This window comes from Vitis vinifera, chromosome 9 (genome assembly GCF_030704535.1).
Source record: "Vitis vinifera cultivar Pinot Noir 40024 chromosome 9, ASM3070453v1".
NCBI lineage: Eukaryota > Viridiplantae > Streptophyta > Magnoliopsida > Vitales > Vitaceae > Vitis > Vitis vinifera.
In genome coordinates this window covers 5495680-5639858 of record NC_081813.1, presented here as the reverse complement: position 1 = coordinate 5639858, position 144179 = coordinate 5495680, and the positions used below count along the sequence as shown (strand labels likewise).

The window sequence follows — 144179 nt, the reverse complement described above, 5'->3', positions numbered from 1 at the left end:
TACAAAGGTGCATAAGAAGATTAAGTATACATGACTGCAGAGATTTCTTGTTGCTTGAGCTATCATCAATATCTCTGAACTATTTGGAGACTCTTGTTATATTCAATTGTCTTCAATTGGAAGAAATGAAAATTAGTATGGAAAAACAGGGAGGCAAAGGATTGGAACAATCATATGATACCCCCAACCCTCAGTTGATAGCGAGAAGCAACCAACACTTCCACAGTCTTCGTGATGTCAAGATTTGGAGTTGTCCAAAACTGTTGAACTTGACCTGGCTTATTTATGCTGCATGCCTTCAGTCACTTAGTGTTCAATCCTGTGAATCCATGAAAGAAGTGATAAGTATTGAATATGTAACTTCAATTGCACAGCACGCCAGCATATTCACAAGGCTCACATCTCTAGTATTAGGTGGTATGCCAATGCTAGAGAGCATCTATCAGGGGGCACTGCTCTTCCCTTCATTGGAAATAATCTCTGTGATCGATTGCCCGAGGCTAAGGAGGCTCCCAATCGATTCAAACAGTGCCGCCAAGAGCTTAAAGAAAATTGAAGGAGATCTAACCTGGTGGGGAAGGTTGGAATGGGAGGATGAATCTGTGGAGGAGATTTTCACCAACTATTTTTCCCCACAATACTTGGCTGACCCAATCCAGCACTCAGGTATTAGGCTTTGATGCTTTGTTTTTAAATGCTGTAGGAGATCGAAAATTTTACACTTTAATTATTAAATGTCATTGTTATTATTATGATTTATTAAGATAACCAACTCATAGAAAGGTGCTACTTATACAAAACAGGGGAAGTGCGGGGAAAGAAGAAACTGGTGGTAGAAGGTTCAACCTCAAGGGCAGCCACCTAAACACAGCTTCTCAAGCGCAGAAGTTAAAACTCATGAGGGAACAGGTACCATTGACTCACTCCCCATAACTATTAACCACCAACAGCCAAATCTCCAAAACTTAAGTTGGTCATTTCATCCGATATCATTCACTGATTATAATGCACAAAACAGGTCTGCTTTCTTTAAGAGTTGAAATTATTGCAAAAACTTCTAAAATTCACAAAATTTCTTATTTCAAAATCTATACTAAACCCTAAATTATTGAATTAAAACTATTTGGTAGAATCATATGGTATAAACACAAGTGTTGCTCAAGTCTAAGCTTATTAACAGAAGGTGCTTCACTGGTGGATGAGTGGGCATACCTGCAAAATCTTAGTGGCACTTTGGCACTATGACTAATAAACATGGAAAAATGCTATTTTATTTTTTCCTCTCTTATTTTATAATTGGTTTTGTTGGAAAATTTAAATATCCGTAAGAACAGATTCTATATTCCGAAAAAAGGAATTGTCTGCAACTTTTGCAGCTTAAGGTTTAATTTGAACATTGATTCAGAAATAGTATTTGCAAATTCGATGTTTTATATATATACTTCTATGCAGCTTGATGTTTTCTCGGTGAATGACATAATTCCCATGTACTGTTCATAACAATGTCTGTGTATTGTTATTTATGCAGGATGAGTGTTCGAAGTGTGATGGAATAAAGCTATTTGCATAAGCTTTGGTACTGAGTGGTGTGTGGGAGATAACATCAAATGTTGTATTATTTGTTGTTTGCATGTGTGAGACTATTTTTTGTAAACTCTAAATGGTGCAGTGGAGTTGTATATGCTGCTCAAAAGGCATCACTTTGCAGGTGCATGCATGTCCTAAGATTGATGGTTCCATAGGTTGTGTTTCCAATTTAATGTATTTCTCCAAAGAAATAGATGTAAAATATTTTATTAAGCTCAAACGTACTGTGCATTTTGGATGGATGCACTTTCTATTTTTTGTTTCTAAAATTAGAAACATCTCTTTTAAAATCATTTGATGTAAAACATCTCTTTTTTAATTTGCTTGTAAAATCATTATCATTTCAATTTAAGTTTACAATAATTCTTGCATCTTATATAAAAAAAAAATATACATTATTTTTTATTCTAAAAATAGAAAAGAGAAAATGTGTACCCTTCCATCATGTTTATAACTTTTTTTTCCACCTCTACATTCCCTTTTCCATGTTGTGGACCCCGCATTTCATTGGCTCGAATGCGTTTCCCACTCGAATGGCGAGCTCGATTTTTATTTGAAAAATTGATTTTTATTGATTATTTGAAAATGACTTGGAGCCGCCACTTATTTTTGTTTTATTTTTAAAGGGTAAACAAAATAAGAAAGAAAACTCTAAGTGTGACTCCTTATTTTGGAAAAGGTGATCTACGAAAACTGGATCGGGTTCGGGGGTCAGGTTACTTATCGGGAAGGTACGGTAAAGACCGTAGCACCCCTCTAAGTCCTTAAAGTCGGGTCTCTACTAATAAGATGAAGCTGATATGACAAATTGATGAATAAATCAATGAATACTCAGAGCGAAACATGCACATACGGGAGTCAGAAAATGCATATAAACTAACCAAAGTAAGAATGAATGTGTACCTGAACAGCGAGCCACTATGCGCTATCAAGTGAAGGAGTTAGTGCACAATTAAAGAATAATCTCAGGCATATCATAAAGCAGAGTGGATCAATCAAGTATGATATCCAAATCAATAAGTCAATCAATCAATCATCAAAGTCATGTATGTAGGGCCCCCACCAAAGCCTGTTTATTTTGCATAAATCAATTCCATAAATTCCATCATTTGGAATTACGGAATTTAATTCTTACTTATTTTAAAAACATTTTAAAAATAAAGAAAATGCAAAAGTGGCTTGCCATAAGGAAAATGGCAACCAAATTTTGTTGAAAATGGGATTTCGGTATCCAAAAATTCTAAGCATGGAAAATGGGAAAATTTGGATTATTTGAAAATCAGAATTTGAGAAAAATATTTACAAAAGGGGATTTGAGAAATCATTTTCAAAAATCAAATAAGAAGAAAACCAAGAATGCCACATGGAACCGGGGTATGGAATAGGTGGTAAGTGAGCTCTTGAGTCAACACTGTTGATTTATTGTGAATGGCAAGATTGGTAATTTGGTTCCCAGAACTGTCCAAATATAAGCTGCTGTCATTAATGCAGATTTTATGGCTGCTGGGGGACCAGTCAAGGGGAGCTTGGTGAAACATAGCAGCCATCCTGCTCATGTACGGACATGCCAACCTTCCAATTTCGGTGAAAGAAAATGTCGGAGAAGGGTAAATGGATGATGCCCGTACCGTCATCGAGAACGAAACGGCCCTGAGTGTCATCGGAGGCGGAGACCAAGATGCCCTGTAACCAGGCACGCTGGAAAAGGGCGTCGCTGCATGTGAAGGCCTTCTGCGACGTCCTTTCTTTAGCCTTCTTAGCTGTCTGCATATTACCTTCAGCGTTGCTGGGTTGTAATCTATCTTCCCCTGTTACCAGTTGAGTTTCTCTAGCCCTAGAAACTTTTCCATCGGCCGGAGCACCTTGGAGCCTTCAGAGAGAAGAGACATGGGTCTGTACACGACACCTCAATGCTCCGACGAGATTTTGCAATCTTGGGTGACTTAATCTCCATCATCACTATCAACCGTAGCTGCAAGGCCCCGAAACTTGGAGCCAGACCACCTCTTGGCTTGGTGGCCGCCGCGACGACCATCTCCGAAATCCTCATCGTCATCCTCTGCAGCCTTGTCGATTCTTGATGGTGACGCTGAACCTATGGACGAAGGCAGTGTGCGCAGGATCCAATCCTGTGCTTCTAACCTGAGCAACAACGTCTTGGCAACTTCGCCATCCACTTCCTTCAAATCTCCTTTCATGCATACCCACCCAATATTCCCATGAGCAACAGAACGTAACATAGAAAAGGCCTTGTTACCCATCTCAATCTATGTCTCAACATTTCCAAGATCTTCAGTGTATACATTGAGAACACTCAGGCAGATCGAGCTGTAAAAATAAAGCCGAAGAGAACCCCGAGCTAAAGAGAGAAAGTGCAGTTCTGGAGAGAGAGCCAGGACCCCGATATTCTTCATTATGCCACTGACAATTGATTTATCACCCATTTGAATATTTCATGAACGTCATCGAGAACATCATTAGGAGAGTTTGTACAGACAAGTCTCCTTGCTTGTTTTTTTTTTCTCAATGCATGCATCAATTGCAATCTTTGTTCCTCACTGCCATTGTTGCTCATCCTTTACCTTTTCATGCACGAAGTAAAATAACAGATTGGATGCATGGGATTTTCGGAATGGCACCTGGTTTGAAGGTAGTTTTGGATGGTTAAGTGAGTGGGTGATATGGGTACGAGGACGGGATAGGTAGATGGTTGTAGGTACAGGGAGCGTGAAGAGGGGCAAGGTGGGTATGTAGAGGTTGCTAGACGGGCATAAAAGATAGGGAGGTGATGATGTTGCCTCGGTGAATTGGCGGGTACACCAACTTGGCAGTTTGAAACGTGTCATGGTGATGAGAGCTAAAGGCATTGTGAAGCGAAGTGGTTGACGACGATGACCGGAAAGGAAACTGGTGGAGATAGAGAGATATTTCGTCCGGTTCCGAAACGGATGGCAGTGGCGCAGGAAAAGAAGAGCAAGGTTTGGTATACTGATCCGTCATTAACACTATGAATACAAGCAGAACAGAGAACTTATGGGCGGGATTTCTATCAAATGATCCTTGCATGCTCTAACAAGGCCATACATAAAACCACATGCCCAGTAGGCCATACGATGATTGGTGAATCCTTTTTTTGAAGTAGACTCATAGCCTGGCGGATGACTACGTCTGATAGGTCAGATGCTGCTACAGTTCATATACCAATGACCATCATCCTCTTTATCTGAGCTTGCTCATAAACACTGAAAATGCACTAGATACCTTCCCCCTTGAAGTTTCCTTTTCTTCTTTCCTCTCGTCTATTTCTTGCCTCTCAAGTTCCAGAACATCCTCTCCTCACCAACAGCTTCAGAAAATTGGTTCTCCTTCTAGCAAAACTTCTCATCCAAGAAAATATCTCCTCTCCAACAACCAAAAATCTCTCCTTCAGCTTGTTTGCTTCTTTAACCAAAATAACCTCTGCAAAATAACTCTCAAAAACCCCATAGGTTCCTTGCAACTATTATAGATCTTTGAAGAGATACACAACCAGATCTGGACTTACCTTCTCACAGCCGTTGCATTGAGCAAGATCCAGAAACAAATAGGAGCCATAACAAAGCAGAATCCATAGAAGACAGAACACAAAAGAAAACGAGTAAAAGTGATCATCAGAGGCTTCACTTCATGAGTTATCCGTGAGTCCTCTGATTAGGTGAGAAAAAAAACAATATGGAATGTAGATATTGGCATGATTTCAGGAAAATCCTCATCTCCTATGGCACTGTTCATGTCTGTGGTGCTATTCAACTGAGAGATTTTACTGGACCACCACTCTGCCTTCTCTTCATTTGTCAGCTAACCTGCTATCCATATCAACCTTATTTGCAAATCTACCATTACCATATCCCACACTTAACCTGGAGTTGGTGGGACCAAATGAGGCTTCTCCTGATCGCTTGCAATCACACCTTAAGCCTGTCACATTCTTCCCATAATTTAAGAAATCACACTGAGGACACTCCCACTCCCCGCCAGTCAGCTATCTCTTTGGCCGTACCTCCTCACACCCCAGACATTTCATGTTTCTTGCGAAGTTCAGGAAACTACATCTTGGGCAAAGCCAGTCACCTCTCTTCATTTCAATATTTTGGCCAAGATGTCTTGGTGTTTGTCCATATCTATCTGAGATGTTTTTGCACTGACCTAGACAGATCTGATGCTAGAGCTCTACAACTCATCTCAGCCAACTCATTCAACAGATTTTGAACGGAGGATTCAACAAGTTCCCAGTCGTAGCCATCATTCCTCCCTGGAGAAATCAGAAGGATTGCTTGCATAACTCAATAAGAACCTCATCAGCTCAACTGTGCGTGCTTTCTCAGATTCCATAACCTGGAAATACTCCCCTCCAGCTTGCTACCATAGTAGTTCCTTGTTCTCTCGGGCAGGAATGAAAGAACTGGTGCCCACCATAGACGGATACCAAGAACAGGGGATAATGGCAAAACAGAGCACGTATAACAAGAACAAAATGAACCCATTCAAGCCTCATGTCATAGATCAGTCAATGGGCTCAGATGAAGGTGAGTGAAATCAAATGAGTATCAAACAAAAATCAAAACAGAGTTACAAATATCCCATGGGGAAACTGAAACAGAGCCAAACAAGTCCTCAACAAAAATCATTAAAGAAAGAGAGATATGAGCATGCTTACTCCAAACCAACAAAAATCATCCAAGAATCAACAAAAACAAGAGAAGAAAAACTTACCAGTAGAAGCGAATGAGAAATCCACAATAAACATACCTGAAAATCCTCTCCAGCTAGGTTGGCCAGAAATCAGCAAGCCATCCTTCTTCTTCCTCTCTGAGACCGTTTCTTTTCAACTGGTATTCTCTCTACAGCAAGCTTCACTCCCTGGTTTTCCTTAAGCTGAGCTATGCTCCTCAAACTCAGAGAACCTCCCCCCGGAAGCTCTCCACACCAGCCTCTCCTCCTCTGCTCTAGCTAATCTCCTCTAAGCCTTTCATCCGTAGCAGCCTAAGCTCAAGGAATCTCTCTCTCTCTTCTCTTTTCCCTCTTCCCTCTGTAACCAGCCTCCCGGAACCTCTCCAAAAAAAACCAAACAAAAGCTCTTTTTCACCTAAAAATCTCTGCAGCCCCCTCTCTAATGGAAAAGCATCTCCCTCCCTGAAAAAATCTCCAACGGCAGCCCAGACCACCCCCCTTGCAGCTGGCCTGCTACTCCTCAACAGAAACGCACTCCTCCAATAACAGACTCTGAAAATCCCCTGCATATCCTCCAATAGCTGTTGCTTTCTCATTCGTCCATCAGCTCCACTAAGCTGATTCCACAGCCACCAACCAGGAGGCAACATTTGGCTTTCAAAGAGCCCTCCAGCTGGCAAGTGAGCTGCAAAAAATGAAAGAAAAAAAAGGTGCCCCTAATGGGGGTCTACACATGCCTTGGAAACTTATATTTTCTCTCATGAACCTCTTTAATTTCTTTTTCCTTTTTTTTCTATTCAGTTTTTCATTTTTTCATATTTATGATTTTCATAAATTTTTTCAGACTCATTAAATATAAAATGCTAATATATAATAAATAATTAATGAGAATAAATTAAATTTAATCATAAACATATAATAGACAAAAATAAAAATATTATCCACACATAATACACTTGACAATTTTAAATGCTAATTATAATACATTTGACAATTTAGGGTTATTAGGATATAAGATTTTTTATATTAATACAAAATAAAATATTTATTTATTTTAGAAATCTTATTTTATGTAAATAAAATAAAAAAATTTTAATTTTTAATTTTTTTTCCCTAATTTTACCATGTATCTAACTTTTTGGTTGGTTAAAATTTTTAATTTTTAATTTTTATTTATATAAAACAAAAAGAAAATCATTTTTTGATAAAAAAAATTGTATTTTAGATTTTATATTAATTTTATCTTGATTTTAAATTCTGTGTTGCAGTTGTTGTAGACTTGCAGTGCATGGGGTCCTTCCAGCTGTGCAAAGGACTAACCATTCACGGCCTCCCTCTTTACAGCTCGCAGCCATCACCTCCTATCCCCTTCATTGCTCTTTCTACCATCTTGAATTTCAGGTCCTGCTTTTTCGGATTCCCTGAGAGCATGGAAGCTACGAGCCCAATCCTCACTCTTGCCACTAGGCTGTGGGATTGCACCGCCAATTATATCTCTCCTATCCCTGGTCTCAAATAAGCACGCTTGTGGCGGGCCTAATAAGGGGTCTCCAACGGGCGGGCCGGGCCGTAAATAGGAGACCGCAGCCCAGCTCGGGTCGGGCCTATGGACCAGTTGACTGGTCAACGGACTGGGCCATGCTAAAATGCTAGGCCCGCGGCCCGGCCTATGAGCCCGCGAGCTGGCGGGCCGACGGGCTGTTTGAATTAAGCCAAAATGGCTTTCAAAAAAGCCAAGGGAAGGGAGAGGGGGGATTTGAACCCCTCCCCTCATGTTTAAACTTTAAGCTTCTAACCAGTTAAACTACATTTTTTTTTATATTTATTAATTGAGTTAGTTATATATATATATATATATAAAGTATATTATTTTTTAAAAAAAAATTAAAGGCTCCAACGGTCACATGGCCAATTATTTTGAATTTTGAATTTTGAATTTTTTAACCTTCTTATAAATACATTTTCTTCCTTTTCATTTTTTCATCAAATTCTCTCTATTTCTCTCACATTCTACAATATTTCAAATTCTTTTATTTTTCCCTCAAATTATACAATATTGTTGGTGGTGCAAAACAAGCATTGGTGGCTCCAAAAGTTCAAATTTGCTAGAAATTTCTGCATCGGTTCTCTAATTGAGTAACATACTTCACCCCTATTACTTTATTTTTTTGTTACATTTTTTTTTTATATTTATTACTTTATTATTTTTGGCATAATATTTTATCAATAATTATAATATGACAAGTGCTTCTTCATCTAGTCCATGTGATGAAATATCATCAAACAAAAAATTTACTTCAAATATATGGAATTTTTTTGATAGAATAGAAATAATTTTAGAAAATAATAAAAAAGAAATAAAAGCAAAATGTAAAATTTGTAATAAATTTCTTACTGGTGGCTCAAATGCAGGCACAAGTCATTTAAAAAGACATCATGAAAATTGTAAAACTAAAAATAATGTAGATATTAGAAATTATATGCAACTAGGTAAAAATGAAAGTGAAAATTTAAAAACATTTTCTTATGATGAATCTAACTGTCGTGAAGAAATGATTGATTATATAATAAGAGCAGAACAACCTTTCAACATGATGGAAACTCATGATTTTGCAGGAACAATTTAACGAGGTATTAATCCTCAATTTAAAGGTTGGTCTGGAAATACAGTTAAAAGAGATATTATGAAAAAATTTTATACACAAAAAGAAATTTTAAAATTTTTTTTTGCAAATTTTGAAGGAAATATTTGTTTAATATCTAATATTTGGACATCTTTAACTCACACTGGTTTTTTATGTATAATTGCTCACTACATTGATAATGAATGGAAATTAAATAAAAGAATAATTTCATTTAAATTAATAAATGCTCCACATAGTGGTAAAAATATAGCATCTTTAATAAATGATGAAATTATAGATTTAGGCATTCATGATAAAATATTGACAATAACATTAGATAATGCTATTAATAATGATGCAGCAATACATAGACTAAAACGATATTGGCAAGTAAAAGAAGATCATGCTAAAATATTTCATGTGCGTTGTTGTGCACATATTTTAAATTTAATTGTAAATGATGGATTAAAAAATGTTGATAGTACATTGGAAAAAATTAGAGGCATTGCATATAGTATTAATAGTTCTCAAGCAAAACATGAATTATTTTTTGATTGTTGCAAAATGTTAAATATGAAAAGAAAAAATATAAATTTAGATATGGCCATTAGATGGAATTCCACATATAAACTTTTACAAAATATTACAAAATATAGAAAAGTAGTCGAATTATATGGAATACAATTAATTAACAATAATTGTGAAGCAGATATTTATGCATTAAATGATTATGATTGACATATTGCAAATCTTTTAAGAGATCTTTTTGAAATTTTTGATACTTCAACAAACATTTTTTGTGGTTTATATTATCCAACTTCAAATCGAGTTATTATGCAAATAACTAATATTTTTATTGTACTTCAAAAATTTTTAAGTTTTGAAATATTTAATGATACAATATTTGCAATGATAGAAAAATTTAGAAAATATTGGGGAGAAATACCTTTAATTTTTTATATTGCTTTAATTGTGGACCCTAGATTGACATTTGAAGCTTTGGATGAATGGTTAACAATTATTTATTTTAATGACCAAATAAAAATTGAAGAAATTAAAAATGAAATAAATTCATTATTATATAATTTATATAACTAATATAAAGAAAAATATGGTAATGATATTAATACTATTAAATTACCACCTACATCTACAAACTCTTCATCTTTTTATAAAGGAGCTCTAGAAATGTTGAAAAGTCGAAAAAAGACAACAAATAGTTCTCCAAATAATACATCTAATTTAGATAAATATCTTAATACTAATATAATTTTATTTGAAGATCAAGAAGATTTTGATATTTTAATACAGTGGAAATCACATCAATACAAATATCATGTGCTTTCTATAATTGCTCGTGATGTACTAACTGTTCCTGTGAGTACAGTTGCATCAGAAGCTGCTTTTAGTACAGGTGGAAGAGTAATTAGTAAAAAACAATGCAACTTAGCGCCAGATGTTATTGAAGCAAGATATGTGTGAAAGATTGGGAAATAGCAGATAAAAGGATGTACGATTCCATTCGAGAAACAGAGATGTTTGCCTATATGGAATCTTTAAAATTATCAAGATCTTCATGGATGCATGATAGTTCGGCATCATCGCCAGAAAATAATGACTAAATGTATATTATATTTTTATTTTTATTTTTTGTGGTTGAAAAATACAGATGATTGACAAATAAATAGGTGCCAACCTAGTTGGGATGTATTTATTTTATAGTGATGTAAACTTTTCCCACATTTTCAAATGTAATTATACATTTAATGAATAAAATTTTGAAATGAATATTTTTTTTAACACTTTTTATTTTTGTAGTTTTTTTTTTAAGGGGTGGGCCTAAGGACGGGCCTAAAATTAGGCCCGCGGCTCGACCCACCCAGAAACGGGCTCGGGCCAGACGGGCTTGGGCTGGGCTTTAGCCCATCGAGCCGGGCCGCGAGCCGCGGGCTTTTTGGAGACCCTTGGGCCTAATAACAAGAGAAGATCCTTGTGAACTACATACACTCAAATAATAATACTACATGAAAAGTAGTGGGTGGGAAAATAAATAATCTGTATGAAATATCATGGTCCAATGATCCTAGCGAAATGGATGGTTAAGGATAATTTCAACCATCAATAAAGATATCAAAACATATCAATAAACGTACCAATCATCATCACTACTCAAAATAAATGAAGTGTATTTTTTCTTTCTGTCAAAAAAAAATTAAAACAAAAAAAGTAAAAAGAATAAAGTATATCAAGAAGAACAAGAGATGTTGAGCAAAAAATATCATATAAGGATGTCCAAAATGCATATGATCTAAAATAGAATAAAATCTTATGGTTTAAAAACTGTTTAAGACTATTTAAAATATTTAAAAATTGTTTAAAAAATTGAGGGATTAAAAAAAATTATTACTTTAAATTTTAAAATTTGAAGTCATGATTATTATTTTCTATTTTTAAAAACAAAAATAAATAATGGAAGTGTATTCAAGCAAGCATTAATTTATTTTTTAATCTTTATTAAATAAAAGATAACAAAATTCAAATCCTTTAATTATAAACTAACTATTAAATGATATAAATATGACATATCATTTAATGCATCATGCACATCTTTTCTTCCATTGATGAAAGATGTTGCTTGAAGCCTTGACGGTGGAGTGGATCATGTTAATCAATTAGAACTTAGGGCAAGAAATGGTTACTTTAATAGTGCCGTAGCTAGGGATACTTTTTTGTTTACTTTTAGACAAAAAAGAATATAGAGTTGTTAAACCCATTGTCAAGTAGTCCTTTGTATATCAGTTTCCATAATTTTTCTACCATTTTTTGTCTTTTAGCAATGGGCTAATACAAAATTATATAAGTCGTTACCCTCCCCTCTCTGAATGGGAGTTTTTTTTTTATTTTTCTTTTTTTCGTTTGGAAATTCATTAATTTTCACCTTTCGCTTTGGCAATAGATTAGAAAACAAAAGTAAATAATGCATATTTCTCAAAGATATGATTTCTATTCTTATAGATTTCTTTTTTTTTTTTTTTTAACAAATCCTTTGCATCCACGGAACTTAGATGAAAAGTCTCCCTCATATGGGAGAATTTATCTTGATGGTAAGATTTTAGACAATTAAAATGAAGTGTTTTTTTATTAAAAAATATCCATTTGTTTTGAGTGTTAATTTAAATATTTAAATTCAATTAATGATTTAATTAATATTAAAGGCAAGGTGATGATAATGAAAAATATAAAATGAATTAATTAATATAAAATGCAAGGTGAAAAAAAAAAAAAGTCCCCTGGGAACTATAACACATAGCGCCAAATATGTAACTAATTGTTTTTAATTATAAAATTAAAATTTGTAGCAAGATCTAAAATCTAATTCCTAGCAAAATGTTACTTACAAGCACAAAAATTAATTTCTAGTAAAATCTGGCTTTAAGTATAATAAACGTTTGAGAAAAAAGGTTGTCTTCAATTGCAAAGTAAGGTTCATGCAAAAGCATGCTTTCAATTCCAAAAGTAAATGCATTTTAACTTTTTTATTCAAAAATTAATTTCTTTTTTAAATATTTTTGTCCTGTAATATCTCATGGCCTCGGCACCTATTCCCTAATGCTCATATTATATATTTAATAGTTTATTCCCTTTGTTTATCCCTTTTATAAAATACTTGAAGTTAAGAAGTCAAAATGGTCATATTAATCGGTTTAAAAATTAGGGCAACAAGGGGTCCACTTAGAGTACTTTTGATAGTGATTCTAAAAAGTGTTTATAGCTTTCTTAATACTTAAATTTTATTTTTTTTATGTATTAGAAAAATTAAAAACGCTTATTCGAATGACTGTTAAATGTACTCTTAATATTATGTTAGTTGAATTGCATTTTTTAAGTTATTAAAAAAATGAAGAAATATTATAGCATCATCGCATAGTATGACATTTTGAATACTTTAACAAATATTTAATTGAAAATGGTGTGAATTATTCGATTCTCGCAACGAAGATTTCTTAGCGCAGATTCATTAAATAACATTCATTTCTTGCCTCTTGAAGGATAACAATATTTTTAGAACATTATTTGATAATAAAGTTTTCAAAGATGTTGAGGTATCACGGGAACTTTCACAAATCACTTTCATTGGTCTAACCTATTTATTAAAATTTTAACATAAATCTCAGTCCCATTGGAAAAGAGTTTATATAGATCTCTTCGTGTCTCAATTTAGGTAAGATTCCTAACAACCAAAATCATTTACATATTTTAATTCAAAAAAAAATAAAAATAAATTTGTTGCTTGTAAACATTCAATATTTTAATTTCTATGTCTTCAGTCTTTTAATTTGCTTTATTTCTATTTCCCTTTTTCTTAGACTAGTTTACGGTTGATAAGGATATCTTTCAAGTTGATTGATTCCTTGCTAGTTTGTTCCCATTTTGGTGGAGGAGGTTTACATTAGTGGTACCTATATTTAAGCCTTTGTTTCAATGGAATAAGAAGCCAATTAAAATATTATCAACATGAGAGTTCTGTGGGAAGAGTTGACCCCTTGAAGTATTAGCAAATTTCCTTTCTTTTCTTTAATTCAATTATCTTCTCCTTTAGCTCCTTGTGGATGTATCATCTTTGGTATCAGAGCCAAACATGAAGCTTCCACATCATGTGAAGAAAATTGAAGAGGATGTGGCATCGATTGCTAATGGACAAAAAAAACCTCTTGCATCATGTAACAAAAAGTTTAGAGAAGCTGCAACAGCAAATTAGTGGCAAGGGAATAGCTCCAAACTCGGGTAAAAATTCAGCAAACAGGTCCAGATCAAAAGTAGGATCACAATCTCCTCTTTATGGAACTCATTCCTTGAACAACTTCATTCCACAAATAGTGAAGCTTGATTTTCCCAGGTATGAGGGAAGGGATGATCCTACCTTGTGGTTATGTAAGACTGACAAATATTTTAGGTTCTATGAAATTGTACAATCAGATAGAGTGACTTTAGTTTCTTTCTATCTAGAGGGAGAAGCACAACTTTGCGCTTAAATGATAGAGCAAGAGCTTATCTATGTGACTTAAGAAGAATTTGGGGATGATCTCATCTCTAGATTTGGACACAAATAGTTTGAGGATCATTTTTGTGAATTAATCAAGATGTAACAAACATCTTTGGTCATGGAATATCAAGGTAAATTTGAAAAATTGTTTGCTAAAGTTATGCACTTTTCATAGGATAGGAAGGTCAGTAACTTCATGTTTGGTTTAAAGGATGGTATACGCATCAACATACAAGCAAACTGAGCCACCTCATTGACAATGGAATTAGGTAAGCTAAATTGTTGAAGGTTGCGATCATGCTCAAAGACACCCCACTGTCCAGGTTGCAAGACCTGAAGTTCCTCCTCACACTGCTACTAATTTTCCAGCTCGTAATTCATTGTCAAAGACCATTAAAAAGATGACGCTTGAGGGATTAACAAAAAGAAGGAAGAAGGGCCTTTACTTTCATTGCAATGACAAGTACAACCCTGGACACAGTTGTCCAAGGCTTTTCAAGATAGAAGCTTGTTGGGAAGAGAGCAAAGATGATGTGGAAATGGATATAGAAAATGGCAAAGAGGACTTAGCACTAGAAATATTTTTACATACTATGACAAAAATCCAAGCACCACAAACCATGTAACTTTAGGGTGAGTTGAAGGGGTATTTGGTGAGGGCTCTTGTCGACTTGGGTAGCGCTCATAATTTTATTAGTTTGCCTATAAGAAGCTATCAAGCTTTCAAAAAGTACCATTTGAGGTTGATTTATTTATGTTACCACTTGAAGGCTATGATATGGTGTTTGGTACATAGTGGCTAAGGACATTGGGGCCAAGACAATGGGATTTTGAAAAGTTGTTAATGAAGTTTTCTACAAGCAGCAAGGAATTAATTTTAAGAGGCATCACTAATTCAAAGAACAAGGGAATTTTTGGCATATCATTAATGAAAGTTTCAACATCTCAAAAGGAAGTCATAGTGTAGCTCATAGGAGGTAATAAGGTTATGAGCAACGAATGCTCCATCCCGATTGAAATTGAGCAACTTCTATAATAGTATCAACAAGTTTTAATCAAACCTGTAGGGCTTTCCCCTCAAAGAAGTCATGACCACTACATTCCACTTCTTCCAAGCCATGAACAATGGCAGTGCGGACATATTGCTATCCCCATTTTCAAAAAATTGAGATTGAGAAGCTAGTCAAAGAAATTCTAATAGCAAGAACCATTTAACAAAGCACCAACTCTTACTTTTGTTCAATATTGTTGGTAAAAAAACATGATGGTACTTAGGGGATGTGTGTTGATTATAGGGCCTTAAACAAAATCACCTTGAAGGATAAGTTGCTTATACCAGTAATTGATGAGCTTTTTGATGAGTTAGCAAGTGCTCAATTCTTTACTAAATTGGATTTAAAGTCACGCTACCATCAAGACCATTACAAGTTCCTGGTCATGCCATTTGGGCTTGCTAATGCTCTCTCAACCTTTCAAGCGCTTATGAATGAGATATTCTAAGATTATCTATGAAAATTTGTACTAGTCTTTTTTTATGATATACTTATATATAGTAGAAGTTGGGATGCTCACTTGAAACACTTAAGAATAGTCTTTGATATATTACGAGCTCATGAGTTAAAGGTGAAAACTGAAAAGTATCAGTTTGGAAGACAACAAGTACATTTTTTTAGGGCACTTGATTTTGAATCAAGGTGTCATCATGGATCCATCCAAAGTGGAGGCTATGGTGTCATGGCCTAAAATAAAGAGTGTCAAGGCTTTGTGTGTTTTTCAGACTTACAAGTTACTACTAGAAGTTTCAGAATTATGGCAAGATAGTAGTGACTCTCACCCAGATGTTGAAAAACAATTCATTTGAATGGAGCTTAATGTCAAAGAAGGCCTTTCAAAATTTGAAGTTAGCAATACCTCATGCACCAATATTGTCCTTGCCTAATTTTTCTAAGACTTTAATTGTTGAAGGTGATGCTTCAAGAGTGGGAGTGGGTGTAGGTGTTGTCTTACTTCAGAAGAGACCTAAAGTATTTTTAGTCAAGCTTTCCATAGGAATAATCTTCTCCTCTCGACATATGAGAAAGAAATCTTAGCCTCGGTTCTCATCATTCAAAACTGGAGGCTATACTTGTTAGAGGCAATTTATAGTAAGAACCAACCACCGAAGTTTAAGGCACTTGTGGACTCAAAAAATCACCATTATGGCTTAGCAAAGGTGGCTATAGAAGTTAATGGGTTATGACTTTCAAGTTGAATAGAAGAAAGGTTAGGAAAATGTGAGTGTCTATACTCTTTCCTATCATTATGAGACCAAACCAATAAAAGGATTCTTGCTTGCTTTGACACAATTGTTACCACATTGGCTTGAAGCCACTAGAGATGAAGTGGCAACAAAATCAACTTTTCAACCATTATACTTTAGAATTCAATATGGAGACCGATTGGACACCACTTGGGGTTATTTTGTTCAATGATCATATTTATCTTGCTGCTAAATCCAAACTTGCACCAATCACTATCAATGAGTTTCGTGGTAGTACCTATGAAGGGTATGTAAAAACGTTTACACAACAAAACAAATTTTTATTGAAAAAAGATGAGGAAGCAAATCCAATTTAATGCTCTCTCTCTCTCTCTCTCTCTCTCTCTCTCTCTCTATATATATATATATATATATAAAAGGAAAAATAAATTAGAATATATGTTGGGTTTTTAATTAGTAAAAAAAAAAAAAAACAGATTTTTGCCCTTCACTATTTACTTATTATTTTTTAAATTCAATGAAGTCTTAAGCTATTATTCAAAGAGTTAAATTCAAAGGTCCAAAATTAATTTAATTGGCCTAATTATAACTTTATAGACAAATTAAAGCTCAACCCAAAGTTAAAAACCTAATATACTCAAATAGTCTAATATTTTATTTTCAAATTAAATTATAAAATTACCTAATCTTGGAACAAGATGTTATAATTTTATATCAATTAACCACACACAAACACACAACAAATAATAAAACATTTGACCTTATCTTCCACTCAACATAAATAGGTACCAAAACACATGCAGCTAGCTTCGGTGCATCAAACTTCAAACAATCATCCTGCAAAAACAAGAAGTCAATCTGTCGAGTTTCTTCGTAAAAATCAACAATCAGTTGGTGGTGGAAAGAATATTAGCAACTCTTTTGAACTATTTTCAATAACAGTTTTTTATTCTCAAAAATAGAAATCTATTTTTTCAAACTCAAAGACATGTTTGATTATTTTTGACAAAAAATAGTTATGAATTTATTATGAAAAAAAATATGTTTTTTGATAATATATTTAATTTTTTTTATTTCTTTTCTGAGTTTATTTTAAAAAATAATTACATACATATGAAAAATGATTGAAAATAAAAAACCATATATAAAAATCATTTTTAAGAAATATTTGAACACAAAAAGCAGGTTGAGGACATTTTAAGTTCCCAAACAGATTTTGTTTTAGAAAACATCAAACAACTATTTTTAAAAATTGTTTCAAAAAACTATTTTTTTCAAAATTATTTTCAAAAACATTCCCAAAGAGGGCCTTAATCTCCACACGTATCAACTATGACTTTGAAGTCGCCAGGTCGGCATGTATGCTGGACCCAATCATAAAATGCATTGAAATGATAAGTTTAAACTAGTTATAGCAAAACTTCGAAGTCACTAACTATTCAAGAATGCCTGACTTGCATGAAATGATGGAATTATCCTTCTTCAACTAAAGAATGAATGTTCAAAAGTGGCAAACAACCACAGAACAACAGATCAAACAAAACAAGGAGAGATGAACTCAAAAAAAATGACAGTAGCTCTTTGTTTCTCTCACTAATTTTTGCTTTGACTCTTGTACTGTTGAGAAAGGAACAAGGTTCAAAACAATAAAAGGAATAGATTGAAAATAATTACTATTCAAATGAGATTTACACATCTCATTCCAAAACCAATTGTAGTCCAATAAAAATAGATCAAACCTTTTATAACATTCGACATTACATTTTGTGAGTTTATTTTAATAGTTATCATTTAGGTGACTCATCCCTAAGTTTAAGAGTAATATCTAGTACGAATAAGTCAAACTTTTTATGACATTTGACAACACACTCGACGGGTTTATTCTAAGAGTCATTATATTTGAATTACCCATCCCTGAGTTCAAAAACAATATTATTGCAAAGTTCAATGTGAAAAAAAAAAAAAAAGAACTTGGCTTTTAAAAAATAAGTTCAATATAAAAAAATTTAAGGTAAAAAGTGAACTTTTCTTTTAAAAAGACAAAATCATTGCAAAAAGTAAATTTATCTTTTCAAAATATGATTTTAGTATAAAAGATTTTAAGGTAGAAAGTAATATTTTCTTTCTAAAAGACAAAATCAGTGCAAAAAGAACTTGTGTCTTGAAATAATGAATTCACTATAAAAATAAAACAAGTGATCAAAAGTTCTATATTTTTCTATTTATTTCTTAAATAAATTTTAATAATATTTTTATAAAATAACATTTTAAAAAAAATTCTTAATTTTAATACCACTTATTGGACTAGGTTTATAAAATAACATTTAAAAAAAAATCTTAACTTTAATACTACTTATTGGACTAGGTTTAGACCATCTCATTTTAGAACCAATTGTTGTCCAATGAGGGTATACCAAACTTTTTATGATATTCGACATCACACCCTACAAATCCATTTTAAGAGTCATCGATTGGATGACCCACGATTAGCTTAAAAATCACATTATTGCATCTCAATTATAAGTACTAGATGAGTAGAAAGAACTCCCAACTCAAAATTAAGACCACACAAAGATTGTTATAAATAGTTTGAAATAATTGACTTGCTTTTGGTGAATAGATAACGAAACCTAACCATATATTGAAAAATGAAAACATTAAGCAAAACGTTAACTAAGCACCAAATTCCGTTATAAAATATTTGAAATAGAGGAAGAAAATTAAAAATACAAAGCATTCTTTGCATTATAAAAGATTTAAAATAGAGGAACAACAATAAGAGAAGAGAAAAAGTAAAGAAAAACCAAAGATGAGTTTAAATTTTTTTTTCTTTAATTTAATGAAACAAACAAAAGAATTTGATTAGTTTTTTCTTTTCTTTTTCCTAGTTAGTATTTTCTATGATTCAAAAAGGGGCTTAAGACATTTTTAGATCTTAGAAAGTTCAAAGAAAAATAAAAGGAAAAGAAAATATAAAGGAAAAATAAAAAATAAATAAATTTAATAAATATTTCTTACTAAATTCCCCAGAGTTATTTATCTTTTTGACCTTTCTAGGTTCCTACATAAAGAATAAAGAATAAAGAATTTTAAATATATAAATTATAAAATGATTTTGTTGTATTTAATTTCTTTCTTAGTGTTCATGGTAACAAAATAAGAGTATTTTAATTTTCTACACTCTCCCTCATTTTCATGTAGTGTTTTCTTTGGTCCATACCAAATCTACCAGGTGATAAGTTCTATATTTGAGGAAAAACATCTAGTAAAACACAAGTTCACCCATGCATCTAAAACAAAACATTTGGTTTTATGACGGCAAATCATGACATTTGCAGATGTCACCTTTGTATTCATCTTCACACGCATGTCTAAGAAGGTTTTTTTTTTTTTTTTGACTTTTTACTAAAAGCATTTTGTTTTCAGAATTTAGGTTATTTGTTTTTTTTACTTTGTCATAACTTATTATAAACTTTTTGCTGAATAGAAAAAACCAAAATATTTTGCTTTTTCAAAATAGAAAAAATAACATATTGGTTTTTCTTTATTTTTTAATACTTAATATAAATAAAATACAACAAAAGCAAACAATCTAATACTTAACACTATTAAGCATTAAAGTTCTATTTAGAATTAAGTAAAAAAAAAAAAACACCATCTAAGTAAGAATTATAAATAAATTTGTTAAAATAATGAAATATACAATGGAAAAATAAATATTACAAAATTATTTTAGATTTTGTATAATTTTAAATTCTTTACTATTTATATAGAAAGAAAAGAAAGAGAATTTGGAAAAGAAAAAAAAAAGAAAAATTCATCGGATGTAAGTTTTTTTGAAAGTCTAAATGAGTTTTGCCAATTAGATTTTGAAAGTGTTGAAACAAGTCAGACTTGTTGTTTATATTTTAAAAGTAAATTAAGGGGGTATTTGGTAAAACTTGTTACTTATTACTTAATGACTTAAATTGACTTTAAGTTAAATTATACTTCTTGTTAACTTAAAACTTATTACTTAATTATTACTTTAAGTATAAAGGTTGTTTGATAAAATTAACTTAAAATTTATTCTAAATCATCAAATTAGCATATTTATTCTCATAAATTATAATTAAATTAAGTAAAAGATATTAAGTAACAACGAAAGTCATAAAGTAATAAAAGAGATCATGGAAGTAATGATGACAAATAGGGTAAAAAGGTAAAATGAAAATAAAGTCTTAAGAATAAGTTAATTATTTTTATTTATTACTTAAAATTATTTTTGATTTTTAAGTCCTATTATTAAATTATTTTATCAGACATAATTTACTTAATAACCTAAATTAAGTTATTAAATCACTTTTAACTTATTAAATTGGTTTATCAAACACCCACTAAAATAGAGTTTGGAGACTTGTTGGAGATGCATGATCCAGGCTGTTGTATCATAAGAGAGCGTGTGAGCAGTACCTGTTATGAATTTGTGAATCTGTTTGGGTGAGGGTCCCAATTTTAGCCTCTTCAGTCTGCCCTCCCCGAGCTGTGCTTAGGTCCCTGACGTCGAGGCTGACCCTTTTCCCACCTTTTTTTTCTTTGCCATGAAGTCGAACCTTTCAGTAAGAAGGGACAGGTGCACATCTTTCATATCCTCTGTTTTGTGCAAGTAATAATTTTCTCAGTTGGTTATAATAATAACAATGATGATGATGATGATGATGCGGATCAGGTTGTCAAAAATTGAAAGGCAATTTTTTTCTATCACAAAACAACATTTAGAAATAAAGTACATAAAGCTTAATGCATGGAGAACTTTTCAAGAAGAGAGATGGTAAAGAAGATACCTGAGACATGGATTGCATCGGCCAAGTACTCTGGGGAAAAATATTTGGTGAAAGTTAGCTCAATGGTCTCATCCTCCCATTGCAACCCATACCACCAGGTTGTATCTCCTTCAATTTTCTTTAAGCTCTTGGCAGCACTATTGGCGCCAAACGGGAGCCTCCCTAGCTTCGGACAGTTGATCACAGAGATTACTTCCAATGCGGGGAAGAGTAGGGTCCCCTGATAGATGCTCTCTAGCAGTGGCATGCCACCCAATACTAGAGTTGTGAGCCTCGTGAACAATCTCACGTGTTGTGTAGTCGAAGCTCCGTACTCGTAACTTATCACTTCTTTCATCGATACACAGGACTGAATGCTAAGTGACTCAAGGCCTGCAGCATAAATAAGCCATGTCAAGTTCAACAGTTTTGGACAACTCCAAATCTTTACATCACGAAGCCGGCCGAAGTATTGTTTGTTTCTCACTATCAAGTCAGGATTGGGGATATCATAAGTTCTTTCATCAAATCCTTTCCTTCCCTCTTTTTCCACATTAATTTTCACATCTTCCAATTGAAGACAGTTGAATATAACAAGAGTCTCCAAATAGCACAAAGACACTGATGATAGCTCAAGCGACAACAAATTCTCGCAGTCATTGAGGCTTAAACGTTTCATGCACCTCTGTAACTTGTAGGAGCTCAGTAATCTATTGAGAGCTATAATACTACGGAACGAGAGAGATAACTCATCCAAACGTTCTATGGACTCCAACTCCTCCAACAAAGCTTGACGATATGTAGATAAAGCATTTCCATCATACATACTAAATAACCGTAACGAGAGAAGACTTGATATCACATTTGGTGGAATAAGTGAGTGCATGCTATCAAGTAGCAAACACCTCAGTTTTGCCAAATTCCTAATCTCAGTTGATAACTGTTTTATGCGTGTCATTGAAAGATTAAGATATTCCAAGTTGATTAACCTCTCAACACCAACAGGAAACTCAGTTAATCTATGGGTAGCTGACAAGTTTAGCACTCTTATGAGGGGCATGAATTGGAAGAATCCACTTGGAAATGTCTTCAACTCAGTACATTCTCTCACAAAGAGAGTCAGAAGCTTGGAGCAATGTGGTGTTTCAGGGAGTTGTTCAATATTCCTACCCCACAATGATATCCTTTCTGCCTCATTCCAGTTGGCTGCTCTCCTAGCTTCAACAAACCCCACAGATTCACATACCAAAATTTTATTCATCCTCGTCTCACATTCATGACCTATCCATAGAGCCATGTCGTGGATCACGTCATGAATCTTGATAGACTCTTTAAATCCATCTCTCTCTTCTAGCAGGCTTGCATTCTTCAGTTCTTCGATAATTTTATGTCCTCGTCTGCGTGCTTCACATATGTCCAAATCATCAAAAAACCGTTCCCCAATCCAATGTTCTATAAGCTCATCATTCCTAATTTCATATTCCTTGGGAAATACAGAGAAATATACGAAACAAGATTTGGTGATATCATCCCTTAAGCTATCATAACTTAGCTTCAAAACATTAAACAATCGATCCTCCATACCTGAAATTTCCGATGGAAATTTCTCCAGCTCTTGTATTGCCTGTTCCCATTCCTGGGGAGTAATCCTGTTAGCCATTGCTCGTCCAACAGTAACGAGGGCAAGTGGCAAGCCTTTGCACCGCTCTGCCATCATCTTAGCAAGATTTGGAATATCAGGATGAGAGCTTAGAGTGTCCTCTCCGACCTTCTTCAGGAACAGAGTCAAGGCTTCTTCCCTTGTCAAACAGTTCACTTTAAATGTCGCTTGAACTTCCATGTCACTGCATATCCTCATGAATCGAGTCGTGATAATTACTTTGGACTTACGTTGATCATCTGGAAGAGGGGGAACTCCTATTTCTGAGAGATCAAGTCGTTGCCATACATCGTCTAAAAGTAGCACAAACCTTTTTGTTTTCAGGATGTTGAATATTTCTCTAGCCCTTTCATCCTCTGTTCTACCTTGCCACATGCCATCCGGGATCTGTAATTTATTTCGAATCACCTCTTGAGTAGTTCTCACACTTGCTTGCTTGGACACGGAGACCCAAATCACAACACCAAATTGGTGCTTTGTTTTGAGGAACTCATTGTTGATTTTCTTCATTAGCGTTGTTTTCCCAACACCCCCTGTTCCATATAATCCAATAACTCCCACTTTATCTTCAATGAGACAGCTGCAAACCTTCTCATACAACCAATCTACGCCCACGGTATGCCCAAGAGGCATTTCATCTACACGAACACATGGCAACCTGTAAGCCACAGAATCAAAACTTCTTCCCTCGCCCAGGAGAATCACAATAGTTATGAGTTGTTTGGATACTCTCTTCCCAACCTTGTAGGTTGACCAAAAATTCTTGGGACAACAGCTTCCAAGGCATTTCTTCTCTACTTGCAGATCCCCTTGTTGCAGAATTCGGGCCGCATCAACCTCTATGAAATCGATGTCCTCGAGCCACCTTTTCACTTCCCTTCTGACCTTCATATTTTGTTGCACTGCAAGTTCAACTCTGGCCTTAACATCTTCACTTAGATCCTTCAGTTCTACCATTCTGCTTCTCAAGGATTCAAGATCTAGTTTGACATGAAAGATGTAGCCAGCATGCTTAGCGGTGCAGGCATACAAGCGAGACACCACATCCAAGATTGGGCTCACAAAATCCATGTTGTTAAGAGTGAATCATCACAAAATCAAAAGCAAAAAGAGGCGATCGATGGGCTGCTTGCAATTACAGAGGGATGAATAATTGTCCTGTTTTTTAAAACTCTGAATATCAGTGACAAGACTGGGGGAAGATTTGGATATCATGAGAAAGCTAGTCCAACCATTATTTATTTATTTATTTTATTTTAGCTAAATGTAGGCCTGGCACCTTTACAATTTTTGTTTTTAATTTAATGTATTTTTTTATTTTGGTGAATTATTTTTCATATCTTTATCTATATATCTACTGCACATTGAAGACACATTTTGAGTTAAATGTACAAATTACATGGATAAAAATACATCAATCCTAGTAGATCTATACTAGGAATTCCCCAATCTATTCCACTTCCTTGGTTGCTAAAAGAGTGGCAAAGCATTCAACCTTAACCGGTAGATCCCTCTCTAAGATAATTTCACCGCCTATCATGACCTAACTAATCAATGCTGAATTCTAGTACATAACCTGACAAGTTTACGACCTATCTTAACCTACCTAGTCAAGGTTGAACCCTGATATGTAACCCTTAGATTATGTTTCATTCTTAGAAAACTTAATCAATAAAGATGTTACTATATTCTCCAATTGACTTGATAACCAAACACCGGCCATGCATGAGTCCCTACATATCCAATGAGTAACATCCACACACAAAGCTAGGAAAACCACCACACTTCCCTCAACCTCATGGACACCAGCTTGAACTATCTTTACATTCCTTCCATTAAAACATTGCACTGATGTGGGCTGACTTATCTATGTAGCCTCTGGCTTCCTCTCCTTTATTGGTTAATCAAACCCAGCTGGGTCTGCCCAACATGTAGCACCAAATTGATTTAAACTTATGCTTGATCACATGATCTTTTAGCTAGTTCAATTATTCTCATCAGTTTCCTAGGATTATAAACAACTTTAAATCACTATAGATGATATCCAACAAACATATTTTTTATCTGGTATCCAATTTTTCTATCAATATTCCCCTCCATAAAAGTACAACACATACTGGTATATGCAAGTCCTATAGGCTTAGCTTTGGCCCAACCAATAACTTCTAGGTTTCTTGAAAGTGATCTATTGGGAACTAGAAAATCCTATCCCAAACCTAATGACAAATGATGACTCACTGAAACCTTCTCCAAAAGAATCTTTAACAAAACATGTGATCCATGAACCCATTAGAGAGGTGCACACATCCTTTGATTAGATCAAGAGATTTTAAGCGTTTTCTCTATACATCTTGAATATCCGCATGCACTAGCTTCAATAATTCTACTAGTTCTTCTGTCCTTCTCTGTCATTTGAACTTCTATATAAGGTTTGCAAAGTAGATGTAGAACTCGAGAGTTCACTTTTAGATAATCTTTGATCCTACTAAGAATAATATACAAATCTAATAGAAATATTGAGTACATTATAATTGGGATCTTCCTTTAGATTAGCAAGAGATGGATAAATAGCTCGACTAAATATCACTTAACATCTTCCAAGACATTTCTTCTCTAGTACTAGATCCCTTTCTTGCAGAATTGCATCCACTTCATTTTTCTCCTCACCAACGTCCTGAAGCCAGCCTTCCACTTCCCTTCTGGGTGTCATCTGTTGTTGCTTTCCAAGTTCCACTCTCTTGTCTTTACATCTTCACTTCGAGGTACAGTAGCTCCATTTCCTCTCTCAAGCATTCAAGATTTTGAGGCACGCTTGGCGGTGCAACCCAACAGATCAGGGCAATAGTTAAGATTGGGCTCAGAATCCATGCTCTCAGGCAATCTCAAAAACAAACACCTGAAATTCAAGAAATTAGGATAACAATGAGAAAAGGGGCTGCTAGGGGGCAATACAGAAGGAAATGATTAGTTTTTTGTTCTACAGCTGAAAGAGCGCAAAGAGAAGACTGGAGATGACTTAATGCTCCAAGCCTTCTCCATCCTTTCTATCTTGAATGTCAGAGAGGGGGCCCAAATGGTGTAACTTCTATATTTATATAGGAAATTGCTAACTTATCCCTACCTATCAAATTCCAAGTCCAAGTTAGTGAATATGTGTAGTAAAATCCATATCGTTACATGAAAGTAGAAACAAATAGAATCAAGCTAGCCTACAATAGTACGAGTCTTTTTATAAATCAAAGGAAAAAAAAATTATTCGCTTTTTATGTATTTTTATTTTTTATTAATTTTTAACATTTTTCTTAAATTTTTTTTTTTTAAAAAAAACAAATAAAACCTAAACTTAGAGTCTGTTTGGCAGTGATTTTTAAAAGTGTTTTTACCCTTAAAAACACTTTTAAGTGTTTTTGGGATGAAAATAAAGTGTTTATCATACCATTTTTTTTAATTAAAATTGTATGTCCTTTTTGATAATTTATTAATATTAAAAGTGTTTTTATATTTATACAATATATTATCAAAAACACTTTAGAATAATTTTTTCTAATTATCATAAAAGTGTTTTTCACAGAGAAACACTACAGCAGAAAACACTTCAAATAAAAACACTTCCATTAAAATCACTACCAAACGGGCTCTTATTGTAAAACTAAATTTAAAAATATTGGGCCCACATGCATAATAACTACCCTGTTTCATTTTCAAAAATAAAGTTAAAAATGCTCAAAAAAAAATATATACATATATATATATTTAACAAAGTTTATAATTTCTATTTATAAATACTTAAACCCTATGGAAGCCGAGGGCTTGATTGGGAAATGTTTTTGTAAAAAGTTTTTAAGGACGATTCTTGATATTTTTAGAAATAAAATTATATTTGAAAACTGAATTCTAAAAAATGGTTTTCAAAAGAAAAAAAAAACATATATTTGATTGAGTTTATTAAAATAGTTTCATAGGACAAATAAAGAAAAAAAAAAACTTGTTTGAAAGTTGTTTTTTTAAAATTGACTGTTTTCTTTAATTAACTTGATATGGTATATATATGAATAATTTTTAGATTTACAATTCATTAAAATATTATATATATACATTCATTTTTTAAAATTATTTTCATCACTTTTATTTTTTTTAAATAAATCTTTACTTTATAAACATATCTTACCATATTTGATTTCAATATTTTTATTCATACATATCATAAACTTCTTAATCATTTTGAAAACATTTTTTAAATCATAAATGCATCATAATAATACATATTTTCATTTAAATATATATATCATCCAAATATTACATGTATATATATATATATAGTAACACAATCAATATTAATAAAAATGAATATTTTAAGCATTATGACACCAACATTATATTTAATAAAACATATATAAGTCTCAGAGCTTATAAATGATAATTTTTGAAATAATATACACATTTGCTAGGAAATAATGTGAATAAGAAGAAGAAAAATGATAAATGATAAATAATAAATAACAAATGATGATGTTACACTCCCAACAACCAATATATAGAAGACAACTTTGAAGATTTATTACAAGTATTGAGCATTATAAGTTGACAACTAATAGTTGAGGTTGTTGTGAATTGTACCGATTAACTCATATAAAGCAATGTGGATATTCCTACATTGAGTATATTGTTAGAAAAAATTGTTACAAAAGAATGAAATATATTGAGTATATTTTATTAATATCAATTTATTTTCATGGGTTAATTAAATATACTTACATAAATGGACAACATAATAAAATCAATGACCATTGTTCTTTGATGTTTTCGACATGAATAGGGACATACATCTAGGTTACACATGGGTCTTTTGTCAGTCCGACTTTTATAATTGTAAATCCAATTTATAATCAATATTTAATCATGATCAATTACAATATACATCACATAACACCAATGAAAATTAGTTAAAAGATATATATACATACATACATATATATATATATATATAAATCCAACATATAATTGAAGGATTAATGAATATTTAAAATTAAATAGAGTACAAGTCATGTATTGATATTGATATAATCTACTCACATCACTTAAGCAATTTGATCTTTATAGGCTACTATAGCTACTGTCCTCTCATCTAATAAATCAATTGAGTGGCTTATGCTACCTATGGTCTCTTCTTCACCTTAAACTAAAAGGACTTCTACCTTATATTCCCTAATTATCGATTACTTCGTGTTGATAAACAAATCCAATTATAAAGGGTACAACATGCAACAATAATTGATAATTGTCTACTTAGCTTATAATAAGGAATCATCCTTCATATCGAAAAATCGTGCTTTTAAAATACTAAAGCACCTTTCAATAATATTTTGAAAGGATGAATGTCTATAATTAAGAAATTTTTTTATAACTTATAGGTTGATTATATTTGCTCCAATATTTGTGTAAATGATATCGTTCACTTTGATATGGTGATAAAGATCCAAATGTACAAGGATAACTAGAATTAATCAAATAATATTTTTCTTCACTTGGCAAAGGAAAATGGATTTCGAGTCTAGTCAATGCATCCAAAAAGGCACATGCATCATTCTTTTTTTTTTTCTTTCCAACTTGCATAAAATAAAAATAAAAATTGTGACCATCATGTCAAAATCACATGTGCACACAATATTTTGTGTTAAATTTATATTTCTATCCCTAAAACTAGTTTGTTTATCAACTGAAATCAGTGCACTAATATTGGGGCCATCAACTACATTGATGCAGCCCTACATAAATAAATAAATAACATTTATTATTAAGAAAATAAAATAAAGGCAGAACTTCTTATGAACATCAAATTCAAATTTATAAATTCTTTATTAGGCAAGAAATGCATGCCATGGGAGCTTAACTAGGATCATAGGTAGAATCTTACCTTAAACCATGGAAAATATTTAGAATTACTAGCAACATATGAAAGCATCTCATTAGCCATTTTACTAAGGCAGATAAGAATTTTGGCTAGCTAACATAATGCTTGTCAAACTTCTTTAAAGTGTCAAGATACAATTTTTATGAAGTGTTGAAAGCAATCTACTACAACTCTCATTCTCACATTATGTCCTATTGTTAGTATAAGAACACAACAACTACCTCTTCAATCATCATGCATTTTCATATTTCTTAATATGATCACAAAGGTTAAGAAAGGTTTCCTTATCCATGTGAAATAGTTCATATATAGCATGTCTAAGGGTCACCATACATCATATCTCTTACAAATTATGCACCACTCAACATTAATGTCCTCTGAAGTATTTTACATAAAAATATTTCTTTATACTCATTTATTATGTAAGTAATAAAAAATTCATCTATGTCATCATCTCTCTCAGAAGATGATATTGACTCATATGGTGAACCACTACTTAATTGTGTTGTTACCATCCATTAGTTGTTATACAAAATAAATTAACTTGTAATATAAAATAACATCAAATGAACATTAAAATAGATAATATATAAGTTTCAAAACCATAAATTAAATTCACACGATGAAAAGGTAAATAAGATAGTAAAAAAGTTTAAACAAAAGAGAAATAATACATATTACAATGTCACCATAATACTAATTCATCTAAATATAAGCACTCATATTTAAAGCCTATCAATCCATATCTTTTTCTTCTTATCATACACATTCATAAAAATCTATCTCTAAGCTAAAAATGTGAACTTCTTAATAACCTTTAATTTTTTTCATTATATAGCAATTCAATGGTTTGTGAAGTTGTCGTGCATTTTGTTACACTAAAATCATTAGTATCTGCACTAGTAGCTTCACTACTAATTCCACTCTTATATCTTTCAATTATATTCAATAGTGCTTCAATTCTAGCTTTAGATGTCTCACTTCTAGCCTTAGATGTCTCAACCCGAGCTTTCCAAGTATCACCAATTTGACTTTTTCTCATCTCTTTCTTGCCTCCACGATCCAATAGAGAATCAATAGTATGCTTCCTAAAACGGGTAGTTACTCCTCCCACTATCTATGGTCATAGAGGATGATCAAGATTTTCATAGTTTACATCTACATGTATTCCACCATGTTGAAGATTGACATCCATATCATCCTTATCATCAGTGTTTGGTCGATCTTGAGTGAAAAAGTAGTGGGGAGGACACCAGTTGTTGTCAAAGGATTAAAGATCAATCCTACTGACTTGTAATGTGGACACCCTTTTGAGTGAAATTTTTTTGCATTTAGGTGTGCCTAATAGATGAAAAAAAAAATACCCCACCCTAAATATTGTGTGTATACAAAATATTTGAATTAAAAAAAATAGTTTAGAAGTTGTTTTTACCCAAATGTAATTTTATCAAGTTTCCTCTGAAGCATGCACCGCGTTAGTTTTAGCATCCTAACCAAATCCAATATGCTTCAAAAGATCAATGAACTCACGATGCAGTGCACGTAGTCTATTAAGCTATTATTTTAGTTGTTTTAGGTTGAAATTTATTTTTACTTAACTATTTAACTCAAGTAACATCTTCTTTCAAGTGTGGGTACTAATCGTACCATTGTCCATGTTATCTTTATTGACTTTAGTTACCATTATATCAATAAATATCTTCTCTATATTATCTCTTCACATTCCTCCACCCTTAATATTTGTTATCTCAGTTATCATCTGTACATTCTCAACATAAAATTTGGGCAACTTTATTCATAACTGTGTATGTTTATGTAGTTAAGATAATTAAATTATACTTGATTATATAATCAAATAATCATAATTTTAAAATTACCAAATAAGTACTCACGACGGAAGGTTCAAGAATATGCAACTAAAAAATATACATATTAATTTGATGTAAAGAATAGAGGTTATTTCCCTTTGCATAACTCAATAAAAATTTACCACATTGTGGATAAAGAACTATTCATATATTTAAAGCAATTAAATGCAATGCAAATAATAAATAAAATTTACAAAATGAATATTATAATAATAAAATGTAAAATACTAACATTTAACTTAATAATATAAATTATATATTTATGACATCATGATTTAACCATCGGTCCAACCATTAAATTAGTATCTTCTCTTTTAGGTATCATCTGTGCTTGTTTTTCAAGTTCCACTTTTCTCTTTACATCCTCACTTCGAAAGTTTGGTACCTGTATTTGTTCTCTCATAAATCCAAGTTTTGAAGATCATAGGTATGGGAGGCACACTTATTAGTCCTATCTAGCAAGCCACTGGCAATAGTGAAGAGTGGGCTCACACAATCCTTCATTCCAATTAGTTTTAATAGAAAATTTGGACTTCAAAATATGAAAGAAAATAGGAGAAAATGAATTGAAATTGACCTTTGCCAATAAATAATGAAAGATGCATCTATTTCATTTCAATCAATAGTAGCTAAAGTTAGTAACCCTCATATATACATGACTAGACGATGAAAAATGGATTATTGGAATCAAAAGAGGGTTTTTAGCCTCAAATATGCATGCTTAGTGGTGAAATGGAACCCTAAGACTAGGTATTCATAACTTATCCTATTCAAATTTTGCATGTAAAATGATCAATGTATCCAAGTGGTTAAAATGAGTGTTTCATTGCTTGATGTTGGGCATGCTTTCATAGGTATTACTCCTTTCTATCATCAAGAAACCTAGCAAAATTTGAACCATGTTAGTGGGCATAGTATACTCAACTAATTTTTGGGTAGGAGCCTTCTCTTGGAAATCATGAACTCAATATTTGACTAAGTAATATGCATCCATTTTGCAAACAAGCCTTATAGGGGTGGATTCTCCAAGTAATATGCAATCTAATATTAGTTAGAGAATATAATTAATAACTCACCCAAGTCAAGAAAGAAAATTACAAGTAGTGAAAATTGAGTATCAAAATGTAAATTAAAAAATAAACAACTAAATAAATAAATAATTGAATTCCTTACAAAATTAATATGAAATACTAAAAATAATTTTTTTGTGAAAAAAATATATTTTCTTTTTTATTTTTTATAAATAAAAAATAAAACTTTTAACCAATCAAAGAATTAGATACATGATAAAGTTAGTACCATAAGAAACCACCTTCACTGATTGTAATTTTGACATATTAAAAATTAAAACTAATATAACTAATAAAATAATATGATAAAAATATTCTTATTTTATTTACATAGGATAAGATTTATAAAATAAATAAATATTTAATTTAGAATTAATATAAAAATCTTATATCCCTAATCCTAAATTATCAAATATATTATTATAATTAATATTTAAAACGTACTATTTTTGGCGAAAGAGTTTTTAGCTTTCTTGTTATCAAGGAGTTAAACAATGAAAATAAATGTTGATCACAGTTGATATTCTCAAGAAGCATATACATATAAAACTTGTTTGGAAACACTTTCTCCTTCCTTTTTTTAAAATAAAAAAGTTATACTAAATTCTTATAATGTTATATTAAAAATGTAATAGTTTTACAAATAAATTTAAAAAAAAATAATGTATCTTAAAATTTTAAAATCTTTAAAAATGATTTTTAAAACAAAAAGGTAAATATATTCTCTTTGTACAAGATGTTTTACTTTTATATAGTATCCGACTTTAGCAACAAAAAAAGTGCATTCCAAGTTTCCAACATACACTAATTTTTTACCTCTTACTCCAGAGAAATACATCAAATTGGAAACACGCACTTTGGAGTTAGAAGATACAAATTTCATGTGTAAAAACGCATCAATATCTTAGGACATGATCTACATCAAACCAACAACAACTGCACAGTGATGCCTTTTGAGCAGCATAACTCCACTAGACCCATGCAAACAATAAATAACACAACATTGGATGTTATCTCCCACACAGCACTCGATACCAAAACATATGCAAAATAGCTTTGTTGCATCAAACTTCAAACGCTCATCCTGCAAAAATAACAACACAGCCGGCTCAGTTCTTATTATAAAAATCAATAATCAGTTGGTGGTGGAGAGAATGTTCTCTCTCTCTCTCTCTCTCTCTCTCTCTCTCTCTCTATATATATATATATATATAGATATATCTATGACTTTGAAGTTGCAAGATCTGCATGTATGCCATTACTTCCAAGTCTTCAAGAAAGAACGCGTGTTTGATTTCAAGAACCTTTTTTGTATGTACAATGCAGACCTGTCGTGAGGGTATATTTTTAAAAGGAACTCCACAAAAAAAAAAAAAAAAAACAAGTTAATGAAATTTCAAGAGTGCCCAAATTGGATGAAATGACCAACTTGAGTATTGGAGTTTTATGTCTTGATTGAGGCACATGATATAAGAGAGTGAACCAGTGGCACCTGTTCCCTCATGAGTTTTAACTTGTGGGCTTGAGAAGCTGTGTTTAGGTGGCTGCTCTTGAGCTTGAGCCTTCTACCACCAGTTTCTTCTTTCCCTCCACTTTCCCTGTTTTGTGCAAGTGATACCTTTCTATGAGTGGGTTCTTCTAATCAATCATAATAATAACAATGATATTTAAAAATTAAGATGTAAAATTTTTAATCACATACAGCATTTAAAAACAAAGCATCAAAGCTTAGTACCTGAGGGATGGATTGGGTCGGCCAAGTATTGTGGGGAAAAATAGTTGGTGAAAATCGCCACCATAGATTCATCCTTCCATTCCAAACTTTCCCACCAGGTCAGATCTCCTTCGATTTTCTTTAAGCTTTTGATGGCACTATTTGAATCGAAAGGGAGCCTCCTTAGCCTCGGGCAATTGATCACAGAGATTACTTCCAAGGAAGGGAAGAGGAGTGCCCCCTGACAGATGCTCTCTAGCATTGGCATGCCCCCTAATACTAGAGATGTGAGTCTTGTGAATATACTGACATGCTGTGTACTTGCTACACATTCAATGCCGCCCAACACTAGAGATGTGAGTCTTGTGAATACGCTGGCATGCTGTGTACTTGAAGTTAGACATTCGTTGCTTATAACTTCTTTCATGGATTCACAGAATTGAACATTAAGTGACTCAAGACACGCAGCATAAATAAGCCAGGTCAAATTCAACAGTTTTGGACAACTCCAAATTTTGACATCACGAAGCCTGCGGAAGTGGTGGTTGTTTCTCACTATCAACTCAGGTTTGGGGATATCATAAGATTGTTCAAATCCTTGACTTCCCTCTTTTTCCACATTAATTTTCATTTCTTCCAATTGAAGACAATTGAATATCACAACAGTCTCCAAGTAGTTCAGAAATATTGATGATATCTCAAGCAATAATAAGTCTCTGCAGTCATGTAGACTTAATCTTCTTATGCACCTTTGTAACTTGTAGGAGGTCAGTAATTTATTGAGAGCTACAACACTACGGAAGGAGAGAGATAACTCATCCATAGTGTCTATGGACTCCAATTCCTCCAATAAGGTGGTGCGAAATGAAGATAAAGCATTTCCATCATACATACTAAACAATTGCAATGATGAAAGAGTAGATATCAAATGTGGAGGAATTATAAGTGCAGGCATACCATCAAGTAACAAGCACCTCAGTTTTGTCAACTTCGTCATCCCAACCGGCAACTCTCCTATATGCGTCATTGACAGATTAATGTATTCCAAGTTCATTAATCTGTCAACCCCATCAGGTAACTTAATTAAACAATGAGTAGCTGACAAATCTAGGACTCTTATGAGAGGCATGAATTGGAAGAATCCTGTTGGAAATGTCTTCAATTGAATATATTCCCTCACAAAGAGAGTCTGGAGATTAGAGCAATGTGGTGTTTTTGGGAGTTTCTCAATATTCCAACCCCACAATGATATCCTTTCTGCCTCCTTCCAGTTGGTAACTCTCTCAGACTCAACAAGCCCAAGAGATTCACATACCAAAATTTTGTTCATTTTTTTTCCGCATTCTTGACCTATCCATAGAGCCATGTCACGTATCACATCATGCATCTTGATCGATTCTTTAAATCCATCACCCTCTTCCAACAAGCATGCATTCTTTAGGTCTTCAATGATTTTGTGTCCTCGTCTGCGTGCTTCATATATGTCCTTACCATCAAAAAACCCTTCCCCAATCCAATGTTCTATAAGCTCATCACTTCTAATTTCATATTCCTTGGGAAACACAGAACAATATATGAAGCAAGATCTCGTGATTTCATCTCTTAAGCTATCATAACTCAGTTTCAAAATATGAAACAACCCATCCTCCATACCTGAAATTTCCGCTGGGAATTTCTCCAGTTCTTGGATTGCCTGATCCCATTCCTGGGGAGAGTTCTTATCAGCCATTGCTCTTCCCACAGTAACAAGTGCAAGTGGCAAGCCTTTGCACAGCCCTGCCACCTTCTCAGAAAGTCGTGCTATATCAGGGTGAGAATTTAGGGTGTTCTCTCCGACATTCTTCTGGAACAAAGTCAATGCTTCTTTCCATGCCAAACACTGTACTTCAAACTTCAATTGAGCACCCATTTCAATGCATATTCTCCAGAGTCGAGTTGTGATTATAACTTTGGACCTGTTTCGATCATCTGGAAGAGGAACTCCTATTTGTGAGAGATCAAGTACTTTCCATACATCATCTAACAACAGCAAAAACCTTTCTGTTTTCATGATGTTGAATATTTCTATTGCCTTTTCATTCTGAGTTCTATTTTGCCACATGCTATCCGGGATCTGTAATCTGTTTCGAATCACCTCTTGAGCAGCTGCCACACTTGCTTGCTTGGACACTGCAACCCAAATCACTATATGAAATCGGTACTTTGTTTTGACCAATTCATTGTTGATTTTCTTCATTAATGTTGTTTTCCCAACACCCCCTGTTCCATATAATCCAACAATTCCCACTTTATTGTCAGTAAGGCGTCTGCAAACTGTCTCATGCAAGGTATCTAAGCCCACAGTACGCTCAGGAGGCATTTCATATAGTCTTGTACCAGGAATCATCCTAATCTGCCACATCATAGAAATATTAATTCTATAAGCTCATCATTCCTAATAACATATTCCTTACGAAATATAAAGCAATATATGAAACAAGGTTTGGTGACAGCATCTTGTAAGCTATGATAATTTAGCTTCAAAACATGAAACAATTTATCATTCATACCTGAAATTTCTTTTAGGAAGTTCGTCAGCTTTTGTATTTCCTGTTCCCATTCCCAGGGAGTACTCTTGTCAGCCAACGCTCGTCCAGCAGTAACGAGGGCAAGTGGCAAGCCTCCGCATCTCTCCACAACGCTACCGGCAAGGTTTTCTATCTCTGCATGAGAACCTACGGTGTCTTTCCCAACCATCTCCATGAACAAATCCAAAGCTTCCTTCCATGCCAAAGGCTCTATTTTAAACCTCCTTTGAGCTGCCATGTCATTGCATAATATCATGGATCTAGTTGTGATTATTACTTTGGACCTGTTACGAACATCTGGAACAGGAACTCCTATTTGTGAGAGATCAAGTCGTCGGCATACATCGTCAAACAATAGCAAAAACCTTTTTGTTTTCATGATATTGAATATTTCTATAGCCTTTTCAGTCTGACTTTTATTTTGCCATACGCTATCAACGATCTGTAATTTGTTTCCAATCACCTCTTGAACAGCAGTCACACTTGCTTCATTGAACACTGCAACCCAGATCACCGTGTCAAATTCGTGCCTGGTTTTGAGGAAATGATTGTTGATTTTCTTCATTAGTGTCGTTTTCCCAACACCACGCATTCCATATAATCCAAGAATTCCTACTTCATCTTCATCGAGGCAGCTGCACACCCTCTCACACAAGGAATCTAAGCCCACGGTAGGCCCAAGAGGTAGTTCATCTACAACAGCACGGGGCAACCTGTATGCCACAACTTCAAAATCTCCTCTCCTCGTTAGTTCCCTCACATGACTGAGTGTTCGAGTCACTCTCTTTCCAAGGTTGTAGCTCGACTGAATATTATTACAGTTTCCAAGACATTTCTTCTCTGGTACTAGACCCCCTTCTTCCAGAATTGCATTCACTTCATTTTGCACGTCACCAACCTCTTGAAGCCAGCCTTCCACTTCCCTTCTGGGGATCAACTGTTGTTGCTTTTCAAGTTCCACTCTTGTCTTTACATCTTCACTTCGAAAGTTCAGTAGCTCCATTTCGTTTCCCAAGGACTCAAGATTTGTTAGGAGATCACGGATAAGGGAGGCACGCGGGGCGGTGCAATTCCACAGGAAAGTGGCAACAGTGAAGATCGGGCTCACACAATCCATGCTCTCAGGAAATCCGAAAAATAAGGACCTGAAATTCAAGAAATTAGAAAGAGCGTTGAATGGAGAAGAGGTGATGGCTCCTAGCCGCACAAGGAAAGAGATGAACAGCACAACGACAAAGACTGGGGAAGACTCGATGCACCAAAAATCGAAGGGGTTGTTTTGTTTCCTTGTTTCTGTCGTGGACTTCGTGGTTGGGATTTTTATTTTTATTTTTTTCAAAACTTAAATTTCAAAGCAACTTGCATTTTAGAGGCATTTATAGATACTTTATTTGGATATATTTCATATTTTTTATTTTTAAAAATTTATCTTCTTTAAAAAAAAAATTACCACCTCAAATTTTAAAATTTTTTAAAATAATTTATTAAGATATAAAATAAATTTATATTTTTTTCATAGATATTTTACAGGAAAACCTTACGAACCATAAATCCAAGTTGTACACTTACAAGTGAAGGAGCTTAAATCAATCTTGGCTATGTTCAAATCATTCCATAGCCAAGCCCAATCCTAATATATTGAATTTTTTAAATTTAAAAATAAAAATAAAATTTCCAAACATACACTTTTAAAAATTAAAAATTTTAACTTTTATGGCACCTTCTTTTTTCATTGTTGACTTTGTTATAATGCTAAAATCAATTTTTCTAAAGTAAATCAAATTTATTTTTAAAAGTTTTTGATAAGTCTTGTCTTCAAACTACTTTAAATTTATATAATTTGAATAAAAAATAAATGTACTATAAATTACCACACTTGTCATTAACATTTATAATAGTCTCTTCCTTATCTCATATGTTCTCAAATATTTAAAACATGTCTACCTAATTAAAAGATGTAGCTAAAAGGGTTATCAGAAATTTCTTCTCTTCTGTAATTTATACGTCTGCCTAATTAAGAGATCGTAGTTAAAAGAGCTATTAGAAACTTCTTCTCCTCTATAACATAGGAAGGGTGCCTAAAACTTCTTCATCCATCTGTTGTGGAATATCACTAAAACTTCTTCCTAATTAATATTCCAACCAACCACACAATCTTATTACATAAAGTCTTCTATATCCAAATTTGTTGGAGGTAAATACCGTAATATAGACCATATAACATGTACTAAAAAATGTTATAAAATCATTCAATTAACTATACTACTATAAGGGTGGGAATAATTTTGAAAGAGTTAAAAATTATTTTCTAATGCTTTAAAAGTATTCCTTATGGAAATAAAGTATTTGATCAGTTTTTAAAATCATCTTTAAAAATCTAGGACTCATTTAAAATGATTTTTGGAATCATTTGTTGGGTGAACCTTCTAAAAATTATTTTTAGAAACCACTTTAAAAAAACTTTAATCAAAATCACTCTCTAAGGGTTCTTATACTCCTCAAATCTATAATACCATCTAGACATTATTTTCAATTTTCAATTGTTTATATTATATTAAAATGTTTCTTGTAAAATCATCTTTATCTTGATAGAGCTTTTGTTAACAAATGCTTGTATAGAATTGGTGTTTTTGATAATAGGATGATAGGTGCATTAGGCTACATGATTTCAGTTAGGCAATTTTGTTCCATTAATTTTGACATGGAGCTTTTCTAGATTATGTCTCTTAGTGTACATTAAAGACTTAAGGTTAACCACAACAACACAAATAAGTATAAAATGGTCCAAGAAAGGCTAATAGAATAGGCTTGTAGTGGATTGAAGTTTTCCTTTTTTTTTTTTTACTAAGCAAAAAAAAAAAAAAATTTAAAAATTAAGGACGCTTAAGCACTTGTGGACGAACTCCAATTTCAAAAAATTGGATTAATTTTACAATTGTTATTGGACTAATTTTAGAATTGTAATTGAATTAATTTTACAATTATAATTGGATTTATTTTATAATTGTCCTTTGATTTATTTTTAAAATCCTAATTTTAGTCCACTTGGTACTTGTATTTTATAAGTGACTTGCCTAAAAAAGTTTTTGATTTGATGTGAATGTTAGAAAAACTTAATTAGCCTTTTTTCGAGTTATAAATTCTCAAGATGTTTATCTTCACATTCTCTGGGCTGAGAAAGAGATCTGCATCCCCTTAGACGTTAAGGATAGATCCATTAAGAGTACATATGGTGTTGTGCTACAAACATGAAGTACAATATAGGTGTTAGGGAGTAAGACTTAGGGATAGCTTTCACCAATTAAATCTATGTATTGTACTTTTATATAGTGGATTAGTGATTTGAGATCTCTGACCCCATAGTTTTAACTTCTATATGTTATGTGTCTACGTTCTTGTGTTGAATGTGCTAATGTTTTTATAACTTATAAGGAATAATTTAAAATATATAATTTTAGGCTAAAAAAGATTGAAACACCTGTTTAGCGCTCTCTAGGTATTTCTCATATTAGATCAAATAACTTCCAATTGGAATCAAAGTAGGGAAAAATTTACAAATCAAAATTTTCTTTGATGCTTGTCTTTGATCTTGGTTTCATGGAATTTAAAGAAAAGATGAAAAAAATTACTTTTAGGTTGTAAAACAAGTTTTTCATAATTGGAAAACATTACATAAAGAAAATAAATTATTGAATAAAAAACTCAAGAAACAAGAATCTGTGTGCGAAATTTTGTTCCTTAAATGAATAAAAAAAAAAGCAATAAAAAGTAATTGCTAGTTTGAAAAAAGAAAATTTGTCACTTTCCAATAAAGTTGCCTTTTTGGAAAAAGAAAATTATGAGTATCATACAAATAAAGAGTCCTTGAATTTTGAAATAACTAATTTCAAGAAAAATCATCCTATAAGGAAAAAGTTTAGTCCCAAATAAAATAAAAGGAAAAAGAAAGGTCCTTCTAAGAGAAAAATAATTGAATGTTATAACTCTGCTAGGCTAGAACATATGTCTTTTGAATGTTCTAACCCAAATAAATTAAAAAGTCTATGCAAGTAACATGGATTCAAATGTAAGCGATGCACTTTCTTGAATGACAATTAAGTATGATCAACAAGACTACCTTGTCTTTATTGCATTTGTTAGTTCGAATCAAGATAGTTGTAGTGATAGTAGTAGTGATTTTGATGATAACGCATCCACAATTGAAGATTAGTGCAAAAAGTACTAGTTTCTATTAAATAATTACATCAAAGTTATTGCTACTTATTAATCATAAAAAAATTATCGTGTAAGTTCTAGGAGTAAGACTTAGGAATAGTTTCCACCATATATTAAATGTGTTTATACTTTTATAACTTATAAGGAATAATTTAAAATATATAATTTTGGGTTAAAAATGGTTTAAACACCTACTCGCCCCTCTAGGTATTTCTCATACTAAGTCAAATAATTTTGAGGATGGGATACTAAAAAAATTAATTTTGAAAAGGAAAAAATAAAAATAAAATCAATGTTAGGCACTATTGAGTTTTTAGATCTTAAAAGTGATTTTTTTTTTCATTTTTTTTTAATATTTAATTTTTATAAGGACATTGCACAACCCTTGGAAATTACACCTACATGGACTCCCAACAAATTCTTCATATAAACTATGTTACTAACAAAACACACTAAATAAAATAAAATAAAAAATAAAACTTCGAGGAAATTGGGATAAGATATAGAATGAAAACATTTGAAAAAATACGATCATTTTTCAACTATAGATCTTAAATGAATTTTGTTTCATATAAGGAGGCTATTTTATTTTATTTTATTTTTAAAGATCATGCCCAAAATATATTATTTTTATACTTTTAAATTTAGAATATATATCATTTTCAATAAAAACAAATACAAATTTCTCCCATCCATCAAAAGGTTTGTATTTTATATGGTAGAGTATAGACTTGGAGAAGTTTTTATAGAAAGAAAATTAACTTTGATTTAGAGATTGAAAAATGATTGATTTTTAAATATTGCTTTGTGATAATAAGTTTAATTAGTTAATGATATAATAATATATAATATTTTATTTTTATTATACTAATAATTTTTTCTTAATTTCCACAAAGCAATTTTTTTCTTTCGATCCCTTTCGCCGGATCTTGGATCATCTGGATCACCTTTTTCCGATCCGGTGAGCATGAGAATTAAAGCCACTATGTCTCTTCCATAACCTATTTTTCTTTATTCGATTTCCATCGATCTTTGTCCTCCCCATCCTTTTCATGCCTAATCCTCATCCCTTAATTTCCAACTGACTAAACAACTTTTTTGCCATTGCGATCTTTTTCATCCTAATCCTTATCTTTGTCATGATTCATGAGCTCTTAACCCTTATCTCTGTCATGACTCATGTGGTATCAAAATTTGTCGGCTTGGGAAGATGGAGAGGATAAAAGATGGAAAATAATTGAATTTATGCATCCTCTTATCAGACAAGACTTGAAGAGAATCAAGTGATTTTTTTATTATTCGTATTAATTATTAATTATTAATTATTATTATTATTTTTAAAAAATAAATTATGGTATCTTAATTAGATTTTGCTCCTTTAAATTGAAAAAATAAAAAATAAAGCTTTGAATGTTAACTTTTATACTTTTCTATATTAATGTTTGAAGCTCGGCATCATACATCCGGTGATAAACAGATCTTTCGATGCAGATATGAAAACAAAAGAGAGAAATTTTGATTTATATAAAAATAAACACATAAACATGGTCCAGTTCATAAAAATCAAACGAAACCACATCCACGAAATACAGTCCAAGTTCTAATACCAAGTCGACAGATTGCAAGTAAAAGAGATCACATCAACCAAGCTTTACTTAAGCCCTAAACCTACCTCCCCGGAGAAACAATCACCGGCGGAAATTCTACAGCTCCGGCACATCGGAGGCGAGCCGAGACGCGATCGACGAATGGTACATAATGTCATGAAACGACGCCGACTCCATAGTCTTCCTCCGCAGTTGCTTCGCCTTCTCCTCGGTGAAGCATCCGAGAGTGAACCGCGACCTGGATCTCGCCGTTTCGCTATCTTTTCCTTCTAGTGCTCCGGCGGATTTCTCGGCCGATTCGCCGACAATGTAGTCCGGATCTGAAGACCACCCGAAGATCGGAGACCACCAGGTAGGCTGAGATGCTCTCCGGCGGTTCTGATCGAGCTTACGAGGGCCGGAGACGGCGGAGGCTCGGATTCCGGTAGGATTGAAGACGAAGAGAGTGGAAGCCATCGAGAGAAATGAGAGAAATGAGAGAGGTGAGACAGACACAAGGAGGGACAGGATGGAGGATGGAAAGAGTAAAGAGGAATGGGGTCAAGAGGAATGGATAAGATTGCAGAGGTGGCAAGCGTCGGATTCTGCACTTTTTGCGCTTTACTTGAGAATTGCTTTTTACTTTTTTGAAGTTAGAGCGACGTCATATCTTTTCTTTAAAGTTTAAACCAATGTGCGGAGCGGATAGCGACAATTGACTTGGCGGAGCGTACAAGGAAGGGGATATTTTGTATTGGGCCGGCTATCGGGCTGCTTTGGTTTGGGTTTGGCCGAGTTTAAGATATCTAACAAGGCCTGCAACTTGAGCCCACTCCAACACCAATCCAGGTACCAAAAAATAAAGCAACGATTTTTAAAACAATTCTTCAAAAAAAAAAATATTTAATAAATAAACTATTGATTTTAATTTGTTTAAAGAAACTATATTTTTATTTTTATTTTTAGTAAATAGAAATAAGAAAAAAACAAGTGTTAAATTTTGTTTTTAAAATTTTTAAAAATCCAATAAATATAAAATAAATTATTATTTTTTAGGATAAATTTAAAATTGTAGAAAAATTATCTTTTAAATGCCAAAATTGTTATAGTCTCAATTCAATTCACCGGATCGAAGATGTAGTCCTACATAGGATATGTCTTTTTTATTGTCCTTTTTTGGAAAAAATAATAATAATTTAATGTAATAGGTTTAAAATAAATAAATAAAGAAGGGGCTCGCCACAAATCAAACACGATTTTCAAAAAATTAAAATTTTAAAATAAAATAAAATAACTTTCAAATTCAGCTCTGCTCTCTGTCCCAACTCCCATGCTCCCATGGCCACGCCTGGACTATATGCTGTGTGCCCTGTATGGGTGATAATGCAAAAAAGAAAAAAGATATACACTAAAAAGAAGAGGTATGCACGTGGGGATCCTGGAGCACGTGCTCTACTAGTCAGCCATCTCTCGGTTATGTAATTGGCTTAAGTAATATAATTGATCATTATTATAGCTATTTTTAAAAAATTAAACCAACTAAATTAATTCATTTACACTTCCATGGAATAAAATTTTCCTTTAATTTTAAAAAAAGTTGTCAAAGCATAGATCTTGTAGAAATCGTGGGACTCGCATTCGTCTAGTTCTCACAAAAGATGTTCGACTCGCATTCGTCTAGTTCTCACAAAAGATGTTTGGACAGTGTCCATACTCATTGTACATGTAATAAATATTCTGAACCATTAGGTCAAAAGTAATCATAATTATTAACACCCGACTTTAAGTCCAAAGACAGTTGTTTGTAAAATCAATTATTAGCATTTAAAGTATTAAAGAAACATATAAAATATTATAATTTTATTAGAATAAAAAGCCACAAAATATCGAAATTCAAGTATAACAAAAGTTTTCTAAAAAGAAAAGTCGGAATCCGTTTTTTTTTTTTTTAAACTAACTTAAGTTTCAAAAGGGTGTGTTCAAAAAAATCATTCGGACACACCTTGTTGTAAGAACACCCATTTCGTTTGGAGGAAGCTAACCGAAAAAAACATTATACACTGTGTACCAACAAAAATCGAAGAGTCTTTGAGACTATTTGATTTGTAAAGAGTCTTGTGTTTAAGTTGAAAAATGTTCTTTGGTTTTATTTTTTTTAGTTATCTTTTAAAAAATTATTTTTATTTTCTACTTTCTTTAACAAATAAGTTCAATTAAATATAGTAAAAACTACTTTTAGAAAATAAAATTATACAATTTTGTTTGGTTCTAAGTTTTCACCAATACAAAAAAATATATAATTAAAATTTTATATAATTATTATTTCATGCTCATTATTTTTTTATTTTTCATTATTTTATGTTAAAATAATTCAATAAAATATTCTAATATACTTATAATTGATCAAATTCTTTATTCTAATATAAAAATATATTCACTCATAATAATTCATGGTCTAATAAATAAATAAGATATTCATATTTATACATTTTTTTAATTTAATATTTGATTTCAAATATATATGAAATAATAATTAATTATTAATAGTTTTGGTGCATTTATAATAATTATATTCGTTTTATATTCTAACTATTATAAGATCTTTTACGTGATTTTATTCATTTTTATGTTTTCACATTTTTAAGAAAACTTTAAATATACCAAATTGGTGGTTTCACTTGTTTCATTGTTTCATAGTTTTTAAATTACTTCAAGCATCAAAAGTACTTTTTGAGAAATATATTTTTAAATAATTCTCTAATTTTTTGTAAAACAAAAATATATTTTAAATTTATTTTTATATTTTTTAAAATAATTTATATCTATAGTATTTTACTTTTAATTATTTTTCATATTTGTATAATTATTTTTTAAAATAATGCTTAAAAAATAACTTAAAAACACCTAAATTATATTCTCATAAAACATCTTATTTTATATTTTTAAGAATAAAACCTTGTATATGTGTGGACCTCGCATTTTGGCTCAATGTGTTCCCACTCGATGGTGAAACTCGTTTTTTTTTTAAAATGATTTTATTTATTAAAAAGATGACTTGGAGTCGCCACTTATTTTAATTTTTTTTTTAAGAGAAAACAAAATAAGAAAGAAAACTCTATGTGACTCCTTATTTGGAAAAAATATGTCTCCAAAAACAGAAATTGGGTCCGAAGGTCAGGTTACTTATTGGGAAAGTACAGTGGTAAACCGTAGCACTCCTCTAAACCTATATACATACGATCTCTACTAATCGAATTAAGGGAATTGTGATAATTAATTAATTAATCATGGATACAGAGATTAATAAAATAAATCAATATACACAAAAATAATGATGAAATTTAATTACAAGAATGCACAAAATATGTGACAAGAATTATACAAAATGATTTATTGAACTAAATAAAAGGGGAAAGATATTTTAAAATAATTAGTTTTCCGAAAATTTCAAAGGATTTTTATTAAAAAAATTTTGAATTAATGATTTCAATTTATTTATTTAAAAAAAAATCAATTTATTTTTTCAATTTCATTCATATTCAATTTTCAAAAAAAAAAATTATTTACACTTATTGTATCAAAAGAGTTTATTATAAAATTTCAATTTGGGTACAAAAATTATTTTCACTTGTTTTTACAAAAAAAAAGAATGAAATTTTACAATTTTATTTACAAAAGTATTTTAATTTGTCTTCATTTAAAAAAAAAAGTGACTAACAAATTATTAAAAAGAATAACTTTATTTACAAAAGAATTTTTAATTAAAAAGAAAAAAAATTAAATCCTCAATTTCTAATAAATACTTTTAATCCCATTTTAATTAAGGAAAAAAATCATTTAAGAAAAACATTTTTTTTTGGACAATTTTATTAAAAATTAAATTTTGGGACAACTTTATTTACAAAAACAATTTTTGGTCAATTTTTATTAAACAAAGAAATTTTTGGACAATTTTATTAAATACAATTTTTCTAAAAGCAATTCTTTTGGATTTTTTTCTAAACGCATTTTTTTGAATTTTTAAAAATATAAAATAAAAATAAAAACTTTATTTTATTAATACGAATATTTTAAAATTATTATTTTATTAAAACATATTTACTTTTCTAGTTTGTTCGATGTTCAATTCTGTACATAACAAGTAAATACACATAAATAAATATTTACATAAATCAATAAAAATAAAATTAAATATAAATAGGAAATCAAATATGTACCTAATAGGCTTACAACAAATTCAATGCTCCATTTACAGCTTTTCGAGTTTCACTTTGTTCTATGAAATTTCTTGTTTCACGTGTCATAAATTTATACTCAGCTAATAGGTTCGGAGAACAAGCCCATACAAAAACAAAAATAGTCCAAATGTGATAAATCAAAATAAATCCAATTAAATCTAAATTTAATATCTTATAATTCAAACTTAATTTAATAAATAAACCTAAATTCACAACCAAAATTAAGCCTAATTTGATATCCAATAAATAAACAAGCCCAAAACACAAAACACAAAGATCAAAAGCCCAAATCGTAAAATTTAATCAAAATCCAAGCCCAACAACATAACAACCTTCAAAGTCCCAAATAAAGATCGCACGGAGTAAATAGGCCAAGTCGATAAAAAAACACAAATCCAACTCATTCTCGTGTCATCATCCAAAGCATAGTTCAAAGTCGTGGTATCGGTCATTGGCTCGGGAGGTCTTGAGGCACATCGGTATCCGTATCTCGGATCGGTATCGGGTGATATGCAAAAAATTCTAATTTAAGAGCTCAAAATAATTTTAAAAAATTATGAAAATTATTAAAAAATTAAATACAAATAAGTAAAGTAAAAAATTAATAAAATAAACTTTTATTATATTAAAATTATTCAAAATAAAAACATATTTTTGGGATGATTTATAATAATATTAAAAATCTTTAAAAATATTTTAATTTAATCACTTGATGATAAATAATTCTTATTGAAGATGAAAATAATAAAAAGTAATTTTTTTTAATAAAAAATTATTTAAATTAAATATTTTGAATTTTTTAAAAAATATTTTCAATTATTAAAAAAAAATAAAACCATAATTCATCTTTAAAAAAATAAATATAATTTTTCTTATAAAATATATTCATTAATTTTAATTTGTATTTCTTATTTATTTGATATAAGTCTATTATTTATTATTTATTTTTTATCATTATAATTTTTATCAAATTATTTAATACCCATATCCCCACCAAATACTCATAATCTAATTAAAAAATAAAAACATATTATTTAAAACCTAAATCCTCATCACAGATACCCATAACCCTCGGTCATCAAAGATACCCATTTCATTGAGAGGGCGGCGTCAATGGCTGAGCTCCTAGCGCGACTGGGTGAGTCGCAGGTGGTGCAGGCGATTGGGGCGCGAGCGGGCACGAGGTCCGGGGCTGCGTCACGCCTGACGCCAGGCCGCTAACACTGCGAACGGGTTCGGCAAGGCCAAGCTGGGCCTGAATGGTGGGCGACGGTGGCGGCATTGCTGAACATCGATGATAACAGCAGTCCGGCGACTCTGCTCTTGATGTTGCTCAGTTCCATCTCCGGCAGGAACTTGGGCGATCCGAACAAGCAGGCGTGCTTCTTCGACCTCGCCGACAACTCCAAGATGCAGGATTCTAACTCTGTATTTTTCATTTTCGTGGGTTTTGATCCTCTCATCTGATCTTCTCCACAATTTCTACTCCAACTCGGGTATCGGTCCGGTACCGGCCATGGTCGAGGCGGATATGACTCGGCCGAGTCGTACCGGTCTCGACCGAGATTTTGAACCCTGATCCAAAGCTCAAGATCAAGATCGAATCCCAATTAATAAACAAGCCAAACAAATAATAATAATTATAATAATAATAAAATAAACAAATAAAATACAAACTACTATGAAATCAACAAACTTTCTCAAACTTGAGCCCTTGAATAGTGATGATTATGGGAGGATATGGTATTCGTGGGGTGAGATAAGCATCCATGGGTGATGATCCGTGAAAGGAAAATGATAGTGGCGATGCCCATGGGTACGAGTGTGGGAAAAGAAAAAAAAATAAATCAAAACAAGAAAAATGGAAGAAGAAGAAGAGAAAAGGTGAGTGGGGGCGGCGGTTGTGTTGGAAGGCTCTAAGTGGAGTGATGGCAGAAAGAAGATGAAGAGCATGATGGGGGAGCCGGCCACCCTCAAAAATGGGAAACCCCCAAAATCAAAAGAAACCCAAAATGAAAAGAAAAAAACAAAAATCAGAGGAGAGAGAATTGGGGAGCCAGAAGAGAAGGGGGGGCGGTGGTGCCGGTTCGGGAAGCGGAAGCCCAGGGGAGAAAATGGGGGAAAAGTCTCATGAGAGGAGAGAGACTTGGGAAAGAAAAAAAAAAAAAAAAATCAAGAGCTTAGGGGTATGGGCAAGGGTATGGGGGTAGGTATAGGAGAGAGAAAGTGGAAAGTGGGAAGAGGATGAGGGAAAATAGGGAAAGAAAAAAAAAATCAAAAGAAAGGAAAAATAAAATAAAATAAAATAAATTAATAAAAATAAAATGAAATAATAAGAACTAAGACTGAAAATCTGTAAGTGGGCCAATAAAATCAAATGTAATCGGTTTTAAAATTTATTGATAAAAATTGAGCTTAAAAATTAATGTAAAAATAAAATTGAGACAAATTTTGAGATTTACAGTATGTTTTCTTATTTTTTTTGTTCTTAAAAACATAAAACTGTTTTTAAAAAATTGCTTTTAAAAACAGCTTCCAAACATTCCCTTTGTTTTTGCTTTCTAGTTATTAAACATGTTTTTCTATTTTTTGTTTTCAAGAATAATTTTTAATCTTCGAGAACTATTTTTTATATTTTAAATATTTTTAAAATAAATTTTATTTATAGTGTTTTATTTTAATTTATTTTTTATATTTATAAAATTATTATTTTAAAATAGTGATGGAAAACAAGAAGAAAAAATGTTTTTTTGAACAAAAAAAACTAGGAACCAGTTTGATAATTGTTTTCAAAAATAATTATGAAAAATAGTTTTTAAAAACAGTTTTTAAAAATTGTTCTTTAATATTTTATAAAACAAAAGTCTATTTGAAAATTTAAAATATTTTTAATATGTTTTTAATAATTTAAAATATGTTTTAAAAATAATTTCAATATTTAATGTTTTGTTTTTAATCATTTATATGTTTGTATAATTATTTTTTTAAATATTTTAAAAAAACAAATGAAAAAAATAGTAGAAAACAAATGAAAATAGTAAAAAATAATTTTATGTAAAAAAGAAAAAAAAACTATTCTTAAAAATAAAAAACAAGAAATTTTCAGTTATCAACATATTTTCTTAATTTTTTGTTTTAAATAATAGAAATTTATTGTGAAAACTGTTGTCAAGTAAGTTAAGTTTTTGGATTCAAACTATAATATTTTTTAATGAAAATAAGCATACGAGATTGTGTTCATCTTCTTCCTCCCACCCAAATCTTAAACCTAATCGATCTTTTTCTCCATCCTCTCCCCTCACCTCTTCTCCTTCCCTATTTCAGTATGTGTGTGAGAGAGAAGAAGGGATGACTAGAAGGAAAAGAAAATGAATGAAATGGAAAGAGAGAGTGAGGGAGAGAGCAAGGGGGAAGAAGGTGATGGATTAGGGATAACATCCACACAGAAAATGGATCATGTTAAGGTCTGACTAGAAAGGAAAAAAAAGGGGGAAATTGCTGTAATATTATATGTATACTTTTATTAAAATGAACAAAAAATAAATGGGATTGAGCTCTAAATAGAATCCTCTGCTATCAACTGAAACTAAAACCCCCAGTACATCATATCAGCTTTCCTCTGTTATCAACCAAGTAAAACTACATACAACTGTCATCACCATCTCTTCCCATTTTGATGCTCTTTTCATGGATGAATCTGCAAATCAAAATCTATACCACCCACAAATCTTTTGAGCTTCCTTTTTAACACAACTTCTTCAATTTATTCTACTTTGAACATCACAGAGATGGAGTAATCAGTATCTTTCTTGGGCATGTTTTTCTTCCCCAAAGCTTAGAGTCCTCCTCTTCACCTCCCCTCTACTAGTCGTTAGTTCATCTAATATCTCCCCATCACTCAAATCCATTCCATCTTCTGCCTTTCCGGAATGAGTTGATTCCACTTCCTGGACATATGTTGCAGACTAATATAAGGAACACAGAATAAAGGTGAAGAGAACCATAGAGATGGCACATTGGCACAAGTCACATACCTTAGAAGACAGGCCAAGAGGATGTCCGGTGAGGGCCACAGCAACTTCTTCATATTCAGCTGCATCCAGCTCCCGGAGATGATGAGAGTCAAAGAATTTAGGGAGGATATACTGTCTAATGCCTATGAGAATGAAGAATGGTAAGGGGAAAAGAATTCCAGCTATAGGTATCCATGTCACCCCAAAACACAACATGAAGTATGCCAACTGGAAGAGGGTGAACATGGTTATAGACTTGAATGGTACCATGTCTACAAATGAAGCATGGACCCCTTCCTTCACCCTGTCAACAATGGCCATGGAAAAGTCGATTAGTGGAAGATCAAAAAAAGTACCCTCAAATGATAAATAGAGGCAGAGCAGCTTACTTGTAGAGTCGCTGAGGAGTGATGAAGACAAGTAGGAACCTCTCCCAGAATTGGTTCCCTGGGAGGCTGTCAATGGCCATGTAGGCAAAGTATCCTGCAAGAACGGATGTTGGTATCTTCTTTATTAAGGGCATAGCGAATACTGCTGCGGCCACAAGGAGGGACTGCAGCAGATTGCTCACTCTCTGCTCATTAACCCGAACGGGCAAGTAGGGGTCAATATGCTGCTCTGGATCAAATGTGCCTGTGGCATTTTCCTCTTTGTTTGCTTGTTTATTTTCTCCCTTCATGACCGCCTCTTTCAGGTCTTCCAACTCTTTAACTACTGATTTTGTCTAGAACAACCGATAACGCCAGTGTAAGAGGGGATAGTAATATATTGAAGTTCAAAGGAATAATTTGAGTACAAGTGATATTCAACAAAGAATCATACTTAAAATGCACTTGATAAGAAACTTGAAAAAATTATTGATTTCCTAGTATAATGGAATGACCAGACAACTTACAGGTTGGGTATTGTCCATTTTAATGAACACAGCTTGCATATTGCTATAGATTTCAGGATTGGCGGCTTTCTGTTTTATGCTTTCCTTGGCACTTTTCACCATTTTCTTCCTAATCAGCTGCAAGTCATAGATTAAACTAGTTAAACATCTAAACAAGTTAGCAACAATAGAATGAAATTTTCCTTCTGAATCTGTCCACGCACCTGTCTTTTAAGTGTAGCAAGGCTCTTAGTGTGCATGGGGGACTGTGGCAGGACCCCATTTGAAGGAGGTAATCCAAGCAATCCACAAAGCAGAGTCTGAGATGTTTATTTGATAGGAAAGTTAAGTTTCAAGAAATAAAAACAGGAAAAGAGCCATCCATTCTTGAAGTTCTTTTGTACATACCATAAATCCTAACAGCAAGATGTCATGGTGATAAGCAGAAGGTTTCTTGAGATTGAACTCCTTCTGCTGTGCCATCTGTGAAGCAACACTGTGATCGAAGAAATAAAGCCCGGCTATCATCAAAGCAGGAATAATGGCAGCAAAGATGTATGCTGGAGGGACATTGCCCATATCCTGTAATTTGTGTATTTGAAGCATTTGTTTTGAGTATACAATGAAAACCGAAAGTTAAGGCTAGATGAACAGAGTGAACAAATTTACAAACTACCATTACCTTGATCACAGTCCAATGGTATACAGATTCAGAGTCCCAAGGGAGAGGGCTATTGAGCCTCCTGGGAACCCCAGACGGAACTTTGCTTGGCACACTGAAAGACAGGGCTGTCCACACTACAACCATCAATGGAACCCCATAGTCTGCAATGAAACTTCTGAACAACCCTGTATGACATTGAAACATATCAGATTCTGCATAATAACAGCTACTTTGCTGATAAAAAATTAAAAAAAAAAAAAATGATTGTCACAAAATTTCCTACACAGACCTGTGCCATACAGCCATGACCGTGCCTTTCGGCTCTTTAAGGCAGTGTAGAGCAGACCAAAAACAAATATAATACTGAGCAGCCCATTGACATAGAGCCACTGGAATTGGTACTTCTCTGCCTTTGGGTCTTCCCCTTTAGGAACCCTAAACTCATTCACCACTCCCTGTAATTCAAACATCCTTCCATAATCATCTGTTCCATCATCTATCTAAATAATTTATTTTACTTTCTAGATTGGTGATACCTTGATGGCCTCTTGAATGAAGAGAACAGCAATCAACATGCCAAAAAGTTCCCCTGCAATCCTTGTAAACCTATTGATGATATCACAAGCATTGAATATTGCAAGAAGGAACAGCATGAGAGCTGTCCACACACAAACCCTGTAGGAGTTTTGAATAAGATCAAAATCAAGCAAAATTTCAAGTGCCCAAGATTGAAAATAGAAGAATGACAGTTCCTATACCATCCAGCCCATGCCAAAAAGAGTTCTTGTCCCAACTCGGCCCTTCCTTTGGCGAAGTTGTACAGATACGTGTACATTATGACAGTAGGTTCTGCAACTCCTAATATCAAAAGAGGTTGCCCACCAAGAATTGAGTGGATGATACCACAAATAGCAGTAGAAGCTAAAGTTTCCACTGTGCTTAAACTTCCATCTACATTCCAAAAGAATTCATATTCATTGATAAACACAAGGAAAAATATATTCAGAAATTAGAATTGATTTTTTTTTCCTCCATTATTGTCTACCAAATGAAGGGTTTGATTTCTCTTTGTGATTCAGAACTCCTTGACTTCTGATACTATAAAAATTGTGTTAAGGAAAAATAAAGGAAAACTGACCAACCTGTATCTCTACTCAATTGCTCACCAAAGGCTATAACAGGAAGGGCTGAAGCAAAGAATATGTAAGTAGTTGGAGCCAATATCCTAGCATAGATTGGAACAAAAACAAGTCAAAATTGGAGAAAAAAAAAAAAAAGAACTTTGATTGATCATGATGTACAATATTCTTCTTTTTTTTTTCTTTTTTTTTAGTTTCAAAATGGGAAAATACCGAATGCGGGATCGAATACCATCGGTCCAGTCTTGCCTATAACATAATGCTCTTCCTCGGATATCTTCTGCTATTCCTCTGAATGGAGTCTTGATTTGCTCCATTGTTGCTACAAGAAAATAGAGCCATCAAACAGGGAAAACTCTACATAATAACCAGTGAAAATCTTCATGGATTCCAATGGTATCATTTGGTTAACTTTTGGGAAGTACTTTTCTTGCTTTTATTCCATGTGTTAGAATCACTGGAATTTTTGCTTTTGAAAAGCAGGAAAAACTTACAATCAGACAATGGCCAGGAGAGTCAACAATTGAGAAGTGCAAAAATGGAAACTACAAAAGAAAAAACAAAATGGAAAAAAAAAAATGGCAGAGAAAATAGAGCTAGTCCCTCTGTTTGAATCTGGAAAAAAGACAGAAACAGGAAGTTAAAAAAAAAAAAAAAGAACAGAAGAAGGTTTTAGAGAAAGAACATATTGACAGGTGACAACATTCATTAAAGAACTTTTTTTGGTTGATTAACATTTTTCTCGCTTCTGGGAGCAAACAAACAAATCAATGTTTTCTCTTCAAGACAATAGAAAAAGAAAACTGAAGAAAGTAGGAAAGAAATAATGCCAGATGCTTAATATTATCAAGTAAAAACCGGTCATGAATTGAACTTGTTTGGCAAAGACCACAACAAGAAAACTGAAAACCAGTTTCTTCAGACTAATGAGTGGTGTTTGGATGGCTAGAAAGTTGAACCCCAGAAACTCACCTGACTTTCCGGTCACCCTCCCGGCAAAAATCGCCGAAGAAGTGGCCGGGAAAGCTTGTAGAACCCTGGTGGTTTCTCGGAGAGAAGGAGGAGAGACAAAGCAAAGCTCCACGTCTATATATAAAGGCCCATGCGAGTATGTATGGACTACACTTTGCTATACTTGGGAAGCAAAACCGAATCAAAGTGGGACAACTAAGCAATGCGGTCAGCAGCGTTTCAGAATAAGCGGGCAATTTAGGGTGTGTTTGGATTCACTCTCAGAAAACGCAGATGCTGCTCTGGGTCATTTATTGTATATCCTTTTGGGAAATTTTTTCTTTAAGCGGTTAACGTGGGAAGCAACTCTCAAGAAAGTTCTGCAGGTGACGTTTGCTGTTTTGCCAATTTCAACAAGGGGAAAACCGATTTCTTGAGCGCGCTCCCAAACACGCCCTAACTTATAATCATTTCCTGGTTTATGTATATGGTAATAAAACCATACCTATGGCAGGACCTTTTTTGGCGGATATTCATTACCTTTGAAATTACATGTCACACAATCTATATAAATTTTTTTTTAAAAAAAAAAACATATTTAAAATCAATAAATTATTTTTATATTCTGCTTTAAACCCGTGTTTAATTATATTTAATTTTCTTTTATATTTTTTTTGTAAAAAAATAAAAAATTATTTTCATTGTTCATCCTTTGTGTTCACACCTGAGGTTGGACCTTTACGAGACTCATGAATGTGAAACAAAAATATTCTTGGGCATCCATGGATGCACCGACCAATATGGGAATAAAGCATTGTATTTAAATCAAAGTCATCAAATTAAAGTTGTCACTTACCTGAATATTCTTCCTGTTCTTTCCTTCAATTGATCTGCTGGCAGCACTCATTTTTTAGTCCTGGGGAAATGACTTTGTTAGTAAGTCCACATTGCTTGCAACTGGACAGGGGGCTTTCTAGAAGAAATGGCAGGTGGCTTACACGAAAAAAAAAAAAAAAAAAATCTAAAATTATTGGACTTTTGTATTTAATATCATACCCGTCTTTTGAAAAGATATTTTGTTAAAAAGCGACTTTGATTCAATAAAAATGAACACGTCTTCTAAAAAGGTGAATTCAATATAAAAACTTTTAATGTGAAAAATGAATTCTTTTAAAAAGATGAGTAAGAATTTTTTAATATAAAAATAATATTTTTTAAAAAAGTCCCTAATCCCTGGGCAGGGCCAAAAGACCTTGTGGGTCAAAGGTCACCAATTAGAATTGGGATTTAGAGTGGAATTTGTGGACCCAGTGAGCCAGCCAGCTAGCTTAATTGGCGGGCGGCCTAAATACGTCTTTCCAAGCACATGTGCATTCAAAATTGATGAGCTTGGAACTTGGGAAGTGATGCCCAATCAGATGTGGGGTGCATCCTTTTACAAAACAAAATTCAAAGACGCAAACTCTCTCGGAAAATTGTTGGTGATTAGGAGGATGATGGTTTCTATGTGATGGGAAGTGGCTTGGAAAATGTGTGTTCTGTTCTCCCCTTGCTTCAAGACAAAGACTGAAACGGAAAGAGAACAAAGATTTGGACCAAGAGAAATATGTGGCCATGGAATGGGAATCGTTGGAATGGCAATCAAGTGGAAATGATTTGTTTCTTTCATGTTTAACTACGTACCTGTTACTCCCAAGGATTTGGAGATTTTATCGTCTTCCTCTTCTTCTCCTTCTCTTTCTTTCTCAATCTTTTTATTGGTGGACTTCTCAGCATCTCATGTTGATAGAAATTGCCTATTGATAGAGAAGGAGAATCCGACAAAATAAACACTAGTTGATTGCTGGCGTCTTCTTATTTCCAACGTATTAAAACAAACGAGACTATGAATGTACCTGTCCACAATTAATTCTTACTCCCTCTCGTAATGAAATTCAATTGCGTTACCGATTGTAAAAGGCTGGTGGGGTTGAATGGTGTGATTCAAAATGATAAGTTGAAGTTCACCTTTTTCTGTGGACAGTTGTAGAGTTGGATTTGAAGACAAAATCCAAATGACCTCATGAATGTGGCTTTCCTTTGATTGGAAAATATCAAGGTTAACATCCTGGAAACATGTCCACGTGGCAATGAATATTCACAAAAATTGAGAAGAGGTGAGAGTTTGAACACATGTCCGTGTTTGGGGTGCCAATTCTTCCAATTCAGGTGAGCCAAGTTCCCAACCCAACCCCACTAAAATAGCACAACCCAATGTAGTCAATTTGAATTTCAAAAGAAATTAGTACATGGTTTTCATGATATTTCCACAGCTTCTGCTACAACTAAAGAATCTTCTGAAAATGAAATCACTTTGTGTGAGTTGTCATAGCATTCAGGCATGCAATTGTTATGATGAACTGCTGAAATTCAAAGAGGAATCATGTGTGTTTTCATTCCTTTCCAAAGCACATTCAAATAGATAGATAGAGAGAGAGAGAGCAGGAGACCAATAAGAAAAGTGAAGCCCCTAGACATGATGGGTTATAACTTCATATAGGTTGGTGGGTATTTGCTTCATGAGAGGGAAAAGGGCAACAAATAAAACAAATGAATAGTGTCTACTTCCAAAGTTTCCTCAAGGACATGTTTTTCTCCGTCTCCTTCTTCATCACTTTGGCTACAGCCATCTCGAAATCTTCCTGTGTTACGTGAACCCTCCTCTCCCTCAAAGCAAACATCCCTGCTTCTGTGCATACCGCCTGCAAACAAAAGTTCAAATGCTCAATCCGAGAGGTATCAGATCTATGCAAGTAAATGGTTTCCATTATATTCAAAAACCTATGAAGGCAGGAAAGTCAGGATGGCTACCAAATTTTCTTGTATGCAAAATGACAAAATTAACCAAGTAAAAAGTTTAGCAGGAAAGAACTGAAAGACACCATAGAAGATTGCAAAAGAGGCTAATCTGTACTTAGGGAATATTGTTGGGCCCATGTAAACTGTTACGGATGAGGGAAAGAAAACCAACAAATGGACATAGTTATTCCTATTAGCTAGTTTGATAAATATACCATCCAACCAATACAAGACAACAAAGTGAAATGCAGATGTTCCCTGCATTATCAAAGAAACTGGCAAGGATATTTACTCTCTCTTCCCTCCACAGCAGAGTGCAGTGGCGAGGAAGAAAGTGGTCATGAAAACCCCTCTAGCCATAGTCATCATGGCAAGGAATCATACAATTGGATGAGCTTGAGAAGGAAAATCACTGAAAACGAGGACCAATTGAAAAGAACAGCCTACCTACAACTTGTTCATAAGAGGAGAAATGCCTTTTTATCTGAAATAAAAAATAAATGAAGTGGAAACAGACCTTGAGCTCTGCACCAGATGCACCATTCATCTTCTCTGCAATCTTCTTCAGATCGATCCCACGCATCAAATTCATTTTCCTCGAGTGTATTTTTAAAATATCCCAGCGAGACTGAGTAATTCAAAAAATAAAAATCTTTAATATATGCAATGCCAGTCAGATAGCAACATAGCTACCAGAAAGTCAAATCACATATCCTAAAAACCATAACATGACCAAATGAATATGCAATGATGTCCTATATTGATGAAATTATTTTCACCTATGTTTAACCATCATTGTGGTTACATTGCACAAGAACATGCAAGGGAAAGAGGAAAGCAGACCAAAGAACCGTTTTTTATGTATTGTAAGGTTGCAGAAGATTTCACAGTAAAAGTAGTATACTACCTCCCCATTGGGATTTGGAAACTCAATCTTCCTGTCAATCCGTCCTGGCCTGAGGAGGGCTTGGTCAAGAATATCAATTCGATTTGTAGCCATTAAAACCTGAAAATATTGATCATGTTGTCACAGATATGACATACAGATTCCACCAATTTCCAACCATTTTGCTGATTCTACTAGATAACAAATACCACACACATAATACATATAAATACACAAATATAATACAAGTGGGCACACACAACTACAGCAGAAGCAAAAAGGGTAGCAATTATTAATAGTACTTTTATCTTGTTGGATGCTTCAAATCCATCCAGTTGATTGAGAAGCTCCAGCATAGTCCGCTGGACTTCACTATCACCATTGCCACTTCCTGATTCCATACGAGCAGATCCAATACTGTCAATCTCATCCATAAAGATTATTGATGGTGCATGCTCCCTGTAAGAAAGATAGTTCAAAAAGTAAAGTTTAAACAAACAGCAACAAAGAAAGCAACATTTTTTTTTTCCTTTTTGTTATTGTTGATGATGGGCTCTACACAACACAACATGATTTATCAATCCAGAAACACACAATAAATCACAGCATCAAACCTAAAGAGAAGCATTTATAAACCTGGTTTAGACTTGGCGCATTCAAACACAAACTGTGCATCGCATTTCAAAGAGATTATACAAACCTTGCCATCACGAAAAGTTCTCTAACCATTCTGGAGCCTTCACCAATGTACTTCTGAACCAATTCAGAACCAGAAACCCTGATGAAAGTACAGTCAGTATGATGAGCTACTGCCCTTGCAAGCAAAGTTTTCCCTGTACCAGGTGGCCCATACAGCAGGACTCCCTGTTATAAAGAAATCAAAATCAAATTAATAAAAGCTTATGATACTTAAGCTCCAGCAAAATACTACAACTAAAACTACCTTTGGTTGAGCTATTCCAAGACTCTCAAACAGTTCAGGGTGTTTAATTGGAAGCTCAATGACCTGAAAGATCAAGACAACAAAAACAAGGTAAACCAAAATGAGAAAATAAAAATCTGAGATACCTTTCTTATCTATAGATTAAGAATTTAAATCCTAACTTAAATCAAGGTAAAAGTGCTGCTAATGGTAATAATAATAATGAAATAACATGTAAGAATTGGTCAAAGGACAAACCTCTTTTATTTCTTTAATTTGCTGGTCAAGACCACCGATCATGTCATATGTGGAGTCTGGAACTTTTTCAACTTTCATAAGGTTTACGAGGGGATCTACTTTACTTGGCAAGATCAAATGGAGCACATAGCTATCATTCCGTAAAGCAACTCTAGTTGATGGTGTGATCTTTGTGATATCTATGTTCTTGTCAATATCTACAACATACTTCCCTTCTGGATGTACCTGAACACAAGGAAAAGAAGGTGAATAACCATAGAAATGAGACAAGAAAACCATACACTGTTTGCTATCGGGTTCTACAAAATGTACCCACACAGACAACAGAAATTTTTATCACAGTATCAACAGAAGGTCTATTTCACTGTATGAGAGGAGGATTTGTGATTTGCATTAATTCATGAAAAAAGGAAAACTTAAATTCTGTGCTAATGTATCTAATTGCCTACGATTTTCCAATGTGAGTTAATCCTCCAAAGGTAGCCACTAAACAAAAAAAATTTGGTTTCCAGAAAAATGTAATATGGTTGCACTCAACATTAAAAATGTCAATGTAAATTAAAAATGTCAATGTAAATTAGGAACTCGGTCAAAAATCATGCCATTGGCAAGTAGGGAAACATGGTAAAGTATGAACTAAACATGAAAAAACTTGTTTTTACATGGAACAAAGCAAGCAAATTCATTTTAGGGCCTAGGCAGCCTCAGGAACATCCTCAGAATCAATTTTCAATGTGTGTAAGAACAGCTCATTTAAATCACAGTCTATTCTCAACAAGAAAGTAATCTCCACTGAGATCTGCTCTCTTCTTGAGAGTTCCTTGTAAAACTGACATCTGTTTTTTTTTCTTTTTTTTTTCTCAGAAAACTGGCATCTGTTTTGAGTAGTTAATCATCTAAAAGAATTGAACAATTCAAACTAAGACATCAAAATCATTAATATGTACATTCCTAACCTGCAAAATGGCACTTACATCATTGACCTATGGATGCATATCAGCCATTGCAACATAATGATCCAACTCAAATCCATTATTTCTTCTATTTTCATTTATGTTGTTTATAGACTTTAGATGCTTTTTTTAGCTCAGAGGCATCTTTGCATCACCAACAAGCAGAAGGATTGAACTGGGCCTATGTGGGATGTTGGACTTGATCCGAGTAGCTTCATGTTTCTCTAATAACCAACCACCCCTTTTACTAATTAGTAAATTTCTTACTCTTTATGACAGTTTTTCCTTGGTTTTGCGGATGTTGGATTTGTTGTTTACCACCAATCTTATCTATATTAGGAATATCCAATAAAGGACTTGGAGTAGTGCAACAAAGTGCATTGGAGGTGTGACACCTTGGGTCAACTTGTTTGCTTGTTTGGAAATAAAAGCCTAATTTTTATTTTTTTATTTATTTTGAAACTATTAGGGAGAGAATCCAAGTCTACTCTTCGCTTCAAGCTTTCACTGCCATAAACATAGAATGAGTTCCCTTTTCTTTAGTTTTAAGGGATGATATCAAGATTTACAATACCAGGCCACATAGCCCTAATCATATCAGCAGTTAAAATCTTCCACTAAAGGATCAAACTTAATCTTGTAATCAGAGCTAAAATGGTATTGGAGCTATTTTTATGGATTATCTGGAGTTGAGCATTTTCAACTTCTCCAAGTAGGTGGGTGGCAGGAAGCAAACCCAAGCCAAGACTTTTACTTTACTGAAGGGGTTAAGGGAAGCGATGAAAAACTTCATGGTGGTGTATAAATTTTACTACTTAGAAAGACCCATCCACTGTGATTGAATGAACAAGACTAGATCTCAAGTTCCCAGACAACATATGCCCATTTTTCAGAATTGTGCATTATATTGTTGAAAACCATAATCCCTTAAGACCTAACTCAGGTGGCAAAGGAGTTGGGTTGCAATGTAAAGGCCCCTTCCATGTACCCAAAAACAAAAGGTTACCAAGCAAAAGCAAAGGGAAATAATATGGCAAAAATGTAATAAACAGAGGAATTATAACAGCAGTTAGAAAAAATATAATAATTAAAGAGGAAAAAAATACAAAAATGATGAACGAATATCTCCAAGCAAGGTAAAGCAATTTGCCAATAAGGAAAAAGCCAAAAAAAATCCCACTAACCTTAACTAAGACCTTTGACTTCCCCATAACTTTGACAACTTCACCAACATATGATCCAGGCTCCTGAAGAAGTTGCAACTCTTCTCTAAGCATCCTCACTGTCATTAAAAATATATGCATGTGAACATCATAAACCACCCAAGTTGAAGAAACTCAAGATTTTATTACTGGCTGAATTCTTAGAACAGTAATCTGGTCTGATATTGAATCAAGTTTTGATGGTACAAGTGTTTTTTCAAGAGCAAGGAAGACCAATAAACAGAGAGTAATGCAATTCAAGTTTAAGGCATTGCAAGAATGAGGGACGCCAAAATAAAAATAGACCTGAGGCAAAATACAGGATTTCCAACAGTCAACTAAAGGGTAAGGCTTTACATTGAGCTGAATAATGAAAGGAGAAATGTTGTGAATGCGTGTGTACTAAAGAAAAACATAAGAAAGCGCCATGAGACTAGAAAGAGATACCAAAAACTGCAAAAGTGAATAAGTAACAGAACAAGGAAACATATAATTCCAGTAGGGGAGGTGCAAAGGATAGAGGAGCTGGCTGTGGAGTTAGGGTGTAGGGTGGGGCAGCTGCCGACTGTGTATTTGGGGCTGCCTCTAGGGGTGCCTAATAAGGCTGCCTATGGGTGGGATGGGGTAGAAGAGAAAATGAGAAGGAGGCTTGCCCTTTGAAAGAGCCAATATATTTCAAAGGGCGGGAGAATCACTCTAATCAAAAGCACTATGGTTAGCATGCCAGTGTATCAGATGTCTTTATTCCGAATGCCCATTTCTGTGGCAAGAAGATTAGAAAAATTGCAAAGAGACTTCTTGTGGTGGGAGGGGGGGGGGGGGGGGGGGGGGGGGGGGGGGGGGGGTCACATGGAGAGGAAAGCTCATCTGGTTAAGTGGGAAGTGGTGTGTGGGGATAAGGTGAGTGGGGGGCTGGGAATTAGGAAGTTTACCATTATGAATAAAGCGTTACTTGGCAAATGGACTTGGAGATTCGCTTCTGATAAGGAGGCCCTTTGGAAGCAAGTGCTGGTGGCTAAGTATGGACAAGAGGATTACGGTTGGAGGACCAAAAAGGCTGTGGGTGCGTGTGGGGTGGGGGTGTGGAAGGAGATTTTAAAGGAAGCTGGCTGGTGCTGGGATAAAATGGTGTTCAATGTGGGGAAAGGTAATAAAATCAGATTCTGGACTGACGTGTGGTGCGGGGATTCAGCGCTGTCCCAAAGGTTTCCACATCTCTACATCTTGGCAGCCAATAGAAATGCGATAGTTGAAGACTTGTGGGACCAGAATGTTGGAGAAGGAGGCTGGAACTTGAGATTTATAAGGGATTTTAATGACTAGGAGAGTGGAGATAGTAGGTGAGCTGCTCCAAGCGTTGAGAGGCTTCAGGATAATTTGGGAGGATGACTCGGTTTCTTGGAAGAGAGGGGGAAGTGGGCAGTTTAGAGTGAAGGATGTGTATAGCTGGTTGGATAAGCCTATGGATGTCAACTTTCCGAAAAACAAAATTTGGGTGGAAAGAGTCCTAACTAAAATCATGTTTTTTGCGTGGGAAGCGACTTGGGGAAAGATTTTGACTCTTGATAGGCTCCAAAAGAGAAGTTGGCAGCTCCCTAATCGGTGTTTTTTGTGTGCTTGCGAAGCGGAAAGTGTGGATCACATTCTTATTCATTGTACAGTGGCCAAAGTGCTATGGGACTTAGTGTTGGGTTTAGTTGGGGTCAAGTGAGTGTTCCCTAATACTGTAAAAGAGGTTTTATATAGCTGGGGGGGGGGGTGCTTTTGTGGGAAAAAAAAGGAAAAAAGTTCTGGAATTCCATTCCGTTATTCATTTTTTGGATGGTTTGGAAGGAAAGGAATAGATTAGCCTTTAGGGGAGGGGGGGGGGGGAGGGGGGGGGGGGGGGGGGGGGGGGGGGGTTAGTAATTCAGAGGTTTAAATATTCTTTTGTATGTAATATCTAGGGTTGGGCCAAATTGTATATGGGAGAGGAGCCGCATTCCCTTTTAGATTTCCTGGAGTGGCTTGCCTCCAGTTAAGGGGTGGTTTGTTTTTTTGGCTTTTTGCTTGTTTGGCCTTTGCTGCCTTGTATACGCCCTGTATACTTTGGGGCTCTCTAGCCTCTTCTTAATGAATTGTGCTTGCTTATCAAAAAATAAATAAATAAATCAAGTGTAATTCCAAATCAAATTATGAGAACTTCTAATTAATTCCTCTGAGAATATAGGAAGATAAAGAGAAAGAAATTTTGAATCTAAACTTGTCATCATTCAGAAAGTGATAAAACAAAAAAGGCCACTTCATTAAGCGTTAGACATGTCAATTTAGTTCTACGTTTTATTGAAAATGAAATAATAGAACATGCAAGCATAAAAATAAAAAAAATAAAAATAAAGATCTTTCATTTCTTTTCCTCCACTATCTCGGCAACCAAAGAGAAAGGAGAAAGAAACTAAAAGTTGAACTAAGCTAACGGGAGGAATCAACCAAAAAGAAAAAGGCCTCCAATGTTAAGGCCAATACAGCCATTGGGCTTAGTTGCCTTGAGTTTCTCGTATTATGATGAGACTGCATAGAGATGCTTCTTTCTCTTCCACAATGGTTTTGTTTTGAAATTGATCCCTCCAATTCCAATTTCACATCCCAAAATTCACCCTTTTCGATGCAAACAATTGAATCACTTCCAGAGTCCATTTTGTTCTCATACCAACCCAAGTCTGGAAAAGTCACGAACCTCAGATCAAGATTCAAAACAAAATACAAAGGAACTGTATCAAAACCTAAACGACTAAACAAACTTCATAAACATACGTCCGCTTACGTAACATTTGCGTCTCAAATAATTAAAAACCACAACACTCAAAACTATCGATCTCAATCTCCCTTTTTCCCAACAAATTTCCAACAGCCAAACGAATTGCAGTAATAACACAAACACAGAAAGCGTTAGAAGTAGTGACCTCGAGAATTGAGATCATTGCGTTGGGCTTCAAGGCGGTTGAGATTGTGAGCCTTCTGGCGGACCTGGAGCTGGAGATCGTGATTGTGTTGCAGATAGTACTGCTTGAGTCCCTCGCCTTGTTGCTTCGTCTTCGCCGTACACCTCTCCTCCGCCATGGGCTCCGCCAGTGACCTCTCCGTTGAAGCTGTCGCCATTTTCTCCTCAACCAAACGGAGGCTACCTGTCCAGTGTGATTTCTTTCTGTGCAAGTCTCTTCGATTTCTTTCTTCAATGCTTCTCCTTCTTTGGCATCAATCCGATTCACCAACTTTTCCGAATTACGGGTTCGGGTTGGATTTCTTAACCCGACACTCTATTGGGTCAAATGGAACCCGACCACGATGACAAGCGGGTTGGATTGATCATGTAATTCACTAAAAGAAAATGTTTCCTCCCAAAAAAAAAATTAACCCAATAATGTTTGTCTTAGTCAATATTTATGGAATTTGACATTTACACTTCGTTGGAGTTGGACTTGGGTTTGGGTTTGAGTGCCCAAGTGGACTGACCCAACCCAACCCAATAAATGGGAGAAATAAGAGTAGTTTGTGAGAATTTTAAAACTAGTTTTTGCATAATTAGAATCGAAGAATTTACCTCTTAAAATTATTTAATAGTATAACTTTACTTTAAGAAAAAAAATTTACTAATATAAAAACTCATGTGATGATATAATAATCATTCAAAAGGTTTGAACATTAAGTAACAATATTTAATATTTTGTGATAAATTGTAAAATCTTGAACTTTAGGAACAAAATGCAAAGACTAGGATGAAATAATGGTTTTTAGATAATTTATTTGTTTTATTTTTAATTGTATTTTTTAAGGAAAATGAAATGAAATAAATTTTTATTTGTTTTAATTCTTTAAAATATCAAACTATTGGAAACATGAATAATGCACCTATGTAAACATAATTTATGCATATGCATAAAATTTGCACTATTGTGCAGAGTGTTATACTAACTATACAAAACAAAAAACAAATATAATAAATATACAAGGACAAGGGGCTTATAAGGTTGCCATTTGTAAAGAATTTTCACTAGTCTTGAAATATATACTCTCATATCACACATTCCCCTATCACATACTCCTCTCATATACTTTATTACCTCATATATGGCAATTTGAATACTTATCTTACTAACAATGTCTGAGAAATTTTTTGTTTTTACGTTTTTCACTCATTTCTTAATCAAACCATTAAAAACATGGTTCACAAATCTTATATGGGCACATAAAATATACAAGTGAATGAAATTTGCACTGTTATGCAAGGGTATTATACTAATTGTATGATATGAATGTACTAACCGTATAAAATGTGTATAAAGCTATCCTTTGTGAAGGATTTTGATCAATTTTGGACAACTTTTTTTTTTTTTTTGTCATCCAATGACTACACAACTTCATGTCACACATTCATTTATCACAAACCCATCTTATAAATTTTATTTAAACGTCTTTCACGTTTTTTTTTTAATCAAACCATTGAAAACATAGTTTACATATTTTATATAGATACACAATTTATGCATGTGTATAGAATTTGCACCATCGTACAAGTGTTACACTAATTGTACAAGATAAATATATTAATTGTACAAAAGGTGTATAAGACTATCATTTGTGAAAGAATTTCAAGTAATTGTAAAAACTCACTTGCTTATTTCCATTGGCCAAGATTGGGGGATATTAGTCACACACATTGAGTAATCACATACTCAAATATAAATTTATTATTAATTTATTTATAAACTATTTTATTTACATTTATTCGTCATATTTTTTTAAATGATAAAAAATTATATTTTTATTGTATGGTGTGGACCCCGTATTTTGCATGATGCGTTCCCACTTGATGGCAAAACTCACTTTTTATTTATTTGGTGAAAATTTGATTTTTTTGAAAAAGACTTGGAGTTGTCACTTATTTTTGTTTTAGTTTTAAAGGGAAAAAAAAATAAGAAAAAAAAACCTTAAGTGTGACTCTTGAAGGAAAAACAGGTCTATGAAAAATCGAGTCCGGGTCCGGGGGTTAGGTTACCTATTGGGAAGGTACGGTGATGAGCTGTAGCACCCCTCTAAGCCCTATAATAAGGTCTCTACTAAATAAGGTGAAGCAAGTGTGACAATTGACAAGGAAATCAATGGATACCAATGAAATGATCAAATAATAAAACAAATCGAGCATGAGAACGAATAAATAAATGAAGTAGGAGTGGGAGCGTACCTTGGAAGCATGTAATAAAGCGCTATCATGGAAACAAGGTTAGCTCAAGTATAAAATTATCACATGCATATCAAATAACAAGACTAAGATCAAACAACATTCATTAAGCATAATAGTTGACAATCAAAAGAGAAATTATTCCTCTTATTTAAACAAAATTTCTAATTTGCTCAATGTTCAATTCTGTATATAACAAGTAAATATACACAGATAAATATTTACAGAAATCAATAGAAATAAAACTAAATATAAGTGGGAAATCAAATATGTACACATACAAGCTTACAACAAATTCAATGTCTTCCTACGGCTTTTCTAGTCTCACTTTTTTTTATGAAATTTTGTACTCCACGTGTCATAAATCCATACTCAGCCAACATAATTGCAGAATTGGCCCATGCAAAAACAAAAATAGTCCAAATGTAAATATCTAGAAATGTATAAAATTCGCAATAGGTATTCAAGCCCAAATTCAAATTTCAAATTAGTCCAACAAATTTTAGCAATTAAAAATGAGTCCAAATTAGCAAATATAACCAAACAAAAATATCTCACACGCCAATAGCCATATTACAAAATTTCCCAATTAATTACCAAAATACAAGCACAAGTAGTCAAACCCAAATACAATAAATCAAAATAAATTCAATTAGGCCTAAATTTAATAACTCATAATTCAAACCTAATTTAATAAACAAACTCAAATTCACAACCAAAATTAAGCTCAATCTATGCTAATTCAATTCACAATTAAAACCAAACTCAATTGAATAAATAAATAACTAAATAAATTAAACCTAAAATCACAAACCATTACTGCATAAATAAATAAATAATAATAATAATAATAATAATAATAATAATAATAATAATAAATTGGTGTGATTGGAAAGTGAATGAAGGAGAAAATGAGAGAAAAGAGGAACGAGTCGTCGGCCGGTAGTGGCTCACGCAGCGGCGACTATCAATGGTCTTATCTAGGCAAAGAGGGATTAATGGTTTTTTTGGGAAATAAATAAATAAATAAATAAAATGAAAAATGAAAAATGAAAAATGAAAAAGAAAAAATGGAAAGAATGAAATGAGAGGGTGTGGACCCGCATTTTTCACGTGCGCCCCCACTTGATCGGCGAGACTCGCTTTTTATTTGTGAAAAATTGATTTTTGAAAAAAGTTGGAGTCGCCACTTATTTTATTTTTTTATTTTTGAAGGGAAAATAAAACAAGAAATGAAACCCTAAAAAAAATGACTCCATAATTTTTGGAAAAGCGTGTCTTTGAAAAACCCGAGTCTAAGTCCGGGGATCAGGTTACCTATTGGGAAGGTACCTTTGAAATGTAGCACCCCTCTAAGCCCTATAAAGGTCTCTACTGATAAAGTTAAGGGAAGTGTGGCCATTAATCAGTTAATTATGGATACCTAAGTAGACTAGATGATTTCGAATATTGCATGCCTAACAAGATCAAATAACAATGAAGGAAAGTTAAGGATGCGTACCTGGACGGCTTCCCAAGCGCTATCATAAAACATGAGAGATAGTATAGAAGTATAGCACACAACATGTATTTAATCATAGCGAATCTAGCATACATCTAAGCACCTAAGGATTATCAAACATATGCATATTTCACAGTGACATGATTGTTTACAAAATTTAGAAAGTAGGTGATACGTACCTGGATAACATAGATGACTTACAATGCGCTTCCATAAGACATGAGGGGTTAGATAATAAATAATAAAATATAGGAATCCTAGCATGCTCGTTATCTAATTAGCATAGCAGAAATTATCAAAGTATATGAAAACACTAATTATCACACTCATCTTGTATACAATTCCTAAAAAAAAAGAAAAATAGACATAATTTCAACAAGTGACAAAAGTGGCAACAAAAATAATTTTTGAAAAGATTTTTTTATGTAGGGGTTTCACCAATTCCCTAATTGATATACACGAATTTAGCTCAAAATTATCCCATTTATGTAGGACCACAAGATTTGATTCGTGTCTGATTTCAAACCAAAATTTTCGTTAAAAACCGAGAAAGATGCAAACCGATCAAAAAAATGGTTGCGTATTATTTTAAGAAAATGGGGTTTTTGATTCTAAGGACTCTAAATGAATTTTTAAAATAAGTTTTTATAAGGAACATTTTGAGAAAAGTATTTTATTTTAAAATAAGAGAAATTAATTTGAGAACAATAAAACGTATGAGAAACATTGTACCAAGCAAAACAAACAGAAACAAAATCATAAAGTACAATTTTTGGCAACCAAGCAAACTAAAATGGTGTGAATGGAGGCCAATCTTCACAATTTCCCGATGGCCTCCGAAAAGTAAATTTTACTAGAGACTACCAAAGCAATAAACTATTCAAACTTAGATCAAATAAGCTAACGAGATACCCACCAAGAATTAAGGACGAATATTCAAGAAACACATCCATTAAGAATAACAATCAAGAATTAGCATGAGATCAATTAAACACACAAACGCATCTAGAATGATTAAAATGAGACAAATTAAATCAAAGCAAACAATAATTTTCAAACATAGAATTAACTTTATTAATGAAGTAATTTTATATAAAATACTTAAATCGAATAGATGTGTGAAACTAAATTAGAGTAAACTAAAGGCATGAATTTTCAAATATAGAATTGATTTTATTAATGACCTAAAATTATACAAACTCCTAAAATAATTAAAATGAATCAATTTAAACAAAAGGAAACTAAAACAAAATATGGATTCAGGGAATCTAATTTCAAAATAAACTTACATTATTAAAATGAAATCTAGGCTTAAAATTGAATTAAACACTATTTAAAGTCAATCTAGACTTAAATTCTTAACACACGTGATCAATTATTTTAACAAACTAAATTTTACTTAAACCTAAAGTCAAGTCAAACTACCCAAAACAGATTTTTTTTGAAACTGAATCTTTAACCCATAGGATCAATCTTATTAGTAAATGAATAAATAAATAATGAATCACTAAATTAGTAGCACATAAATAAATAAATAATAATTAATTAAATGAATCAAAACTAAATTTTTTTTTTTCTCAAAGTTAAAACTACACAAAATTGTATTTTCTGAATTTAATATAATAAATCAAAACTAATTTTAAACACAATTCTAATCTTTAATGTAATAAATAAAAATAAATAAATAAATAAAATAAAAATAACCAAGAGTGAGATTCATGCTGCCATAATAAAACACGTATATGCTAAAGCTAATAAAAATAGGTCAACCACTCAACCCAATATAATAATCCAACTTAAAATAAACTAAACTTTAGATATTAGTGAAAACCCATATATATATAAAACTATCTTACCTAACGGCTGTGATGATACCAAAGCAAGGTGGTGTGCAACTGGTGCGGTGAAGAACGAGTAGAGGATCACTAGTTGTGATGTGGAGTTGATGCTGAAAGTGCTCCCCGTGGAGGATCTGTTGAAGCTCGGACTGTTTGTTTCTCCGGTGCAGCTGCCAAACTTCTAATGGTTGTGATGATACCAAAGCAAGGTGGTGTGCAGCTGGTGCGGAGAAGAACGAGTAGAGGATCACCAGTTGTGACGTGGAGTTGATGCTGAAAGTGCTCCCCGTGGAGGATCCATTGAAGCGCGAACTGTTTCTTTCTCCGGTGTGGCTGCCAAACTTTTCTCTCTCTGATACCTACCTTTCTTTCCTTTCTTCACCGGTGTGTCTGTTTCGAAATTGCTCCCAATGGTGCGGCTGCCTTTCTCATCTTCAGATTCAACAAGGTAGGTATGTACTCATCTTCACCATGGCAGGGTGAATGGCCAGTGAATATCAACAAGCAGTTGTGTCTCTCCGTTCCAAAACAGCAGCCCGAATCCCCTCTAAAACCTGGACTCCCTCCTCAAACAGCAGGCCCCAAAATCCTTTCAAAACACGGATTGATCCTTGCCCAAACAATAATCTTTAATCCCTCTGAAACATGGACTGATCTCTTCAAACAGCAGCCCCCAAAATCCTTTCAAAACACGGATTGATCCCTCTAAATAGCAGCCCCCAAAATCCTTTCAAAACACGGACTGATCTTTGCCCAAACAGCAGCCTCTAATCCCTCTAAAACATGGACTGATCTCTTCAAACAGCAGCCCCCAAAATCCTTTCAAAACACGGATTGATCCCTCCAAATAGCAGTCCCCAAAATCCTTTCAAAACACGGACTGATCTTTGCCCAAACAGCAGCCTCTAATCTTTCTAAAACATGGACTGATCTCTCTCCCACAGCAGCCCCTAATCCCTCTAAAACATGGACTGATCTCCTTTGAAAACAGCAGCCCGCTCTTCTCTTCTCTCTGAAAATCGCAGCCTCACCTCGTTCTCTCTCCTAGTCCATCGTGTGTCTTTCTTCCTTTTCTTTTCTTTTCCTTCCTCTCTAGTACCCTGCCAACATGGGAAGACAACTCACCAGCCCGGAAAATGATCCTTCTTCCCCTTAATCACGCGGCTGCACTCTTCCTTTTCAGACCACTTTTTTTTCTTTTTCTTGAACACAACCTCACTTCCTGTCCACATACGTGCTGCACCCTCTTTCCTTTCACTTGCCAAAACCTAGCCTTCTTAATCTTCTTCCCATAATCATCCTGTTGACTCCACCGACCACCTTCATCATGCTAATCTTCTTCCCATAATCATCCTTTCCCATAATCATTCTTTTTAATAATCTTTTTTTCAATATGGAGTATGTAAAATCCCGGGCAACAAAACAAAATATAACAAATAAAAAAATAGAAAAAATAAGGGTTAGAGTAATAATAAAAAAAAAATGTGACTAATAATTAAAAATTCAAACTATGTCATTTTAAAAGAAATTAAAAATATAGATCACATGCATAACTAAAATGAATTATCGACTCAAGCAATTCCCTATCAAAATAAATTAATAAATAGATAAAAAAAAATGAAATGAATATGATTATTGAGCTCATGCAATTTTCTAAAAATAAGTAAATAAATGAATAAAACTAATAAATAGAGAAAGATAAAAAAACAAAAACAAAATCAAGCACATGCAAGCCATACGAGCTATGCAACCATGCAAGCCATGCAAACCATGCATCCATGCAAAAAATGATCTAAATGGGCCTAATGGTAATGACTAATGGGCCAAGTGTGCCTAAATGGGCCTAGAGTGCATAAGTGGGCCAAGGGTGCCTAAATTGGCCTAAGGTTACCTAAATGGGCCTAGGGTGCCTAAAAGCTATCCTAAAAAAAAGCAAGAAAAGCCTAAGTCTAAGTTAGGGCTGCCAAGGGTCACAATAAGAGGTCAGATAATCCCTCAACCAAAGTCTCCGAGGTGGCTTAGAAAAGATAGGCTAACATGAGTATTAATGGACCACCAGGGAATTGCTATAAACGACATGTGCGAGGAAGACAAAATAGAGGGTCTACAGAGGGTGTGTGGTAGTGTGTGGAGGAAGAAGATGAAGAAAAATGGAAGAAGAAAATATATATATATATATATATATATATATATATATAAATGGGGGGTGATCGTGTGGGAGTAAAAGATGAGAAAAAAATGGAGTAAAAAAAATTGGGGCCCGTGTGTGGAAGTCAGTTATGAGTGGAGTGTGAGGAGCGGTATTAGGAATAAAAAATGAAAATGGTGTAGAAGAATAATAACAAGAATCTCCCTTCCCTTTGTTTCAATACCCTCCAAAAAGAAACGAGAGTTTCAAAATTATCTCAAATGGGAAATACTCTAGCATAACCCAAAAATAAAGCCGTTGCAGAAGAGAAGAAAGAGAAGCTGTGTAAACCCTTTTATGCAGCCCAGGAAACCTCCAAAGAAGCTCACAAACTTCGTTGGTACTTTACAGAAATCAATGAGAAAAAGACAACAAAAGCATATGTATATGAATATGAGATGTGTTTTTTTCTTGGGTAGCCATCATTGCTAAAAAATAAAGAGAAACTAATGGTTTTTTTTTTAATGAGAATCTCAAGTTTCTACTCTTTTCCAACCCCTCCACCTGGAAATGGTCATTGGAGAAATGGTCATTAGAAGGTGGGTTTAATACAAAAATCCAAACGCCCATAGAAAAAGAACAATAAATAGAAGAAGGGAAATGACAAGAATATCAAGAATAATAGGCCACTAAGCCCATTGATCAACCAATCAAACCCCACATTTGCCTCAACTTATGTTCAAGCTTGACCCTCTAGTGATCCCCAGTGGAGTCACCATTTTATGGACCTCGTCCGCATTTTGCACGATGCGTTCTCACTAGATGGCGAAACTCACTTTTTATTTATTTGGTGAAAATTTGATTTTTTTTTTTAAAAAAACTTGGATTCGCCACTTATTTTTGTTTTATTTTTAAAGAGAAAAATAAAATAAGAAAGAAAAACCTTAAGTGTGATTCTTGAAAGAAAAACAGGTCTATGAAAAATCGAGTTTGGGTCTGAGAGTCAGGTTACCTATTGGGAAGGTACAATGGTGAGCCGTAGCACCCCTTTAAAATCAAATTTTCAAAAATAAGTGGGAACGCATCATGCAAAATGTGGGCGGGGTCCACAAAATGGCGACTCCACTGGGGATCACTGGAGGGTCAAGCTTGAACATAAGTTAAGGCAAATGTGAGGTTTGATCAGTTGATCAATGGGCTCAGTGGCCTATTATTCTTGATATTCTTGCTTATTCCTTTCTTCTTCTATTTATTGTTCTTTTTCTATGGGCGTTTGGATTTTTGTATTAAACCCACCTTCCAGTGAACATTTCTCCAATGACCATTTCCAGATGGAGGGGTTGGAAAAGAGTAGAAAACTGAGATTCTCATTAAAAAAAAAAAAAAAAACCATCAGTTTTTCTTCCTTTTTTGGCAATGATGGCTACCTAGGAAAAAAACACATCTCATATTCATATACATATGCTTTTGTTGTATTTTTCTCACTAATTTATGCAGAGTACCAATTTTAGGCTCTCAAAGTTTGTGAGCTTCTTTGGAGGTTTTCTGGGCCGCAGAAAAAGGTTTTCACAACTTCTCTTTATTCTCTTCTGGTTGGGCTTTATTTTTTGGCTATGCTAAAGTATTTCCCATTTGAGATAATTTTGAAACTCTCGTTTCTTTTTGTAAGGTATTGAAACAAAGGGAAGGTAGATTCCTATTATTATTCTCTTACACCATTTTCCTTTTTTATTCCCAATACCACTCCCCACACTCCACTCATAGTCGACTTCCACATACGGGCCCCAATTTTTTTTGCTCCATTTTTTTCTCCTCCCTTACTCCCACATGGTCAACCCCCCCATTTTTTCTTCTCTCTCCATTCTTCCTCTTGCTCCTCCACTTCTCTTCTTCTTCCCACAGCCGACTCTCCATTTTTTTTCCTCCCTCATTACACACTCCACTCTGAACACCCACACACATCGGGCCCCCCATTTTTCTTCTTCCTCACTCTTCTTCATTTTTTTCTGCCTTCGAACACCCACTTCCAGCACACACCAACCGACCCCATATATATATATATATATATATATATATATATATTCTTTTTCTCCACTTCCTCTTCTTCCTCCACACCCCCTCATTTCTTTCTTTCTATTTTTTTTCTTTTTCATTTTTCATTTTATTTATTTATTTATTTATTTATTTGATTTCCCAAATTAATCTCTCTCCGCCCCAGCAATACCCTCGCCCCATAGATGGGACAATCATTTTCCCACCAGTAGACCCCACACGGACATTGCAGCCGCACCGCGAAGCCCTCATCTTGTCCCTAGAGATGGGAGACTTCGACGTGAGACGCATCCTGGTTGACCCGGGCAGCTCGGCCAATCTTGTACAAGCATCGGTAATTAGCCACATGGGACGCAATCTAATAGGCCTCGAAAACCCTGGGCGAATTTTGTCCAGATTCAACAAAACGACAACTACTTCCTTGAGAGATATTGTATTGCCGGTCCAAGCTGGCCCAGTCACTCTCAACGTACAATTTTCGGTGGTACAAGATTTATCACCCTTCAATGTCATCTTGGGGCGCACATGGCTGCACTACATGAAAGTCATCCCCTCTACGTATCATCAAATGGTAAGCTTTCTTACCGAGGATGGGCAAATCGACCTATACGACAACTAATTAGCCGCTCGCCAATGCTATCAAATAGCACGAGAAGTAGGGACCAGCCAGAAGGATAAACCCCTCCCTGAGTCCACCCATGTACTTGACCAATAGCAATTACTAAGTCCAGCGGACAAAGATCCCCCGGCAACGAATCCCTTGCAGGCGATCCAAATTTCGGAAGAAGGTACTCACCTTACATATATCAGTTCTCTCTTGACGCCTGAAGAGACCCGGAACATCCAAGACACCCTTCGACAAAGCCATGACGTCTTCGCATGGGCGCATTCTGATATGAAGGGAATTCACCCCTCCATCGTCTCTCATAGGCTTAACGTCTTGCCAACAGCAAGACCCGTCCGACAGAAGGTTAGACGTTTTCACCTGGACAAGCAAAAGATTATCAGGGATAAGATTGATAAGTTGCTGGAAGCCGGATTCATTAGAGAAGTGGAGTATCCGGACTGGTTGGAAAATGTAGTGGTGGTACCCAAAAAAGAAGGCAAATTGCGGGTGTGCGTCGATTACACCAACCTCAATAATGCATGCCCAAAAGACAGTTTCTCTCTGCCACGGATAGACCAGATTCTGGACTCCACTGCTGGGCAAAGGATGCTCTCCTTCTTGGACGCCTTCTCCGGATACCACCAAATCCTCATGTACCCGGTCGACGAAGAGAAGACAGCCTTCATAAGGCCACACGGTCGTTATTGCTACAAAGTCATGTCGTTCGGACTCAAAAACATTGGCGCCACTTATCAGAGACTGATGACGAAGATCTTCAAACCTCTGGTCAGCCGCACAGTGGAGGTACATATTGACGATATCGTGGTCAAAAGCAAAACCCGAGAGGAACATACCCTCCACTTGCAAGAAGTCTTCCACCTCTTAAGGAAGTATGGCATGAAGTTGAATCCTTCTAAATGCACCTTTGGCGTAAGTGTTAGCAAATTCCTAGGATTTATGATCAGCCAAAGGGGGATAGAAGTTAGCCCAGATCAAGTTAAGGCGGTCATGGAAACACCACCCCTCAGGAGCAAAAAGGAATTACAGCGCCTCATAGGCAAGCTCGTCGCGCTAGGACGCTTTATAGCCCACTTCACTGATGAACTGCGACCCTTCTTCTTGGCAATACGAAAAGTTAGAGCGAGCGGATGGAAGGACAGCTGTCAGAGCGCTTTCAAAAAATTAAACATTGTCTCATGCATTCGCCCATTCTAAGCAGCTCCCTCCCTGGAGAAAAATTGTATATGTACCTGGTTGTATCGGAGTGGGCAATTAGCGCTGTTCTATTCCACTACCCCTTACCCAAGGAACAAAAACCTATTTATTACGTCAGTAGAGCGTTGACAAACGTAGAAACAAGGTATTCAAAGATGGAGCTAACGACCTTGGCCCTTCGAAGTGCCACCCAGAAGCTCTGCCCTTACTTCTAAGCCCACCCGGTGGTCGTGCTAACCGACCAACCCCTTCGCAACATCTTGCACAAGCTAGACCTGACCAGAAGAATGCTTCAATGGGCCATAGAGTTGAGCGAATATGGAATCGAGTTCCAACCCAGGTTGTCCATGAAAGGCCAAGTGATGGCTGACTTCGTGCTGGAATACTCCCGAAGATCTACCTAGTGCAAGGAACCAAGCGGAGAGGAGTGGTGGACTTTGCGGGTTGATGGAGCCTCCCGGTCATCAGGATCCGGAGTAGGGCTCATACTACAATCCCCAACAGGAGAACATCTGGAGCAAGCTATCCAACTGGGATTCCCCGCCTCTAACAATGAAGCGGAGTATGAGGTCATCCTATCCGGGTTGAACCTCGCCTTGGCTCTATCCGTCTCCAAGCTCCGAGTTTATAGTGATTCCCAACTCGTGGTAAGACACGTCTAGAAGGAATACGAAGCTAAGGATGAGTGCATGGCGCGATATCTGACTAAAGTAAGGGACACTTTACAACGGTTCACCGAATGGACGATCGAAAAAATTAAATGAATTGAAAATGGATGTGCCGACGCCCTAGCAGGCATAGCTGCTTCCCTCCCCATCAAAGAAACCATATTATTGCCTATACATGTGCAAACCAACCCTTCCGTCGCGGAAGCCTCCACTTACAATACCATTGAGGCAAACCAAGCAGACGGCCAAGAGTGGGTGGAAGACATACTAAGGTATCTTCGGACAAGCGCTCTGCCCGAAAAACCCAAGCAGGCACACAAAACCCGGGTACAAGCTGCCCGTTTCACCCTGATCGGGGGGCACCTGTACAAACGGTCCTTTACAGGTCCCTATCTCAAGTGCCTAAACCATTCAGAGGCCTTGTATGTATTAGCTGAGTTGCATGAGGGGGTATGTGGGAACCATTCCGGAGGTCGATCTCTGGCGCATAGGGCCCATTCCCAAGGGTATTACTGGCCCACAATGAAAAAGGATGCGGCAGCCTATGTCAAAAAATGTGACAAGTGTCAAAGGCATGCCTCCATACCACATGTGTCGTCGGAGACGTTCAAACCAATTGCAGGCCCCTAGCCCTTCGCGTAGTGGGGCATGGACATAATAGGACCCCTACCAGCCACAACTGCCCATAAGAATTTTCTACTCGTCGCCACGGATTACTTCAATAAATTGGTGGAAGCTGAAGTATACGCTAGCATCAAAGACAAAGATGTCACCAAGTTCATATGGAAGAACATCATCTACCGCTTTGGAATTCCCCAAACCATTATAGCTGACAACGGTCCACAGTTTGATAGCATCACTTTCCGGAATTTCTGTTCGGAACTAAACATCCGGAATTCATACTCCACACCGCGTTATCTTCAAAGCAATGGCCAAGCAGAGGCCAGAAACAAGACCCTAATAACTGCCTTAAAGAAGAGGCTCGAGCAAGCCAAAGGAAAGTGGGTGGAGGAGCTACCCGACGTCCTATGGGCTTATCGAACCACACCCGGACGTCCAGCAGGAAACACTCCCTTCGCCCGCGCATACGGTATGGACGCAGTCATTCCTACAGAAATAAGGCTACCCACTATTCGGACCGAGGCAGGACAGCAGGATGATGCAAATGCAGAATTAGGAAGAAATTTGGACTGGGCAGACGAAGTAAGAGAGACCGCATCCATCCGGATGGCCGACTATCAACAAAGAGCAGCCGCTCACTACAATCGCAAGGCAAGGCCCAGGAGCTTCAAAAATGGAACGCTGGTCCTTATGAAAGTTTTCGAAAACACTGCCGAGACAGGAGCAGGAAAGTTTCAAGCCAATTGGGAAGGCCCCTACATAGTGTCCAAGACAAGTGAAAGTGGAGTCTATCATCTACAGAAGCTAGACGGAACCCCATTGCTCCGACCATGGAATGTATCCAATCTAAAGCAGTATTACCAATGAAAGAAAGATATAAGAACAATGTGAATGGATATGTTTTATTAATAGTTGTGAAATTGTATACAAAAAGGTTCTCCGGACTACTAATACAGAGAGAAATAGCAGTAAAAGTTACAAAAAGAAAAGTTCTCATTGGGAGGGCTTGCGGCGCAACTTTTCCTCCTCGTCAGGGGGAATCGAAGGGACGTCCCGTTTGATACCATTCTTCTTCATGCAGCAACGATAGTCGAAGAAATACATCTCGTCCACCTGCTTCTGGTATTCTGTCTCGAGTTCCTCTTTTTGCGCTGCAAACTCAACCTCCAACTCTTCTTTTTGCGCTAATAAACGCAACTACAAGTCATCTTTCTGTTTTTTCTCAATTGACACCTCTGTCTAGAGTTGTCTCACTTCCCCCCTTAGCTGGGCCGTCTCGTCCTCCGCCTCGTGTAGGCGGGCCTCTGTAGCTTCCTCCTGGATCTTCGCCTCTACTAGCTCTATCCGAAGAGCCTCGTTGTCATCCTAGGACCTCTTTAAAGCTTCGGCACTCTCTTCAGAGGCTCTCCGGGCAGCGGATAAGTTGGTTTCGGCCTACTCCAATCTCGAGCGCAATTCCTTTTCACCACTCATATGTTGGGAGACAAAGGCCTTCATGTGATCGGTAATCCGCAGTAGGTCTGAAAAAAGATCGCGTTGTTAAACCATGCCGCGAATACAACTCACCAGCTGCAGAAAAACCCACAACAACAAGTTCAATCACCAGCCGTGTGAAAAACACACCAGTATGGCAAGAAAAATCAAGGGGAGTAAGTTATACCATTTCCGCCACTTCAAACATTTTCGCTGAAGGCAGAGCAACATCTGAGTCGGGAGGAATCTGTTTCAGCATCTCTCCCAAGTCCGCATAACTGAAAGGACTAGCAGAGGTGCAAGCCGCGTCATCAACTGGACTCCCCCCTGACGAGGCGTTATGGTGTGACTCCTCCCCCGGATCCGGGCCCCCATCATTCACGGCCGACTGGATCTCTTCGGGCGAACCCTCATCCAGGACCAGAACCAGGACGGTTGGGTTCTTTTTTGCTATCTTCGTCTGACTCCCCTCCGGATGACCCTCTTGGACGGATGAGGAGCTGACTTCGATGGTTTCCAGAAGACGATCCTGGAGCTGCCTGCTGATGCCGGACTTTAAATCGCGGGCCGGACGAGACCTCCCCGCAATCACCCTCTTCACCAGTACAAGTGCAAGGGAACTCGACTCACAAAGGGGCAAACCCTGCCTTTCGGCCCCCATTTCTTCCATCAGAGGGGTCGTAGGAGGCAACGGGTCAAGGCAAGAGGCCCCGGCTACATCCGCGTCCGGGTGGGGAGAGCCGGGTTGATCCATTGAGGTTTCTGCCCCAGCCAGAAGAGCCAGACGTTCAACCGCTGGCATTGAAGGCCTCGATCCGTTTTGACCAGGGATACGTACGAAATCACTTGAAATAGAGGGCAAGCCGGAAGAAGCTGGAGATCTTATTACTATTCCCTTTGTGAGAACCTTCTTCTTCTTTCCCGCTAGAGCGTGAGCGGGAGGAAAGGGCGGGGGCGTTTATCACCAGGGGCCCTCCGCAAAGTTCCCTCTTGTCTTTTTTCCTCCCGTTGGTTCAAAAGTGCTCGGCGTGCCTGGGCGTCTGCCTCGCGCACCTCCGTGTAGAAAGGGAGATCTTTGAGAACAAAGTGTTCTCCGGTCACCACCTTTTTGGGCAGCCGCCTCAAGAGTATGTTGAGTACGTACGGATGGGGCTCTTGGGTAACCAAGCGGAAAGAAGCGTTTCACAACTCCTCTCGTCCGCCGCAATCTCAAATAACTTGTTCAACCGGTCGAACGAGGCTTTTTCCACCCACTCTACCAACTTCCCCCTTCTATCCTTGTATGCACCCAAGAGAACAAAACATGTTAGCCACCTAATAATGCTGACCTAACTCGCAACCGCGGGAGGACAGAGAGCAACTTATTCATACCTGGGGCCTTCAATGACTGGTTGGGAGCGAACGGCTTGTCCGGATGCACCGTCAAACCCGCCCAGGGGCCCTTGACCAGCACGTGTCCTCTGGCGGCCCCCTTGGTTGAGTCACGAAGGTCGGTCACCAACTGAAAGGATGGAAGGCTGGAGACAAAGCTATAGATATCATTCTTCCCCTTCTTGATGGAGTAGGCGAAAAGGACCTCCAGCAGGGACAGGTCCAAGCTGAACAGCATATCCAGAACACTGCAGCCCATCAGTACCCGGACAACGTTGGGATGGATCAGAGCCGGGGGAATCTGGGTGTAGTGGAGGAATTGCTTGAAAAGTGAAGGAAACGGATGACGAAGTCCCGCATTGAACTGCTCCTTGGAGAAGCAAATGGAGTTGTCCCCCGACTTGGCGGTAGACATGGCATCGCCCTCCAGCAACCGAATAGACACTCCGTTTGGGATGCCGAAGCAATCTCGGAACTCCTTCTCGTTTAGGAGCTCAGTACGATTGGCTCGCCCTCCCGAACCGCCTTGCCCGGCCGCGCCAGTCGTCTCTTTTCCCTTCTTCGAAGACATCGTCGATTACACAAAACCTAACGTCTTGGCTCTACCCCAAAGAAGGATCGGTAACCCACAAAAGGTGCAGGGGGGCAACAAAAACCCTAGAACTTCACTTGCAGACGAAGATACGCAGAGAACTGAAGACAGAGCACTACCAGCAGAAATGCAGAAGAGAAAAATACAGGCGTAGTAAGCTCGGTCTGCTATTTAAACAGAGACAGCCCCTCGGTATTCCAAACGCCCAGTCGCGCCATTGCTGAAAAGACACGCTGCCTGGGAATTCCTAGAGACGACGGCTCATCATAAATGCTCTTCTTTCTTTTCGCCCCCGCGCACCATGTGACCCAATGAGCGCAAAAAGCAACCTCAGTTTCAAAAACAATCATTTTTAACCCGCCCATTCTGCCCGGGCAAAATCGGCAGGTTAAAAGGGGGGCATTGTAGGGACCCCTCCCCCTGATGACATGTGGTGCGCATTGCTATTCAGAGAAACTCCATCTGGACTCCCCAAGAGGACACGTGGCACGCTCCCTTATCCGGACTCCCTCAAGGAGAAGCTTTAACATCACACCCGGACGATAACATATCCTATCCGAATATGTTGTCCGAATTACTGACTGAAGTGAGCAAGCCTTGCTACGTCATTTTGACAGCTTGCCACAGCCCACGTTCCGCCGCCTGCAGAGCGAAAGGACAGGAATGATGGCAAGTCGCCTCCCACGATCTCTGACAACCGTCCGTCGGGTGATGATGACCTTGCCACCACCTAGAGGCATCATGACGAGCCAAAAAGTCTTCCCACCATTAAAGAGAGGCAGAGCCTCTGACACTATATAAAAAAGCCTTCACACAAGGAGGAAGGTAAGCTAACTATCCCTAAAAAAGCTTGATAGCTTAATCTCTTGAGCCATGGCTGACAAAACCATCGAAGGGTGTGTCTGGACATCCTGTCCGGACATCTTTTGTAGGAAAGACTGAACCAGAACTCAATCTTGGTTGAAAGCGTGCGTCCACTTAGCAGCTACGTGGATCATTGGGACGCAAGGCCTCAACACCAATGTTGTTCTTTTATGCCTCGGTCTTACTATTTATACCTCCATCTAATGATTTAAATTTTATTATACATTTTCTACGATAAAAAATGACAAGTTTAATAGGTACTAACTTAATACTCTAATATTTTCCTAAAAATAATACACATACGATATTTCCATTTCCTATCTACTCACTTAAAAAAATTTAACGATAAAATGTCATCAAATTACATACCAAACAACCAATAAAATTTTCTAAGGATAGGTCCCATGGGAGGAGAAATGATATGTAACAAATCATAGATCCATGAAATGCAATTAGGATTATATGATCGTATAAGTCATGGGCTGTCTTAGGACTTAGTCGTTCTCATACGTAGTTGGGAAAACGTGTTAAACAATGATACATACTGAAGTTTGATACATAGACCCTTAGTGAGAATTGGATAAAAGTTTTCTACTTATGGAAATTGAGGGTTGGATTTTGCTTTTTGTTTTTAAAATAATAATAATAATAACTTTAATATAATATACAAAATTTTAAAAACTTACAAAACAAGAAAATAATAATTTTAAAAATTATTTAAAAAAATTAAGCTATTAATTTTTTTTAATAAACTTTAAAATATCTAAAATTAATTTTAAAAAAATATAAGATAAACCAGTATTTTTATTTTTATGTATGAGTTTCTTATTTTAAAATTAAGAAAATGAAGCGTATCCAAACGGGGGCATTTGTAAATTTTCAATGAAAAAAAAATTTAGGGTGTGTTGGTGTAGCATCACAAATTTTATAAGCTTCAAACAATTTTTTTTTAATTATTTTTTTATTTTCAAATATAGAAAAAAAATTGCCATTTAAATATCTAATTTTAGTAATTTTCCCCCTGAAATGACATGTCATTTAAATATTCATATATAATTAACTAATTTATGATTTATTAATGAAATAATTAACTATTTAGAGTACCATTTGGTGATGATTCTAAAAAATGTTTTAGGTGATTTTAGGAAGTGTTATGGTTTTTCTAACACTTAGGAAGTTTGACTTTCTAGAATCATCGACATATGCACTCTTAAAGTGCATTTAGCAATAAAACCACTTTTAGTGAAGGTTTTTAGGAAAATATTATAAAATAATTTTTAACGCTATAAATGATTTTTCAGATTTTTAAAAATATTTCTTAAATTTTATCAAACACAAAAACACTTTAAGCCATAAATGCTCCCTAAAATCACTTAGAGTTCATTTGTCAGTACTTTTCAAAAGTGTTTATAGTTCTAAAAATACTTAAAAACGTTTTTAAGGTAAAAATTAGGCGACAATGTTTGAAACACTTTTGAAAAGTTAGAAAAACCCTTAAAGTGTTTTTTAGAGAAGCACTTAAAAGATGTTTTTATTTAAAAAAACATTTCAAAAATTTTCATATATTCCTAAAATACTATTTCTTGCTATTCTCCATTTCTTTTTCACTCACCATAGCTCTTTCATTTTCCTTTCATAAAAATAATTTTTTGAGTTTTTTTAACCATATAAATGTTTATTTATATTTTTTGTAATAAAAGTTTTCAATTTATTATAATATTTTCTTTTTTAAATAAATATCATTTTAATAATTCACTATTATCTCATAAAAATATATTTCACAAAAGTGTTGTAAAAGAAATAAAAACACTTTCACTGTATAAGCAGTGGCAAACGGGCTATTACCATGACATGTAACTTTTTATAAAATGAAGAACTATTATCTTCTTCGTATCTTTCTATCCTCGAGGATTTCAGTGCAAACTTTTTTTAACAGAATGTAAGAAACAAGAAAAATGCAGGTCCATCTACAAATCAGTAAAAATAGAGGGGGTTCTTGCAAAACCCCAAAAGCAAAAAAGGCAGAAAATCCCCCGTAAATTCACACTATAAAACCAGGCGAATGCCCTCGATCTCCTCTGCGACTAGCCCTTTGCATAGTTCAATTTTTTTTCCTTTTTATTTTTTTCTTTTTTTATTTTCCAATATTTTCTATTTTCCATTACAGACCAAACTGCCTATTAGGGGTTCACACCCATTTCCATTACTTCCATTCCTCTGTATAAAAAAAAAAAAAAAAAACCGGAGAAAAAACTTTTTCTTTATCATAATTTTGCATATATTGAACAATTGCTGTGCGTTTTGATTGTGAATTGTTCTATCTGTGCTGTTTCTAGGGTTTGTTTTTTGAGTTAATGAATCAAACCGGGTTTTGTAGAAATCTTGTTCACCTTTAGGGTTTTTTTCTGGGTTGTTGAATTTGTGCTCCAATGGATAAGAAGAAAGTGGCGGTGCCCCTCGTATGCCACGGGCATTCCCGGCCCGTCGTTGACTTGTTTTACAGTCCTGTCACTCCTGATGGGTTCTTCCTCATCAGTGCCAGCAAGGGTAATCTTATCAATTTTCTGTATTTATGAAATTGCATTGAATTTTATAGTTCTAATCAGTTTTATTCTTGTAATCTATTTCAATGGGATTGATACTATGCCTGGTTTTATGATTGAAAATTTGTAGATTATTAAAACTAATGGCTCTGTGGGTTCTTTAATGTGCATTGTGATGATTGAGCTACCTTTGATGCATTTAGATATAAGATAGTTACATATGCAAGGCTAGCGAAGTGCCATGCGGTGCATGCACATTGAAAATTGAATATATGAGTGTTCATGAGGTGTGATTTAGTTTTATTGATGAAGTCTAATGGCAATGATTTGAGGCAATATATTGCATGGGTATACAATTAGAGTTGGCAGTTATTATAGTTTATCATTTTCATTGTGATGATTGAGTTTTCTTGTTGGGATTAAACATGCAAGAGTGACAAATATTTGCATAGAAAATTGAGCTTATGAATTTAGTTAGGGTATGATTTGTTTCATTTGTATAAATCTTTTTCCCATGGTAGTGACTAAAAGTAATATTTAACACGGTTGTATTACATGATTGAAACGCAGAAGCTATTATATTTTATGATGTTGTGGGCTTTTTAATGGATAATTGTGATAATTGTGTTATTTTTTGTTATGTATATGTCGGATAATTTTATATGGAAAGATAGGGAGAGACCATGCAATACATGTGACATGTGAAGACCGAATATCTGAATAGTCATAATGAGTGATTCCTTTTTTCCTCTTCTATTTTTTTTTCTTTTTCTGTTTTTCCTTTTTGAGAATCGAGAGACTTGCATTGGACTTCATGGTAGTTGAGATTGTCAGCCTTTTGCTGAACTTGGAGTTGGACATTGTGCATGTGGTTGAGGCAGTTTTGTCTGAGTCCATTGCCTTGTTGGTTCACCATTCCTCTTTTCCATGTGCATCTCCTGTGTTATGGACTTTCCTTGTACTTTTTTTGGTAGGTAATTGTTTTTTTTTTTTCTTTTTTCTTTATCCTCATTGTGATTTGAACTTGGAACCTCTCACAATCCACCCCAACCCTTTACCACTTGAATCAGGCCTCCAAGGGCACTTACTTTCCTTGTACTGTAGCCGTCACCTGTTTATTTTGAACCAAACTGAACTCTGTTCTGTTACATTCTTCATTTTCAATTCTCTTTACACTTGTACTAATGAACTTCTTCATCCTTGTCATTATAATTCGATCTGACATACCAACCTGCTCAAGTAGATGGTTTTAGTTGGTTTTTTTTAACCTGAAATGAATCTTTTGATTTTGAGATTCAATATGATCATTTTTAATTACTCGTATCAATTAGTCTTATCATTTTATATGTAAATAATTTATTTTATTTTTTTGAAATTGTCATTACCTTTTATTGGTTTTTTGGATTGATCCAAGAGTGAGTTGTATTACATTCTTGTCGGTCAATTACTTAAAAATGAAAGAGAAAGGGAAAATAAAACGGGAGAAAAATAAGAAGGAAAGGAAATTTCATATATCCAACAATCTTCACAAACCAAAGGATGATCATGCACCAAGTTTGCTACATGGCTCTCTCAACCTCTCTTTTGTGATTGCTGATATAGCCTCTCTAGCTGTTTCACAGATGAAGAATTTATTGCCATGACTTGGTTCCAACTTAAAAATCAAAGAAAAAGTAATTCTTGGATATATGTACATTTACTATTACAGTTGGTTGCAATTAATCTTTGCTAAATGCTTTTAGCATTTATGCTTTCTTCAAAGAGATGATTGTGAATTTCAGCTTCCTCATTAATATTATGTATATAATCATTTTGAATGTAGGATACCTATCCAAAAAAAAATAAAAAATCATTTTGAATGTAAGATATATATTGCTAGGAGTTGGCCTCTTATTACATTGGTCAAGAGGACACTATTTTAGTGCTCTTTGAAAGCACTTTTTGATTATATTTGATATCTATTGTTTGGAGTTGGCCTCTTATTACATTGGTGAAAAGAGCACTATTTTAGTGTTCTTTGAAAGCACTTTATTATTATTATTATTTTTAAACAAATGCTCTACTTAAATAATGTTTTGTAGCTTTCCCTGTTTCTGTTATGATTTAAGAATACATGAAGAAGTTTTGAATTATTTTCTGATTTTCTATTTTCCATGGACAGAAAACTGTTCTCAAATAGAAGAGCCAAATAGACTAATTTTAAATATATTTTTTGCTTTCTGAATCCAATTGAAATTATTTCATTGAGTGGATAATTTTAAATGTATTAATTGTTCTCTGAATCCATTTGAAATTATTGCATTGAATGGCTAAGGTTGTCATTATTTGGGTCATATTGCTGGCCTAGGTGAGAAAATTCCATTTTCTATTTTCTTTCAACACTATTTAATATTTTAATATTCAATTCTGATCAGAATTGCTGGGAATGTGATGTCATTATACTATTAATTGCTTCTTTTTTAATAAATACCCATCCTATTTATTTTTTATTGTTCATCATAGAGGGAGTCACTTCTACTTTCTGATAATATTTTCTTTGTCTATATTATTTAATGTTCAAACCCTGATGTGCTATGATGTCTGCTGTGTGAGTGAATAGCTAACATTGTCATTTGAGCCCGGAGTGAGGTTTATCATGGATAAATAATTTAACACAAATTATTTGAGTTGTTAGGGTATGAAGGGTTGAGGAGTTAATAACTTTCCATAACTTGCTAGAAGAAAAGTAGGAGGCCCACTTTGCCTTAGGTATTTATAGATATAGATTTTATTTGGTATTTCACTGGCAGATTTCATCTTTGAATGCATATCGTGAGTCATGCATCATAATTAATCACCATAATGAGGAAAAAATATAAAGGTAAAGAGTTGTGGTAGGAAAAAAAATTGAAAGTTTGGAGATTTGCTAGCTTCATTTGATAGCAAAACATGAATTTGAGAAAAATACCCGTCCTTTAAAAATAGAAACAGTGTATATGTGTGGTGCCATGTTATTTTAAGTTGTGTAAAGTTTGGGTAATACAAAAAATAGTAATATGTTCAAGAAAATTTTCAAAGGTGCCAACTGGATACATTTTCTGCAATTATTGTATTTTTAGTTTCAGAATGAAAAAAAAACAGTATGTTAAAAGAGAGGCCTCGTTTTATTAGGAGGTTCAGTATTAACTCATTTATTTGTCCAAAACAAATCTTCCACCAAGGGTTTTTCTGCAAACTTTCTCTGGATCACTTGCCAACAAGGCATTATTCCAAGAGCGCATGAGGGGCAAAAGAACAGCTGTATTTACAAATCACTGAAACCACAGGCTGTCTCTCAAAACCCTTAAAAGAAACCCACAGAATTCACTGCAAAACCAGACAATGGCAGATTCTTTCTTCTGTACCTACCCCTTACATAGTCCAAAACTTCTTTTCTTTTCTATTTTCCAATGCTTTCAGATATCTATTACAAAACCAGTCAGGGTTTGCAACCATGTCCATTACCACAATTTCTCTCTAACCAAAAATCTTTTTTTTTTTTTTTTTTTTTTTCTTTTTTTTTTTCTGTCGATTACAACTTTTGATGTGAAGAGTCATTGCTTGCTTGAATCGAATGAATTTTCTTTTGTATTTTGATTTTGAATTGTACAACCTCTTGTTTCTAGGGTTAATTCTATTTCTTGAATCAAACCAAAATTTGTAGAAATCTTGTTTATTGTAGGGTCTTTTGGGTTCTTGAACCGGTTTTCGAATGGATAGTAAGAAAGTGGGGTGTTCAAAATTAGGGTCTTCAAAACTAGGGAGTCATCTTGTATTGCATGGACATTCACGACCCATTGTCAACTTGTTTTATAGTCCTGTCACTCCAGATGGATTCTTCCTGATCAGTTCCAGCAAGGGTAATGCTATCATTTTTCTATAATTGTGAATTTGGAAGGGTTCATATTAGTTTTTATTTGGTTTTCATATCATAATAATTTTGTGATGGTAATATTGCTATTGATGTGTTTGATTTTTGATGATTGATTTATTCTTGAAGTATTTAAAGGTAGTACAATTATATATGGAAACTTAGTGTTACCTATCAAAAATATATGGAAACTTAGTGAGAGATCAATGCTCTGTTCATGAGTGATCAATATTTGAATTGGAATAATTATATCTTGAACTTTAGTGAGAGATCAATGCTTTGCACGGGAGTAACCAATGTTTTAATTGGAATAGTTATATTTGGAACGTTAGCAAGAGGTCGATGCTTTGCGCGGGAGTGACCACTATTTAAATTGGAAATGAACATAGAAATGTTCGACAAATGATTAAATCTTGGTAGTTAGTGAGACCCATGCTTGCGTGGGAATACAAATGTTTGAATAAAACTTTGAGAAAGTAAATGTATCTTGTCTGGGTTTGGGATTATTCTGTGTGAAAGAGAAGGCATTAAGCATGATACAAGTTGAAAATGATATATCACATCATAATAAATGAACTAAAAAAAAAAGTATGGTGAAATAATTTTTTGGTGGTTATCATTTTTAGGAACTTGTGCTTATGTTGTTTAAGTGTGGATGTATATTTGTATTATATTGGAGAAGCACAAATAAAAAGAGGTAGATATAAAGTTTTGTTTGATGATGTAATTTATGGGGAAATATGTTTTTGTTTTGATAATTGGGGAACCTTCCATGGCCCAACCTTTTGGACTCTCCATGGGGACCCAGACCACAAGATCCAAAGAAAATAATACTAAAACTAATATTTGAAGTGGAGAAACTAGAGTTGATTGTGAATGTGTATGTGGTAAAATAAAATGTCTTGACAATATTATACTTGGTAAAAAATATCTTGCTTTTGTGGAATTTACCTGACAGTATCTTTGGAGATTTATGTGTGCTAATATGTTCATCTCCTCTTTTCTGCCACATGCTATGATAGCTTTCTGTTGTACAGTTAACTAATAAATTTTCCGCTGTCTTTGTTTTATAATCTTGTTAGTGGAAGTGATGACCATGCTTACACAAACAAGAAGTTATTAAATTTCATTGATGTAATCAGAATTGCTCATTTTTGGTGCTGATCTTTTAAATTCAAATCCTTTCTTATCCTTTTCTGTTTTCTTATGTATAATATTTGTAGGAAGAAAATGGTAAATAAATGTCAAATTTCTCTATAATAGATGCATACTTAATATATGTAATTTTCTGATTTCTAGAGTGGTAAGTGTCAGTAACTGTATAGTTGTATCTGGCCATCACCACATTTTAAAGAAATTCAAGATATGTGTGATAAAAGATGTATATGAGTAGAACTGTTCTTCTTGTTGCTTTTTTATTGCTTAAAATTGATAGCTAGAGGTTGGAGGGAATAGAGATAAAAATTTCACAAATAAAGTAATTTGTAGTTGAAAGCCCTGACGATATTAGAAACCAAAATTTCGAGCCAATTTAGGTAGTGAGAATAACTATTTGGGGATAACTGCTAGAAATCACAATGCTCAGGACAGGTGCTTATGAAATTTACTATCAATATTAACAATTTCGGAAAGTAAGTTAGATACAATGTTAATCTCTTTAGATGGATAACACTTGCTACTTACACTTATTTTCTCTCTCTTCGACTTGAATAAATAATTTCCATTGTATATGATTTTCTTCCTGATATACTATGAGTTCAACTGACTACTAGTCTAGTAGTACTGAATGCTATAGGCACTAATAAAGTTTTCAGGTATGAGATGCTTGGAATTTAACTAGTTTATTGACTTAAATGTATGTAAAAGGTAAACAACAAAGTGTTTGTTTAAAATTAAGTATTCAACAGAATTAATTAGTTGTTTGGTGTAGATGTTCGTTTAAAGCAAATGACAAACAGATGTAAAAATCTCTGTGTGAATTTCAACTGCAATAACCTATAGCACTATCCAACGACAGTTTCCTTAATGGCTTCCATGTGTTAACCACACTTTTGAGATTTGTTTGGCATATCTAGTGGCCTCTCATGCTCTTTCATTTATGATTCTTTTGAGTTGTATTCCCATTAAGTTTCTTTTTTCATATGAACCAGTTGTAAGGTTAGTTAAAAATGAGTGGTGCCCATGGTGCAAGCTATACTTCACACAGTTATAGAGCTTTTTCCAAATGATTTTCAACTTGCTTATATGGATGCAATGTGACTACCATTGTAATTTGTAATACAATACATCTTGTGCAACAGTGTAATAACATTTTGTGAAGAAATTGACATTTTTAATGATTGTGAAGGACATAAGAACAATAATTAGGAAAGGGAAGAATTTGTTGAGACAGCCAGATTTTCATATCTGTTGCTGCTACTTTTATTAGATGTTCCTTAACTGAATAAGTTCATCCATTATTTAGATAGCAACAAAAATAGCAGAACTCCCCTCTGTGTGGAAAAGAAAGATGAAAATTTAGCTATAAATTATGAACAAGTTGCCATTACAGTATAGAAGTTGAATAAATGTGATAAATCATGTTTCTTTACCTGCATATGTTTAAAGAAAAGAGTAACACTGCCACGCTTCACCTGTTTCCCTTTACCATTTAACTTTGCCACATATGTGGAGATCTTGTTTTCTCATCTATCCTTGATTTTCTCCTTAAAACAAGAAGAGATTATTTGTGTGTAAAAGGAAAAATTGGATCGAAGAAAATTGATCTACGCCATTTTTGTAAAAATGTATTCAATATTCATAAGTAGCCTTTAGACATTACTTTGCCGGTGCTTGCATCATTCACATCATCCATGTAAGCTTTTTTCTGCCTTTTCACTTGGCAAGTATGTAGATCACTTTCAACCACATAATTAGGTAAAGTGATTTAATTCAATTCTTGTATTAAGTGGTTCCTAATTTTAAATGTGCTTTAGATTCTGTGTTGCATGTACAATTCAAAATGTGTTAAGGGCAGATGAACAGTCTTGGGTGTGGGTTGGACACATAACAACATAGTTTTAAAATGTGCAAGGCACACCTAAGGCACAAAAGTCTCCTACAGCTCAGGTGCAAGACATAACACAAGGCGTGTGCTTGAATGAAGTGAAATCTCACGTAGGATGCATATCAATTTTATAAAATATTATAAAAAATCTAATCCAATCAATAAAAAATTGAATATTCCAAAGATTTAAAAAAGGTATTCAACAAGAAAAGTAACGAAAATATATAAATTTTAATATGCAATTAGAAATTTCAAGAATGAAAGTGTTTAAAAAGGAAAAGTAAAGTAGACGAGACCTTCCTCTTCAACAGGGCGCATGTCTTGGCAGGCAAGACACTATAACTAGGGAGTGGTTGTATTTTGGGGAAGCGTGCCTTTTAAAACTATGACATAACTGACATTTGTGTCCAAAAAAGTAATGGATCAGAGCATCCTTCTTGTCTATTTAACTTTCTCAAATCACTTTCTAAGTTATTCTTCACACGAATATCTCAGAATTGTTGTAACATGGACAAAATTTGATGTAGTATTTACAGCAATTTCTTTATATCTCAGATTCTACTCCAATGCTGAGGAATGGGGAGACTGGGGATTGGATTGGAACCTTTGAAGGACATAAAGGTGCTGTTTGGAGTTGCAGCCTAGATACTAATGCTTTACGTGCTGCATCTGGCTCTGCAGATTTTACTGCGTATGTTGTCAAGATTATTTATTTGTTTTTTTGTTTTTCTTTTAGAAGTCTGTTTGATGTCAAAATTTTAAATGATTGCACTAATGCAATTTAATTTCCTTCAAAAATTACTGTGTATTTTGTTCTCTATGTCACCTCAAATTTTCTTTGCTAAGATTTATTTATGCCACCCAACATTGTTGTTAGTGTTTGTATGATAATATGTACAACATCATGATAGATATGCAAAATGATTGACTGTAGATATGTATCACATACTGCTTCTCTCCTACAATTGCTGACAAATATGCTTATTGCATTAATATACTGCATTTTTACCAAAATAAACATCCCTCCCTTTTCCTTTTTCTTGTTTTGGTTTATGTGGTGAGTTCACCGTTAAAAGGTAAGGTGCAGCCTGTAGTTTTTGTTGGGTTCTTAGCTTTTACCTTTTTTATTCTTTTTTTCTGTGTAAAAGGTTCAGGTTTCACATTTACACATCATTATTTCATTGATACAGCAGGCTTAACTCTCTAAATTATATAATTCATAAGATGTCTTTTTTCTTTTTCTTTCTTTTTAATTATATATAAATTATGTCCTTTTTTGGGATTGCATGATAGCAATTTTCAACATTATAGATTGGCAAATAAAATCTCATTTGTCTCAATATGAGTTGTATCATGCTGGTGATGTGTTTTGCAGGAAATTGTGGGATGCATTGACTGGGGACGAATTGCACTCTTTTGAACACAAGCACATTGTTCGGGCATGTGCCTTCTCAGAGGTAGATTTAAATTATTCTCCTCTTGTATTTCTCTATCTGGTATAATATTTAATTTATTGGGGTGGTTTTTATTTCATACTCTTTTGTGATATAAAAGAGTATTGATCAAGAGGGGAATGTTTTGCATCCTCAAAATGTGTGCCTTTTATATGCATGGCATGTTATTTCAAAGGAAGGGGACCCAAATATGGATCTTATTAAGAGGGCCACTAGAGGAGAAATCAGCATGACTGCATGAGCTTTATTTTGCACGTTTGATTTGGTAAGTACAATTTAGCACCTTTAGATGGTAATCCTGATCCTCCGCAAATGTAGCCTCCTGGAGATGCGGTCATCTTAGTTGCCCTCACAAGGCATATCCTTGGCCTCTCCTCAGATTTAAGTTTTCTTTTCTTTTCTGAGTACCCTTTCTGCCTCCTTTATTTCATCCTTTGTCTCCTCATGTTAATGGCTTTAGAAAATTGTCTTTTTGTTTTCTTTAATCTTTCTTAGGAGGCTTATTTTTCCCATTAAAAAATTTTTCCTCACTATTAATTAAATTTTTTTCTTACAGGAAAAAGATCAGGTGGTTGATTTCTATGTCCTTTTCCTTCTTATATCACAGTATCTTTCACTGTTATGGATTTTTGTAAATAATTCTCTTCTTTTTTTTTTTAATTATTATCAATGCTGTGTAATGAATGGTTGATTATCTAATGCTGAGTTTTTTACAAAAATCAAAATATAAAACAGAAACATGATTAGGACATAGTAAATACTGTACGCATAGGTGCTTATTTCTTCTTTCATTTTCAATATTTGTTGTAGGCCTTTTGTGCTTAATTAGTTCTTCCTTGTGCAGGATACACACTTCCTACTCACTGGTGGAGTTGAAAAGGTACTTCGTATATTTGATCTGAATCGCCCTGATGCACCTCCTAGAGAGGTTGAAAATTCACCTGGTTCAATCAGAACAGTTGCCTGGCTTCATAGCGACCAGACAATTTTGAGTTCCTGTACTGATAACGGGGGTGTGAGGTATCCATAACTACTGAAAGATATATCAATCTATCATTAAGTTGACTTGTTTTTATTTTTTATGAGGCGAAATATTGCTCATGTGATAAATAGTTTGGTGCATGTTGAAATTGAACCCTTGGATTCAAATAACATAGGATGCTTAAAAAAAAAATGTCCTTTAAAATTCGATAAAACCAATGGAGTTTGTCGTCTATCCAAAAAAAACTGATGGAGTATGTTAATGAGTTGTCATTTTTTTTCCTAGAACATAAATGGTAAAGCATGAAAAGCAGGGGGTGGCTTAAAAAGCATCAAAGTCGAGCATTGTTTAGGAAATTTGCTTATTGCTTGGCATTGTGTTTCTCCTGGAGTCCTTCTTTGGACTGTATCGTTGGGCAGTTCTCATACCACCTGATATGTGTTTGCCTTTTCTTATGGCCCTTCTGTTGCTCTTTTTCAATTCTTCTTATTGTGACTCATTTTTCAATCTCCAGACTACCTTTGGTTGGCTGTAGAATGAAATATTGAAGACGCTAGTTCTATCAAGAAACAAGATACTCTTTTATTACTTTTATTCAATGCCTTTTTGCTAAAATGCATGACAAACATATGCCTGAGAAAATATCCCAAGCATTGTTCTTTTGAAGCTGCAGTTTTACATGCCCTGCAACTGAAGGATGCAATCTTTTGTCAAATCAATTCTTTGGATCATTGATTTTCACCAAACCTGTCCTGATGGAGTTGGTGAAATGAATGCATGTTGCAAAGAAATAACAGATTGTAAATTATAACTTTAGCAGGTTTAGAAACCTTAGCTGTACATCTCGCAATCTTACCCTTTTTATATATGTAATAAAATTGCCCCAATAATGTTGGTACCTGTGGGTTTTCCTCTAAACTTGCCTATTATCATACTTGATTATTGATCTTCAATACAGTACTTATGCAATTGCTAGTTGGATTTGTAGTCATTGAATAGTAAATCATGTTGTTTCACTTGTTTCCCTTTTGATGCAACATGCTATGGTTGCAAAATTAATGTCATTAGTTTGATATTGGTTGTAATATATATTGTTGCTGTATTTTGGATTTAAGGTAACAATATTATATTTGCTGTTAATTGCAAATGCATGAAGCTTTTTCCTTGTATAAATTCCATCTTCTATGGCACCGTTTCAGTTTCATTGTGTCACTGGTGACTGCACAGGTTATGGGATGTGAGAACTGGCAAAATTGTTCACACACTTGAGACCAAGTCACCTGTAACCAGCGCTGAAGTGAGTCAGGATGGCCGCTACATAACAACTGCAGATGGGACTACTGTTAAGTTTTGGGATGCAAATCAGTATGTTTCAAATTAGATTGTTTTGCCACTCATTAATTTTTCCAGGCATGGAAGATAACAGTTTTTTGTTATTCATAATGTTAGTTATGGATTAGTGAAAAGCTACAACATGCCCTGCAACATGGAATCGGCTTCATTGGAACCAAAGTTTGGCAATAAGTTCATTGCTGGAGGAGAAGATATGTGGATTCATATGTTTGATTTCAATACCGGGGAAGAGATTGGTAGGTTTCTGTGAACTGGTAGGAATTAGAGAAAATTAACTGAAGGTCTATTATTATTCAGTATTGTATTTGCCTTATGCCAAAACCAACTTATCTCTGAAATGGCTGTTCATATTTTTGAAATCATCATCATTCTTAGTGCTTTTACTAAAAAGATTAGCAATACTTCTATATTTTCATTCCAATTCAGGAACATAGATCTAATGTTCCACATCTGAACCATTTTTAATACAATAATTAAAGTGTAAAAATGCTTTTTGGTCTTAAAGTCCTAGTAGAACACAATTTTCTAAAAAATGCCTTTTGTTTATCTGTTTCTCAAATCTTGATCAGTGAGAAGCATTTGATCCTTTCCCAATTAATTTGGGAGCTCGGTATGATGCTTGTTGCTGATATTCCTGACATCAAGCAGGGTTGGTTCAAAGAAAAAGTATTTTTAGTTTGCAATTTTATGACATAAGGAATTAGTCAAAAATAATAGAGCTTACTTGCAATTAGAATGTCTTGATCTACTTCAAATCTGTAAGGTTCCATCTAACTGTTATCATTCATTTATATATTGATGCAGGATGCAACAAGGGTCACCATGGCCCTGTACACTGTGTGCGTTTCTCGCCCGGGGGTGAATCTTATGCGTCAGGATCCGAAGATGGAACCATTAGAATTTGGCAGACAGGCCCTCAGAATCTTGAAGAACCAGACAGCTTTGTGTCTGGGAAGGTCAAGGTTGTGGTCGATGAGGTTACCCGCAAGGTTGAGGGATTTCATGTTGGCAAAGACGGGAAAACTGGAAACAAGGAGAAGGCCTTAGATGGCTAACTTGGTTTGAGACACCATGGAGCATTGAGCTTGCTTACTCTCTCCTTCATTAGCTGGGTTGTAGGCAGGTTTTATGCGACTTCTGGACATTGTCTTGTGGAAATAAAAGTGAACTGGTTTTTTCCCTTAGGAGACTTTCTTTATTAGACTGTTTTTTCCTTATACCCCCTTCTTAGGGTAGAAAAGTGTAGAACTTGAGAGGACAATGTTAATGTGCAGAAGAGTTTGTTTGGCTGGTTGGAAATGCTGGGTATTATGAATGTTGGATTTTGTTGGTTTTCATTGATTTTGGGCAGCCATCCTTTGGGATGCCTCTCTGTACAGGCATTATACAATCTCCAAGATGTTATTCAGGCCTCTAAGTGCATTTGGGCTCTTTTATCTAATTTGGGTTTGGTAATAAAAGACTGCAGACTGCGGAGATCTCCCATTTCCTTGACTGATTTTAGAGGGTAATGAGAATTTTGAATTTGCTTATTTTAATATACCTTGTGTGGTGTGGATGTCATATAATCTTTTTTTTTTTTGGAAAGGAAATTCGGGTTTGTTCGGAAATTTGATAGTGATTTTAAAAAATGTTTTTAATTTAAAAAAAATAGGACTTAAAAAAATTTAAAATTATTTATATTAATTTTTAAAAAGGTGTTTGATCGATGATTTTTCAAAAATATCTTTATAAAATAGGCTTCTGATGAAAGCATTTTTCTAAGTGTACTTTTTGTCTCACTTTCATAAAGTAAACTCTCAGTTTTGATCATCTCTCCGTCTTTGGCTTTATATCCACTCTAATTTATTAGGTGTTATTTTAAATTTATTTTACTTATTTTAAGTTTCATTTAAAAAACTGAAAAAAAGAAAAAAAAAATATTAATTATATAAAAAAATAATTTATAGGAAAAAATAATAATAATAAAAGAATTGAAGAATAAAGTCAACCAGAGTAATTTATAGAAAGAAGAGGGGTAAATCTGTCAGGTGGCGCTATAAACTCCTTCTCGTGGTCGGGCCCGAGCCCTTCGAATATCTCAAATTTTCTTCGTCTGGTCTTTGGCATCTTCGTTCTCGCTCTACCGACTTCGTTCCGCCTTTGCTTCGACTTGAGGAAACCCTAATTTTCTCGGGAAAATGTCAGGAAAAGGTGCGAAGGGTTTGATAATGGGGAAATCCTCAACCCTAAATGGTAACAAGGACAAGGACAAGAAGAAACCCATCTCTCGCTCTTCTCGTGCTGGTCTTCAGGTTCTCTCTTTCTTCTTTTCTCTAAATTTTCTGCTTTCTTGCTTAGTAACTTGGTTGTAAGTGTGGATTTGGTTTCCGAAAAAGTGAGAGTTGTTCCTCAAACGAGTGAAATGGCTAGATTAGGTTCGGTACCGATGGTTTTGGCTTTGTTGGGTCTTAGATGATGAAAAATCTGGATTCAAGTTTTCACTCACAGGTTTATTTTCTTTCGTATATTTTATCAACTAACTGTGCCGAACCTAATGATAATGCATTAATTTGTCTAAGGGCTATGTCCTTTATTATTATTATTATTATTTTCAATTGTCTGTTTGGTTGCTGGGAATTAAGTAAAATATTATAACTTGAATTTTGAATACTATGAAAGCATCCAAGGTTTTAAATTTTAATTTGTTTCTTTTCTGTATCTTTTCTCAAAGACGTGCCAAGTTTAAAGCTAAACTATGTATTAGTATCCTGTGACGGACCTTGTTTAATTCTGGTTGGGTGTTTAATGCGTGGAGTGATAGTTATGTTCCCTGTTCGTTTGCCCAAAATCAGCAGAGAAGAAATTTAGAATGTTGCAACAGATAGACACTTGCAGTTTCTCAGAGGCAAAGCAGAGCTTTGTGATTAGGAATTTTTGCTGCATCATATGCTAGCTTTGGTCAAAGAGTAAGAGTTGTAAACTATGGACCTCTGTTTGTTCTTTCTTAGCCTAGAGGATAGTTGCTCTAGGAGAATTTCATTGAGATGATACCCTTATTTGAAGTCTTCTAGACTAACACATCTTTACTCCCTCTGCTGGTGGGCTTCTGATCGATGCATGCTAAGAAATACTCCACCAGTTTGATCATGAAAATTCTTTTGTAATCTTATTTTCCAATTGGCAAACCTACCCTCTAAGGACCTTTTTAGGTACAGAAGCTTCTCTAATTTAAGGTGGAGTAGTGAAGGTAAAATAAGGAGGCTTCTGGTGATAAATTGTTGAATCATTTTTTTATAAGGATTAAAAGATGTATACTAATGCACCATAAGAGGGAAATGTCACACTCCTAAAGTTTCCTCCAATTTTTTGTGTGATTTCGGATGGTTGGTCCCCATCAAAGCCAGCTTAGTCAAGATCCCATTCCCTTTAATCAACCCAAAAGATGGAAAGGTAATGTAAGCCAACACAAAGTCAATGTTAAAGGGAAAACATGGAAAAACCTCACTTTTGTAGTGTTTCACACTCAAATGATTACAAGAAGCAGGCCTAGGCTTGGGCAACACTCTCTGCATCCAAACCTGTCATCACATTTATACAAATGCATCCTAGGAAAGTTACACCATTACACACCCACTAAGCCACAATCAGCTCATACATCTACTCACTTACAAGCATTGTATGCTGAGTGGGCTGCTCCCACGTTTAGGAGAATCAGCCTCATTTTCTTCACCCATGTTTAGGTGGTTATGCCTCTGATATTGCCATGAGTACCAACAGTTGGTTCCAAGCTCTTTGTTGATACCTGATGTTCTAGCAGTGTCTTCAAGCCTTCTGCTTTGCTACTTTTTGGCCCATTTCTACAGCCTTCCTTTGAATCATGCCACCTGTTGCCTCTTGTGCCTTTACATGCCACTTATAGTAGTTCTTGTAGTTGTCTTCAAGCCATCTACACATGCCACTTTTTGGCTTATTCGTACTGCCTTCCTTTGGATTATGCCACTTGTTGCCTCGTGTATCCTTGCATGCCACCTGTCAAGGTGTATCAAAGAGATGCTTGGTTCATGCCACATGTTCTGTAAGCTTCTCTTAATAACCCACTTTTATTGGCCACGTTCCTTTTGACCATGCAACTCCCTTAGGTCAGGTGCAATTGTCAACCGACATCTCATGGAAATTTCAACCAACTTCTCACAATGTTAGACACTTCCTCACAATGTTTGGCACTTGTCCCATGCATTTGCCCATGTCCTGACCCCCGTGTGTTGCTTGTTGCAAGCCTGTCTTGTAGCCCACATTTTGATCCGTCAAGGCATGCATCTAATCAGCCACACATCTTGCAACAAACCCCATTTCAGCTAGGCGTCAAGGCCATGATGTGCCAGCAGCCCCCTTGCTTGGGCTTTCCCAATGCCAAGGTGTCACACTAACATGCCTCCACGTGTCACATACATTGTGCCAACAACCAATGGTCTTGGACCATGCTATAATACCCCATGGCTGTAACAATCCAAGCCTACCTCCTGTGTGAACCTTGCCTACAGCACTTTAGCCCAACCCCATGCTTTTCTTAACCCACTTGTTATGACTAGTGTGATTGAGTATCCTTGTGTCACTAGGTATCCCTTAGTCATTGCCTTGTGCCCCCCAAACTTATGCTTCACACCATAATAATCTTGCCTTCATCATGGCATTGTGCCCATTGTTTCTTCGTGTTGTGGTCCATGGCATTGTGCCCATGGTGTCAACTCGTTTCAAGGCTTGCCCATGCTCCCACATTGATGCAACCCCATGTCTAATCATGGTTTGTTGTGGCATTTCACCCATGGCATACTAGTCCATTTACACAAAGGCATTGTGTTCTTGTGCTACCTTTGCATGCCTTGGTGATGCCCTTGGGTGTGTCATGTTGCCTTGTGATACCAACTTGGTCACCCTTCGCATAAGCATCTTTGGATTTTGCTTATCGGTCTCAACGTCTTGGCTTGATATTGAACGATTAGCAACATAAGGTTAAAAGTTCAAAAATTATATAATATTATGAAAATTATCAAAAAAAAAGGGGGGAAAAAAAGTGATACGGAATTAGTTGAACAATTTCATGAAAAAGAAGGCTTAATGTGCTAGAGTTTAAGCAAATACTGTAGATAGCATGGTGTCTAAAGTTTGAATATATGAGCAAATTGCATCTCTACGCATTTCTTTTGACGCTCTAGAAGTGATGTAACCAGCTTGCTTTGTGCCTCATTGTTTTCATTTCTCCCACTGTAAAGAAGGCTTGGAGTGCCAGAGTTTAAGGGAATAATGTGGGGGGCATGGTATACAGGCAAATTGCATTTCCACTCATTTCTTTGAGGATCGTAGGGGTGATGGAACCAGCTCACCTTGTAACTCTTTGTTTTGGTTTGGGCAATCATGGTTTGAGCATTAGAAATTTGGTTATTCTTGATATAGAAATTTGCTAGCTAACAACTTTTAAAGATTCACTGTTAAAAAAACGGATGTAAAGGTGTGAGATTGAAATAGGTGACCAATGGGTGGCAAGCTTTGGCAAGCCATCTAGAGAGGGTGAATTTTTATTTTTATATTTATTTTCATGATTTCACTAGTAGATTGATGGGGAGTGGGTAGGGCATCAAATTTTGGCATGATGTGTGGGGTTCTCAAGGATTGGTATTTGGGTCTTTTTGCATTAGTGAGTTTTATGTGGTAGAATACTGGAGCTTGGGGGTGCTTGCAATCATTGGAATTCTTGTGTTTTTAGGAGTTTCCATGGGAGAGATTGAGATGGTAAGTGTGTTTCATTGCTTGCTTGCTTCAACAGTTGCAGTGTGAGGGAGCACAAGAGGGAAACTCTTAGCTGAGAAGTGTCTAGAAAATGCTTCTCCAGTTAAATGCTTTCAAATGGTACTTTTTTCCTTTTTTTTTTTTTTATCTTTTTTTTGTGGTGGTTGTCAAGGTGGTATTTTGCTTGTGTACTTGTCAGGGGAAAGGTTCTCATCATTGATGAGCTGATTTAGATGGGTAGGTGCCTGGTGAACTAGTGTTGAAGCATGCAAGGTGAGTACACTTCTCCATTGAGAGGTGGTTGAATATCTCCTCTCTCTTTTTTTTGGGAGTTTCATAGGTGGTGGCTTTTCCTTTGAGGGATGCTCTGGTTGACATGGTAGTTTGTCAGAAGAGGATAGAAGGAGTTCAAAATAATGCCGTTGAAGCTGTTTGGTATTTCTGGAAGGAACAAACTAGTCAGACCTTTGAAATGGAGCCTTTGGTTGTCAGACTAAAAGACTAGTGCCTTCAATTTCTAGTTTTGTTGTTTAGGAACGCTTGGTTATTAGACTAAAAGCCAATGAGAGTTTTGGCCCCTTATTGGCTTTTGTTTTTCCTTTTTATTTAATGAATTCTATTTTTCTTATTAGAAAAGGGGGATGTATTACTTGATTTGTCGAAGCATATATTGATCTTTCCTTGGTAAATAAATGCTTGTTTTTAACAGAACGGCTTTGGGCAGACCACATGCAAAATTTGTGATTAATGGTCTGTGATGTTGAAATAAAATGGCTTCACCAATATTTTGCTTTAAGAATGGAGATTTATTTATTTATTATTTTTTAAGTTGGCATATGGGATGGGGGAGAGGAGCAAATGTTGGTGTGGTTGGTTGTTGTCCTAAAACAAGTCCATTGCCTCATTTGGGGGAAATAGTTACACTAGTGACTTGGTTTTTGAGTCTGGATTTGATAAGAAAAGTTTCAAATAATAAAACCAGCTGCTAGACCCAGTTATAAGAATAACATAATTAGGAAACATGAAGCACCTTAAGGTGGGGTTCTATAGGATTATGCTATAAACATTAGGGGAGATTTGCTCGTGCCAAGGAGGAAATGTGGAAATGTGTCCTTGTGGCAAAATACGGGCAAGAGGAGTTTGGGTGGAGAACTAAAAAAGCAAATGGGACGTTTGGTGTTGGGCTTTGGAAGGAGATTATGAAAGAAGCAGATTGGTGCTGGAACAATATGACTCTTAAGGTGGGAAAAGGCACCAAAATCAGGTTTTGGAAGGACACTTGGTGCGGGGATGTGGAGCTGGCCCAGAGATTCCCTCAACTCTTCAATGTGGCTGCTCAAAAAAGTGCCACTGTGGGGGAATTATGGGACCAGAATGCTGGCCAAGGAGGCTGGAACCTAAGGTTTTTTAGAAGCTTCAATGATTGGGAGCTGGCCTTGGTTGATGAATTGTTGCAAATCCTAAGGAATCAAAGAGTTAACTTGGAGGAGGACTTGGCCTTATGGAAGGGGGGAAAAAATGGGAAGTTTGATGTCAAGGGTATGGGCTGTTGACCAGCCATAGTACATCTTTGTTCCCCAAAAAGGGCATTTGGGTGGAGAATGTGCCTTCCAAGTTAGCGTTTTTCGCGTGGGAAGCTACTTGGGGGAGGGTCCTTACTATTGATAGGCTTCAAAAGAGAGGATGGCAAATTCCTAACCGGTGTTATCTATGTGGCAGTGATAAGGAAAATGTAAATCATCTTCTTATCCATTGTACAGTGGCTAGTGTGTTGTGGGGGATGGTTCTTAGTCTAGTTGGAGTCCAGTGGGTCTTTCCAGAAACTGTAAAGGAGGTGATTATCAACTGGAAGGGTTCTTTTGTGGGCAAAAAGAGGAAGAGAATCTGGAGATCCATACCGCCGTTTATTTTTTGGACGGTGTGGAAGGAAAGGAATAGATTAGCATTTAGGGGGGGGGGGGGGGGAGTTAGCTATACAGAAATTTAAGTATTCTTTTGTCTGTAATATGTGGGGGTGGGCAGTGCGGAGTCCCGTTCCCTTATAGGTTTCCTGGAATGGATAGCCTCCAGTTGAGGGTTGGTGGGTTTTTTGTTGTTTTTTTGTTCCTTTGTTGTGAGGCCTCGTCGTCTCGTATACTCCCTGTATGCTTTGCGGCGTTTGCCTTTGCTAATATATTTGTGTTTACTTATCAAAAAAAAAAAGAATTCGAAATGTGTTTCTCTAGCAGTTCTTATGTATGAAACTTGGGGTAGGGGTTGTTAACAGGAGGCTGTAAAGTCTAAAAGGAAATCCATTTTGGATATGTTTTTTCCTGAAACCACCCGGATTTTCTTAACCTTCTTTTTTCACCTTTTCCTCGTATTGTTTTCACCACCTCCATTGCAAGCTTATTAAGACTAAAATTAAAGCCTTGTTATTGGAATAGAACAGTAGTTCCCACTAATATATGATTGAAAAGTAGTGGAATGGAATTCTACTTCAGAAGTGGGTAATGGACTTCCAAGCAGATCATATTTGAAAACTTGATGTGATTAAGGAATTCCTTATGGGCACTAGCCATAACCCATGTAGGTTCTGTATTTTTCAGTGGAGGCAATTAATAGATCTTTATTCTGGCAGCAAGCTACATAAACAGGGTATAGTTTGTCTGCTCTGGTATTAATATTGTATGAAGAGGGGAAATTTATTCTGTTTTGGATTATTTTTCCTTCTTTTCCCTGTGGGAGTTGTTTCCTAAAGAAATAATCGTGCATTATGTGTTTCTCCAATAATAGGTAGAGGATTGTTAGAGCAATACCTCATCCAAATAACATCGGCGGACATCTGTTCTTCTGATTCTGTTGTGCACTTTAACAAAAGAAACTTGGTTTTTCTTTCCAATGAACTGCATCTTGTATCTTTCTGATAATAAGAATTCTATACAGTTCCCAGTTGGTCGGGTCCACCGTCTACTGAAGACAAGGGTTTCTGCAAATGGAAGGGTTGGAGCAACAGCTGCTGTTTATACAGCAGCCATATTGGAGTACCTGACAGCAGAAGTATTGGAACTGGCTGGGAATGCTAGCAAGGATCTGAAGGTAAAACGTATAACACCCAGGCATTTGCAGCTTGCTATTCGGGGAGATGAGGAACTTGATACCCTCATCAAAGGAACCATAGCTGGTGGAGGAGTGATCCCACACATCCACAAGTCCCTCATCAATAAATCCTCCAAGGAGTAGGTCTAGTTTGTAACAAGTTCCTTTCAAGCTTCTCATTTCTGTACTCTGAAACCCTTGAAGATTGTGTGAGAAACAATGACCAAAGTCCCCATCTAAGGCTGCTTTCTCCCTCTTCTGCTGTTTACGGTTATCTTACCTTCTTTTAATGTTATTGCACAGAAAATTTGACTAGTGTGATGTAGGTAAGCAAAACATCTGCTCATCAATATTAATACATTATTGAATTATGCGGAAACTATTGCGAAAAGGCCCAAGAAGATGTTGATCTAACCCTAGCTCCGGCTAGATGGATGAACATAAAATCATGATCTTATGAGTTATATACAGGCTTATTGCATGGTTATCACCCCTATCCTGTCTACACAAACTTCATTTTTGTGGAAAAACATGGGCAATTTCGCAATTTTATAATTCGTAGGAATGAGAATGATTTGCAGGGGATTTTTTTTTTGGGAGTTGCTTAACTTGGACTTGATATTTGGCCTAATTAACATTGATTAGAGGCCTCAGTGATCAGACCTTTGATTGTATTTTTTGTTGATTTGAATCTTAAAACTTTGAAGATTGTGATGATTCCAAGACATTTTGAAGCAGGAAGATTATTTCAAAAAAGCTTTGAAGACAGAAGACGATTTGTTCTACAATTACTGATTTCAAAAACAATTCCCAAACATGCCCTAAGAATCCCCAATGAGTGAAGCAAAAGCACAGGTTAGCTAATGAATAACACTTTCACGTTCGTTCTACCTTGACTTATAAAATATTAAGAATCATTTATTGAATTTATTGCATTCAAATGTTGTAAAGAAGATTAAAAGCATCACCGTCACAAACCATAGGACTTCTTAGATGCAATTTGTACAAGACTCGTCCTTTTTTCGTCCTCTTTTAAAAGCTCCATTAGAGCAGAAAGATATCATTAGATGAATAGCATCATATAAAAAAGAACACCATATCCATTTTCCATACACAAAAGCACTTCTGGGGGATCAAATAGAGCAAAATGTAGGACACCACTAACTTCTAACATGTACTTCAATCTTTACTCCCCTTCAACCACTATTGCCATCTGATGTCATTGGATTTCACTCTGACAATTTGTACGATTCATACAAACCAGCTCCTCATACTAATAATTCTATCTGCCTAAGCCCCAAAAGGCAAGAATTTACACCAAAATTGAATTTCCTTCTCCGAGTTTATACTATCTATACACACTAGTCTCAGCATAGATTGAACCCTGTATAGCATCCAAAATGGGTACACTTCATATACCCTTCCTATATATCAACAAAAACACAATTTTCCTGCAACATATGAAGGATATGTCATCTTTATGGGGCAGATTTTGGGTACAAGCAAAGCAATGGAGAATCAATATCATAATAAGGACCCCACTGGGAGTAATAATGGGTGAAGGGGTTTTTAACTTTGATAACCTTTTAATCAGGAGCAATTTTATGAAGAATCTGTATTTTGGAGTTTGATATTGATTTTTATAAAGTTCTACATGAAAAAATAAGTGATTTTTGGAAATTAATCCATGTGTAAGTCCAAGAATCACCTCAAATTCTGCTCAAAACTTTTAAAAGTGATTTTAAAATTTGGAAAAATACCTAATTTTTATAAGAAAAGCACTTCTAGCCCCTGTCCTGAATCACACTCAGAAATGGGCTCTAAAGAAAACCAAGAAAGGCTTTTTGATATTTTAGTTGCAATCTTACCAGAAAACCCAGAAAACTGTAAATGCTCAGAAGATGTGCTTCAGCTGGCACTTGAGGTCTTGTATCTCCTTCGAATGTTGCTAGAAAGATGGAGCCAACAAAAAAACTAAACCTTCAATACATAGGAGAAAGGACTTCTTGCATAGAAAGAAAAGGAAGCGGAGGCAATGAAAAACAATAGATTCGGGAAATACCTCATACAATGCCTTCCACCATAGAACAGATTTTTCTTGCAGCACACGCCATTCTGTAGCCAAATCAAATTCAATTGTATTGGGCTGAGAATAATGTGACGTCGAAACTGCATTTCTCTTCAAACAACATATTTAAAAAAGATATAAATACAGGTTACATTTTCAAGACAGATTACTAGAATGAACCATAATTTAGAGGAAGAAAGAACAAATTATAGGGAGGTGAGTCACCATATATTCAGGCTGCCTTTGAAATCTGATTTTGTCTATGAACAGATGCCCAACAAAGCTGGCTGGTTTACTTGGGTCAGTTGGCGCTTTTCTGTGACCAACAACTGGTCTGCATATTAAGCACAGCCGCTAAAAATTATCATTCATGTGTCAAAAACAGTAATACCATACTAGATTGCAGAAAAGAAGCAGCACCCTAATACCAAATTGTAAATTAAAGAAGCTAAAAGTTATGCACAAAATGAAATATTTTCACTGGTATAGAGTTATAGGTGCAACCAAACAAAACATTTCTCCACTAGAATGCACTTGGATTCACAACCTAACAAGCATAACCATATGCTCCATAACTTAAAAGACCTATAACCAAACACAAACCAAGTACATACACTAAAAGCATATCCAATAAAACAACCAAACAGATATCGGGGCACTACAAACTGAACTTGCTCTTCTCACACAGCTCATCATTTCATCTAAGAGAAAGTGGATGCCACAAATGGAAACTAAGATTAGTTTCTACATTATGTTAAGGTGGCAACTGAGAGTGCAGGGTGGTAGCTATGGAAGTTTCCACAGTGGAATGGGAGGTCAATGTTGTTTTTCTCAGTTCTCATCTTGAACATAGAACCTTCCTTTAAATTTAGTCCTGCTAGTCAGCTCAATGTCACAACTTGCTCAAAATGACCCTCCCTTGAGCTTATATAGAGGAGCAAGAAGCTTTTGGAACCATCTAAAGTCACCTACACTAGTGAAGAGGTGATAGAATACTAGAAAGGCCCAAAGACATCCACACATATCTACACTAGTATGGAAGATAAGGAAAGTGTGTAGAGAAATCTAGAAAATTCCAGAGACATCTTATACATAGCATTTATATAGACATTTCTAGATAATTCTATAGTGGGGAACCTTTGTGGGTCCTAGAGAGTTCCTTGGTTGCCTATAAGGTTCATCTAGTGATCTATGACCAACCTTGCTTAACTCCTTGTTCCAAACCAGTTTCTGATGTATTTTTGACCCACGGATAATATGAGGATGTTGTAAGGAAACTTCTGAGGATGCTTTGATTCTTCAAATGTCTATGCTAAGAATACTGTATTGATGAAGATCAAAAATGGAGATACCTGCTAAAAGAGGAGGCAGATGCTGGTTTGCAGTGGACTCAAAGTCCTTTGAAATTTCTGTGGAGGTGTATGGGGAGAGACGTAAGGGAATCATTGTGGAAAGGAGCAAAGGCTTTACTTCGTGGGTCAGGTTTGGAAATCTCAGTTTGTGCTGCTTGTTGGAAGGGGTGGAGGCTTGCTGCAGGGGTGATATTGTGCAGGGTCTTGTTAAAAGGTGGGAGGATGGAGGAAGAAGGTTTAAGCTGGAAAGTCGTGCAAATGAGGCAGGTAGGTTCTTATTGTGCTCTGTGGTTGACCCAGAATCAAAGAGATATTGTTTAGTGTTTCCAGAAGGAAAAGGTGTTTTGGGAGGATGGGTCTTGTTGGCTGAAAAGCTTCGCTTCCTTGGAGTTTTGTCTCGGGATGAGCCTAGGGGAACTACTGCTTTCTATGGGACAGGGAATACAGATGGGGAAATTGAGGGGAAAGCCAAAAAATCCTATGTTGATGTGGCGAAAACAAGAGTAAAAAAGTTAGGGGAAGCAATGTGGTTACAATTGGGGGAGAAAGATATCCCAAGCAAAAGGAAGTTAATGGACCAATGCCTGGTTGGAAGATGGGGACAGTCTCCAGTGTCGGATCCAAATATGTCCGCTCTTGAAAGTTGGGGGAGATCCTTGTGGAATATTAAAGGAGGGGTGAATTTTACGAGGCTAGGGGGCCCTCTCTTGCTAATTGAACTAGAGAATAAAGAAGAGGCAGATAAGGTGCTTTTAAGAGGACACAGATGGTTCAAGGAATCGATCCTGCACTTGGATAGGTGGGACCCAAAGGTGGGATGTTCTCAAAATGGCGAGAGAGCCAAGAGTGTTTGGGTGAGAATTGTGGGCTTGCCGTTGCATTTTAAGAGTCAGGAAGCTTTTAGAAAAATCGGGGACTGTTGCGGGAGGTTTGTCACAGTGGATGAAAACACTACTAACTTTAAGGAACTACAATGGGCCAGATTATTAGTGAGATCTGAACATTTAGAGTGGCCGAGCTCCTTGCAAGTAGCAGTAGGGTCTGTTTGTTATGCTTTCCAGTTATGGTGGAAGGTGAAACCAGGGCTGTTGGAAGTGGTTCCGGTGATCAAGAATGAGAAGGGTAAGGAGCGGGAAGTTAGGGATGACGGAGAAGGAATTCACGCGTTGGATTCAAAATGGTGAAGGAACAAACGCATGGGAAACCTGCAAAAGTGGTTGAGCCGTGCAAAGTTAGTGAAGAAGGTTACAGAAAGAAAGCTCAGTCCTCTGGTACTGTGTCGGAAATAGTAACAGAGGCTGATGGGACAAAAGGAGGCCAGCATTCAGTTTGGGGGAGAAGCTCTTGCTTCGAGCCTAGGAAAAATCTTCTATTGGGCCGTCAAAGAGAATCGGGGTGGACGAGAGGGCCCGCTGTGGAGGGCCAAGTGCTTAAAGTCTTTAAAGATCTAGAGGAGATGGGCTGGCCCATGATGGGACAACCCAATTTGGAGAACTTAAAAAGGGTTAGGGCTTCTGATGGGAGTCTCTACGTCGGTGGAGAGCAAGAGGGGGATTTGTTTGGTTCCCAGCTAAGGTCGCTCCCTCCGGCCGTTAATCTCTCAAAAATCACTGACGAAGCATTGTTGGAGGAGGCTTCTAGGTATTCCGATCAAATCCCTCATTCTTTGTTTTCTTTGGGGAAGTGGGAAATCTCTCTTTCTTCTACTCCTTCTGGGTGGGACGGGGAAGGTGTTGCCATTGCTAGGGTTTCCGATCGGAGCAGAGGTTCAGAAGCTGTAGGGGGAGCTGTTATGCGCCCGTTAAGGATGATATTAGCGGATGGGAGGGAGGCCGAGGTCTCGGATTTGGCGGAGAAGGAGTCTGGGACTATCGAGGAGGTGTCAGAGGGGGTTTCGGAAAGGGTCTCCCAAGAGGATGAGGAGGAGAGGGTCGAGGAAGGGGAACTGTGTTGACATTCTAATAGCTTAGCTAAGTTTAGCTGCTATCTAGGAATGCCGACGGAGGGCTTCGAAGGGGAAATCTTGTTTTTTCTTAAAAGAATGAAAGAGAGAAAACTTCAAAAAGGAAAGTTGAATAGTAGAAAAAGGAGAAAATTGGAGTCGTCAAAATTTGAAAGAGAATTGAGAAAGTTGGAATGGACAGTGAACTATCTTGGAGGAAGAGGAGAAGGGGGGGAGGAGTACGAGCAGCACTAAATGAAGCTCTGTTTGCTTACTTGGAATGTAAGAGGGGCCAATAATTGCGACAAGAGGAAGGTGATCAAAGCTTTGATAAAGAAAAATAGGGTGGATCTGGTTTGCCTACAGGAAACCAAGATTTAGGAAATGTCAATGGGGCATTGTTCGTAGTTTAGGAGTGGGTAGATTCGTTGAATGGGGGGAGCTGTAGATTCAAGGGGCGCAACTGGAAGTATAGTGGTGTTTTGGGATAACAGGGTGTTGGAGTTGGTTGATCTTCAAAAAGGTTTGTTCTCTATTTCATGCACTTTTAAGAGCTGCGAGGATGGTTTTACATGGACGTTTATAGGGGTTTATGGCCCAACACTGAGGAAGAAGAGGGAGAGTTTTTGGGAGGAGTTGGGGGGCCATTAAGGGGCGCTTTGGAATGGGCCGTGGTGTGTTGTAAGGGATTTTAATGCTATTCTAAGTCCGGAAGAGCACAGCAGAGGAGGAAGCTTGAATTCAAACATGAGAAGGTTCTCAGAAGTTATAGAAGATCTAGAGTTAAAGGATCTGCCTATGGTTGGGGGCCCTTTTACTTGGACTAGAGGAGTGAATAACCAGTTTTTTTCAAGGCTAGATCTTTTTTGGTTAATGAGGGGTGGGACAGTCATTTTGGAGATGCGAGGCAGTTTGTTCTACCAAGACCCGTGTCCGATCACTTTCCACTTCTTATGGACGGAGGGGGCCTAAGAAAAGGCCTTCCCTGTTTAGATTTGAGAATGTGGCTGAAAGTGGAAGGTGTTAAGGACCTATTGAAGTATTGGTGGGAGGAAGGTAGCTTCAGTGGATCACCAAGTTTTATCTTGGCCGAAAAACTAAAATTTCTGAAGGCTAAGCTGAAGGAGTGGAATAGAAACACCTTTGCAAGGGTTGAATATAGAAATAATTTGGCTTTAGAGCAGATGGAGTATTGGGATGCAAAGGAGAAAATCAGCAGACTGTCGTTGGAAGAGCTGGAAGCTAGAAATAAAGCGAGGGAAGACTATAAAAAATGGGTCTTACTTGAAGAAATCATGTGGAGGCAAAAATCTAGGGAAGTGTGGCTGAAAGAGGGGGATAGAAATACCGGTTTTTTCCACAAGATGGCCAATGCTCACAGGAGGAGGAATAATGTGGACAGAATTAAGATTAATGGAGCCTGGCTTACGGAGGAGAATGGAATTAGGAAAGGGATTGCCAATGTTTTTAGGTTGTTGCTGTCTAATCCGGGGGAATGACGCCCTTCTGTTTCCGGGCTACAGTTTGAGACGTTGGAGCCTTTGGACGCTAGTGCATTGGAGACTCCTTTTACTGAAGAGGAGGTCTTCGATGCTCTATTTGGCTATAATGGGGATAAAGCCCCGAGGCCAGATGGATTCTCTATGGCCTTTTGGCAATTTGCTTGGGATTTCGTGAAGGCTGATGTGATGTGTTTCTTCAAGGAATTCTACGAAAATGATAAATTTGTTAAAAGCCTAAATGCAACTTTTATGGTCCTAATTCCAAAAAAAGCAAGGGTTGAAGCTTTAGGGGATTTTAGGCTATAAGCTTGATGGGAAGCTTGTACAAGTGGCTAGCCAAGGTCTTAGCCAATAGGCTAAAAAAGGTGGTTGGAAAGGTGGTCTCCAAGTCTCAAGGGGCGTTTGTGGAAGGTAGACAAATCCTAGATGCAGTGTTGATAGCTAATGAAGCCATTGATTCGGTCTTCAAGAACAATGAGAGTGGCATTTTGTGCAAACTGGATATAGAGAAGGCGTATGATAAAGTGGACTGGACTTTTATTCTCACAATTATGCAGAAAATGGGTTTTGGGGAAAAATGGATCAGGTGAATTAAGTAGTGTATATCCACTGCAAGTTTCTCCGTGTTGGTCAATGGAACCCTTACGGGCTTCTTCCAAAGTTCCAGGGGTTTGAGACAGGGCGATCCCCTTTCCCCCTACCTCTTTGTGATAGCTATGGAGGTCTTTAGTGCTTTCCTCAAAAGGGCCATAGAGGGAGATTTCTTATCAGGTTGTAGGGTGAAGGGTAGGAGTGAAGAAGGGGTCCTAATTTCCCACTTGTTGTTTGCTGATGATACTCTGGTGTTCTGTAAACCTTCACAAGATCAGTTTACTTATCTCAATTGGTTACTTATGTGGTTTGAGGCTGTTTCGGGTTTGAGAATAAATTTGGAAAAAAGTGAACTCATTCCAGTAGGGAGGGTAGAGAATATGGATGATCTTGCTTAGGAATTTGGTTGTAGTTTGGGAAGTCTTCCAACCACCTATTTGGGGATGCCCTTGGGTGCTCCTTTTAAGTCAGTTACAGTTTGGAATGGTGTGGAAGACCGCTTCCGAAGGAGGTTAGCCATGTGGAAGAGACAATATCTATCCAAAGGAGGAAGGGCGACTCTTATTCGAAGCACGTTATCGAATTTATCCATCTATCTAATGTCATTGTTGTGCTTACCAAGCTCAGTTAGATGGAGATTAGAGAAAATCCAAAGGGACTTCCTTTGGGGTGGGGGCAATTTGGAGCGAAAGCCTCATTTAGTAAGATGGGAGTTGGTGTGTTTAAGTAAGTCGAAATGAGGTTTGAGGGTCAAATGCCTTTCCCTTCTCAACAAGGCACTTCTTGCTAAATGGAATTGGCATTTCGCAAATGAGAGAGGTTTTGTGGAATCAAGTGATTAGAAGGAAGTATGGAGAAGATAGAGGGGGTTGGTGCTCTCGGGAAGTGAGAGAGGCTCATGGTATGGGGTTGTGGAAGGAATAAGGATGGATTGGAAGTTGGTGAGCAATAGGATGGTTTTCACAGTTGGTAATGGGAGAATGGTGAGATTTTGGAGGGATAAATGGTGTGGGGATTCTCCTCTATGTATGTCCTTTCCTTCTCTTTAAGCTTTGACTATTGAGAAGGAAGCGTGGGTGGCAGATATTTGGGACCCCTTGGTTGAGAAGGGTTGGGGGGTTGGAACCCCTGTTTTTTAAGAGCGTTCAATGATTGGAAGGTAGAGGCGGCGGAAAGATTTTTGGAAAGGCTACAGGGTAAGAGAGTTATTGAGGATGTGGAGGATATGGTGTCCTGGACTGAAACCAAGAGTGGTAAATTCTCGGTCAAGTCTCTCTATGTAGCCCTTGACGCGGGTGGTTCATCTTTGTTTCCTTCAAGCTATATTTAAAATGTGAATGTGCAACCTAAGATTAGTTTCTTTGCATGGGAGGCTACGTGGGGCAAAGCCTTAACCTTGGATATGGTCCAAAAAAGAGGACGAGCATTGGCAAATAGATGCTTTATGTGTCTTGAGAAAGAGGAGAACATAAACCATCTTCTCTTTCATTGTTCAAGAAGAAGGGTGTTATGGTATCTACTTTTTACTTTATTTGGGGTGTCTTGGGTCTTGCCTTCTTCAGTTAGAGAGACCCTTCTAAGTTGGAATGGTTTTTTCCTGGGCAAAAAACACAAGGCGTGGAGAGCTGCTCCTCTTCACATTTTCTGGACGGTTTGGAAGGTAAGGAATAGATTGGCTTTCAAGGATGATTCGTTGTCAATTCAGAAATTGAAACACTCTTTTATCCTTACTTTTTGATCTGAGACTAAGTTGTTCATAGATAATTGCCCTCTAACTATAGCTAATTTTATTGATTGATTGGGTTCTAAGTAGGTTTGTGGTGTTGGGCTATCTTTGTTTTTTTGGTCTTGTTGAAGGACCCGTATAGGTATTGTATACTTTGAGTCGCTTTTTTAGCGTCTCTTTTATATATGAAATCTTTTTTACTTATCAAAAAAATAAATAAATAAATAAGGGATAACCTCATTTGGCTAAGGCACCAAGCACTTGAGATCAGTCAAGCATTGTAAGGTGTTCTAGTGTAATAAAAAATTCATTTCTTCAAGTATTGCCTTTGTTGCGCATCCTATCTTTCAAGTCGAGTAGCATTGCTTGCTTAGCATAATAACTAAGGATTGGGGAAAGGCTAACTTAGCAACGTTAGCTTAGGAAAGGCCTAAGCCCATGACATCAAGCTCCTACCTTCATTCCACAAGCTTTGCATATGCATACCTATTCTCATTCATCTTTAGGATCATTTACTTTTGTCACTTTCCTCCCTAATCTTTATTCTCCGAGTCTTTTGTGTCTAGTAGTGTACCCCTTTTGTGATGTCCATAAGACAAGACTTCATCAATATGACATTTTTTGATATATGACAGAGACAAGCTGCAGGCTATAAGAGTCAAAACATCTCCACCTTCCTTTTACCATCACAATATACAAAATCATAAATTCTCTTCTTATCAAACTCAACAATTGTTGTGGGATCACAACATCTCTACCCCTTTTTTCATTATGATAACCTAAAACTATGTAACATATTCCCTCCTAATCAAACTTGCTCAATTAAGAAATTAAGCACCAAGAAGTAGCCAATATATCCAAAAATTTTAAAGCGACTTTGTGTAGGCTTTACACTCCACAACTTTTTAACAAATGAAACAAACCTTGACTTTGTTTGTGGTAGCTTACTAATTACATGAGTTGTATTCCTCGTATATTCAAACCAAAAGCTACTTGACACATTCATGGTTGGTAGCGTACTCTGACATATTTTTACAAGGATGTTCATTCTTCCTTAGTCATGCCATCCCACTCTGGGGTGCTTCAGCCAATCTATTGTCATATCATTTTATAGTCTCCCAAATATCTCGAGTATTCATCTGACGTATATTATACCCCTTTATCTATAAGTGAGCATCTAATCTTCCTTTTATTTGACTTTTGTTTTAAAACCTACACAAAATACATGCCTCAAGCAAATCAACAATGAAGGTCAACAAGTGCATCTGATTAAGAGATGTTTTACTAAACTAAATACATCAATATAGATAGATTCTAGGGTCCTTTAGCTTTGAAACTTAATTCTTCATATGGAAGTTGATGCAATTTAAGATACTGACACCAAAACAATATTTCATGGATACAGTTGAAGAAAAATCCTTCAAAATTTATGCATATCACAAATTTGTACTGTGTTTTTCATGTCTTGTCTATGTATGCCAATTTTGCTGACATCAATGAACTTTAATTGGCTTCCATATGCCATAAACACACATAACTGCTTGAGGCAATCAGTTGTAATACTAATAAAAATTCTTTCTCTATCTTAAACACATGGTAAACAATCTAAAAAGGCAGTTGATGAACTCTAAACTCAGGAATACTCACTAACTTGTTAACATGAACAATTAGAAGCAGTTATACTCAAAGACACTAAACTTTTCCTTATCACTTGTCATGTGATTGGAACATCCAAAATCAAGTACCAGTCATCACTGTAGTTGATTGCTTCAATCTTAGATATTGCTACTGTGACAATGAAAGCTTTTATGTCATGTATAGTGCAATAACAATATGGTTGAAGTCATCCACACACAAGTACACGAGGTTTTCACATGGTTCAATTAATTCTAAATCATTTCACAGTACCATAAATAATATTATAGATAAAAGAAAAAAAAAACAGAAACAAACCCCAAGCTCTAAAACATATTATGTTTCCCAGCTCCTAGTATCTATACCATGAACCCAAGCCTTGCTTCACTAGGTGTATCTCACTCTTCTTCACATCTCTACCTACCCACCGTAGATTTAACATATCCATTTCAATCTTATGAATTTCTCTATCCATGACCTACAATATTTATAGGGATATTTGTAGCAATTCCTAATTCTAAGGGAAAAAGTCTCTCATCAATATCTACTAAAAATTTAAATTTTGCATAAAGAAATACCAAATGAGATATTCCTTTTTGGGTAAATTGTTGCCAATTGTTTCAAATTCCCCTTAGAGTCAATTTCAATGTCCTTGATATTTTCTTAATAAAAATTTTTGTAAAGATGATTTCCTATTTTTATAGAGGAATTATCCCATTATGACATTTCTTATAGAAATATGTTTTATTTTTATAACTAAACACAAAAATTATAGGGAGAGATTTTGATTGAAAGAAGGTTTTTTTTTTCTTTTTTCTATTTTTCAGCTTCAAGTTGAACCACATAATTGTATGATTGTGTTTTCCATTTTCATTTTCTTATTGCTATTATTTATTTATTATTTTTGTGTGGTTTCTTGCAGGAAACTGCTATCAAAGGTAAGATTGTTCAACTTAAAATAACAATAAAATAGAGTCAAGAAATTTGATGAAAGTAGCGGTTTCAATATATGGAAGTAATGGTTCAATAGAGGTTTATCTAAAGCATTGAATGGTAGGGATGCTCCAACGTCAGGGATGTCTAATGAAGAGAATGATGAATATATGGAGAAAGCCCACATCACTACTAATTGCCAAATTATAATTGAAGCTTGAAAGATTGATGAGAGAAGGGTGACACTTTTGAGGAAATAGGGTTTGAAGAAACTACACCCAAAACACACCTAATGAAACAACCAAACAAGGCATAGGGCACTCAATCCCAGACCTGCTCATCTCATAGCATCATTTAGGAGAGCAACAGGGTGCCATGAACAGTAACCATGTTCCCTTTAATACAGGGCTGTAATGAGTCATTACATCTGACCTTGGAGGTTCTGGATTTTTATGACCATGGCAGTGCTTAGGTGGCAACTAACAACAAAGGGCATTGCTATGGATGTCCCTAGAGGGCAGTGAAGGTTAATGCTGGTTTTCTCATAAACTTCATCTTCTTATTTAAACGCTAGGTATTATAAACACTGATCCCTGCAATAGGAGAAACTAAATTTCATTCATACTGAATATGCATTAATGGAGGAAAAAAGAGAAAGCTTTAATTAAACAACACAAAATGCAACCAAATACCTTCCATCTGCCAGCATTAAACATTTTGCATTTAACTGAGATATTACCATATCAGCTGTAGCTTTCAACTTGAATATAACAAAAGCTTTGCCTGTTAGCACATAAGAGAATCAATTTGGATGCCTGCTTTGACCTTCTAAAGCAAATGAATCAAAAGACAAAGATCGATTACCAATTAAGGAATATAATTGTTTGATTAGCATACAGAGAACAACAGAGCCACAACAAAATACCATACCATTGTGTGGGCTAGAAAAAGTGCCGCACTGTATCATCTTCGCAGTGGCCCTTACATTAAAAGCATGCCATACCAGATCCTAAGGAGAAAAACGAACAGAAGCAATGAGATCATTGGGACTACACCATATGACCATGTTCCCTAGTCTAATATATGCTGCTCGATCTAGGCCACAACTAGCAATAGTGGTCAATATGAGGTAAAGGTTTGATTGTTATATATATAGAAAAATAAAATCCCACATTCCACCAGTTAGCTTCCAAACTAAATTTAAGTTTCAAGCTTTGGACAAATCCATGACGACATACTTTTCATGCTATAGATGGGAATCTGTGTGTGTGTGTGGTTGAGAAAAGGGAAATTGTAAGAAAGGAATGAAAGATTAAACCTAAAAAGCACAATATCAAAATATGGTAGCTGGAAGTTCCAATCTGATGAGGCTACACAGAATCTAATGCTTTAATGGATCAAGGCTCCAAAATAAATTTCTGTTGTAAAACTTTTGAAGTTGGAATCTTTTCTAACACATGCCATCAACATAACGCAATAATAACAAGAACATATATGGTATTACTTAAAATGTACAGGTGCTAGTCAAGCATGCCTTGTTGGTCTATAACCTAGGAAGTTAAGCTTTTAGGTCAATTAATAGCTTAACATGGTATTGGAGCTCTGGCCAATTAGAGGCCTCGAGTTCAAGTCTTTTAATTTGTTTATTTTCCCCTCTATTTATATATTCGTCCACAATTTCTTATATGCCTACTATGATTTTCCCACATAAAGCAACAATAACAAGACCATATGCAGTATTGCTTAGGATGTACAGTGTGTTAGTCTGGTATACATTATTGGTCTACAACCTACCGGTTTAAGTTTTTAGTCAATAGGTAGTTTAATGCAGTACTAGAGCTCCAGTTAAGATGCCTTGAGTTCAAGTCTTTCAATCTGCTTATTCTGCATTATTTATCTATCTATTTGAGTGAAGTTTCTGAGTGATAAAAAATATGTTGGTTTCTTGTTTTCTTAGATAGTGTTTGTTTTTTGACTGAATAGAAAAAATCAAAATATATATGATTTTCCCACATAAAGCAACAATAACAAGACCATATGCAGTATTGCTTAGAATGTACAGGGTATTAGTCTGGTATACATTGTTGGTCTACAACCTACCAGTTTAAGTTTTTAGTCAATAGGTAGTTTAATGCCGTACTAGAGCTCCAGTTAAGATGCCTTGAGTTCAAGTCTTTCAATCTGCTTATTCTCCATCTATCTATCTATTTATCCATAACTTCTAATCTGCCTACTATGACTTGCCCACAAAGGTTAATTGGTAGCTTAAAGCAGGAGAACTTACAAATTTCAGTGTCATATAAATATTAATCAATTCACAAAAAATAAATCAAGTTTGCAAGAATTCAACAAGAAGGCATGTTTGAAGCTTCAACTTGCATTATGAGGTGTAACAAGAACTTCAACAAATCAAAAATATAGGTGCATAATCAAGTTCAACACAGTGACCATGGAGTTAAACAGAAAAAATCAGTAAGTGTATTAAGATAATGTGCAAGAGATTTTTCCAACCTAATTGGTAATAGAGAAATAAATAGTCTATTTTAGTTCTATTCAGAACTGAGATTGCATTGTCGACATATTTGGGAACTTTGTTTTCTATGATGCTTACTCATCTCAAATTGACAAAAAAAAAATGTTTGAAAAATAATGGCCACATAAAGCAAAGGTACAGAATGAAGATTTCCCAACTGAGAATGAAAATTCCATAGCAAAACAGGTTTATCAAATTTAAGGGGTATCTTACATACCTCGACCTCTGATGAAGTATAGGATCGATCTAGATTTTCTAGTAAAACCAGGGTGCCTTGTTCATGAGCCCTTTGTATTCTTTTATCCCAGGGCTTTAATCAAAAAGGAAAAGAGATAGTTAGGAGTTAATACTAATGGATAAAGAAAAGCATGTCAAAGAATATTCCAGACAGAAATCATGCAATCAAATCCTTAGTTGACTTAATAAAAGAGTTGGAGAAATTCTAGAATAAATTTCTGCAGATACTTGTGAAAATTTTTCACTTCGAATAGTATTGTCCTTACTTGAGGAAACTATCCAGTACCTCATTGTACCACATAGCACGCTGATGTGGTACAACCACCTATTCATCTTTTGTCATCTCATTGAGATCTAGTTGACAGTAAGAATAAATAAAATGGTCAATTATCTCATTAAAAAGGAAACTTCAAAATTCATTTCTTTAACAGTTAAAACCTTTCCTTAATCATTTTTATATCCAAAGGACTTTTTCTTTTCAGTTTTGCAACACATGCAGATGCTCCTTGCTGACTGCAAACTCTTATATAAAAGACTAGAAAAAATTTTATGCATTAAAAAATATTCCATTTTATCTTGCATTTTGTTACTTCAAACTTTGCCTTATTATTCTTCTACTTTCTCCGACTTTATTTTTTCTCTAGCACCAGAAGCCTTTTGGTTTATTTTGCAAGCCTCCTGGGGAAAGGTAGTCTCATTGTTGGTTTTGAGCACGATCAGGCGATGAAGGGGAATTCCACTGTAAGATTAAAGAATGGCTACTCACTAGTTCTTTGAACCAACTCCTCCTGTCCTGCAAGAATTAAAAGACAAGATTTCAAAATAAAGGTCAGTCATAAAAATGCAACTAGCAATTTGAAGTAACAATTTGTGCACAACCACAAATCTGCTTGTGCAATAGTCCTCTTAGTCTAATAATTTGTTTCAGGAGAAAAGGAGATATATAATGTTTCAAGGTAAAGACAGGGGAATCCCATTCCCTAATAACACATCTGTGTATGTGATATTAGATTTTCTTAAATTATAAAAGCAAATATAAAAACTTTGCCACTTGAAGACATACAACATTTGACTGTTTAATACTTTCAAGTAGTCTGGAATCGAACTTGTGACAAACTGATTGTGGAAGAAGAGAAATTATCTTAAATCATCAAAACTTACAGCATCCAGCCTCCTAGTATCATCCATGGATCCAGTGCGAGCTTTGATGCCCTCATTCTGTGCAGGTTGTGAAGCTGCCTTATCAGGAATTGTGATAGCTTTCTCATCAAATTTCACCTTTTTAGGGCGTGCCCTATTCTGGCTAGTTGAATCTTTGGGATTCAGATTTTTTTCTTCATGTTTAGGTAATCCTGGAAGAGACACAGTTAACTTCTCAGGGTCCCTTTTAGAAGCAATTCGCAATGGCAGCAAAGTTCTCATGTTACTTCTCTCCTCTAGTTCTGATGGAGGAGAGGTATTGGGCCCAAGTCCTGGCAACTCTTTTTCAGTACTGAGTAGAAGCTTTCTCTTCTTAAGAGGCCACATGTCTAATGTACTCATATCTGATTTGGAAGTTGAATCAATTGTTTGAGTCCTGACCTCCAAATTTGCTTTGATATTGCGAGGATTAAGTAGCTTTTGGTCCTTTTTCCTGTTGAAAAAGTATTCCACTGCAATGCATATAAATGGTTGAAAAGCACAAAAAAGATAGAACTTCCATATAAATAGTTGAAAGGTTAGTCCATTAGAGTTTGTTTGACTGCGCTAACTGTAGCAGAATATTTGCGAGATGTTAATGTAATTCTATTTATTCTTTTACACACGCTATCACACATAAATAGATATAGATATATTCAACAGTAAGCAGGACACCATTGCAAGGGACCAACAATTGATCTGAAATATTTATGAGAAAAGATGTAGATGCCTAAAGGGGCAGTACAGTCAAAATGTGAATCTAAGCAGTAATCCTTTATTTTTCGAGGAAAAAAAAAACACATTCATGATGGTACCTGGTAAATGAGAAAATAAAATAAAGCTTAAAACAGACCTTTAATTCCATCTATTAGATCTGCAAAATTATCTGAAATTTTGAGGCTCCCAATGTCAAAGGTACGATAAAAAATGTAATCGGCCTCTCTTAGTTCTACTTGAGACACTCGAGGATTTCTCTTGTCATTAGATGTGCAGACAACTTTGCATTTTCCACCCAGAGCTTCCTGAAATGAATAAAACATAAAGAAAATACATTTTGACATAACCCTGAAGAGACTTTTGTCAAGTATTCTACAAGTATAAAGGAGTTGCAACCTACATGAAAGGAAAAAAACCCTACCTAGGTCCCATTTACTAGCAAAGAAAACTTAGATAGATATATGCAAAATCAAATCCCGACTAATAGTAGGATTATTGTTTCTCCATCAAATTCTCTAACGAATATTCTGTTAGAACAAGATCTACGCATAGTCATCTAACATTCAATTGGCACACATGTAGACTTCCTCTATTAATTGTACACATTCAACATTCCATATTGTCAACCTTATACCTAGCGATAAATTTTTTTTTTATATGTAAGATTTTTTATTTGTTAAGGTAGGAGGTCTTTGCTAGGATTCCAACTTGAAACCTCCTACAACCCCACCAATGATAAATTGAAATGAATTTCCAACCTATTATTGAGGATTGGATCATCTTAGAACAAATCCAAGGTTTTATTCAGTTTTTGGAAGAAGAAAGGGAAAAGGTAAAGATAAAAGGAAAGGAAAGAGAAAAGGAAGAAAATAAAAATAAGAAGTTGTCTATAAATTTATCCTCCAATCTCTTCCTAATTTTCCTTAATATATGTATTTAAGAGGGAATTATTTAGTTTTGCATCAAAAATAATAAATTTATTGACATAAACTCAAAGGCAGAAAGAAGGATGTCACACTATACAACTCGAGGGGGTTAAAAAGTCCCCTACAAAAGATGTCAATTCACAAATCTATAACTTGATTCCCTAAATGCTGCCCAAGCTAAAGAGATCTCGAGTCACCAACAATATCTACAAGTTAGTGAAGACACCTATCAAACTCACATGGATTATTTTCTTCTTATACTCACAAAATAATAAGTGCAAAATCACCTTCATCTAGAGATTGGAGAGAATCATCATCCTCACCTGCTGCAAACCATCTAAAAATGCTAAAATCTCTATTTCAATGGACAAACCTTTTCATGCATATCCTGGAAAAATGTACCATAATGTTCTCTAACCACACTTCCCATCCCTAACCATCTTGGGTCACCTACAAAACATCCATTAAAGTTAACTTTAATAAATCTAATAGAAGTAGCTTTTACTCTAAAAGGAACTCCTCGATAGTCCTCTTAGACCTACAAAACAGGTTCTAGTTTAGCAGCATCAAGCACAAAGGATTCCAAAAGAGGCTTCAGTTATAGAAGTCAAAAGAGAAGAAAGGACATTAACCAAGTCAGGGATGCCCTCCACATTAATTCATCCATCCTAAAAAATTCTAGCATTCCTCTCCTCCCAAATAACTCAAATTAAAGTGAGAGTAGTTAAATGCCACATAACCTTGTCTCTAGTAAGCCTCCCAAAGCTGCCTAAGAAGATGACTTCATAAATGTCACTCATTTAGGGGAACAGTCCATCAAAACCCCAAAGATACTAGGTAATGAAGGAAGAGGTGATCAACATATAACACAATGATTTGAGCTGAGAGCTTTATAAGATCTCATCTGCAACAAATTATTAGCATTGACCTTCTTATCAACCACAAATCATACAAAGGTCTTCACCTTCCATACAGCTTTAGATTTCCAAATGAAGTCAACTAGAAAGAAAGGGACTTGGTTCTCAAATTAAGAAAGCAAAAAAGAAATAATCTTACGAAGAACAAGTCTGAGTCAGTTACTTTTATGTTAATAACAATATTATCATATTCAAATTTTGTAAACTCATTTAACAAATTTAGAAGAGTAGACTTGCAACTTCATATTCTTTAGCACCTTGATGCATTTATTTTTTATTTTTTTAGGTGGGGGTTAGTGGTGTTGTAAGATCAAATACTCAATGATAAATATCATCTGAAGAAAGCTTCTCAATAAATATTGTATATAACCCTACCACTTTCTATCTCACCTAATAAATCCTTGAAGGAAATCTTCATATTATATTTATCTCTTGAAAAAAAAAAAATCCACCAGGTTCCAATTGAATTCTTTCAAGAGGACAAATTTTCAGCAATATTGGCAAAATACAAATACATGAGCATCAAAATAGGTAACAGGTTTGAATCAATGGAAAACATAATTTTAAAAAGGATGTGAAAACTAAGTCAAATTTACCAGAGCATTGATATTGGAAATGCCTTTACCCTCCCCAGAAGCTAAAAATATCTCATTCCAGTGTGGTACATCATCTCCCAAGTGTCTGCGTATATCAACAGGACGAAAGAACCACACAATTTTCACTTTCTTTTCTCGGGTCGGTGTCTCCCATATTCTTACAAGCTTACCAATATAGGTTTCAAGTTGACCAGTTTGATACAAATATACACAATCATAAAGAGAGTACTCCACACCATCGTAAGTAAATGACTCGTAAAACTGGAGATCTCTATTCTTTCCACCCATTCCACTCTTAATGCCCCACTTAAAGTCATAACTATGTTCATTAGCTCTGCTGGGATGCGACATAGTGTATATGTCACCAAATAGAGACTCTCAGCCGGTAATTGTCAAAAACCTAGAACTGAAAAACAATAACAAATTAATTTATGATACAGGATAAAAACAACAGAAGAAATAGTACATTGAAAATTCTAGTCAGACAAAAATTGGTAACAGTTAAGCTAGGCAATGTTTGAGAAAAGCCATAAAGGACTAATGCAAGAAAAATATAGAATACTGCAAATTAAGACATCAAGGTGAAGTTTACATATAAGTAATCAGAAGATGCATGAGACTTATCCAACCAATCTCACACAACCTCAGTCATACAAAACAACATAGTAGCATTAGAGATCCTAATCTCTGTTATCACAGAAATCTTCCTCAGGGAACAAAAACTAAACCAGCAGCAGAGAACAATTTTTGCCATAGAAGAACAGGCACTGAGAAATCCAAGAGATGATCACAAATTCTGCCATTCCTCCTTAAAAGAGATAATGGATTGGGAGAGACAGCTTCTTTATCCTACCTAGATTCAATCAATGTTTTAAATGGCCAAATGCAGTCTTGAGGCATTTTGCCCAAATGAGGTGAGACATAAGCCTCAAGGTAGAGAACAAGGTGAAAGTCTTAATTATTTGTTATTGTTAATAGTTCCTAATTTAGTTCATTTTTCTTTCTTCTAAAATCTAGCTTCCAAACATTAAAACTTGAAAAAATCTCAAGTTCCTAGTAACCAGTCCCTCCTTCTACACAATAGTACAGCAGGCATCACTTTGAAATCATTGTTTTAACTCAGATTTGGCATCACTTTGAAATCATTGTTTTAACTCAGATTTGGTATTAAAAAGTGTTCTTAATTTTAATTCTTTGTATAGACATTGCCTGATCAGATCCTAGAGCATGAACTAAAATAAGCTATTAAGGTCATACTTCTTCATAATCATTAAAGTTTTGCACACTGCAATGTTATGTAGTTTAGGTCAAGATTGTTTTGTAATGGTGTTGAAGAGTTTGAACATGAGGTTCAGTATGTCCCTCCTTCTACACAATAGTACAGCAGGCATCACTTTGAAATCATTGTTTTAACTCAGATTTGGTATTAAAAAGTGTTCTTAATTTTAATTCTTTGTATAGACATTGCCTGATCAGATCCTAGAGCATGAACTAAAATAAGCTATTAAGGTCATACTTCTTCATACTGAACCTCATGTTCAAACTCTTCAACACCATTACAAAACAATCTTGACCTAAACTACATAACATTGCAGTGTGCAAAACTTTAATGATTATTGGTCCTAAGGAATGTAAAGAAACAAATAATCAAAGTTAGTATTGAAAAGTGTCTCAAACTTCCTTTTGAACCTATTGTACTTGTAAGGAATTATACTATTATCATAAAAGAAGTGTATCATGATGAGATTTTGTATAGAAACAAGTTTACCACTATATAAAAACTCCTATAAATGCAAAAAGAATATAGAAAGAGACTTTGATAAAATGATAAGTTCTTCTGTGTGCAACTTGGAATTTTAGGATTTGAGAGCTTTAGGATTGTAATTATTCTTTTGAGTATAGTAAATTGGTTTTCTCTCTTCTTGTGGATGTAGGTACATTATCAAACCATGTTAAATCATGTGTTCTCATTTGACTGTTGCTCGCTTGCTTCTGCATAATAGATAATTTCAAAGCTAACATAGTGTCTAAGTCTAGGTACAGAATAGTTTTCTAGGAATAACTTTCCCTATGGCAATGATGAATGAAGGATCTACTCATTCAACAAGGAATTCACAAGGCACTACAAGGCAAGTTGAACAAGTCTAAATATGACAAATGAGTTGTTTGAAAGATATATGAGAAAGCCAATAGTGCTATCCATCTAAATCTCTCTAATGAGGTAATACATAATGTGAATTTAACATATGAAGAAACAACCGAAGATATTTGGAACAATTTGGAGCAATTGCACGGGGCAAAAAACTTGTCAAACAAGTTATATGTGTAAAGGGAGATGTATGGTCTAATATGACAAAAAAAAAACAGTTATACTAGAACACTTGAATAATTTCAACTGATTGACTTCACAATTGTTGCAATTCAGGGCAATGTTTGAAAAAAGGACAGAGACTTTGTTGTTTTTAGCATTGCTTCCTCTATCATATGACAATCTAGTAATAACCCTACATACAGTAAAGAGACTTTGGAGTTTGATCACATTACTAGACCATTTATTATCATATAAAAAAAAGAATAGAACTTTTGAAACAAAATAGTAAGCAAATGCTTGGTGGCAAAGTTAAAAGAGAATAAGTGAATAGGTCATTGTTGGAGAATACATGTGATTCGACTTCAGTGTACAGATGTAGAAATTATGGAGATATTAGAGTAGTTTCCTGATTGTAATTTTTATGTAATAGTTAGGTTCTCCTCAAATTTGTTGGGATTGATATGATTGTCAAACTCTCCTTAAATGGGTTGTTATTTTGTATGGCTATTCCCTTCGTCTCTTAAGTGTCGCCAAAGGTGGGCTTCTTTGCATGGGACACTACTAGGAATAAGGTTTTAACCTTGGATCACATTTAAAGGAAAGGGTGGTCTTTGGGTGAATAGACGCTTCAATTGTCTTACAGAGAAAAAATTCATTCATCACATCCTCTACCACTATGATAAGGCAAGGGTCTTATGGCATTTATTGCTTTCTCTGTCTAGTGTGTCGTGGGTGCTCCCCTCATTAGTAAGATAGACACTTTTAGGATGACACGGTTCTTTCATGGGTAAAAATAAAAGAAAGGTATGAAAATTTGTTCCCTTATGCCTTTTCTAGACAATTTGGAAGGAAAGAATCAATAGGTCATTTGAAAATGAGAGGCATTTTGTTCAATGGCTAAAATTTTCTTTCCTTTATAATGTTGGGGCATGGTCTAAGTTCTTTATAGCTTCAAGTCCTTCTTACACTATAGATTTTGTGAACTAGTCAAGCTCTAGTTGAGAAGGTGCTTATTTTTTTCAGTTTATTTTTTTAGTGACACTTTTAGGCATTCTATTTATACTTCATATTCCCCATTTTATGCATCAAAAAAAATATATATTCAAAAGACAAAAAAAAAAAAAAATCATATTTCCCCCCACAATATCAGAGCAATCGCTCTTTGGGAAAAATTTCTATAAAAGCCCAATAGCCTGTCCTGCCAAAAAAAAATTTGTAACACTTTGAAAAATCTCTTATGCCTATTCACAATACAACCCTACCCCTTTGTTCTTTATTACACTTAGTCATGTTCAAAACATCCAAAGTCAATCCCACTATTATGATAACTAAAAGCCAATCTAAAGAGGTGCAACAAAACTAGGCAAAAGAGGAGCTACAAAATTTTCAACTATCATATCAATTGAATGCTAGAAACTACCTGCAATGGTCACAAATGGTAAAATACTTTGTAAAGGGAAAAGGGAAATTAAGCCATTTGATGGGAATCAAACCTGCTCAAAATGATCTTGCATTTGTCAAATGGGACAAAGAGGCTTCAATGATAATGTCTTGGTTATGGAATTCGATGTTGCCTAAAGCAAGTGGGATTAATATGTTTCTAACAACAATGAGGGAGATCTAGGAAATAGTCTACCAAACCTACTCCAAGATGCAGGATACAACCTTGATTTATGAAATTAAGACAAAAATAACAGTAACCAAACAATGTTGAGTTTGACTAAGTCTAAGTGCAAGGTTTAACGAAGGAAACTCTACCATCATTGTAGGGGGTCTCCTCAATAATTTGAGATGAAGAAAGCCAAAGAGGCTTCATGCTTCACTCGCAATCCACAAAAGGGTTAGCCATGGCATCCACCAAAAAAAAAAAAAGGTGAGAGGAATCAAGAGGAATGTTGAGGGACAAGGAATCATAACTAAAACCATTATAAATGAACAACGAGGTCATTCAACTGCTATGGAGTAGGGTGCACCTACTATAAAAAGCCTCGTCACACCAAAGAGATATGTTGGAAAATCCATGGGAAACCTCAAGTAGTAGGTCAAATTTTGGTTAAGTCTTTCAAAGGAAAGATTTCTAGTGTAATCATTAAAGGGGATGGGGCTTCTTGACGTGGCTTAGATTTGAAGAAAGAGGTCTTCCTTTTCTACTAGAAAGGGTGGAGGCTTGCTATTAGAAGGAAAACTTAAAGTTTTTCAACAAATCTTGACTTGAGGAATGGAGAAGCTATAAGCTTCAACTTTGTAGCAATGAGGGAAGGTTTCTCTTGTGCTAAATTTTTTCAACAAAAGCAAAAAGATTTATTTTCATCTTCCCTGAAGGTAAAGGGTTGTCAAGGGATGTCAGTACTAGCTCAAAAACTAAGAAGTTGCGGAGTGGTGCTTCCATTCAGAGATGCTAAAGTGCATAATGCTATGGTTCCTCCTTTTTAGAGGAATGAGTCTTTAGAGCCTCAATGTTAAGGTGGTGGATGCGCCATTGGGGTTGAGGGGTTAACTCTTTCAACAAATTATATTACCTCAATCAATATCTAGTAGGGTGTTAGGGAGACTTCTCATATAAGGCCTTGTTTTTACATCCTTTAAAGGAATGGGCTAGGTACCCTTGGAGATTAAAAGGGAACCTAAACCCAATATCTTTGATGGGAGTCTGTTTGATTTTGTTTGAATTTGAGCTTGCATAGGAAATGGAAAGGGTTCTGCAAGAAAAGGTGTGTGTATTCAAGCAAAAAAATCCGATGCTTGATAAATGGGGCCCAAAGGCTAGTTATTTCAAGGAAAGTGTTCAAGCTAAAAATGTTTAGGTGAGGTTAGCGAGTCTCCTGCTTTTCCTTTGGTACAAAGGTTTCTTCAAATAGGTGGGTGATGCTTGTGAGGGCTTTTAGGGGGTGGGTAAGGAGACTACAGGGGAAATAATATGTAGTGGGCAAGGGTTTTGATCAAGACAAACGGGAGAAAGGTGTCAGGAAGGCTACAGGTAGTTGTAACGCAATTATTTTTCTTTGTTTATTTATGGTGGGAGCTCCCACCTTCGGTTTCTTAGGTGATTCCCTGTGAGGAAAGGTTGGGGGCAAAGGAGGAGGTGATGAAGGCTTCACAAGCACTTGGGAGCGTGGGGTCTTAGGGCTTGCAAGATAGGGCAAAAGTTGGTGAAGTATCGAGCTTCGGTGAGTTGAAAGCTATTAGGGGTAAGACTACATCAAGCTTTTTTATGGAAAAGTTACAGCTATAAGAGCGGGAGACAAATGGGGTTGTGATGGAAGAGAGCAACCTTTTTCTTTACAGCAGGGGCAACTTTAGAGGAGGGCAAGGTGGATGGTTTTAGACTATCTAGGGAGTTGGGCCTCAATTATAGAGTGAAGGTTGTCAAAGAAGGGGCCTCAGGCGTAATAAATGGTGTTTAGACCATGGATGGTTAAAAGGCCCAAAGTTTAATCCCTTTAGTGGCACATGAGGAATGTGTGAACCTTGCTTCCCTGGGCTTGAAGGAGTTGGAAGGTCATAAAGCCCAGTTAAGCCCTTTCTCTTCTTATAGGGGAGACTTCTACCCTAAGAGGGGGTTGACTCTAGCAATAGGTCTATTGGGTGCTCAGTGTCCTCAATGCTACAGAGTAACAAGATCATCTTCTCTCTAGTTGACAAAGCTTTATTGGCGAAATATTGTTTCCAAGGTATGACAAACCAACCCCCCCCCCCAAACCCTTCTTCTTTCTTGGGATGTGAGTCCCCTTCTCTTTCTTCTCCACCAATGGGTTCGGAATATAACAAAAGATGAAACGAGGGGTTAATTTGTTAGGGGACATGGAGAAGAGTGTCAATGTGTTTTTGTTAGAGGAAGGGGTTGTAAGCAAGAATGAAAATTTTAGATAATTTCGGCGAAATTTCGTGTGTTAGCAACCAGTGAAACAAATAAGTAGGCGAAAAATTAATGGGGTGATTTTTTGTTAAAAATCGACAAGTTTCGCCGAAATTTCAAAATTTGCCAATTAATCAGCGAAACAGGAAAAATATCTCCAATTGCTAGCGTCTTTTCGGCAAAAAAAGGCTTCCTGTTGCGGGCTACAACGCGGGTCGAGGAACATGATCAAATAGGCTATAACGCGAGTCAGGCACAGTCAAAGCTCAAAATATCTTAATTTTGTGCCTGCATATGAGGAGACTTGAACCCCAAACAAAAGGTTTGAAATAAACCTTACCCACCGTTGGGGCAAGCTCGCCCATTGATAAATATATTGCACCATGATATATATATATATTAAAAGTTATCATATAAGCAAAATATTAAAATAATATTTTAAAGAACAAATTAATTATAATTATTTTATAATTAAATGAAAATTTTTCATTTAATTAATTACTAAAAATATAAAAATTATCATAATAATTTTCTTCATAGTGTTTTTAATATTATTAATACATTAATTAAATATTAAAAAATTATACATATAAAATCATTTATTTTATATCATTTAATACAATTGAATTAAATCTATCATAATTTTAATATTAAATATATTTTAAAATTAAACATATTATAATCAAATATCATAATATTATTATCAGATAATATTTGATGTAATTTAATAATGAATATACACTTATAAAATTAATATTTTTTATCGACGGATACAATATTATTATCAAATATGATAAATTATATCATACATATATCAAATTATTCAACAAAACAACTTTAAAATGTTTAGTGTACTTCTAATTACATTTATATGAGGTTTTTCTTACATTTCCATGAGTTTTGATGAATTTTAGGCTTTCCGAATTTTTTTTCAAAGTATCCGTCGATATATCTCTGATATATCCATAAAATCAAAGTACCGATATATCTGTAATTATCGATATTTTCATCCTTGGTTGTAAAGGGTGCTCCCCTTAGAATGATTTTGAAAGACAACTCATTGGTGGATCTTTAGGCAAACTATGTGAATTTTGAAAATGAAGCTAAGATAGGAGAGAAGGAAGAAAGGTTTATTCTGGTCAAGGGGTGTGCTTCAAAGTGTCCATTGAGGGATTTCACCTTGTTTGAGGGTTGCTTCAACAAGCTAACCTCTTTTAGTAATTTTGTGGGACTTCCAATAGATGGTTTTGAAGAGGATATTTTGGAACTTTGAAGATTAGAGCTTAGAAAGAAATGGAAGATTTTGAGGCAAGGGTTGAAAAAGAGTAATTCTGCTAGATCCAAGTTTGAGAGGGAACTCCATGAGTTGAAATGCTCTATTAATTACAAGTTTAACTCAATTAGTGGGAAGAGATGGAGAAAAATATTTGGGAATTAACCAAAGTGTGTCAATGAATGTTAGAAGGATTAATGAGAGGCATAAGTGTAGAGTCATCAAGTCTCCGATTCATTCACATTTGGCCAACCTTATTTGTCTTCAAGTTACGAAGGTTCAACAAATGTCAACCCTTCTTGTGAGGAGTTTTGGTGTGGATAGATCCCTAAAATGGGTAGGCAATGGAAGCTAGGGCTAAGAAAGGAGAATTTTAGTTTTTTGGGATAACCAAGTGCTTGAGCTTACTAAGATGTAAGTAGGAGCTTTTTTAGTTTCTTGTCAATTCAAAAATTATGAGGATAACTTTTTAGGATGTTCACAAAGTACACGAAGTATACAGAAAAGGCCACAAAGCATGCAAGAGGAGAAAAAAGAGAGGCAAAAACCTACCACTCTTAACAAAACTACCAACCCCCTGAACCCAACCCTATCCCAAAACCAACTACCAGCATAAAAACAAAACAACAACCTCAAAAGACAGATGTTGAATCCTTGGTGCTTCTCCCTTTTACCAAGCACTCTAATTTACATAATTTCCTCTCAAAGCGGGTAGTCGAGGAATGATTCTTCTTTCCACTTAGACCTTAACCCCACACCGTTTTCTAGCCTCCAATTTCTTCAAAAGGGAACAGATCTCCTTCTCAAACCCTACAACTGGCATCCTCATATAGCTACTAAAATTTACAAACTTGGTGGGAAGGCTAACAAGATCCTCTTCCTCCAAAACGCAAGTAAGTTCCATAGCCTTAGTGGGTTCCAGCTCTTCAACCCTAACCACCAACTCCTTACCCAAAGAATCCTTCGCAACACTTCCCAAAATCTACAACAGACTACCATCCTGAAGCAACATCTTAAGTGGTTGGCTCCTAGAGTCCATAATCCCCAAGGTAGAGAGAGGATAAGGGCTAGGATACCTGTTCACCTCTACCACTAGGGCTCATCGATGATCGCCACACGGGAACACGTCGGTCTCGGCGTTGGCAATGGATCTTTCCTTTCGACCACATCTCCGATGCAACTCCTTTGCTCATTCTCTTAAGTCTTTATAGAAGAACCACCCATCTTTGAACATCCTCAGTAAGCCCTTCATTCCCTTATCAACACAGCCCACCCTCAAGGCCCCCACCCTTGCCAAACATGTGGCCTTATGGGTGGCTGAAAAAAGCCCAGCAAGGCGTTGATTCTAAGAGGACACAAGCCTTTTGGTTTATGGGCTCCACTCAACCATTGACTGCCCACATTTTGAATCCCTAACTCATCCCCACCAAAGCCACCCTCCACCCCCACTTTAAACTCAGCAGCCTCATGGGTCACTAAAGCAGGAGGCCCACTAGCTGCCACTTTTTGGCAGCTAACCTTGACTAGTGATTATAGTAATTTGATGTAACATTTCTAAAAGGTAATTTGGAAGTAAAAGAATATGCTTTTTTTAATATAGGTAAATTTTTGTCCCCATTAGGACTTGAACCTATAATCTCCCATAAACCCTCCTCATATCTTTACCACTTGAGCCAAGCCTCAAGGGTTGGAAGTAGAAGTGTATGTTTAGGCACCACAAGGTTTTTACAAGGCTTTTAACAAGAATAAAGTTTGCAATCTAAAGAAAGCTTTTGTATGAGCTGAAGTAGTCTCTGAGAGCATGGTTTGGAAAATTTACTAAGATAATCTTAAAGATGAAATATAAACAAAGTGAAGGAGATCACACATTGTTGATTAAGCACTTAACTTTAGGGGGAGTTACAACATTAATTGTGCACGTTGATGATATAAATGAGATGGGTAATGATCCAATGGAGAAATGCAACAACTTAGAAACCAATTAGCCAAGGAATTTGAAATAAAAGAACTTGGAAAGCTCAAAGTATTTCCTAGGAATTGAAGTAGCTTGATCGAAAGAAGGAATATCTTTGTCAAAACAAAAGTACTTGATCTCCTCAAATAAGTTGGAATGTTGAGATGCAACCCAATTGACACATTAATTGAACCAAATCACAAACTAAATTAGGTCAATGATGGTACACTAATGGACCGAGGAAGGTATCATAGGTAGGTTGGCAAATTAGTTTACCTTACACACCCAAAGTCGAATATAGCATATGTCGTAAGAGTAATAAACCAATTCTTTTTCAAGCAACCTAAAGAGTTCTACAATATCTCAAGAGTAACACAGGGAAAGGAATTTTGTTTAAGAAAGGTGCGGAGCTAAGCCTTAAAGCATACACAAATGCTCATAGGCTAGGTTTGTTGTAGACAAAAAGCTAACCTCAAGGTGTTGCACACAACTTGAAGGAAATTTAGTAACTTGGAGAAGTAAGAAGTAGATTATGGCAACAAGGTCGAGTGTTAAGGTAGATTTTAGAGCCATGGTATATGGTATCTGTGAATTTCAAAGGTTAAAAATCATTCATGATGATCTTAAAATTAAGTGGCAAAGACCAAAGAAGTTGTACTACAACAAGTCAACCATCAACATTGATTGTAATCTAGTTCACCATGATAGAACCAAACATGTTGAAATAGATAAGTAGTTCATCAAAGAGAAGCTTAAGAGCAAGTTGATATGTACACCGTATGTCCCAACACATGGACAATTGGCAAATATTTTAACCAACAGATTGGGCAACTCTTCATTCCAAAAGATTACAAACAAGTTGTGAATGGATAATATCTATTCACCAACTTGAGAGAGAATGTTGAAACTTTCAAAAATCAATGTATGATTGTAGAAATTTTGGAAAAAATTAGAATAGTTTCCTAGTTGTAATGATTCCCTAATTTTTATGTAATTGGTTAGGTTGTCCACTGATTTGTGGGTATTGATAGGATTTCCAAACTCTTCTTAAATAAGCTATAGTTGCTTTACACATATATTCCCCATACAAATTATTCAAAAGATAGAAAATCATATTTTCCCTCAATCATCAAAGAGAAAGATCATCTATTAGAGTGCATGACATGCATTGTGAACCCAAATCTTACAAGCTTAAGCTTTTAGGAAAATTGATTGCCTAACGTGGTATCAAAGTCTCGTTTGCTAGGAGGTCATGTGTTCGAACCATATCGCATGTTTATTTCCTCAATTTATTAAGCCTAAAGAGAGGCTACTTTATTTCCTCAATATATTATGTATAAAAGAAGCTACATGTGAAGGAAGATGTTAGAGTGCATAATATACATTGTGACCCCAAATCCTACAAGTTTAAGCTTTTAAGAAAATTGATTGTTCAACATCATCAAATACAAACAATTTCATGATAGAACTACAATCACATCAAGACATAGAATATCGATATTACCACCAGGAATTAAAACATCATAAAATATTATAGATTTTGAAAAAAGACCTAAAAGAAAGAAAGAATCAAATTAAGCCCATAGATGCAACTAGTTTCATTGAAATTAAAGATGAAAGTAATGAATCAAAAGAAGTTTTCTTAGTATTTTCAACTAGTGAAAGTCTTCTTCAAAATGCCTGCATTATAGATTTTGTCTACTCTTACCATAAGTTCCCTTAAGACTAGTTTGACACGCATGAATCATGTGATTGTGAGAACGTTTCAGTGGGCAATGATGCAGTATGTAAGACTACAAGGATAGGAACAATTGAATTCAGAATGTTTAATGGAGTAGTTAGAACTCTCATAGGTGTTAAGACACATTCTTAAATTGAAGAAGAGTTTGACTTCCCATGGAGCATTAGATGCCTCGGGATATAGTAATATAGTAGGATATGGAAAGTTGAAAATAGCTAAAGGAGCATCATTAATCATGAAGGTGAGAAGATTTGAAATTTATATAATTTAATAGGCAACACTATTACAAGCGGAATTGCACTCTCCACAACATCATAGTCAAATTCAAATGATACAAAGTTATAGCACATGTGTCTTGGAGATTACTCATTTATCATGTTGTTAAAGATAGAAGGTCGAGAATTTCAATTAGTACCTCAAAGAAGGTACATGTTAGGATGTTTACAAGTTTGGGAATTTAAGTAAAGATGGAGATTGTTGAAAAGTGTTTCAAATTGCCTTTTGAGTCTATTTCTAAGTCTGTGATATGTTCTATTTGGATAATATTTTGTAAGAAACTTTCTTATTATTATAAAACAAAATGTCTTATGGTGAGATTTTGTTATAGAAATAGGTTTATCCCTATATAGAATATACCAATGAAATCAATAAAAAAATTTATGGGCAAAGATCAATTGTAGTAATAGCACCTAACAAAAGGATGCACAAAAGCACACACAAGGTATACAAGCACGCCAAAAGACAAAAACAAAATAAGGAGATAATAAACACCACCCACACCACACTTAGAGCTCAACCACTCTACAAAGTTCATCATGGACAAGGACTAATCTCCTATAAGCACTCTAACCCGCTTCAAAAAATTATACACAAAGGTTTGTTTAATTGTTTGACCTATTTTTCAATATTGTCAAACACTTTCCCATTTCTCCCCTTCCAAAATAAGAAAAAATATAGGAAGATATTTGAAACTTTTGGGAATTGGGAGTTCTAAGATTGCATTTACTCCTTTGAGTACAATGAATTGATTACCTCTCTTCCCATGGATGTAGTAGGCACATTGTTGAACCATATTAAATTTTGTGTTCTCATGTGATTGTTTTCTCGTTTATTTTTGTTCTCTTGTTTATTGCTACTTGTTTTCGCATAAAGTTAGAAAATAAGAATAAAAATGATGGAGAAACAAATAAAAAATTAACATAGTTTATATACATATGACCATAAGTGTGGGTGAAAACAACTGATGAGCTTCGTTGTGCTAGTGGAAGCTTCAATGCCACAAGTTAATACACCAACATAATGATAAAGGAAATTCGCCATAAAAGTTCATAAGATTTTAATGTAGTTCAATCAACCATGTGTACATACAAAGATGAGAGAAATCAAACATATGTCTAGAGTCCTAAACCTTCTCATATTTCCCCATTCCTAATATCTACACTATAAAACTCGAGCCCTTCTATAATAAGTGTGTCTCACTTTTTCCTAGTGTAGTCTTACAAGTTTATTTCAATCACATATCTTTCTCCCCTCATAACTAAAATCTTTACTAACTCTATAAGAAAAACCTTTTTTTTTTTATTGGGAAATACCAATATTCAAAAATATAAATAGATAAAAAATTTATGCAATAATAATATATATAAAATAAAATAAAATAAAAACACGTTCCAAATAGGAATTTAAGATACTTTCCATCAAAGCTTCACCATAAAGGAATTTGCTATCCTAAGCCCAATGCAAAACTCCAATTACCGATAATGAAACTTATCTACGATCGCTTATTGCCAAAATTGTTTGTAGCCATAAGCATCCAAAAGATGAAAATGAGTAAATGCTTATTGCCATAAGTAACATCAAGTAAAGAGTAAGACATGGTTGGTGTTTTTTCGTGTACTCCATTGCCTTGTTTGGCCTCTTGGCATCCTTGCATACATTGTGTATGCTTTTGTGCACCCTTTTGTTAGGCTTTGTTAATATAAGTGATATTTGCCTATTAAAAAAAGAAATCAAGTGAAGAAATTGTGTCTAACTCAATGCAAGTGGTTTGTCAAAATTAGAGCCAACTTCTCATGTTGCCACGGGAACAACCTAACACCTAGCATGGCATAGGATTGGTTCAATGATATTTACGCAGCCTAACTGAAACAATTAGCAGAGACATACTAATTTTCCTAACACCTATCGGATTGGTTCACATGGCCAACTGGATTATGCAAAAGTATGAACATCTCCGATATAAGTGTCATTATTCTTTGTCATGCAGATGATGTTAGTGTTGCACACCATCTACTGCAGCAAGCTTGGAAGTACCATGCATTTCTGCTACTCGACTTCCAGAACCTGCAAGTGAGTCCTATGACAACATACCAAAAACGGGGTAGGATAGCAATTCCATGCAAAACATTTTTGGATCATATTTTTACACTCGAGCTTCCTGGAGTGATTTCTTTCTAGTTTTTGTTTTTTTTTTATTTCAGAGTCCAACTTTAAGAGGGTTTTGTTGTATCCTTTATCCCTAACATGGTTTTTGTTTTCCACGCAGCAATTTTCCCAAACCACCTAAAGTGGGTGTCTGCCTTTGCACTTCATTTGACACACAAAAACAGTACAAAATCCTTCTTTAAGCATACCATCTCCATCATTAGTGGGGCAGTCTTCTACATTCGTGCTCTGTTTGATCGTTGAGAAACTGGAGGAAAAGAAAACAAACGAAAATCCAAAATCATAGACCCCCGTCCATTGACCGCCGTCCTATTCTTTCCCTCGGTTTTCTCCACAGCCAAACAAAGGATCAGTCATTTTCTATACCCCTTATGCAAGGAAGAAAACAACCAAAGCAATGGACCAATTTTTTTTCCCATTCACAGACGAAACGAAACCCATTTGAACAAAACCAGAGCGTGAGCGTTACATAAAAATTTAAAGAGAAAGAAAAAACGAGAGAGAGGAAAAATACCTTGATGTTCGTCAAGATTGAACAACATTTTAAAGTTGTACAACAGTTGAAACTCATGAAAAATGGCAATGCCACTGTTACGGAGAGACTGTTCTAGAGAGAGAGCTGTAGCGAGGGAAGTTCAATGGGGTCTGGGTGGTTACAATAACAAATGGGTGTTCACTTCTAAAGAAAGGAGAACCATAGAAACAACATATCACCCACAAAATCATGAGACTCAGAGAGAGAAACTGAGAAAGGGTTTTACAGAGGGAAAACAGGCTCACAGAGAGAAAGACCTTTGGAGGGTTGAGGGTGCTGCTTTTGGGTGAGACAAAGATAAAAAAATGGAACGAGATGAAGAAGAACAAAGCCTGTGTCAGTGGGAAAGGCAGCGGAAGAAATGGGCTAACATGCGCCGGTGGTGATACCTGAAGTATGTCCGTAGAGCGATTGTGACCACCTCTGTGTTCAGGCTGCAGTTCAAGCTGTTAGAAGGGAGGACTAAGAGACATCTATTCCGAATGCCTATTCCCAACTCACGCGCGTTGCGAGTTCGTTTCTTTGTTGCCAGGCTTTATAATAAAGGATATCTGCGTGACAGGTTCCAAAAATCAACCTATTTTACAAAAATATCTTATTTTCCTAAAATATTTTTTTATAAAAATAACCAACATCAAATTTTTATACTTATTTAAATTCAAACCACTTTTGACCAAAAAGGCACGTATATTTATAATTTTTAATAAATAAAAATTATTTTTTAAAATATAAAGATTATCTTATTCTTTTATTGAGAACCCACGTCTAATTCCCTATATATTATTCATTTTCAACCAAACAAACCTATTGGCTTTAAAATGGGTCTCATATTTATTCCTTTATCACACTATAAGGACTCGTACCTAATCACATAGATATAATCCATTCTTGGTTCAAATGGAATTTCACAACTTTAAAACATGCTTACACATTAAGAGGTAATTATACTTAGTGTTGGGAATTTATGCAATAATACGAAAAAATATTTTGATTCGTTTGAATTTATATTTCTAATTTTAAATATGTGGATTTTATTTTTTAAGTGAAAAATATTTTTGCATTTTAACATAATAGATTTCCAATAATATGAATAAATAAATATCATTTAATTTTATAATAGATTTCCAATAATATGAATAAATAAATATCATTTAATTTTCATCCAATCTTTTTTTTAATAAATGATAAAATTGAAGATATAATAGGCAGTTAGTACTGATTAATAATTATAAAAAATAATTACAATGAAATTAATTTTTAAAAAATACTTTTGTTAAATAAAATAAATAAGAATTATAGGGGCTCCCCTCCATGTGTCCCTTTTTCAATTTGGACACTTTGACCGTCTAGTACAAATATGCAACCCATCTTGGATCATTTCATCCAGACTAAGACTAGTTTCATTTGGCACCAAACGTGAAAAGGGTTATTTCCCCTATAGGGCGAAACAGCAAGGGGTCATTTCCCCTATAGGGCCAGACAGTAAAGGAAGTCTGGACCCCCCAAATGGGAAGGACTGTCCGATCAAGTCTTCGAGATCTACTGACATGCGTAATCATTCATGCATGACATGTGAACAGTTGATGGAACTTCACTTAACCCATAAGTCCATATCAACTAATTGCCTCACATAAACTCAGACCGTCAATAGGTTAAGAGGACATGCGACTACATAATCCAAGATCATGGCACGTTAGCTGATGACACTTGCCAACCACCCAAAATCGTGATGATTGTCCAGCCACCTATAGGACAATCATTATTATAGGAGAAAATCAAAGTGCCTAATTAGCATTACATCTCATTAGCCCTATATAAACCTTTCAAAAAGCATAAACGAGGTATGCATACATATGCATACGCATACTGACTCTCTCCCACTAAATAGTTTGAATCATTCTTACTTGACTTAAACTTCAGAAGGGTGTGTTCGGATCACCTCTTTGAACATCCTTTTGTTTAGGAAAAAAGTCCATCCAATTTCATTATTGCTAGACGGACTCTCGGAGAGGCACAAAGAAGGAAAAAAGGTTATTTGACTTTCATCAAGTTAGACGAACCTGACTCCAATTGGCTCGGAATCAATAAGAATTACTTTTTATAAATTAAAATAAAATTTTGATTTCTTTTTAGAAAATTAATGAATTTCGGAAATAATATCATAATTTTATATTTCATTAAAAGTGTGATTTTATTTTTGTTTTCGTGAACCGGAGGAATGTAGCGGAAAGTTGGCATGTATTAATGAAGTAAAGTTAAGAGGTGATGGGCACTCGCGAAGATAGTTTGAAAAGGAAGTGAGGGTGGCAGAGGGTGTATGACAAGGACGATTCCACGCGCTTTCCAATGCGTGATTCGCCGGCCAAACCCAATGCGCCGAAGTGTAGACATTGACTAGGTAGCAGTTTTCTGCCACCTTGCCCATTATGGAGGGAGGAGGCTCCAAGATGAACTTAAATGGCCGAATGGCTTTTGCTTTGTGCCGACGTTTCTTCTCCCTCGACACAAGTCGTATTATATGTACATTTAAATCTCATTACTTTATACCAATTTCAATCCCGTTATTATACGTATCGTATTAGTATTGGTCATAATTTTGATTCCAATCCCTGCGTGTGTCAATGTCATTCCAAACCTGCTTTCCCGGGTGACCCCCAATTTTCTCCTCTTTGGTTTATGAAACCATTTCCATTTACTGCAATGTCATCCTTTCTTCAATAGCCCATCCAATCAATTTCATGTTCCATAAATGGGAAAGGCCGAGACCATAGGCTTAAGGCTCTAAGTCCAATTGGTATTAATGATCCATTATAGGGTAGCTCTGAAAGCTTGCTACTCTAGAACTTGACTTGTGAATTGTGCATGCAAAATTTAAATTTTTCTTTCCAAATGAAACGGGTTCTTGAAATTTTTTGAAATGAATGTTCAAAATGATCCATTTTGGTCATGTAATTTATATTCTAACTTAATGCATGGCCCGCAAAACTTTATCAATACACCAAATATGTACAAAGCTTGGGCATAAAATTGAATATGGTATGCCTTGAAATGGTGACTTGGCCTTTTTCTCCCATTTTTCTGTGCTATGATGGGTTGGTATGATGATCATTTTCATAAACGACAGGTCTTTCACTCTCTTTAACTCGTTTATCAAAAGCGAGCCCCTCTTAAGAGAAAGCAAGGAAAGACCCCTATCACTTTTCTACGGATAGTGGAAAGGTGGGATAAATATCTTACTCGAAAATCATCGATTGCCCTTCTTATTTAACCCTCCCATTCTAATGAGAGGTAGGGTAAATATATTGGTTGTAAACAAATTCAAAAAACTCATATTACATATAAATTCATTCAATTTTACGAGCATCGAATAATAAATTTCATTTAATTTTTGTAGTCATTGTGCACGCATAAAAATATTATCGACTTATTTTATTTTTATATGAGATGTTGTTAATAATGTAGACATGATTTAAAATCGTAAAACCTATTTAACTTAAAAGCTAACAATATTGGCTTAAAAGAGACCCATCGCAATAGTACCACCAAAAGCCCTTATTTGATGGCCTTTTTTAATTTGTACGACTATTATAAACAATAATTATTAAAAAATAACACTTTAAAAAAATTCTTAAAATATGATAGTTCCATAATATTGAAAACTTTTGCGACTTTAAAATGTGTTTATTGAATAGACACTTTCCATATTTTTTTCATATCAACGATACATACTAAAAAAAAAAATTCAATATAAACTAAAGGTGTTTTTTCAAGAGATACCTTTCATGATACTATAAAATAAAACTTATACTAAAAGTGAATTTTCAAAAGACATTTTTTTTATAATTTTTTTATTAGTCATACACATTAAAAAAATTAAATTTATATTAAATAAATATCATTTCCATAATATCATAAAATCAAATTTATACTAAAGATGTTTATTAAATAGACTGCTTCAATAATTTTCATATTGTCACACAGTGAAAAAAAAAAAAAAAATTTACATTGAAGACGTCTCTATAATTCTACAAAATTGAATTTATACTAAATATGTTTTTTAAATAAACACTTTCCACAATTTTTATATTAGTCATACATCGAAAAAATTAAATTTATACTAAAAATGTCTTTTGAAGGAAAATATTTTAAAATAAATTTAATTTTATAAAATCGTGGAATGTGTTTTTTGAAAAAACATTTTTAGTATAAATTCAATTATTTCAATAAATGACTAATACATGAATTGTTGAAGGTGTCATTTCAAGAGACACCTTTAATATAAATTTAATTTTATAAAATTATAGAAAATGTCTCTTAAGGAGACATCTTTAGTATAAATTCAATTTTTTCATTATGCAACTGATATGAAAATTATGAAAAATATATTTTTAAAAGACATTTTTAATACAAATTCGATTTTATAGAATTGTAAAAAGTGTCTTTTGAAGAGACATTTAAACTTGTTTCGTTGATATAAAAATGATGAAAAATATATTTTCAAAAGACATATTTAAAAGTGGTAAAAAGTGTCATAAATTTAAAAATATTTTTTAATGTACTATATATTTTTTAAATTAATTTTAAATTTACCGTACAATTATAAAAAAAATCTTGCCAAATGTACCTTTCACGAATCTTTTCTTTAATTTTCTTTTCCTTCCTTTTCCGAGAAGGCTTCAAAACCTTCTTTGAAAATCCCTACAACCCCTAACTGTCCAAACTAAGCTCTAAACCCCTGGCAGAAAAACCCCCCTCTTTACAGAGGCGCCTGCCCTGTAGTCCGTCTCCCTTCAACCCTTTCCTACTACTCCAATCCCATGACTCCTGTGTTGGCTATCTTCTTATATACGATAACTGACATCATTGCAGGATGCCAATTCCAAGAAATGGGAATTTCTCGTGCCGCTATAAACGGAAATGGGTCAAGATATGATCTTTTTACTTTTTGGACCATTCTCATTTTCTCACTCATTGCAGAAGATTTTCTCGTACGATTCCCGAGAAAAATATTTTCTTTTTCAAGTGTCTACAAATATGTAGCAAAAAAGCCTACACATCCGTCTTGAACTAAGAATTTTTTTTTAATACAAAAATATCCTTTCATTGAATTTCTAAAATGCCTTTGGTTTGGCATTAAAGGGTGTCTAACGCGAATGGCGGAGCTAAAAAAATAAGTTGAGGAATAAAAAAATTAATTTATTTTTAAAATATTATTTTCAGAGAATAACTACCAAACAATTTAAAAACAGTTTTCTGTTTTTGAAAATAGAAAACTGTTTTTGGGTGTGATTGGTGATCCTTGGATGTCTCTCTCATTTTCCTTTTACTTATTCTTTTCAATGAAGAAGAGAATTTTAAGGAATAACAAAGAACAAGCGTTTGGGCCTTTTGCATTTTTTTCTTGTTTTGAACGATTCAAGCCTTTTAGAGTCAGGCCCAAACTTGGTGCGCACTTAAAGTGGGCCTCAGCCCAAGTTTTACGGAACATCAAAGGATTGAAGTTGTTCATATTGAACTTGGGAAGGATGGATAATTCAAGAGACTTGTATGAAGCAAACCATGCTCAAATGTAAATGCATTGACAATCAGAAAAATGTACAAATATATGTTATTTCCACTCCTTAAGTGGTAAATAACATCTACTGTCCAAACAAGCCCTGATAAAAATTAAACCTTAACCAAAAAAAAAAGAAAAAATTACAGGTGAGAGAGAAGCTCTGAAACCCTGGAGAATTAGGGTCAGGGTGAGGCTCCGGACTAACACATCAAAAATACCCTAAAGAAGAGATGGCATTAATCTCTCTCTCTAGGAGCAATTGGGAAGAAAATAAAGAGGGAAAAGAAAGGGAGAAAAAGAAAAAACCAGAGGGAAAAGAGCCCTTCCACAAGAGATTAAAACTCTATTCATAAGTTAAAAAGGAAGTATGCTGTTGGTCTGACAAGTCTGGTTTGAGTAAGAGTCTGCTTATGAAGGGTGATATAGCAGCAAGTAATGCCTTGGGGCATTCCTCATGTGGAAGGTGGCCGCATCCAGATATCGCAACCAGTCTCTGCAAGGACAATAAATCATACAAGGATTAGATAAATTAATCAAGAAATTGTTTGTATGTTTACCCTATCTTTGGTTCTTGAAAAAACAGAGAGAAAATGTAAGAAAAAGAAAATGGAGAGTAAATATAAAGATTAAATAATTTGAAAAATACTTAATTTCTAACTAATTTTATTATATTCGATTTTTGTTCTCAAGAAGGAAACACCTGGAAACACCAGTTTCTTCATCTTCACTATTTTGCTAAACAAATTTTCACCGCTAAGAGTGCCTTTGACAGTGATTTCAAGAAGTGTTTTTAGCATTTCTAACACTTGAAAAATAAAAAATTTCAAGTATTAAAAGGGCTAAAAATGCACACCCCATCTTCAGTTAACTAAATGATCTCAAGGAGATTAATATATCCTTGGATTGATGTCTTATAAAACCATCCAACTGACATGGCAGTGGCAGTTGGTTATTACTGTATGAACAAACGGAATGGTGGGGACGTTATCTTGAAGCAAAATGGACACTGTTTTGCCAGGTTGCTTGGAAAGATTTGAGTTGGGAGAACTCAGTTCAAAGACCTAACTTTACTCTTACAGCAAGGTCAGACCCAGTGGATCATTGAGTTTGATTTGGTTCCAAGACTCCAAACATATTACAAGTAACATCACCAAGCTCAGCAGAGAAATACTTACAGAATTTACAAGTTTTGAAGCCATAGCTTGAGCAGATTTTATAGAGACAAGAGCATCTTCAGCGCCCACAATAACCAAAACCGGCAGGTCTTCAACTGCTTGCAGCAATGATGTTGCATTTTGTGGTGAAAGAACTGTCTCATATGACAATTTACCTATCTCATGTAGTGCTTCATCCCAACCTTCCACACATAGTGGGGCCTGATCGCATACCACAGAGCAGTTAAGCAAATGAATGGTAAAAAAATGGAATTTACATTTTAAAAAATTAAAAAAGCTAAGTATCACAGCTGTGCACTGCATTAAACTCATAAGCTTGGGAAATATGCTGAAACTAATGTGCAGATGACCAAGAATAGGTTGAGTGATGCCAAGGAGGACTTCACTATAGTTCAACAAAAAAAGTTGACCATGTTTATTCAACATTTATAGAAAATTTATAGGTGGACATTGCAAATTAAAGGGAATATTGGGCCAACTTTCCCTAATACAAGGGAAAGGTAAGCAGGCAAATGGAAGGAAAAGTTGACACCAACGCAACTTTCCTCCATGCTCCCTGAAAAAACTCAAAAGACCAAAAACCTTATGAAATTTGAGATTTGGTGAAAGAAGGCATAACTATCAGCATCACTTTTCAGAGCGAGCGATGACTAGATATATGAGTGGGTTAAGGCACTATGAAAACTGATGCTGATAGTGATGTCCTATTGTTTTGGAATTTTAATCTAGAAAGAGCCAGGATTCTGAAGAATGACATTTTTTTGCACTGTCATATGACTAGTTGGTTCTTCAAATAATTAATATGCATGAATGACATAATTTGATGGCATGATAATTAGCAACTCAACTCCACAAAGAATTTATGTGGTATAAGTTGGAAAAATAATAAATGTTATACTTTTGCAAAGTTGCAACCAGTAATATGCTAGAACTTTGCTTTGATTTTTAGGAAGAGAAAACATACCTTATAGAGGCTTAAAACATCTGTTGTTAGCTTGGTAGCATCATACCATGCACGTCGATTCACCACCTGAGTAATTTCTGTCCGCAGTAGAGGACGAACCAAGTGCTTCTTTCCAAGAGAAGTGCGCATCAGTATCCTTGCAAAGGCAGGAACTAATTCTCTTGTCAAGCTTACACTTAGCAATACCACCCCCTTAATTGTAACCTGGATGATTTATCAAAGATGTACAAATGAGAAGTGAGGAGAACCTTGGAGACCTCCATTTGTATAGAATGTTAGAAGTTAAAAATAAATAAATAATAAAGGAAAAATAATTACAGCTTTGTAGCTGCATTTTGAACCAAAACTCCATTTAGTAATGGTTTTGTACAAATTCTAAAAATTTACTTCAACAATGAAATTCCATGAAGTCATGATTTTGTTAGAGATGTTCAAGGACCTTTGATTTGTTACAAGCTCTTCAATCCTACTTTGAACCAAAATGAAAAATAAAAATAAAAAAAGACATCAATTTGTTTTCTCCTATGTTAACCAGAGTTCAAGATACCATAAGATCTAATCAAGTAATGGGAGTGAGTTTATTACCAAACAGAGAATTAAATCAAGCATCATTAGAAGACAGTCAAACTACCAGGAACCCACAATGCTAGTGTAAAACTGAAACTAATGCATTTCCCACATCATATTTGACACAATATG

General features: G+C 35.2%; 9 protein-coding genes across 14 annotated transcripts in view; 3 read left to right on the top strand and 6 right to left on the bottom strand.

Annotated features, from left to right (window-relative positions):
- The window catches only part of LOC104880253 (disease resistance protein SUMM2), a 4838-nt gene extending 3060 nt beyond the window's left edge, over positions 1–1778 (top strand). The window contains exons 2-4 of the mRNA XM_019221976.2: positions 1–666; positions 804–909; positions 1529–1778. The exon at positions 1–666 is cut by the window's left edge and continues 1641 nt beyond it. Of these exons, the coding sequence (XP_019077521.1) occupies positions 1–666; positions 804–865 (728 nt within the window). The 3' untranslated portion in view covers positions 866–909; positions 1529–1778. The remainder of the gene's footprint in view (positions 667–803; positions 910–1528) is intronic.
- A 19223-nt stretch (positions 1779–21001) lies between these two features.
- LOC100241155 (disease resistance protein SUMM2) lies at positions 21002–23905 on the bottom strand. Its single transcript, XM_002281159.2, has one exon. It carries the CDS (start codon positions 23756–23758, stop codon positions 21002–21004), a length of 2757 nt encoding a protein of 918 aa, XP_002281195.1. The 5' UTR covers positions 23759–23905.
- A 17621-nt stretch (positions 23906–41526) lies between these two features.
- On the bottom strand, positions 41527–42252 carry LOC100244679 (uncharacterized). Its single transcript, XM_002285242.4, has one exon. The coding sequence runs from the start codon at positions 42093–42095 to the stop codon at positions 41736–41738; it is 360 nt and encodes a 119-aa protein (XP_002285278.1). The 5' UTR covers positions 42096–42252; the 3' UTR covers positions 41527–41735.
- A 7099-nt stretch (positions 42253–49351) lies between these two features.
- LOC100249812 (boron transporter 4) lies at positions 49352–53787 on the bottom strand. Of its 2 annotated transcripts, none has more exons than XM_010656427.3 (13): positions 53519–53787; positions 52760–52868; positions 52550–52632; positions 52166–52358; positions 51944–52082; positions 51697–51862; positions 51426–51592; positions 51152–51325; positions 50968–51063; positions 50765–50881; positions 50259–50593; positions 49891–50173; positions 49352–49803 (listed from the first exon to the last, which is right to left on the bottom strand). In XM_010656427.3, the coding sequence occupies exons 2-13, from the start codon at positions 52861–52863 to the stop codon at positions 49654–49656; spliced, it is 2007 nt and encodes a 668-aa protein (XP_010654729.1). In that variant the 5' UTR covers positions 52864–52868; positions 53519–53787; the 3' UTR covers positions 49352–49653. The 2 variants fall into 2 exon arrangements, with proteins under 2 accessions (XP_010654729.1, XP_002285279.1); XM_002285243.4 differs by having other exon boundaries at positions 52760–52865.
- Positions 53788–55905: 2118 nt separating this feature from the next.
- Positions 55906–63872, bottom strand: LOC100254957 (26S proteasome regulatory subunit 8 homolog A). The gene is made up of 9 exons (XM_002285237.4): positions 63499–63872; positions 60539–60636; positions 58402–58626; positions 58165–58227; positions 57922–58085; positions 57524–57680; positions 57243–57341; positions 56853–56963; positions 55906–56238 (listed from the first exon to the last, which is right to left on the bottom strand). Exons 1-9 carry the CDS (start codon positions 63692–63694, stop codon positions 56098–56100), a joined length of 1254 nt encoding a protein of 417 aa, XP_002285273.1. The 5' UTR covers positions 63695–63872; the 3' UTR covers positions 55906–56097.
- An 18874-nt stretch (positions 63873–82746) lies between these two features.
- LOC100260049 (uncharacterized) lies at positions 82747–95412 on the top strand. Of its 2 annotated transcripts, none has more exons than XM_002285236.5 (7): positions 82747–83251; positions 90738–90873; positions 91558–91639; positions 92481–92656; positions 93846–93983; positions 94068–94207; positions 94776–95412. In XM_002285236.5, exons 1-7 carry the CDS (start codon positions 83134–83136, stop codon positions 95024–95026), a joined length of 1041 nt encoding a protein of 346 aa, XP_002285272.1. In that variant the 5' UTR covers positions 82747–83133; the 3' UTR covers positions 95027–95412. The 2 variants fall into 2 exon arrangements, with proteins under 2 accessions (XP_002285272.1, XP_010654727.1); XM_010656425.3 differs by lacking the exon at positions 82747–83251 and adding an exon at positions 86899–87125.
- Positions 95413–95968: 556 nt separating this feature from the next.
- Positions 95969–103194, top strand: LOC100265256 (probable histone H2A variant 3). Its single transcript, XM_002285230.3, has 2 exons — positions 95969–96265; positions 102663–103194. Exons 1-2 carry the CDS (start codon positions 96152–96154, stop codon positions 102957–102959), a joined length of 411 nt encoding a protein of 136 aa, XP_002285266.1. The 5' UTR covers positions 95969–96151; the 3' UTR covers positions 102960–103194.
- Positions 103195–103845: 651 nt separating this feature from the next.
- Positions 103846–136292, bottom strand: LOC104880252 (protein ANTI-SILENCING 1). 4 transcript variants are annotated; one of them, XM_010656423.3, is made up of 12 exons: positions 135764–136292; positions 121670–122075; positions 119367–119535; positions 118496–118986; positions 118101–118127; positions 117315–117407; positions 115495–115573; positions 115257–115347; positions 105109–105217; positions 104878–104994; positions 104684–104763; positions 103846–104266 (listed from the first exon to the last, which is right to left on the bottom strand). In XM_010656423.3, the coding sequence occupies exons 2-11, from the start codon at positions 122018–122020 to the stop codon at positions 104710–104712; spliced, it is 1581 nt and encodes a 526-aa protein (XP_010654725.1). In that variant the 5' UTR covers positions 122021–122075; positions 135764–136292; the 3' UTR covers positions 103846–104266; positions 104684–104709. The 4 variants fall into 4 exon arrangements, 2 of the variants coding, with proteins under 2 accessions (XP_010654725.1, XP_010654726.1); XM_010656424.3 differs by having other exon boundaries at positions 104878–104930; XR_002030889.2 differs by lacking the exons at positions 103846–104266; positions 104684–104763 and having other exon boundaries at positions 104878–104930; positions 115304–115347.
- A 5040-nt stretch (positions 136293–141332) lies between these two features.
- LOC100242968 (uncharacterized) overlaps positions 141333–144179 on the bottom strand; it is a 7301-nt gene continuing 4454 nt past the window's right edge. The window contains exons 5-7 of the mRNA XM_002285223.4: positions 143481–143684; positions 142517–142717; positions 141333–141834 (exon numbers count right to left, since the gene is read on the bottom strand). Of these exons, the coding sequence (XP_002285259.1) occupies positions 141685–141834; positions 142517–142717; positions 143481–143684 (555 nt within the window). The 3' untranslated portion in view covers positions 141333–141684. The remainder of the gene's footprint in view (positions 141835–142516; positions 142718–143480; positions 143685–144179) is intronic.

Excerpts from the sequence above, each read along its gene's own strand:
- LOC100241155 (XM_002281159.2), bottom strand. The coding sequence starts at position 23,758 with ATGGATTTTGTGAGCCCAATCTTGGATGTGGTGTCTCGCTTGTATGCC.
- LOC100244679 (XM_002285242.4), bottom strand. The coding sequence starts at position 42,095 with ATGGCTTCCACTCTCTTCGTCTTCAATCCTACCGGAATCCGAGCCTCC.
- LOC100249812 (XM_010656427.3), bottom strand. The coding sequence starts at position 52,863 with ATGGAGCAAATCAAGACTCCATTCAGAGGAATAGCAGAAGATATCCGA. Across the intron at positions 52,633-52,759 it reads GGTATTCGATCCCGCATTCG|GATATTGGCTCCAACTACTT; the intron begins GTATTTTCCCAT and ends AATCTATGCTAG. Across the intron at positions 49,804-49,890 it reads CTCTTGGCCTGTCTTCTAAG|GAAGTGGAATCAACTCATTC; the intron begins GTATGTGACTTG and ends ACATATGTCCAG.
- LOC100254957 (XM_002285237.4), bottom strand. The coding sequence starts at position 63,694 with ATGGCGACAGCTTCAACGGAGAGGTCACTGGCGGAGCCCATGGCGGAG. Across the intron at positions 58,627-60,538 it reads AGTCAAAGGTCTTAGTTAAG|GTACATCCAGAAGGGAAGTA; the intron begins GTTAGTGGGATT and ends CCTTGTGTTCAG. Across the intron at positions 58,086-58,164 it reads TTGGAATAGCTCAACCAAAG|GGAGTCCTGCTGTATGGGCC; the intron begins GTAGTTTTAGTT and ends TCTTTATAACAG.
- LOC100260049 (XM_010656425.3), top strand. The coding sequence starts at position 86,978 with ATGGATAGTAAGAAAGTGGGGTGTTCAAAATTAGGGTCTTCAAAACTA. Across the intron at positions 92,657-93,845 it reads ACTGATAACGGGGGTGTGAG|GTTATGGGATGTGAGAACTG; the intron begins GTATCCATAACT and ends GTGACTGCACAG. Across the intron at positions 93,984-94,067 it reads AAGTTTTGGGATGCAAATCA|TTATGGATTAGTGAAAAGCT; the intron begins GTATGTTTCAAA and ends TCATAATGTTAG.
- LOC100265256 (XM_002285230.3), top strand. The coding sequence starts at position 96,152 with ATGTCAGGAAAAGGTGCGAAGGGTTTGATAATGGGGAAATCCTCAACC. Across the intron at positions 96,266-102,662 it reads CTTCTCGTGCTGGTCTTCAG|TTCCCAGTTGGTCGGGTCCA; the intron begins GTTCTCTCTTTC and ends AATTCTATACAG.
- LOC104880252 (XM_010656423.3), bottom strand. The coding sequence starts at position 122,020 with ATGTCGCATCCCAGCAGAGCTAATGAACATAGTTATGACTTTAAGTGG. Across the intron at positions 115,348-115,494 it reads TTTTTCTAGCCCACACAATG|GCAAAGCTTTTGTTATATTC; the intron begins GTATGGTATTTT and ends ATGTGCTAACAG. Across the intron at positions 104,764-104,877 it reads GGTGGAAGGCATTGTATGAG|CAACATTCGAAGGAGATACA; the intron begins GTATTTCCCGAA and ends CCATCTTTCTAG.